The 132,491-nt window shown below is 40.3% G+C and overlaps 5 protein-coding genes across 5 annotated transcripts; 2 read left to right on the forward strand and 3 right to left on the reverse strand.

Annotated features, from left to right (window-relative positions):
- The first annotated feature begins 13,397 nt into the window (after positions 1–13,397).
- Positions 13,398–16,558, forward strand: LOC117562360 (CMRF35-like molecule 8). The gene is made up of 6 exons (XM_034240184.1): positions 13,398–13,638; positions 13,912–14,067; positions 14,141–14,233; positions 15,062–15,099; positions 15,190–15,351; positions 16,016–16,558. Exons 1-6 carry the CDS (start codon positions 13,398–13,400, stop codon positions 16,202–16,204), a joined length of 879 nt encoding a protein of 292 aa, XP_034096075.1. The 3' UTR covers positions 16,205–16,558.
- A 7,108-nt stretch (positions 16,559–23,666) lies between these two features.
- On the forward strand, positions 23,667–26,204 carry LOC117562372. The gene is made up of 5 exons (XM_034240193.1): positions 23,667–23,706; positions 24,923–25,279; positions 25,581–25,745; positions 25,835–25,933; positions 26,127–26,204. Exons 1-5 carry the CDS (start codon positions 23,667–23,669, stop codon positions 26,129–26,131), a joined length of 666 nt encoding a protein of 221 aa, XP_034096084.1. The 3' UTR covers positions 26,132–26,204.
- Positions 26,205–30,454: 4,250 nt separating this feature from the next.
- cables2b (Cdk5 and Abl enzyme substrate 2b) lies at positions 30,455–73,412 on the reverse strand. The gene is made up of 10 exons (XM_034240238.1): positions 71,419–73,412; positions 46,803–46,898; positions 41,665–41,742; positions 39,968–40,076; positions 38,740–38,908; positions 37,665–37,762; positions 36,814–36,920; positions 36,530–36,649; positions 36,296–36,380; positions 30,455–35,376 (listed from the first exon to the last, which is right to left on the reverse strand). Exons 1-10 carry the CDS (start codon positions 72,000–72,002, stop codon positions 35,236–35,238), a joined length of 1,587 nt encoding a protein of 528 aa, XP_034096129.1. The 5' UTR covers positions 72,003–73,412; the 3' UTR covers positions 30,455–35,235.
- Positions 73,413–74,293: 881 nt separating this feature from the next.
- Positions 74,294–88,390, reverse strand: ccm2l (CCM2 like scaffold protein). The gene is made up of 12 exons (XM_034240206.1): positions 88,119–88,390; positions 86,027–86,194; positions 85,851–85,934; positions 84,855–85,038; positions 81,849–82,070; positions 81,296–81,540; positions 79,526–79,655; positions 77,890–77,953; positions 77,236–77,392; positions 76,562–76,700; positions 75,266–75,413; positions 74,294–74,664 (listed from the first exon to the last, which is right to left on the reverse strand). The coding sequence occupies exons 1-12, from the start codon at positions 88,146–88,148 to the stop codon at positions 74,529–74,531; spliced, it is 1,707 nt and encodes a 568-aa protein (XP_034096097.1). The 5' UTR covers positions 88,149–88,390; the 3' UTR covers positions 74,294–74,528.
- Positions 88,391–91,829: 3,439 nt separating this feature from the next.
- xkr7 (XK, Kell blood group complex subunit-related family, member 7) lies at positions 91,830–103,151 on the reverse strand. Its single transcript, XM_034240219.1, has 4 exons — positions 103,135–103,151; positions 101,429–101,628; positions 97,898–98,117; positions 91,830–97,389 (listed from the first exon to the last, which is right to left on the reverse strand). The coding sequence occupies exons 1-4, from the start codon at positions 103,149–103,151 to the stop codon at positions 96,582–96,584; spliced, it is 1,245 nt and encodes a 414-aa protein (XP_034096110.1). The 3' UTR covers positions 91,830–96,581.
- Between the last annotated feature and the right edge of the window lie 29,340 nt (positions 103,152–132,491).

The raw sequence follows: 132,491 nt of genomic DNA on the forward strand, positions 1-132,491 counted from the left end.
TTCATTTCAGTAGTTGTGTGCTATCATGTATTTACAAAGTGTGAAGAGGAGGCAACTTTAGAATAGTTCCCCCTGTTGCTTTTGCTTGCAGCATTTCATAATTTGCTCTAAACACAAAGGTAATCTGATGGAAATGTCAGCTCAGATTTGCAGAAATGTGTTCCTTAACTGTAGTGTCAGACTTCTTAAAATTACATTTATTCAAAACATAAAACCACTAAGATTCAAGTAGTGAAATGAATCATAAAAAACACTGCTTACATGAATACAAAGCTGTGCACTGTTTTTTTGTATTTAGTCTGCAGCATATAGTACACTACACATACACTTACTATTTCCAGATGATGACATTATGACAAAGTTACAAATTGTTTTTATAGAAAAAAGTGATGGCTGAAATATGTTAAACAATACATAACATGTCCCTGACTTACTTTTTGTCTCATTGAGCAAAGTATTCCCTTAAATATAAGTATTGTTTTACAATAGCATTATAGCTTTATTGATGTATACAACTATATAGTGGTTATTGTGCAAAAATGCAACTGTTTTATTAACATTTTTGTGTCGAGGATCAACATTAGATTGTATCCGCAAGCTGCAGGATGTTTTGTAAAACACAACAGGAAATAAGGAGCAAAAAACACGGCTTGAGTGTCATGAGTTTATTTTCAACAAACCAAGATGAAGTGGATTGGAAGGCAGTGACATGATGTTGAGGGCAGGAAAAGGAACAATCATTTTGCACTGTATTTTCAGTTCATTATCTCACTATTATTTCACTCTTTGTTATATTAAAGCAGTACACATCTTTTATTTAACAATGTTCCATCTGCAGTGAAGACATACAAGCAAGTCTAAATTATAATTGCGTCAAATAATTGGAACAGAGAGAACAATCAAAAAGAGATGCATTTGCCACAAACTTGTACTATAATTTAAAGGGGACCTATCATGCAAAATGCACTTTTGTACGTCTTTTATACATGAATATGTGTCATGTGTCAGGGAACTCACCAAGTGTCAGAAAACACAACCTCTTTTCCTCCATACCCAAATCTCTAAAAACGGGGCTGCAACGGAGCTGATTATTATTTGAATTTTTCTGACGTCAGAAAAGGGGTGCTCCGCCTATATGGGCAACTCTCCACCTATCAGGGGAATGAGAGACCGCTGGAGACGCTGTAGTACATATGCCAGGCCTGTAAGTGGCGCTGTAGTCTGCCACAAAAGCAGAATCAGCCCTTGCAAAAACAGGGCTGGAAAAAAGCAAATAGAGCGAAATGAGGCATGGCTAAAATGCATGATCTGTTTGGTATTTTGAAAAAAAAACTTCACAGACATGTTTTATATTGGTATGGCCCTACAATATATGTTTCAAATATAGCATGATAGGTCCACTTTAAGTTTTATCTCACTGCCGAACAGAGTAATGAACATTTGACTTCCATGGGAGAAGCCACAGCCCAGCACATTTGCCTCTACATGTGACCAAAACTGACTCTGGTGTACAGACCGACTTTAGCTGTCAAAGGACCGGCAGAGGCTGAAGCACTGCCCAGTTCTAGTATGGCGAAGGCTTCGGCACTGGGAATCCCTCGAGAGGCCACCGCTCCGGCGCTGGCAATGGGCCCTTTGGCCTCAGCGTGAAAAATGCTCCATTCAGCTTGTGCACGACCCACTCCTGCAGATGCTGTCGCTTCGATCTTAGGGATACGTTTACCATTCTTAAATCCATCTGCATACGTGTTGGTACCTGCATAGGCAACATCAGCAGAGGCTTTGCCAGGCCGGTCAAACATGTCGATCATCTCCACTGATCCAGATCCATCTAAAGAAATGTTGGAAACCCGTTTCGCAACTGCATGAGCAAAGAGACATGCATTTAATATTTAGTTTTTATATAGATGAAACACATATTCAAATATAAATTCAGATGCTCTTTATGCTCTGTGTTTACAAATATGAACACGTTACTCCTGAAATGTCATTGTTATCAACAGCATTTTGGAGTAAACCTAAAATTGACTGAGATCTATTGAAAAAGACTGAATGATTCTTTATTTATGTAGGAAGGCAAGTTAATCTTTCAAACTCCACAAAGTCACAGGAAAAAAAGGGCTTTTATTTCAAAATCTCCAGATTGATAGACTTATTAATGTTATGTCTCAAATTAGATGCAATGTTCTTTGTTTGACTAAAGTTAGAAATCAACTAACTGTTAATATAGTAACGCAAGGCAAGGCAAGTTTATAGCACATTTCAACGGCAATTCAAAGTGCTTTACAAAAATGAAAGACATTAAGAAACATATTATGAAATGATATCTCAAAACACTAATTTAAAGCAAAGATACATGAATCACAGTTATAGTGCAGTGTGAGATACACACATCTGAATGAACCCCCCTTTGGAAAATTTAAATCTGACCCCATGGTACCTTTTAGTTTTCGCCCAAACGATTCCTCTTTTCTTTAAATGCACATTAGTTAAGTTTAAGTTGTCTTTTCTGGGACTTTTTTGGTGTCCTCCGTGAACCAGGGTCTTGAAACCAAAACGGCACACGTAGGGGACTTTAACCCCAATAATGACTTTAACTACCTTTGGGGGACTTTGAGGGACTTTGGGGGGACAAGGCAATTCAAAGTACTTTACAAAAATGAAAGACATCAAGAAAATGGCATAGTATATTTCTTCGAGTGAAGAATGCACTTATAGACGATGTTGCCTACCTGGCATCCTCACGGTTTATTATTCTCTCTGAAAAAGAAAGAGGAAATGTTGGCAGCAGATTAGATATAGTGTTTCTTTGTGGGAATCATAATAATACTTTTTCCAACTGTAAAGTACACTCTAAAAAGTCAGTCAGGGGACCTTTTACCACCACTTAATTAAATGCATGGTTGCAAGATACAAATTTGAATGAATTGATTTAGATAAACATTTTAAGTTGCAAACATTCATTTATAAGTTGTGTTGACGTAATAATGTTGGTAATTACATCAACTTAATATTGTGTGTAATTTAAACTCGGATTTCTGCGTTAATTGACTAAATTCAAGTTGTAGTAAGTAATGCAATTGGCTTGATAACTTAACTCCACGTTGAGTTAAGGATTTCAAGTCCACTCCCACTATTACATATATACATATTATAACACATTAACTTGCCTGGACACATTCCGACAGTTAAGACTGTGTGTTCGAGCACATGGGCTGAAGAAATACTATACAAAGGACATTTTTAAGTTGAGTGTAATCTTTTGTCATTCAAATACAATAGATAGCCTTGTAGCCTGTATAGGCAAATTGCTGTTTGACCAAAATGAACAGCCTTTGAACTGTGGATAGTTCTGTGAGATGGTACAAAGTAGTAGAGGCAGAGAGTTTATTTTCTGTGCTTCTTGCTCATTTCATGCAATGTTTTATATATAGAAAAACCTGCGGGAAGACCTAGGTATGGTATTTGTATTGTACATATACTTTGGTTACTATTGTGATTTTTTGTTTGTTATTGTGTACAATTTGACAAGTGGCTTCTGCTCTTCACTTAACTAGTTCAAATATTGTATGGAACCTGCAAAACAGATGAGAAGGAAACTTGCACGGTTGTGATTATATCGCGATGACAAAATCTGTTGCATTTAAACACTATAGGCAAAGTACTCAAAAGCACCTCTGTGTGTCTTCAGGACCACATTACCATGATGACACACACATGCAGACTCACAAGGTGAACACAATACCAGCATCGCTTTAGCAGCTGGTAATAATGGCTCTGAATTAGCTAAGAGTGACAGTTTAAAAAGTATGCAATTACCTAATTCATTATCTCTAATGCACTAACCTATCATTTAATTTGCTTCAAAATGACACATAAGAGTTCGAGGCAGGCCTTGATGGACAACTTGTGATGAATATCGCCTTCATCAGTGACCGGTCCAACCTAGGATCTTCCCATAAGATGGCAGCCATCGTGGCCGAGGGAAACAAATGAATGAGCAAGCATTCTGCGTTAAATGTGTTCATACTGTTTGAAATAATGACTGTCGGCAGTGCAAACATCTTTGTTACATCTTTTGTAAAATGTATGTGTGTGATCTGCAGATTGGTGGCCATTGAGAGTTTGTTTCTGTAGTTTTACAAAAACTTTACAGATTTTACATATTTGGCACTGGTTTTAAATATGCAAAGGCCTCTAACTTCGATGTGATGGCAGCATGTATTTGCTGTGTCCCCATTCATTTCCCATGTTTTTTTTTTCTCAAGATGTAAATGAAGCTCAGAGCAAGTTCTTTCAGGAAGACTGGGTGTGTATACATTCACTCCGCAGCTGCATATAATCAGCTCACCACGGGCGTTCTCTTAACCTATTACATTTCACCTCATTCTCCAGCAGCCAATCACCGAGCTGCAGCCAAACTTTAAAATGGTTCTTCTCTCTCCTGCAGTCAGTTGTGATTTCAGGTTGTCATGCTGCCGCCCGCCTCCTCCCCATCCACCGCCTTTCATCACATCCAGTGCCAGGAGAGCTAATCCAAAGACCTCATCACATCTCCTCTTCATCCCATCTCCTCATCAAATCCAGATCTTCAGCATCATCACCAGTGTCTAGACCCCGGGGGGTTCCCTATATGCTCACGGCTGCATTTCCGCCTTTAGATATCAGATTTCAGGATCGGCGTCTAATCGCCAAAGACTTAACATTTATCATATGGCATGTGTCAATACATGTTCTTTAAAAAAAAATGAAGTCTCTCCTGATTGAAATATAATGTGTTGAAATAAACAACTGCAGTTCAAAATAAAAAAGTGAATTACCTAACATTTTTGTTGTGGAATCAATTAATTTCTTAAAAGGTAAAAACATGAAAAAGCTAAAAAACTATTGAATGAAATATATTTGGAGCAACTTAATTTATAAATGGTTGTCAACTTAACAACTTGTGTTCACAATGATGGTAATTAAGTACATACAACTTGAAATTCATTTTAAATAATGTGGTAAAACTAGTTGGAACAACTTCATCTTTGGAGTAATCAATTAAAAAAGTTATGTTTAAAAACACTTCTGATTGTAGAGGAAAAGCCTTCTCCCCTAACTCAAATAAGTTTGTTGATTTAACACAATTTCATTAGAAGTTGTCATAACTCAATAAACATTGATGCAAACTGTTGCGTTGATTTTCTTTGTTGAGCCAAAGCATTTGTTTTTAGAGTATAGCAAGTGAATACATTGGGACAGTAGACCATGCCTTTTAAAGCTCCCTGTTTAACAGAAATCAAATGTGAAGATAAAAGCTAAATGATATGTTTTCTTATCTTCTAAAAGGGAGAATGTACGTGTTGGATTGTAAACTTGCAGCAGGTCACCCTTGAAAAAGAGATCAATGATCTCAATGGGATTCACCTGCATAAATAAAGGTTTGAAATTAAATTACATGAAACTTTCCTCCACAGAGACACACAGATGGACAAAACATTCAATGTAAAACAAATTCAACTTTTGATATATTTAAAAAGAAAGCCACCCAAGATGGTCATGACTTTCAGAAAGTGGAGTATGACTAAACCCTTTCTGGCAATAATACAAAGCAATGATTTTAATGTATTGAATGTGTTTTTAAATGAATATTTCTTCATAATAATCTTTATAATGTTAGAAATATAGAAAAGTGTAATTTTCTGAGTGTATTTTGGACATTTTAAGGCTCCTTACTTTAAAAAGCGCCTGCTTATCTGATCAATTTTACATTTGGTCAGTACCTTCTTAAGACCCTGAGGATCAATAGTGTTCTGACTGCCCTCCGGTGTTCACACCTGTGGAGCACATTTAGATAACATAAGATTTACTTTATTGATCCCAATTTAGGAATTTTCAGAAATAGGCCATTCTACATGATAAGTACTTTTAATCGAGGTTGCGGTCCAAATATCATACTTTTTCCTAACTTTTAGTACATACAGAAGCTGCACTTACAAACTACGTACTGTTGCATGCAATATGCATACCATTTTCAATATGGCCCCTTATTTTTACCCATTTTTATATATGTGCTGCGTAAAGGATTGTGAGTAAGAATAGAGGGGAAAGCATTAGGGGCTAGAATACTGCAAAATGTGACTGGATGCATCGTGATAGTTTTGGTTCACTCATTCGACATACTTAATCTTTATTCTGGCATAATAAATGCAAGTATGGGTGTTGGGACGCAGGGTAAGGATAAGGTTAATGCTAATAACTTTGTGGATGGAACACGACACCAAACAGCACAACCACAGTGACACACACAACCAGAGGCAGGACGTAACCTGGGCCAGAGAGACGGGTTATTTCAGATTAAATAAGAAGTTTACATTTTATTATACTGCGGTTAACTTAAAAAAATAATGCCAATTAGTATTGTGTTTTTTTCCCCACAACATCTCAGCAATCGTGGCATCGCAGCAATTGAGGCATTCATATATTCATGTTTCCAAAAGGATGAATCCTCACTGACTTTCCTCTAGCGCCACCATGAGGTTCACATTTATGTTTTTTTTAATCATGTTATGGATGAAATGAACCCAATAGCACCACCACCAGGTCCAAAGATGGGATAACAAATTTAAAAAGGGGAAACTATGGATATATTTCTTAAAGTTTTGATCAAGGAGGAGCTGGATATTTGCTCACCAGAAACTGATGGTTTGAACTGAAGGTAAGACTACGCACTCTGTTACTCAGTGTGTAAGGCTGGTTTGATGAAAATGTTTTTTATACCGTTTTATTATCAATATATTGTGTCAGTTTCTTTTTTAAGTCAGTTTTAAAGATTTCCTGTAAATCAGCTTTTAATAGGTCAAAATAGATGGAGGAAAGTAACTTAGAACATTTACTTAAGTAGCCTACTTTACATTTCCACAGCACACATTTCCTCATATAATCTAAAATAGATTTAAGGGAAGAATGGAAACCTAGGCCGTTACAATACATGTGAGCTTTTTACGGACATTTTGAATCCAGACTTTTCATTTAAATACTTTTCTGCTGTGTTTCTTTACATTTCAGGTGAATGTTATCACTCAATTCACAACAATAAAGAACAGCATTTTCTTGGTGTCATTAGTATTATTACTTCATTATTTGTTTTCTTGTTTACACCTTTGACATCCTACTTGAATCCAGAAAGGAGCCAACAGGTACAGTTCACGGTCTTTGTCTTATTTTAATTGAGCTAAAACAAAATTAATGTTGGACCTTTTATTTATAATGTGGACTAGACAAGACTCCATATAAATGTTACCGTGACTCTGTCAGGGCTGGATGTGTAATATAGCAGCTGTTTGCTACCAACTTCTCCTTCAAGGTGATGTAATGTCAGTGTTGTTTACAAGCTGTTTCTGCTGCCACCAAGCGGCCGAAAGAAGGTATTGCCACAGAAATAGCCTGTTTTTACAGTATAGCGTCATGTTGTTTGCATTGTATTTGTTGTTGTTCCCATCTCCGACCACTCTACTCTAAATAAACAATGTGCCTACAGGTACAGTTTATAAAAATGTCAAGTTATAAAATGAAAACACATCAGTTTCAGCGTTAGACACAAAAAGAAGACATTTTCATGATGCATTTCGTGACAGGAGGGTTTTACGTTTGCATGAAGCAAGATTTTTTGCATTTTCACACTTGTCTTTGTTCAACAAGAATGTGTTAATCAGATCAGATTAAATTATATTGATTTTCATCCAGTCTCTTTTCTGTCCCTCTCCCCTCTAAGGTGTTTCCAAAGGGTTTTGGTTGTGTGTGAACCTGGTGGTTTTGCTATTGGCTGCTGTATTGCCACTCCACAAAAAGAGGACTAATCATCCTGATGGTGAGTAATCTATAACACTTTTAATAGTAACTCATTCAAGACAGAGGGAAATACTTGAGGCGTTACACTGAGAGCACCAAGACTGAGGGGATTTCTACTTTCACTTCCTCTCTGTTTGCGGTCACTGTTTGCTTTTAATAGGCTGCTTTCGAACTGTGAACAATAAAGGAAACAAAAGAGATAAAGTGTGACTTCAATGCAGTTTCAAATCATGTTCGCTCTCTTCACTACCAGAAACCCCTTTTACAATTACACAGTGTTTTTGACTTGTTTATTAAAAAACATGTGGCTTATAGCATATGTACCGTACAAAAGACTACGCACTCTGTTACTCCGTGTTTAAGGCTGGTTTGATGACAACGGTTTTTATACCGTTTTATTATCAATATGTTGTGTCGGTTTCTTTTTTTAGGCAGTTTTAAAGATTTCCTGTAAATCAACTTTTAGGTCGAAATAGATGGAGGAAAGTAACTTAGAACATTTACTTAAGTACTTTACATTTCCACAGCACACATTGAATATAACTCATTCAAGATAGAGGGAAATACTTGAGGCGTTACACTGAGAGCACCAAGACTGAGGGGATTTCTACTTTCACTTCCTCTCTGTTTGCGGTCACTGTTTGCTTTTAATAGGCTGCTTCGAACTGTGAACAATAAAGGAAACAAAAGAGATAAAGTGTGACTTCAATGCAGTTTCAAATCATGTTCACTCTTCAGATTCCTCACTAGAAACCCCTTTCACAATTACAGTGTTTTTGACATGTTTATTTAAAACATGTGGATTATAGCATATATGTACTGGACAACAAAAAAAGCTGCACAGTTGCAGTTGATCGGTATCCGTAGCCATGGTTGCGCGGAGCGGCTGATTGGTGCTGCGATTGCCTCAGCTGGTTAAAAGAGTCCTGCTGATTATACTCTGGGTTCTATTTTGGTTGTGAAGCCACACGGTTTTTTGACCACTGAAGATAAGAGAAGATAAGATTTGTTTATTTAAGTGACGAAAACTGTTTCAACATCGCCTGGTAAGATACCTTCATGTGTGTTTAAAGAAGAGAACGAACAGTGAATAAATGGAAACGATAACATGGAAATAAATGTACCAAAAACAAACAATATGTATCTGAGTGATGTGTGAGCGTGTCGGCCAAGCGCTAAAACCAAAGAACAGAAAAGAGCTTAAGAAAGGTGGAAAGATGGCTCTTTTACCTATAGCTCTATTGTTTTGACAACTTTCAGGTCATTTAATTTTTCCACAGTACTGGTTTGATCACAGTTAGAGCCTAACTGGTGGACTTAGTGGAGCATTCACCGCCAATAAACCACTTTTTCTGAGTTGTTTGAGATCAACAAGGAGCTTAAAGGACATTCATTATTATACATTAATGTATGTCTGCTGGAGCATAGATGTTTATAGGCTAAAAGTGATAATGCTTTAGTGTTGAGATTTTGGCATTTTCTACCCAAAACAACAAAAACAAACTCAATTTATAATATCCTTATTCAGCTCAAAATCTTCAGAGTTCGCTCCTTCACTAAAACAGCAGCTTTGGTCAGCTTAGGTTCACAGAAGTAGTGGACATTTCCCCAGAGAAAATACCTTTCAAAATGTCTACAGAAACCTCTCAAACCACATTGACACACTCCACTTCTCTGTGTGTACGCTCATATGTTCCAAACACTCATATTTTCACCATGACACAATAACAGAGCTTCCTCTTATGTATTATCAGTTTACATGTTGACAGCTTCTGCTTTCATATCCCACAAATACATTTAAATTAAGGCCTCAACTGTGTTTCCGGTGTGTCGTCAATTTGCTGTGTATATATATATTTTTTTCATGTCCAAGCCTCGAGTAAAAAGGACCAAATCTACTGAACTCTCACTCATCCATCCATCCATCCATCCATCCATCCATCCATCTTCTCCCGCTTATCCGTGGTCGGGTCTCGGGGGTAGCAGTTCCAGCAGAGAGCCCCAAACTTTCTTTTCCCTGGCGACATCAACCAGCTCTGACTGGGGGATCCCAAGGCGCTCCCAGGCCAGCGAAGAGATATAATCCCTCCACCTGGCAGTAGCGTGGCGTGGGGGGAAATGTAGGGGAAGCCCATTTTTTGGGTGGGGGGGGGTGGTCAATAACGTAACCAGATGAGTGATTACAGCGCCTGGTATCATTTTACACACATTTGTATCACACAGATGCAGTATTTGCACACGCCTGTTATCTAACCGAAAGGTCTGCACGCACTCTCCAGCTGAAACTCTCTCCTTATTAATTTAATGCAGACAATCCCACAATCTATGTGATTTTTGAATTTACCGTGCCTCTCAATTGCCCGTGACAGGTTGATGAATCCTGAGGTTGCCCAAGGATTGTTCAGGGAGCACGAATCCTTGTCAAAAAGAAGACATGGCCAGCAAAATAGACGCTGAAGTTTAGCGCTTCCAGTTAGCCACTCAGTGCGGACATAATTATCCTCATTGAACGTCCGATTCTCTCCCTTTTTCCTCTGTGTACACACAGCTCGAGTGCGGGCATTGGCCTGTCATCTGATTTAATTTTCAGTTGCTGCTGTAGCGGAAGTTTAGTAAAGTTATGTTTGATTAAGTACGCCAAATCTCCAACCTCCATAATGCTTCATTTGCTTGATAATTTCTAACGGCGGTGATGACAGTTACAGTATTAAAACTGATGTTGATGTGATTTGATTGGATGGCAGTGTCCAATCAAATCGCCAGCCACCAGCCGCCTCTGAAGGGAAGCAAGAGGCGGCTGGCTTCCCTTGGCATGGCCTGACCAATCACAGGTTGGCAGGGGCATCACGTGGGCCTCATCTGATTGGTCAATCCCTCCATTTTTTTTCACCAAGGGAAGCCAGATTCGGCTGGCCTCCTCTCGCAACAGAGAGTGCAATCTACTGTTTCACCATAACATCTAGAGGGGCGCTGTTTCACTCTTTGTAAAGTACTCAATGAGAAGGGGGGAGAGCCGGGCCGGCAGCAACACACAGCAAAGGAGAATTATCGAAACAAAACAAAGTGTTTTTATTTATTTATTTAAATTATAACTACAATCCGAAAAAACAGGGGAAGCCTGGCTTCCCTTGGCCTCCGGGAGAAAACACCACTGCCACCTGGTCCTAGGTCTACCCCTTGGTCTCTTCCCAGCTGGACGTGCCTGGAACACCTCCCTCACTCAGATAAAACAAAAATATGATTATGTCTACAATCAGTTAGAGGTTTCCAGTGAATGCACACAAAAGCATGTCTGTTGATTTTATCTGTGCATGATATCATTACCGACTTCTTACCACATTACACCAGTGATGAAAACTAACCAATACATTTAGCAAAGTTTTGTACTTAGAATATAAATTCATGTACCATTTCTCACTGAATGGATTCTCTAGACTGAAAAACATTTGAATAATTCACGCTATATGCTTAATGTTACATTGATTATTAGTTTTTATTGAGGGCAAACATACTTTATACGTATTATTTTGATTCAAAGATACTGCAGCAATGGACAATACTCTGTTCTTAAAAAACACATAATTACAAAAATCTTGGACAAACGTTGAGCTGACAAAACAAATACAAAAATACGAAATTACTCAAATGAGTTCAAAGAGGAATTTGATTGCACTGTAAAGATGAACGTGACATGTATTCCACTTCATGTGACAAACAAACACAGTTCAAATGTAAATCTTCTCTAAATGTAAATGACTTGCAGTGAAAAAACTAAAATAAGAAGGGAGGAGAGTTCAGGGTGTGTCGTGTGTTGGGAGGACCGACTCCATCATTTAGAGAAGTGAACAGTTCCTGCTTTGGCAGCGAAGGCGGAAGAAAGCAGCTTTAAATCATCAGCGCCTCAAACATGAACGCCCGTCACTCTTTGATCTGCTTCTTCTTCCTCAGTGAGTACGATCACTTACTGTTCCTGTAAATGTCTCTCTTTTTAACAAGTTATTTTTCTTTCTTATCTTTTTTTTAATGATCAGTCTGTTAAACTTTATAGTGGAGGGTAAACGGCTTCTCTGTTTCCTCACATCTCGTATCAGTTCAACATGTCGTTGGTTTCTGTGGTTACAACAGGACGATAGGGGTTTGAGTCACTCAGTGGTGAAAGAACTACTTATACTATAAGTAAAAGAAGAAATACTTGGTAACATTCATACATTAAAATCCCATTTCAGAGTTTATAGATTTTACTAATACTGTATATTTTCTACATTTTAATGCTGTTTTAATTATTTTGAGATGTTGAAATTCTAGAATTGTTTATTTCTACTCTCTAATTTCTACTTATGTGCAATGCCTTGTTTTGTTTATTTTATGCTGCTGCAACGCAACGATTTCCCCATTTGGGATCAATAAAGTAACTCTTATCTCATCTTATTCACATTTTTACAAAGTACAAAAGTATTATGATCCAAATGTACCTGATTTAGTAAAAGTTGGCTTCTTGTTATGCCGAATGTCACATTTCAGAATAATGTGGTTTCATCACTTTAATGTTTTATCTGGTAAAAGTGGAGCTCATTTAAAAATCTCTCCAAGGGATCAATAAAGTTTTATCCGTATTTATTAAACTAATAATAATGTGTTTTTTTTGTATAATTTTATGTTTCTTATTTGAGTCTGCAAAGTAACTTAAGTTATCAAATATAGTATAATTCAAGTAAAAGTAGCAGAAAATGAAAATACTGAAGCTCAATATTGCACTTAAGTACACAACTTGAGTAAAGGTATTTATTAACTTTCCACTGCTGGAATTACTTAAATATGTATTTTATTGAGATTACTATTGACCTTCCTCCATCAGAAATGACCCTATTATCTGAGAGTAACAATTGTTTCTGTTTATTTTCTTCCCATACATATTAGTTTATTATATTTCTGCTGAATTGTTTTCCAAATAAAAATGCATTCCAGTAGTTTTTGTTGTATTTTGGAAGTAACAGATAAATTAACCGGTTGATTCAAGACCCAGGTCCTGTTTACCCTGTTGTTCTTTATTAATGTTGACCCTGAACATTATCCCTGACATATTGTTTATGTTTTGGGTTTGCACTTTGCACCTAATCATAATGTCAGATTTTTGTATCTTATTGTATCTCTTTGTATTTGCACTCTTTACATTATGGATTGTAAATGCTGCAAAGTTTATCTCATATTAATATTTCTGTTAATATTACAGACTGGTTGAGCTGGGCAGCTCAGTGTGACTCTGTGGCTCTGTTAATGATTTATGTTACTGTCAAATCAGACTACAGTGTATTACAGGAATCAGTCAATCAAAGTTGATTTATATATATATCCCAATATCACACATTTGTCTCAGGGGACTTTACAGTTTGTACAGAAATATAGAAACTGTTCAGGAATATAGAAACTATTGATTGCTCTTCTCTCTAACAGCGCTACAGGTTGGAAACAGTGGGCTCACCAACGCACAAAGACTCGACCGTACAGAAATTGAAGGAGGACATTTCAGAGTTGCATGCCCCTTTAACTTCTCTGGAAAAAGGAAGATGTTCTGTAAGGGAAAATGTGAAGAAGGAAACATTTTGGTAGAAACAAATGGAGACTCAGCTCAGAGCGGCAGATACAGCATCGATTATAAGGAAGGAACTTATCCAGTAAGTGAAACAACTCTGTATGTGAGCATCACAAAGCTGACTAAGTCCGACGCAGGAACGTACCAATGTGGTCTGGACAGATCTGGTTCTGTCCTCGACGCATACACGGACTTTGAGATCAGAGTTAAAGATGGTGAGTTTTTACTGGGAGTTTTGGATTTATCTGTTCACTGTCACCTGCTGATGTTTCAAATAAACCAATATGTTTAGTGTTACAGTTATATTTAGAGCTGCATTTTTTTAAATGCTCTTTTTTTAATGAAAAAAACAGTTCATTTGCTACCCATCCGAAAACCACTACAAACATTAGAGCTAATTTATATATTGTTTCACAAAACATGAATTACCGTCTTCATTTAACGGAATGATTTAATTCATTTATTTTGCATTTCCTTTTGTTTCACAGCTCCAACATCTTCAAAACCAGAAGTGACTCCCCGACCTTTTCCAACATCAGCCTCCACACTGACCCCCACTCAGAGTCTGAGCTCCGTACCTTCCTCAGCCTCCCCTGAACGCACCACGCAGCCTCAACAGGGACAGACAGCTTCAGATGGACCAGGTACTTTTAGTTAGTTGTTTGTGTTTATGGACCAGGAAGTATCAGAGTAAACAAAGTGTTCTTCTGCTCTCAGATGTGGTGCTGTACGTTGGTCTGATTCTGCTCGCCATGTTCATCGTACTTTCGGTTGCGTTGCTGATATTCTGCAGGAAGAGAGCCAGGAAAGGTGAGGCTGCAGGAACACACACGCATCACAACGGCAAAAACAATTGGACCTTTTGCAACTTATTTTGAACACACTGCTCTAAAAGTCAATAATGTTGCTCCATCGTTACCCTCGTGACATGTGTGATATTATAACATAACTATTGACATTTAGATTAAAACAATGTTTTGTTGTTTAGGTCAAACTTTAATTAGCTTTCCAAATAGCACACTTCTGTGATCTGATTAATATGTATTTAAATCCTAATTTAAGAAGCTTTTTTGACAAATGGTTGTATAGATCGTTTACCTAAAAATCAATCACTGATTCCGATTGTTGGTCCGTAAGGCTTTTTAGTTTCTTTGTTGTACATGTTTCAACTTGACTGTTTAGTTTAATCTTTTCTCAAAATGTGTTGTTTAACAGGCTGAGTTTATCCCTGTGTCTGGATCCTCTCTGTTCATGGCACTTCAGTTCCACAGTCACATTTCTAATTCAAAAAATACATGTCTCTGATGCTCCTGAAGACTTCATCTGTCATGTAACTTGGGCTCATCTAGTGTTTGCAGTACAGATATGAGGCTGTGGAGTTGAAGTGACATGGGGAGAGAAAGGGAATTCAGAAACTCCGCTAAACTCAATTTGAATCATTTAGAACAGATACGAAGAGTCTTTTGGAAAAACAATGTTGATCAGTGAGTTGGTGTTATATACAGGTAGATTCACAGCTCATTAATCCTTTGAGTCTGGTTGCTTTTTAACCCAAAAAGGAGTTCAGGTCTGCCCCAAATCTAATTTATTTTCTTATAACGTTTTGTTTTTGAAGCTCATGAACTGCATTTCTTTCAGAACCTCCTATGGAAACTGAGTATGTTTCTGATACAGAGGTGAGTTCGAGTAAATCTGGGATATTTCAGATGTATTCATGTTTGTAAAAGCAGCTGATATCAATACTAACCTGTTCTCACTTCCTGCAGACTAACCGACTGTATGAGGAGATCAGAGAGGTGGACAGAGGGAGCAGTTCTCCTCCTGCAGAAACATCCACCATTTACTCCTACGCCAAACCAAAGCAACCAAACGGAGTCGAATCCACAGACGAGTACAGCTTGGTCAATGCAGCCACTGCTCAGAAGGAAGTAAGTCAGAAGTGTGGGAGGGGTTTAGGTTTTCAGCTACACACCCCCTAAATAAACTTGAGGTTTTAATTAACAGGTGATGGGTTAGATTTTATCACATTTGACAAAAGCCATCTCTCTATCTCACACTGAAAGACGACAGATGATATGACAAATGAAAGTGTTTTTTTATTGTACAGCAGAGGACATATTTTTAAATTAAACACATTTGGTTTTAAACTAACTTAATCTACTTACATGAAGAATGTGTTCATCAAGCTAATACAAGTAACAGAAAACAGAAAGAGGAACCAGGCCAGATCATATCTCAATACACAAGCTTCCGTTGATTTTAACAGGAAGTCCTCAGACTGAATGTGGCGGTGTGAGGGGGAGGGGGGGGGGGGGGGGGGGGGGAGGAAAAAGTGCCGTATAAAAAAACAGATTTAGAATAAAAGCTTAACAACTGGTTGTGCACAAGAACTTCTGGTTTTTCAGTATAAAACAGCATTTAAACTGACGGTATGTTTAGGGTACATTATGCTATCAAAACATTGATTTTAATTTCTAACAGTTGATAAAGCTAAAATAGATTTGTACATAAAACCAAAAACATGAAGCAGTAGCCTACACATCCTGAAATGATGATCATGTGACAAATAAAGATGTCTTTGTTTTCTTGCAGACTAAAGATGACCCGGGTAATATCAACTACTCAGAGGTGGATTATTCCAACAGTGGCGCTGCCTCGCTCCACAGCGCCCCCTGTGGCTACACAGATAACGCCCTCTACTCTACTCCTCGGGTAGCACAGAGCTCCGACGTTAGCCACGCAGAAGACGCTTCACCTTCTCTTTACTCCACTGTTTCTTAACATCAGATGTAGCTTCAAATCTGTCATTTCCAAATGTACTTTCTCAGTGACCGACAGGTGAACACAAAGCTGTGTAATTAGGCATTTCAAATGTAATCTGGTAAATAACTTAAAGGTCTCCTATCATGCAAAATGCACTTTTGATTGTCCTTTAGGGAACTCACTAAGTGTCAGAAAATAAAACCCTCTCTTTTCCTCCGTACCCAAATCTCTAAAAACGGGGGGCACAACGGAGCTGATCCAGATTTGCGTCCGATATGATGTAATATCTAAAAATGTGGACCCACGGCCCTTTCAGAAAGTTGCTATCAGAAACAATGCCCAACGTGTGTTGGACGTAATATGGTCTTTGTTTACATTAGCAAGCATGGCTAACACTCAGAGCCAGTGGCGAGCCGTCAGGGCCCTCTAGGCCCTCTGTGAGGGCCTAAGATATTCTACAAAATAATATTTGAAAACATTAAAAAAAAAAAACATTTTTTTTTAAATGTTGTTGTTGTTACATTTTTCATTAGTTTTACCAAAATAACTTGATTTAATTGTATTTAAAATAATATTTCCAAAGAAATAAATCCTTCGAATCTGCCTGTTCAGTTTCTGTTGGAATGTGAAGGGTTAAATGCCGTCTCTGCGAGTTATGTGAAGATGGGAGAGCTTGTTGGTCCCTCTCTACATTCACAGAGGGCCAGCTATAGTAACTCAACGAGAGAGTAATGTCAAATGACAGTACAATTGACCAATCATGTCTTCCCTCTAAATGGGCGGGCTATATTTTCGCGGACTTTATGACAAGTTCCGCCCGCTGTGAGGTCTATGCAAGTGGTGCAGTGACGCGTCCTATAACCCGGAAGTAAGCTTCGCTCGGATTCCCTCGACAGAAAGCAGTGGCATTTCTCCATAGGATTTTGGAAAATAGCTCGAAATAAGGTCTGTGGAAAACGAACCTGTTAGATAAATGCACGTTTTGTTCAGCCGGATAATATCCACATGTCTACCCTACTTTTATTATTTTCGAATCATAAATCTAAACGATAGATTTATGATCGATATATTTATAATTAGCATAAGTTCGTTCATGATGGCTCACTTCAGTGATAGTGATGACATCATGGGCGTCCCCTGGGGTAGCCCCGGATGTTTTTTCTTTAGCCCCGGACAAATTCTCCCTCAATAATATAATACATTAACCTACTTTACCTATAGGACGGACGGCAGAAATGTAATTTCCCATGTTCAGTGAATGCAACACAGAGGCAAGACGACGCCACCAGACCAATCAGAGAGTTGCATGGAAATAAACGTGTTTTATTGGCTGACAGGTACGTACCTCTCCTCTGTGACAATGGCTGACAACTGTCAGCCCCGGACGCGGAGATTCTGAAGATGGACATTAGAAGTTTTTTTATTAAAAAAGACGGCAATTCTCAAGTGGTGGCTCACACAACAACCCCAGAGCCACCACCTGAGCCAGGTGAACAAGGTATGTACCTGTCAGTAAACTTACAAGTTATGCGAACATGTAAGCAAAGCGTAAAATACAGCTACGTTGACGTTACTTTGAATCGCGCGGGTAAACTAAACCGTCAGCAAGTAGCTATAGCTAGCCAGATTAAATAAACACTTTGTCATACAATCTAAATGTTGTGTTTTTTAGCGTTACCTGGTGATTTCAAAGAAAGCTCTCTGGGAAATGTTGACTTACTGTCAGTGTTCGACATGAAGCTATAAGCTACTTTACAGTAGTACAGTTGATCCTGATTCCTGAGTCCTGTCAGTTAAAGTGTTTCATAGTTAGCTTAGCTAAGCATCAATGTAGCACTGAAATATATGGATGTGAATTACTCAAACTACATTTGTATAGGAATGATTCTGTCCTATTGGCAGATAACTACTCTTAGTGATATCTACAAGAGGTTTCCAATGTAAATTTAACTATTTTCAATTGGTTAGTATTACATTTTGTGACAGTGTGGTGACACTCATTTTAATGAAGACACATTTGTGTATCTTGAAATTCATTTATTTGACAGAGCTGGAAACTGATTGACTTAAAATACTTGTTTGTGTTTACCTACACAGTCATCACAGATGAGCCAAACAGAGTAGAGGATGAAGAAATGAGAACAGGAGAAAGGGACACACAAGAAGGAGATACAACAGATAAGAACAACAATGAACAGGAACATCAGAACAGACAAGAGTCAATGGGTAACTGGGGAACTGATTTAGGGACTGCAGATACAGGGCCAAGGCAAGTGAGACATCACTGCTTTCCATCCGGCATGTTTGGCCAGCAAAAAAGATCATTTCAACCAAGTTGCTTTTAAATGGCTTGAATATTCTACAACTGCCAATGCAGCATTCTGCTTTAGTTGTAGAATATATGGCAAACCAAAGCAGTCAAGGGATCAAAGGGACACCCTCACCACCTCAGGATACACAAACTGGAAGCGTTCATTGGATTCTTTTCGAGAACATGAAAAGTCAAACGTACACAAGGCCTTAATTATTCTCTGGAAGAGCTTTAAAGCCACCCAGGTCCACAGGGACATCACACAGCAGCTACATGCTGCAAATGTCAGTGAGATTCAGGAACGTAGGGAGTATCTGAAACGCATAGCAGCAGTGACAGCCTTTCTTGGGAAGCAAGGGATTGCTTTCAGAGGGCACAACGAAGCAGCAGAGAGTGATAATATGGGTAATTTTATGGAATGCATGAAGCTTCTTGAAAACTTTGATCCTTTTCTGCAAACCTATAAGCCACCTTCATGTGTGACCTACCTCTCACCCTCATCACAGAATGAGATGATTGAAAGCACCGCCAACGTTATAATGGCAAGGATAATATCTGAGATCAAAGAGGCAAAAATGTACTCGGTAATGGTGGATGAAGCAAGAGATAATCACACAGAGCAGCTTGCATTGTGTGTGCGATATGTAAGTCCACAAGGCTCAGTGAAAGAAAGGTTCCTTGGACTTTCTCAGCTTGCAGCATTTGATGCTAAAACCATCACTGACACAATAGAGCAGCTACTTGACAAACATGGAATAGGACATCTTAAATGTGTTGCCCAGAGTTATGATGGTGCTGCTGTTATGAGTGGAAAAGTGAGAGGTGTACAAGCTCGGTTTAGAGAGAAGCATCCAGAAGCACTTTATGTTCACTGCTATGCCCATGAACTCAATCTTGTCCTTTGCGCCACTTGCAAAGCCATCCCAGAGGCATGTGACTTCTTTGATCTCCTGGAGTGTCTCTACTCTTTCTTCTCCACATCTCTTGTCCACCATCAGAGATTGGAAACATTTCAGAAACAGCTAGAGGTAGGGAACAAACAACTTGTTCAGCTGTCACACACTCGCTGGGCATGTCAAATTGAGTCGGTGAATGCAATCCTAAAAAACCTCCCTGCTTTGATCCAGACTTTAGGGAGCCTTCCAGCCCCTCTGGCAAAGGGACTGGAAAGCAAGCTTTGCAAATTCAGTACCATATACATGCTTGTCCTGTTCCAGACACTGCTCTCAACCACTCAGGGCCTGCACAAATACCTGCAGAAAGAAACACTTGACTTGGTGCAGGCAGTAAATTACAAAACAGCAGTTGAGAACACACTGAAAAGTTACCGAAGTGACGAGAAAGCACATGAGGTCTATGACAAGACCAAGGCCCTGTGCAATGATCTGGATATTCCCGAAACTGTGACACAGAGGAAGAAGCGAAGAAACATGGAAGACTTTGTAGTTGAGGCATCATGTGGAGCAAGGTCAGACCTGACAACAGGAGATGACTTGAGAGGGAGAATCTTCTTTCCAGTTCTCGACAGAATGCTGGAGGAGCTTCAAAACAGGTTTTCTGGAGTTGGGGAAAAAATATTAATCGGCATACAGGCATGTCACCCTGCTTCTGAGAATTTCCTGAATGAAGAGGCACTCAAAAATCTTGCACAACATTACAGCATCCACTTACAAACTGAAGAGGTTGTTGTTGCAAGACAATACCTTGCCAGGATAGAGAAAGACATGCCAAGTATCCAAAGTGTATTTTCCCTTTTGGATGAGGATATGTTCCCCTCTCTTAAGGCCATCTTCCAAGCTGCTTTGACAATCCCAGTCACCAGCTGCAGTTGTGAAAGGTCCTTCTGTGCCCTGTGAAGGCTACACACTTGGCTGAGAAGTACAATGGGCCAGGTGAGGCTTAGTCATTTGGCCATCATTTCCATTGAGAAGGAGGTCTTGGCTAATGTGGCCCATGGAGAGGTCATCGACCAATTTGCGAATGTCAAACCAAGGCGATTCAGCCTAACACTTCCACCTACAAAACAATAAAGAGTCTGAAGACAGCGAGTGATGATGGGGAGAAAATGAAGCAAATGAAAGGTAATGTGATGAAGGAAGCAAGTGATGAGGGGAAACGGCAAGTGAGGAAGGAAGCAGAAAGTGATGAAGGAAGCAAGTGATGACGGAAGAAAGTGATGAGGGGAAACGGCAAGTGAGGAAGGAAGCAGAAAGTGATGACGGAAGCAAGTGATGAGGGGAAACGGCAAGTGAGGAAGGAAGCAGAAAGTGATGAAGGAAGCAAGTGATGACAGAAGCAAGTGATGAGGGGAAACGGCAAGTGAGGAAGGAAGCAGAAAGTGATGAAGGAAGCAAGTGATGACAGAAGCAAGTGATGAGGGGAAACGGCAAGTGAGGAAGGAAGCAGAAAGTGATGAAGGAAGCAAGTGATGACGGAAGCAAGTGATGAGGGGAAACGGCAAGTGAGGAAGGAAGCAGAAAGTGATGACGGAAGCAAGTGATGAGGGGAAACGGCAAGTGAGGAAGGAAGCAGAAAGTGATGAAGGAAGCAAGTGATGACGGAAGCAAGTGATGAGGGGAAACGGCAAGTGAGGAAGGAAGCAGAAAGTGACTTGAAAATCAAGTGTTTTTAAATATTAAACCCCTTTCTGATTCTGATTCTTTGATTTTTTGTACATATGGGTGTTGAGAAATGTATCCATAGATCTCTTAATGTTGCTCTCAAAGTGCATCAGATTGATGCTTTTAACTTCAATATTTAAAAAAAATCTTCCTGGGGGAGTTTCCCCCAAAATAGTACTTTACCTCTGCTTATGTAACTCCGTGTATTGTCCCCTCGGCAACAGATCACTCACAGTTGGTGATTACTTTCCAGCATTTCAATTGACAGCATATAAAAAGGACATGTGAGCTTCATTGCTTAAGAGATCCTCACATGCTATCTCTTTTAAAAAATAAGTGTCCAGTCAACAACAAAATATCAGTGATCGTATAGTGATAGTATATTTTTCATAAGCGATGTGAAACATTAAACTTAAAAAAACTCTGTGAGGGCCTAAGATATTCTACAAAATAATATTTAAAAACATTTTAGTTATATTTTTCATTACTTTTACCAACTTGATTTAATTGTATTTAAAATAACATTTCCAAAGAAATAAATCCTTCGAATCTGCCTGTTCAGTTTCTGTTGGAATGTGAAGGGTTAAATGAAAGAAGCTCCTCTCTGTGAGTGTGAAGACAGGAGCTGTTGGACGTCCAGCTAGAATTCACAGAGGGCCAGCTATTGTAACTAAAACGAGAGAGAAATGTCAGTACAATTGACCAATCATATCTTCCTTCTAAATGGGTGGGTGTTATTATCGCGGACTTTATGACATAATAACTCGGGGGAAGGGGGTGGGGGTCAGAGGGCCTAGGTATAAGTGCACGGCTCGCCACTGCAAATAGCCAATCACACAAAAAACATGTTGCTGTGACTGTGAGCATTAAACAATTAAAATTAAACTAAACAAACACAACAGTACGTTATAGTCCTTATAAAATAAAAACATACATTTTGTCCACCGATATAATACAGGCCCCTTACCCTCAAGAGATCCTCACGTGCTATGAGAATCTCCCACAATCTATTGCCATAACAAAGCTAATGCAGGCATACGTTTGTGACACTAGATGGCGCAATTGTGTATGTGCGTGTGGGGAGTCTTGCAGTAGAAAATTTGACTGTAGTGCCGCCACTGTGGGCTAAGCCCCGAATGTTTCCAGGTCCAGGCAACGCCCCTGGATGACATCGTTGCGAAATTATTAACCGAGTCATTTTCAAGATTGAGTTACAATGATAAACTGGAGTGGCAAAGGATCAGCTGCATGACCCCGCCATCAAGTGCTTCATCCAAAAGGACAGGAGGATGGAATTTGTGTTTAAGTGATTTGATCATCAAAGGTAGGCCTAAGTCATTTTCAATGTGGGCCGCCGTGCCGACTTAATTCATTTGCAATTGTTACTTGGCTGTAAGTAAGGGAGCCTGTCATGATAGGTGTTTATATAAATGGTGTTGTTTTGTGTGGTAGAGGGTCGCTGTCATTGATGCGTTTTGCACCCAGGGCCGCTGTTTTGATATTCCGCTGAAGTATACGCTGTGACGTAATATCTCTTCTTTTTTTTCGAGGGAAGGGGGGTCAGAGGGCCTAGGTATAAAAGTCACGGCTCGCCACTGCTCAGAGCTAACCAGTACTGGAGAGAGTATGTGTAAAAAAGCAGGAAATAAAGAAAGGAACTCACCTTGTGGTAAAACCGGCAAGAGAGAAAGCCTTTGAGCTCCATACTGTTTCAGAAATAATCCATGATGTGGTTTGGAACATGATGTCGTATAATCACGGCAGATGTTCTTCTGAGCAGGCATTAGCTCCCCCTCCTCTTTTTTTTTTTCAAGCTAAGGACCCAGAATCAGGGTTTCTCTAACAGGGCTGAAATAGAGGGATATGAGGGATGTCTAAAATGCATGATCTGTTTTGTACTTTGAGCAAAACACATCATAGATATGTTTTTTATATATTGTTATATATCTGAGACCCATAATATATGCCTAAATATAGCATGATAGGAGATCTTTAAAAGAACAAAGTTATTAGAGTTTATTTAAGTTTTTTGATTATATTGTTACAAGTTAATGTGTTTCTCTGCATCTGAAGACTTTTGTATATTTTGTTACTGCAGTCAAATGTTGTATTTATTCTGTCTTTTTCATAACTATATTTATTGTGTTTAGTTGATAGCTCAGAGCATTTCAAGAACTGTCAAATAAAAAATTCCCTATCAATAGCATTTACACATAACTATAAATGTATATTTTTTTGAAGCTTAGAAAACCTGTAGATTAAATAAAAGAAAATGGACACTCTGGACTCAATGATGGCAAAATGGTTATTATGACAGCTGTTACGAGCATGTAACACAGCTATACGAATAATTGTACACAAATATGAAATGATTACTGCATTAAGTTACAACCAAGTCCAGTTGTAATGTAAATCCACACATACTTGAACATGATGGCATGAGAAAGTAGAGTTCAGAGTGTTTGGAGGTGGACTCTCATCATTTAAAGAAGTAAAGCAGTTCCTGTAGACAGAAGAGAGACAGCGGTAAACCATCAGAGACTCAAACATGAACGTCAGGCACACTTTGATCTGCTTCCTCCTCCTCAGTGAGTATTTATATCAGTCTCTCTTTTGTTCTGTTAATGAGCTTTATTTTCTTTATTTAATAACAATCGGTCAACTACGGTTTGCACTGCATTGTCTTGTCATCATCTCATCAGTCCAACCACATGTTGGTTTCTGTGGTTAAATATGATGCTCAGACTTTTTTAAATGCAGATTATTACAGGTATTAGTTTTTCCTCAAAATAAAAGCAATTGGTAATCTGCACTCAACTATTGTTCTTTTGGTTTAATAGTTGCAGAGTAAAGTTATTTTTCTGTTGCTTCTGCCCGAATAACTAGCTTTGTGATCAAAATATTAGTTCACTTTATTTGAAGCAGCTAAAGAGGAAGAAATGTAGCTCAGCGTAAGTTCAATCAGGAAGACAACATCATCGGGTGTCACACGTTATTTCAATAAGTGATCAGGGGCATTACGCCCCGGCTAGCCAATCATTGCACCTGCTAACCTCTTTAAATCTGCTCTCCCCTTCCTGTCTTTGTCATTTCAGGTGTCAACGCACAACCCTCCTCCACCCCTTCGCCTCCTGTCTCCTAAATACAGGGCCAAGCTAAACCTTCTCCCTTCAGATCGGACTGAACTACTATCACCACCACCAGTGTCTAGACCCCGGGGGGTTCATCAGAGCGGTTCTTTCCCTCCTGAATGATCATCCTACAAACCCGGGGCCTAATCGCCAAAACATCATTACAGTTACTTGTTGTAATACGTCAATCACTATTCCCGCATATCATGTGTCCCGATAATAAACATGTACTCATACATCACGTCTCTCCTGATTGAACTGCAGCAGTACACATCTTTTAGCGGTCTGTTCACAAACTGAGAGCTGTTGATGTGTTATAAATGCATGTTAAGCTTTTCACACTCAGATGTCAGCAGTGTCATTTTACATGAGACGGGATACATTGAAAAAACACAACACAAAAGCACACACAAAAATATATTACTAAATAACAGAACATTCTATACAGGTTTATACTTCATCACAATAAAACATGTTTTACGTTTTTTAAAAGATCTCTTCTGCTTTTTCAGTTATCTAATATATTCATATTCCTGTTGGATTGAGTTATATAACAGACTGGTTGCACTGGGCAGCTCCCAGTAGGATCAATGAATGATTTATGTAACTGTGAAATCAGACTGCAGTGTATTACAGGAATAAAGTAGCTATTGACTGATCATCTTTTCATTAGCGCTGAGGGATGGAAACAGTGGGCTCACCAACGCACAAAGACTCGACCGTACAGAAACTGAAGGAGGAAACATCACAGTTGGATGCTCCTTTACTTTCTCTGGAGGAAAGAAGATCTTGTGTCAGGGAAAATGTGAAGCACGAAACATTCTGGTTGAAACGACTGGAGACTCAGCTCAGAGAGGCCGATACAGCATCAGATATCTGGAAGGATATTTTCCAGAAAGTGAAACAGTTCTGTATGTGAGCATCACAAAGCTGACCAAGTCTGACGCAGGACGGTACCAATGTGGCCTGGAGGACAGACCTTTTCCTGTCTTCGACTCATACCAGGACTTTGAGATCAGAGTTACAGATGGTGAGTTTCTTCTGGGAGTTTTGATTGATCTGTTCACGAACCTCCACTGCTGTTCCAAATAACCGAACATGTTTAGTGTTACAGTTGTATTAAGAGACTCATATTTAAAAAAATTATCCTTACATTTTTTTAAAATATTGTTGCACCGAACACATTATTTACTTTCTTGATTTAGCTTTAAAATGTGTAATGCACTGATGCATTTGCTGATACATTTTATTTCAATGACATCTTAGTACAGCTTTCTTGGTCCAATCAGTATTTGATTTCTGTTTCATTGTGTTTTCCCTTTGTTTCACAGCTCCAACATCTTCAAAACCAGAAGTGACTCCCCGACCGTTTCCAACATCATCCCCATCAGCCTCCCCACTGACCCCTACTCAGAGTCTGAGCTCCGTACCTTCCTCAGCCTCCCCTGAACGCACCACGCAGCCTCAACAGGGCCAGACAGCTTCAGATGGTCCAGGTACTTTTAGTCATTTATGCTTTTAGTTAGTTGTTTGTGTTTATGGACCAGGAAGTATCAGAGTAAACAAAGTGTTCTCCTGCTCTCAGGTGTGGTGCTGTATGTGCGTCTGACTCTGGTCGTCATGGTCATCGTACTCTCAGCGTCTGTGCTGATATTCTGCAGGAAGAGGGCCAGGAAACCCAGAGGTGAGTTTACAGGAAACAAACTTATAACAAAAGCAATGGTTTGGACCTAATCTTCTGAATGTGATGTCTTTTAGAAACTGCTGATGAAGCTGAGTATGTCAAGGTCACAGAGGTGAGTTTGAGTTCATCTCAGCATTTGTAATGTTTGTGCAAACAGCTGATATTAATACAAACCTGTCCTCACTTCCTGCAGGCTGACAGAGAGTGAGGAGGTCAGAGAGGAGGACAGAGGGAGCAGATCTCCTCCTGTAGAAATGTCTGTTCTCTCCACTTCCCACTGCAGACACTTCTCAGAAGACAGTAAGCAACACTGAGATATGACTGAAGCTTTGAGTTCAGAAAACAGCATCTTTGGACTTCAAACGCTAACAGAACTAGAGTTCAGTCAGACAACTCACGTGTTTCTTTATGTGTTTATTAGAAGCAGCATATAGTTTGAGTTTAGCGTCTAGGCTCGGGCCTCATCACTCCACAGATTTACAAAGAGCATTGAGTGATGATTAGAGAACTATCCCCCGAGCCTACGGGTGGAAGCTGGGGTGGTGGTGGGGCAGGCAAGCAGCAGCAACATGAAACACAGCATCAGGAGCATGAACGCAGCAGCATTAGCGAGACCTGGCAGCTTAAATAGAGCGGCAAGTTAAAGAGCCTGTGACACGAGTTTCTCCCATCATCCAAACCCATCAATTTGAGTAAATAGTGTCCCCTTGAAAACCGTTACTGAACTGATTTTGGATATTTGTACTTTGATAACCATTAATCTGCCCTTCAATGTTGACCATTTCCTGGATCTGCTCGGGGATTCTTCAAGTCCCGCCAAATTACGTGTGACCTCATTGCGGGCACAGCGCTCCAGCTGCACCGTTCAGGATCCCAGCATCTGCATGTAAACGCACGATGGCGCACACAGCAGCAAGCTCAGACAGCGATGACAGTTTAATTTTGAACGTGTCTGAGAGCTCATATGAGGCTGAAGGATCGGTTTATGTTGTATCTGTTAGAAGTTTAGGAATTAGGTGCGTCAATATGGGCGATCATACGGTCATGTAGCCAGTGGTGGACTGGGACTAAAAATCATCCCGGGACTCTCGACCGGCACACTTCGGTACCGCTAGTAAGTTGTCAACGGGGGGAGTGGGGGATGTCAGGGGCGGCGGGTGCTGTAGATAGTAAATGTAAATATGTAAATATTTGTGTCTGTTTACCGCATCCTGGTAAAATACAAATATAATGCAATGTCTGTGTCTTTGACATTAGCGCTGCCAGCCACCTGTGCTCTGTTCTACGAAGCCAGTTCAACATACCCTGGATATGTTTGAGTAACAAACAAACTAACAACAACAAACTAACAAACGAGATCTCGCTAAGCGGTCCTACGACGCTGGTTATCAACTCGGTAAATCAAGCCAGGGTTTCTCTCACCAGCTGAGAGCGCGTTCACGTCTAAAACACGAGTGGATCTGACTTTAATTACATTTGACTCGAGTGTTTCGTCAACATAATGTGTTGCTAAAAATAATACTTCTGCATACAGTATGTGACACTGTAAGTGTTGCACGGCCAGATACGGCTGGAGAAGCTGACTCAGATAAGAAAATATATGATATATTATGATATTATATGATCGATGATCTGATTGATGATGTAATATGAATGATAAGTGCGACACGTCGGCGTCTTCTCTGCATACGGCAGTTTAAACTGTATTTCCTTTATCCTGTAATATGACTTGAGAGATTTAAACTCCGCACACTGAGTTGATCTCTTTTCTATAGACGCCGGAGCCGGGCAGCGTCAGGTAAAAAAAGTGATTTAGCCTTCCCAAACCTGAGCCTCACGCGCCGCCTATGGGGATGTGCTAGTGACTTATCCGACCGGCCCACTTCGGTACCGGCCCATCTGGATTCGTCCCGATGGCCAGTCCGCCACTGCACCCAGCCCACGTAAACTGTCAACGGGGGGAGCCTCGCTGCGGGGAAACGGTGGACCTAGTGTCCCGATCGGAGTGGGAATAATAATAATAATAATCCGTGCATTTTATCCATTAATTTCCCCAACATTGTGGTGAAAAAAAACACACGTTTGTGTTGGTGTACTACAACTACAAAAAGCATCGGTTTGTTTTCTCATCAGGAAATGCAGATCGGCACAAACAAACGATTTTTAATCATCATCATCCTCACGATCATTTAATGTATCATATGTTCGCCGAATTGACATGAAAGCACTAATTCATGTAGTTTCATCCACTTGAGTTTACAACTACAAAAATAATCGATTTGTTTTTATATCACATCCTACGGGAGGAAATTCAGTAGCTCTCACTACCGATTTTTAATCCTAATGTAATCATCATCTTCACCACGATCATTTATGTTTATGTTCGCCGAATTGACATGAAAGCACTGACAAATATGAATATACTGTAGTCAACTTCATTAAAACGTTATTAACGTGCCTAAACTCAGTAATTCACCATTTCTACGCATGACAACACACTTTGTCCGTGTTTGGCTCTCTCGCCGCACAGTGAAGCGTTCCCGCATTGACGTCACTTCCGGCTTCCCCCAAAACTTCAAAATGAGTCGAAGGAATTTCCCCGCGATGTTCGAAATTATTGATATTTAACGGAATGGTATCGCTTTTTCTTTTTTAAACTGACGGTTCGAGATTACTAGTAGCCCAATATTTCATTGCACAACAGTTGTTGGGATGCTGTCACAGGCTCTTTAAGGAGAATGTGTTTGGTTGGTTGTTTATATATACAGTCAATGGTTGTAAAAGGGACGAGGTGCGTCACGTGTTAATGTATCATTGGTGCTCGAGTTGACCGCCTGAACTAGCTCGCCATTGAAGTCAAAGTTTAACATCAGCGTTTAAACGCTGATGTTAAACTTTGACTTCAATGGCGAGCTGAAATCAGGGTTTCCGCTAGGATTTTTTCTCGCCGGTCAAATGTCCGGGCAAAATTTATTTTACCGGACACATTTGAAACGTACCGGTCATATTTCAATAATAATAGTAAGAGTTGTGTAGCAGAGTTTCCGTTAGCAGGTAATTACCGGACTATGAGCAGATATGCTTCAGTTTAAAACTCAGTTCACGGGGCTCATTTTTATATTGCTTCAGTCTATAATCGTAACAGATCGAACAATTCAGATCAATTTTTCAATAAATGATTCCACAAACAACAAACAACATAATTATTACATTCAAACAAACTACTTGTAGTAGCCTAGATAACGTACATTATTCAAAAGTTTACATTAACTTTGAATAATAACACGGGAGAAACGGATCATCTCTTTTCCCCTCTCCCTCTCTCTCTCTCTGACAGCCCGTCAGTTTCTCATGCAGCTAAACAGTGGGCGGGGCTTCAGGTGATCATGCAGAGCTGCTTGTCTCGGTCTGACTCAGCAGCTGATCTGATCTCTCTCTCGCGTGTCCGGTTATACTTCACTCGCGTTTATGTCCATATCGATCAGATCCAGCTCTCCTGATCGTTCTTTATATAGAGCACCGATCAAACTATTAAGAGTGAATATCGGCCGATAATGACCGGTGGCCGATCTATCGGAGCCTTCCTAATTATTACCAGACATTTTGACCGGCAGGTTTTGAATTTACCGGTTTTTAATAAATTTTACCAGCTAAAAACCGGTAATTACCGGCTAACGGAAACCCTGGTACAAATATATTATTACGTATCCCTGTTTTTTCTTCATATTTTCTTTGTAAAGGTTTCTCTTTAATATTATATGTTTTGGCTTTTCCTTTGAACCAAATCATCAAGACAAAGTCCTTTAATTTGCAATAATACTGCAACATCTTGGTTTGTCCTAAAATGTCAAAACGTTATAGTATTTCATTCATTTTCATTGTAGAATTGTAATTTTGCCGTAACATTTTGATTAAGAAATGTTTTAGAGTTAAAGGTGGGGTAAGTTTGAGAAACCGGCTCGAGATACGCTTTTTGTTATATTCCATGGAATGCTCTTAACATCCCGATAGAAATGAATATCTCAAGTGCTTTGACAAAAAATCCATTAAAAAAAAACGTCACCTGTGGAAGCCGTAGCACTGTAAAAAACACGACCAATCATCTGAGCCGGCCCGGCTAAAGTAACTGGATGGCCTACCTGCCTGTCAGCCTTCTGTGCACAACCTTATCTCGTGTCCTCATTGGTCCTGTGCGCGTTCGTGTGTGTTGGAGGAGGGGCTCTGTAACGAAGTGGCAGATTTTTTCCGGTTGTGTATTTTCAAATTCTGGCGCACTCGAGCTGGTTTCTCTAAAATTACCTACTCCACCTTTAAGTAGCCTATGTTATAACGATGTATTTGCAAGCGTTGTGTAAAATGTATTAAACATAAAGAAATGTGAAAGCACTGCCTGTGGTCAAACAAGATACATTTATAAACTATTCTGCCACAATTATCGCACAATAATTGGGATATAATTTGGGGTTTAAACTGTTAGTCATTCGGCATAATTGAGACAACAAAGGAATTAGAACAGACGCAGTCATTTCCATATTTTAATGAAAATAAACTGGACATGAATTGAACATTGGCAGTCTAAACAGTATATGGTCTTCATCTTTAAAAAAAATGTTACAATAAATATTTCCATCCACTAATCTCCTCCAGCTCTGTGTTGTCATGTTGTAACTGACTACACTATAACACAGCTTGGGACAATATGGCCGCTACAAGACACAGCAAACACAACTATATGAAATACTCTCGTCTAATCTTTGTTGTTTTGAATGATTTCTCAACACAAGACATCAACAGCTAAACCCAAAACAGCATAAATAATATTCCCTTTTATTGTCCATACAAAAAAATACAGTTTACAAATGTAAATAACAATAACAACGATTAGAAATGGAAGACAAACACTTGGTTAATATTTCCCTTTTACAAACTTACAGTGCTCAAAGAAGAAAGCAATGACTTGATAAAAACACATGTGAGGTTTAAATAAAGAGCTTGAATTATTGATGTGGCACATTACAGGTAAACACACGGAGGAGGAGGAGGAGGAGGAGGAGGAGGAGGAGGAGGAGGAGGAGGAGGAGGAGGAGGAGGAGGATGAAGGTCAGCTGACAGTATAAAAGCTGCATAGAATTAAAATGACAAATCTCTAATGTAGAGAAGACGACTTTAGGAGATTGTGTGCCATTTCCTCTCTCAAGCAGAGTCTTATATTTATCCTTTATAGTGCTTCTTTTAAAGTATTTCGTATTGCATCAAATGTATTCAAAGGAAGCTCTGTGCTTATTGCCAAAATGTACTTTTCCTTTCAAAGAACAACAGTTTAATATGTGACTCTGCTCTTAGTGCAGATCGTAAAGCACAAGTTCTTCTTCACTTTGTATTCAGAGCAGGAGAGAAAACTGAAACCCCTGTCTTTAAAATTCATTTAGCAAATGAGCGACAAAACTTGTACATTTTATATTTCTGCATCTTACAAAATGTGCTTCTTCTTAACACATAAGTTATTTTTGGGGCAAACCTTTTTTCTGTGTGAACCCCATTAGGCTCTCCTGCTCCAACACTGCAGTGCAGATGAACCCAGACTCCAAAACACAACACACACTTTAGCCTGTTAAACCCCATCCCCCCGCCACCGGGGGGAAAAACGCATCATCTGCAGGAAACAGTGCCTGAGGGCTTCTTAATATTTAATAAACTATGAATGTTTATATCCATGTAACGGGAAGAAACTCAGCTAACTGAATTAGCTGTGCCTCTGAATTAGCCCCGAGCGAAAAAATGCTAACGCCGTTTGCACAGAAAACACGGTATAACACCCTTATTACTTATCGTAACTGCACATCCAACATATCAATTAGCATCGTGAGAATACACAGAATCGATAGGTATATATATCATCACTCCATGATAAGAACTCGCGACATTATAAACAAAAACAGACATCACAACACGTGGCGCTAGGTAGCCAAAACGGCATTATGTCTACCTTTGTCGTTGTCTGATCAAAAGTTGTCTTCAATGGCATTACAACGATAACAACGCTGCTGAAGGTGAATCCATAGGTTAATCCAATGTGTCTGTGTCACTTTGAAATTATTTCTGATAATCCATCAGCAATAAACCTACTTTTAAGTTTTCAGATTTCAGCGTGTGAGACAGATTTCGATTTGGGCCAACTGCGTGCGCATAGCCCCCACTTCACAATGGTAACGTTTGTGTGTATGTGGAAATTCCCCTTCGATTATATTGGCTCTAACGGTTAACAAGAGATGTCAATCATCAAAATCGACCAATGGGTTCCAGAGAAACGGCAAAAACGCCCATTTCCACCCAAATTACCCCAGAGGTGGAGTTTTTTTTGCTAAACTTCTCTAAAAAGGTCAAATGTCATTTGTTTTGCATCAATCTTGATACAGGGTACTTATTATATGTTGTACTTTGGATTCCTAAAGCTTTTAGTCTACCATCCCATCATTCAAGGGTGGTTTTCACTATAAGTAAAAAATAATTTTTGGACGGACACTATAATTTACAGTTTTCTACGATGTTCAATCGGAATTTTCTTTAAAATAAAAAACATCTATATTGATTCTGACTCTTCTACATCCAACCCACAGGTTTGTCATTACTTTGAGGAAAACAATTATGAATTTTCCCCTTTTAGAAGTGTAGTTATGGTCATTTGTTCTGGAAATGTCATGTTCAAGCCTGAGACCTGAAAAACAGGCTTGGGGTTTAACAGGTTAGAGAAACACACACACGAGAGAAAAAACATGAGTGGAAAAACCTTGATGTGAAACCTCAAGACGAAGAATCATATTTTTAATGAACTTAATTAGTGTTTAAAATATGATTCTTCATCTGGAGGATTAAGAGCAATAAATTAACTTCAGTGATACGGTCAGTTTTTAATATACAATATCATACTTTACACATTTACTGTAGAAAAATATTATTATTACCCATGTACTTATAAGTCCTAAAATAAAGAGTCAAAAAGTGCAAAAACAACAGAAGCTATAGAGTGTCGTCTCCCCTCCAATATTTATAATTGTTTGAGAAGAAAATATACACTTTGTTTTGGATCTTATTTATCTAATATGGAGAAAATACACACACACATCTTGTTAGAGGTCTCTGTTAGGTTAAATACGTGTCCCTTTATGATACAGTACAAAATAATGAATAATGTTTGAGTGAAAAGTAATTTTACTTTATTTTTAAGGTATTTAACTTTTTGGTTGGTGTTGCTTGACAGTGCAGACAGTCCACAGTGAGTTCATAGAGTAGTCCCTCTCCGTCCTCCTGAAGAAGCTGTTTTTGCCCTTCAGTGTTAATCAGTGAATTAAGGCTAATATTAGAATAGTTGTCGATTATTGTTCCGTCAATCAACAAGTCGTCAAGAAGCTTATGTTGCCAAAATAGCAGCCTGAATGTCAACCTAACCATCGTGCCTCTGCTGCTGCGTGACATCAACCGAGATGTTTTCAAGAAAATAGATAACAAATGGATCAATAATAATATTTCCACTTCTTTAGCTCTGCATCTGAAGAAGCCTTTAGAACAGGCTTGCAATGGAGACAAAGGGACACAGTGTTTATGCGATCTCAAAGTAGCAAACAAGAACAGATTATCTTTTTTTCAGGATGCCACAGTAACGTCAAACAACACAGGAAGCTATCGCTGCAGCAGAGACAGAGACAGCAGTGATTCATCTGGAAACTTCTCCTCATCATCATCACAGCTTTTTTTAAAGTGTGCACTGCTTCTCTGCAGCCACTAGAGAGAGCAGCTGTCTCCCTTTAGCTCTCAGAACAAGAGAGGAGGAGGACGACAACATTAGATATGTTCTTCAGTTAGTCAACATACTGAAGACAAACCAGCAGTCACTATCAGACAGACAGGTGCCCTGAGGCAAGGCACTTCTCAATGTGTGTTAAAGTAAAGCGGGCCCATGTGAATCTTCCCTTTCATAAAATACAGTATGATAAGGGCTCAGCAACATATCAAAAATATACTCATATATATGAGAATACGAAATATCGTCTGTTCCTGATTTTAAAGGCTGAATTACAGTAAAGCGATGTATTTTTCTGAAGTTATTAGACTGTTCTAGCTACTGATGATTATTTATCAAAATGTTCCTTATGTATATATATATACATATATGGATATCGATGTGTTTGATCAGGATTAACGTGACTTGATTACTGACTTGATTTTCTCCACAGTATGATCAGGGCAGTGAATAAGGGACTGAGCCATGTTGATAAATCAGGATCATGTTCAGAGAGAGTATGTAAGATCAGGAGTGCTGACGCCATGTCATTAATAACAATCCAAACAACATCCTTCTCCAGCGAGAAGCCGAGAAATGAAAGGAAGGATTGGAAACAGGTGTCACCTCAGAGCTGCAACCTTTCTCCTTATGGCCTGAATGTATCGCCTTTTACTGAATTTACAGCTTTAAAAACATACGAGGATGTTGGCAATATCTTAGATACAGTTGCTGAATTAACTCAGCAGTAGATATACATGTTTTTAATGCAGTTCAATGATTGTTGAATGCTTACAAATGTGTGTTAAGTGACTTTCCGCACATTTCATCGGTGCAACTTCTTCATTATCACAGTCTCACTGACTTTGGGCCACAGGGCTTCAGAGGAAGTCAAATCCAAACTTCACACATCTAAAGTAAGGAGGTCAAACATTTGTTGAAAATGTAATGCAATGTTGAAAATGTTCTTAAATCTTCTAGTAAGAATTAGTCTTTCCTCACTGATTTGAAAAACCTGAACTTAACCTTTACGTATCATTTGTTGGGGCCAAAAGCTGCTCACATCCTCAATGGCAGAGATTTAACAAAACACAGCTTTGTAAACACTCTACAACAACTCCAATTTAACTTAAATGATCAAATTCTGTCGTACAAGTTTGAACCAGCAACCTTTCAGAGAGTGTGTCCTGCAAAGTCTCCATTACTAACATCTCTGAAAAGCAGGAAAACCTTAGGAAAAATAAAATAAAAACCATAATGTCCTGAAAGTGAGCCATGATTTTATGATGTATGTGACCTTCAGTGCTCGTCTTCTTAACCATGGAGCACAGTGTGTCGTCTTTTAGGGAGGAGAGAAGGCGGTGTTAGTCTCTGTGTTACCGTGCTGTCGTTCTCCCATCACAGTGTAGATGAGCTTTGGTGTCTGCAATGTGAGCAGGGAGAGGGCGGGGGGGTGAACCCAGGTGCCTTAGTGCCTCTGAGCCAGGCATGGTGACGCCCGTCCATCACAGTCAGTGTGTCTCTGCTACGCCTGCTTCACCATCTTCCTGAAATGAGGCATGACTTTGCTCTCAGGGAGGTACAGCGCCATCTCCAGGGCGACCAGGATGGTGAACTCAAAGGTTATGAGCTCCTTCCTGCTGATCCTGAAACGCTCCTCCAGCTTCTGCACACATAGAGAGAGACACACATTTATATATTTGTTGATACAGTAGGTACAGTATAACTCGATATAAAATACATGATGTAAAAATGGCAGGAGATATGCTGATATACAATACATCAATATTACCTAGGAAAGTACGAAAGATAGAAACCTAACGAGTAACACTACAAAAGTTCAGATATACAATACATAAGTTAACGCAACATGACATAATGGCTCTTTCAGTGTGACTTTGGCAATTCATGTGTTTTGGTTTTATTCGGCTTCAAACTGATGAAAGTTGTGCCTTTGATAATTAGTCAGGTGATGCTTCTGTGCTGCAACATTTCATAAAACAGAAGTGTAGTGCCATGTGTTCAGTTTTCTGATCGTAGCATCATTTCTACATTTGATTGTGAAATCCAACCGTTTATTTTAAGGTCTGTTAAAATTAAAATGCACTGGTACCGCCTACAGGTTGTGGCTGTGTAGCTCTTTTGACCGTAAGTGTGTTCCTAAAAAGTAGCACAAAACTGTTTAAGCTTTTATACAATTCAAACTGCAGTAAGTGGTATTATATATACACTATACCACATTTGAATTTGGCGCTGCACAGTAGCTAAACATTTAAATGCCGTGCTGTAATTACACAGTAAATACAATTGAGTAAAGAGAGGTAGATACATGGTAAATTGCACGACTAATAGAAATAGAAAATGATCTGCTTATGCGTGTGTGAAGTGAGTCAATAGGTATGAAGGACAGCAGCTGTCAGGCTCTGCAGGAAGTTGTCTGTTCAGGTGAATCAGCGTCACTATCACCTGAGCAGGAGCAACATGAGCTGACAGAGCGCTAACCCCCATGATGTGTGTGTGTGTGGGTGTGTGTGTGGGTGTGTGTGGTGTGTGTGTGTGTGTGTGTGTGTGTGTGTGTGACTCACATCGATGAGGTGTTTGACCTCCTGTTTCTTGAGGTCACTGCTGATCTTAGCAGCCAGTAGGAGGCAGGCAGCTGACACCAACTTCCTGTGAAACAACAACAGTGATCGGACACATGAGTTTGACACTTTCCTGATCTCACATCAAAACAAAGTTGAATCATTTTCACAGGAAACAAGTATAACACATTACAACATGCAGTTCTTGTGTTATGTGAGGATCAGATGTTGAGGCACCTGTTCTGTTTATTGAGTCGACCCTGCAGCACCAACTTCTCAAAGTAGACGAAGGACATGGCGATGGTGACGGGCTGCAGGCCGCAGTCCTCCCCCACCACCCGCATCTCTCTCTTCAGACTGAGACACAAACAGTCACAAAGTTACATTTTTGTATAATACAATTCTGTACAGGAATTCTAGCAAAGCGCAGACAGCCTTACATTTAATGTATTCTATTGTTATTTCTAAAACTTTTATAGTTCTTTAAAAAGTATAAAGTCGGTTCATTTGAAATGCTTTACCTGCGTATCTTGCTGAGGGTGAGTTTAATGTGAGGATACTTCTCCTTAAACGTCTCGTTCATGTCTTTCTTCAGATCAGACGGCTTGACGTACTCTATTACCGTCGTCTGGAGGGTAAAAGATGACAGACACACACATTGAAAGACACACACATTGAAACACACACACACATTGAAACACACACACATTGAAACACACACACATTGAAACACACACACATTGAAACACACACACACATTGAAACACACACACACATTGAAACACACACACATTGAAACACACACACATTGAAACACACACACATTGAAACACACACACACATTGAAACACACACACATTGAAACACACACACATTGAAACACACACACACATTGAAACACACACACATTGAAACACACACACATTGAAAGACACACACACACAAACACCAAGATCAATGGCAGCCTACCTCAGCCACAATCTTCAGTGATGATGGATGTAACAGTTACGATATAGCGTGTGTGTGCCTGTGTGTGTGTGTGTGTGTGATTCCATGGTTTATAATTCATCTGGAGGGATAAAACTAAGCTCCTGCCTATAGTATAATCACGCTGATGTAAAAAGCTGTGTGTGTGCATGTGAGTGTAAGTGTGTGTCTTTTCTCAACTGGATTATTCTGTCCTCCGAGGTCTATAATCCTCTATCCTCCTCCTCTCCCCTCTCTGTCTCCTTCTCCTTCACTTTCTCACTTAGCTCATTGAACACTGGAATGACGGTGTCATTTAGCTCTGAATCTACATTGTCATTATTGGACACAGCTATACAATTACGTTGAAGCTTATAAAATATATGTTTTCTTAATGTCTTCTTACCATGTAGGAGGCGAAGATCAGCACCCGCTTGTGTTTCCCACACGGCCACTGGGGGTTACTGAGGAGGTCGGGGTCGTAGTCTGTTACATCTTCCAGACCTGAACCACACACACACACACACACACACACACACACACACACACACACACACACACACACACACACACACACACACACACACACACACACACATACACACACACACACACACACACACACACACACACACACACACACACACACACACACACACACACACACACACACACACACACACACACACACACACACAACGCTATTCAGATGTAATCCTGAAACACACTCACAGCTGTGTTGTGTTAATGAACGGTTCTGCATTCTGAGAGGTAAAGAGGCTAATAGAGGGCTGTGTCACTGCATGTGTGTGTGTGTGTGTGTGTGTGTGTGTGTGTGTGTGCATTTATAGATAGCACACACATGAGACACAGCATGTACATTACACACGTGTTTAAAATATAAAGAAGCCCTTCCAGCACAGCTGTAAATACTCCTTCTTCTCTCTCTGGTCTCATCGCTTCAACCTGTGTTTGTTTTCTCTTCCTCTCTTCACATCCTTCCTCTCCATCTGAATGTTCATTATTTCTCTCTGCAGTAACAAACACGCCCTTCTGCCTCTAATTCAATAAGATGCACAATATAGATGTTATGCCAGAAACATTTTGAACATCGCCAAAATGATATTACTTGCAATATATTAATACAGAGACTTTAGTGTGGTCAGTTCTGGCTTTCTCCTGCATGAACAACTGCATTTTGAATTAAAAACAAGGGGGGATTGCAGAACAAAAAAGGCATGGAAAATAAATAATAATTTTGTTCTTATACTCTCTTAAAACTAACAAAACCAAAAAAAACAATATATTGTGCAGTCCTAGCATCAATGTTCTCTTACTAAGTCTAAATGCAGGGACTCTATCCACGCCTTGATTTGACTTAAAGAGTTGAAATAAATCCAATGCTAGGGAAACAATGTGTGTGTGTGTGTGTGTGTGTGTGAGTGTGTGAGTGTGTGTGTTGTTGTCAGTGTGATTGTTACCTAAGTCCAGTCCCACGGTGCTGTTCAGCCGGCTGGGGGGGGCGCTCCTGCCCGGCATGCTGTGTGTGCTCCTGGAGACGGGGATCTGCAGCGTCAGGTCGCAGGCCGACGCCGGCTTCTGCCTCACCAGGGCGTTGGTGGGGTACAGGAACTGCGCGTAGGACACCGACTGAGATGGAGAAATAGAATAATTAACTACATCTTAAAGGTCACCTGTTATGCAAAATCTACTTTTTCATGTCTTCTATACATAAACACGTGTCCCCTCTGTGGAAAGAGATTCTGAAAGTTTCAGGAACAAAGACCCCCTCTCTTTTTGTCCTGATCCATTTTATGAGTCTGAAAATGAGCTGATCAGATTTTGGCCACTTTATGATGTCATAACGATTTTTTGGCTTGTGTAACCATTACAGCCCGTCCACACAGCGGCGTGCGTTGAAAGCTTCACCATTCACTTGAATGGGGTGACGTTACTTTTCGCCGAACTGCATTGTGGGAAGCGAAGCGGAGCTTTGCTGGCGTGGCTCGCTGCAAAAGTTGAGAAATGTTCAACTTTTGAAGTTCTGAAGCGTCAGCCAATCAAATCCCGTTTATGCAAATCTGCCAGTACAAGCGCTAGCCAATCAAACCGCGTGTATGCTGAGAGAGACACACCGCAGGTCATTTCCTCATATTCCAAAAAATGGAGGAGAAATTAATCGTAGCAGTAGGGAATCACCCGGTCTTGTACGATCAGTCCCTGTTCACCTACCGGGATACAAACCGGAGGAGCCAGGCATGGAGGGAGGTGGCAGAGATAGTGGGTGAAACTGGTAGGTTTTCGCCTGTTTGGGGATTTTATATCCAGTTTACTTCATAAACTGTATGTCGGGGGCGGGAGATTCATGTGATTGGTTGTTGCTCGCGAGAACTCCCCAAGCTTCAGACACGCCCACCGCCAAGCTTAAACGCACGCCGCTGTGTGGACGGGCCGTCAGCCAACAACTACATGGGCGAGTGGCTCCTTATTTTCATCTAAAGTAACAGACAGAGAATGAGCACTTTTGAAACAGGGCTGAAACAGAGGGGATTGTAGGATGCTGCAATGATCTGTTTGGTGTTTGGAGCCAGAGGCATGTTTTGTATATATCTGAGACCTGTAATATATTGATGAAAAACAGTATAACGGGACCTTTAACATGTGAAACTCTCTTTGATGATAAAAACATCTACGTGTGTGTTGACCCACCCTGCCGTAGGGGTCCAGCTGGAAGCCCTCCAGCCCCGGCAGCATCTCCAGAGTGGTGGAGATGTTCCCCGACGAGTGTCTCCTCCTGGTGTGGTTTAATGTCGGGTCACTGCAGGGAGAAAGATGGTACTTACGATACGATAATACTTTAATGGTCAGATCAAGTCTGAAATTTGACTTGCATCACAGCAGCTCCATGTGTAACATCAACATAGACAACTATCAAGACACAATACATAAAAAACTAACAACAAACATTTAACATCACGATCACTGAGAGAAAACATGCTCAAGTCCCTTTAGCGCGCATTTGATCTGGGATTGAGCTCTGTATTTACTGTGAGGATTGACTGGAGCACAAAGGATGCTTCAGTCTGACCTTATTGAATCGCGGGACCCTGTATCTCATTCTCCGATTAGATGCAGTTCATATTCGCTGTTCAGAACATGGTTTGGGTCCGAGATGAGTTGTACTTAATGTTGTGTTAATTAAAACATGTGAGTTTAACTGTATATTTGACGTGAATCTTTACCCTGCTTTAACACATCCACACAGATCTTATGCTAGTCTGCTTTTACCTGTCGTTCCTCTATGATGTCACCGTACCGTGCCCATAGTGCTTTGATACTATTGGTTATCGAGCAGTACAATAACACTACATTAACAGCGACTAGAGTCGTTCCCGGCAGAAATGTATCCAGCAGGGATTTACATTTCTAGTCTGTTTTGAAGGCTAATCCGTTCATTTTCAATATAGTTTATAATAGTTTGTGATCTGTTTGATAAATAACAGGCTATAAAGACTAGCAGCACCCAGACAGACAGAATGATGCAGATATACATGTTTTTACAAAGTTTTGCCTTCCGCCCGTGACAGAGTTGGACATGTGGTGACCTGAGAGGGAAAGGTCAAAGGTCACTTCCCACCACAACCACATTTACAGCCATTCTCCCACAGTCTCAAACCACAGCATCAGACACAAGATAACACTGGAAATGAGATGCCTGAGCGCACTTCCTCTTCCGAAAAGACCAGTGTTTCTCACGCTGCCTGAAGAACTGAATGTGTGTGCGTAGAAAAGAGATAAAGGAGGAAGTGTACGTGTGTTCATACTTATCTGTGTGATAATCTTTTTTCCTGTATCAATACTTACTATGATGTGCATGTGTGGCGTGAATGTGACGTGATACTAAGCATGCATAAAGGCTCTGGTATAAAAACGTCTGAAATTGTGTGTGTGTGTGAGTGAGTTTGTGTGTGTGTGTGTGAGTGTGTGTGTATACATGATAGAGAGAAAGGGATAAGCAGAAGTTTACATAGTTGTAGTAACATCTGTATTTTCAGCTGTGTGTTAATACAGTATCTGAGTATGTGTGTGTGTTAGAGTCAGAGAGAATAGGAAAACATGATTAGTGAGTCTACGGAGACTTGAGCGCTTATCTATGGGGAAGTTTATGTCGGATTATATCAGTGTGTGTGTGTGTGTCTGTTTGTGTCAGCAGCTTGAAAGCCCTCAGGACAACTGAGGAGGCTCTAATGCACATGGGGAAATCTTGTTGCCCGCTCAAAAAGCAACTACCTTCACTCCCTTTTTTTAGTCCGCCTGTGAGGAAATCACATCTCTCCCTCCCCTATCGACGATCTAAAAGTGTGTATGTGTGTGTGTGTGTGTGTGTGTGTATATGTGTGTATTACCTGAGGTAGAAGCTCTCTCCGTAGGGCAGAACAGAGAAGGCAGCACACAGAGATCTCTTCGCACAGATAAGCACGATCCTGGAAGACGAACAAACATTAGTGGTAACGTTATTATAACATCTGTTCGGTTGACTGCTGAGGGAAAAAAAGGGATCACTCGGCACATTGCCAAGCTGAACTTTTGTTTTTTATCATACTTTTATAGCAGAAACCAACCAAAGTAGGGCTGTGCTATTAATTAAAGCAACATTACGACTCTCCAACATAAATGTCTTCATTCATCCCATTGATGGAATAGTTACATAACAGGATAAACACATTTATTTATAATATCAAATATTGAGAACAAATTGCAATACGTGGAATGGAGCACATTTAATTTTACAATTTGAATAAAAACATTATGAATAATTATTTTACAACAATATAATTATGTTGAATGGAGATTACTCAGTTTATTTTTGTTGTTTACATTTGAATGGCATTACAAATGTTTACACTTATTTAAGGTTATGTATTCAAATCATTATATTGTTTTGACCAAAATGTATTCAATTTAGTTTCAGTTTTGTAATTTTTTTTATTTGATCTTTTATTTTAATCTCAATCTCTGCTGTTGTTTTTAATCCACTGACCAGATGTTTGTTTGAGGTCGTTCAATAGTGAAATTATTTAGTTTTTTTCTCAGGTTCACACTCAACATCTGGCGGTACCTCACAGGGTAATTACGTGAGCATTTATTCACAAGGCGGAAAACATTGAGGAACTGAGCTCTGACATGAAGTCAAAATGTCAAAACACACACTCGACACGTTCCTAATTGACCTAAGTGTTCCACCTGCACCTTTATCCAGACACTGCATAATAACAACATGGTTTAATGGGGTTTCGATGGGATAGTGTGTGTGTGTTTTAAATTGCGCATCCTCTGGAGTATAAACCCCTGTGAAGCAGAGACTGCGCGTTGCTTTGTGTCTCAGAGGAACATGTTCAGTCATTATCTTTGGCTCAGGCACCACAGAGACTGGGAGGTGATTCACAGTGTGTGAAAACATAAACACACCCTTGAGTGCATCATGTTTGTGATGATGAATCATTTATACACACTCCATCATATATATATATACAGTATATATATATACGGTATATGGAACCACTGACGGCACTAAACAATAAAAACAGGCCACACACTGAGAGAGAACTGAGGTTAACCGAAGATATAACATCAAGTCAATCTGGAGACTGTCAGAGTGAACAGCAACGGAAGAAGATGCCAAATCAAACTGCAGTTAATCAGAAGACTGGCAGAGAAAGCAGTAAATCAACCAAAGTAGTTACATAACCTGGATTAAACAATATGAGCAAATAAAACCCAAGCTTAAAAGGAGCAAACCCAAATCGTATAACTAATATGGAGCCTGCACTCTTACACAAATTGATCGATGCCATGTTTCTGATTAGAGAGGTGCAGTGATGAGATGTTTTTGTACGCCAACGGGGGAGTTAGCAACGCAAGGAGTCCCTCGACAAAAGGCAAAGGGATTTCCTGTTGGATTTTGTAAAAAGGCAGAAAATAAGCTGTGTGTCCAACAAACATTTATATTGTACACATTCTGCTCAGCAGGATAACTTCACATATTAACATCACTTTGTGGTTTTTGAAGCCTGAATACAATTGACAAAAATAAAAAGCTAAACGTAATGCTATATATTAACTCACGGTCGCATGGCTGTGCGTCACCAGCGCTGAGTCAAAGGCCCCAGCGTGAAAACGTTTAGTCTCATTTAGTCACTATTTTAAAACCGCTGCTTCTGTGACACATCGAAGTTATGGATATTCACAAGTGGGATATTTATTGTTGTGTTTTATGTCATATACACGTGGAAAGCTTGAGTTAACCACAGACCTTATTTCAAAAGTCAAAGTCAACTTTATTGTCAATCTCAAAATATGTTTGTACACACAGAACGATTGAAATACTGTTTCCCACAGTCCAGAGGTATACAAAAACACACGTCAAAATACAAGAACAAAAACCTTGGCAGCGGTATTGTAGGAGCCATGAAACATTGTATAGTATTGCGTTTTGTTTTAATATAAGATATTTGTTTGAGCACAATTGATTGGTTGGCTTGGGTCACATGGAGATGGGCGGCACTCATTATAATTCTGTTCACCTGCGTGAGGTGTGTGTGGAAGAGAGGGTGACAGGGCCGTTGTACTTTTTGTTGACCACAAGTTTAAATGATTGCTTTGATTAATATAACGATGTACATGTCCAAGGAGAATAAGTTGATTATCCCAGTTTTCATTAAACCACATTATTTTGCAACAGAGTTTTTCATCTCAGCAAGTACTTTTTTGTAGCGTGTCACAATATCAAACAGGCCCGGTCTCAGCCTCTCAGCGACTTTGTTTGTTTCCTGCTGTCGCTATAGGTATTCTAACCTCAAACACGTTACAAAACCATTGACTTCAAAGGAACAGGAAGTGGTCAAATGTTAAGTCTTTGCTGGATTATAGGACTCATTACTGCATCACTCTATTTTGTAGGACAGGGATATCATTCAAGAACATTTGGGAGGCAGGGTGTTAAAGGGGATCATTTCTTGCTCATATTTATTTTAAATTAAAGGTGGGGTAGGTAAGTTTGAGAAACCGGCTCGAGATACACTTTTTGTTATATTCCATAGAATGCTCTTAACATCCCGATAGCAATGAATATCTTAAGTGCTTTGACAAAATATCCATAACAAAATGTCATCTGTGGAAGCCGTGGCGCTGTAAAAAGCACGACCAATCATCTGAGCCGGCCCGGCTAAAGTAACTGGATGGCCTACCTGCCTGTCAGCCTTCCATCTGTGCACAAACTTATCTCGTGCCCTCATTGGTCATGTGCGCGTTTGTGTGTGTTGGAGGAGGGGCTCTGTAAGGAAGTGGAAGATTTCTTCCTGTTGTGTATTTTCAAATTCTAGCGCACTCAAGCTGGTTTCTCCAAAATTACCTACCCCACCTTTAAAAGAGTTGGTAATAATAAAAGTCCCACTGTTATAGAGTTATAAAGACAATAGATACAAGTACAGGCAGTAAGTGATTCTCCTCACCATACATTTTTAATAAGGATCAAAGTGAATGGAAGATTCAATATGCTTTCATCTCAACAGAAAGATTTTGTGGCTGTTATTCATCATACCAGGAAGTAGAAGAGTTTGATAAACTGATATATAATTCAACAGGAAACTACCAAGAAACTAAATGAAGTGCTGCGATTCACAGTCGAGCTGAACATAAGCTTTTCTGCTGGAAATGTGGACATCAATATCACATATTCCTACATTTCAACACATGTTTGTGGAAAACAGATCGTCACACACACACACACACACACACACACACACACACACACACACACACACAACACACACACACACACACACACACAACACACACACACACACACACACACACACACACACACACACACACACACACACACACACACACACACACACACACACACACACACACACACACACACACACACACACACACACACACACACACACACCCCTATGATGCATGGGAAAGTGAAGGGCAGGAAGTCGCCAGGGAGGTCATTGGACATCATCACAACAGGCCTGCTGGAGGCATGACTCTGCTGGGGATTCAGTCCGCAGCCATTTATCACCACACATTTCATAACAGTGGGGGCACCTTAAGGAAAAACCCCAGCCACATCCCACTGGGAACATGGCCCAAGGGTTGCAACTACTGAGCTAACTGCACACAAATACCAAGAAAATAGGGTCAAACATCCTGAGACATTAAGGGAAAAATTCGGAATTATTTTCAAATTCAGCTCAACATCCATACATTCAGCATTAACCAACAGGAAACGCTCAGTACACAGGATGTATGCTAGAGCAGTGTTATTTTTAACCGTAGGCTGTCTTTGTTCAGTTCTTTAACAGATTAGGCTTTTTGCATCCCAGTCACAACATGTCTAAGTTTGGAATTATTGTTTTTAGTTAGCGCTTTTGTCTGGTCCACGTGACCGGTAAGATTTCAGTTACCAGATAAATGGGAACATTATGGATAATCAGTATCTGTGTTTATTATTTAGCTTGAAAACAATTGATCAAGAAGGCTTTATAAAGAATGACATCATCAAGGCATGTAGATTTATATTTTATAGACAACACACAATTAGAGCTTCAGTTCTCTTTTACTTACTTTTATTTAAATTGTCCAAAAATAACTTTTTTTAATTTAGGTGCAGTATTAAAAGTGTTTCCATGTTAGCTAAATGTATTGATATACAGAAAATATTCAACGTACTGTATGTACATTCAATTCTACGTGCTAAGTTGAAGCTGAAAACTGCAACAGTCACACTTGATGATCCTTTAAATATCCCCAACATAGCATTCAGACCAGTTTGTGAGGCAGCAGAGCTCTAACATTAAATGTTCTCTGAACGCTGCCCTCTCTTCTGCGTGATGACATGGTGACAAACACCAGCTCTGCCGCTTTCAGCTGCATCTATTCTAAAACAATCTGGACTCCGTCTATAATTATCTGATGAGAATGCCTGCGTTCCTTTGACCCAGAGGTCGGATTTATACACCCTTCAAGGAAGGACGAAAATAGAGAACAATAGAGGAACGATTAGACATCAACACTGTCCAAAAGAGAAACCAACAGCCTTCCTCTCCACCTGTGGAGTACAAGCTGCACACTTCTGCATGTCAGCAGAGTTAGTGAAGGTTCATGGTTGAAGACACCGAGGCACAGTGGAAAACTGGAAGTATGAACATTATTACCTTGACATAAATCTTACAAACAATTACCTCAAATAGAAATTGTGATATTTTAGGTAATTGAATATGTTTGTGGTTTAATTTCATATTTGGGTCATTTTTTGTTGTTGACATGTTCAGGCACAAGAGGGAACATAGGAGAATGTAGCTATACGTACATTCAGTGTTTTAAAAGGATCAGAAATGATAGCAGTAACCCTTATCCTGCACTTGTGCAATTTTTTTTAAGGAGTTCAAATAATTTATTTGATCTTAAACATTAAACTGATTTTGCTTGTGTGTAAACCTGTAATGTCAGAATGATGAGTGTGTCCCACCTGCTGCCTCTCGTGTCGTACTGTTTCATGTTTTTGATGAAGTGGGTCTTCTTGGTGTGCCGAGGTCTGGGAGAGCCACCAGAGAGGTTACGAGTCCTGCAGAGAGACAGACACACAGAGATTAATGAAGTGTATCACTCTCATTTCAGTCACATTTCAGAAAGATGCTAGAGAAGGCATTTGAGTTAAGCGCACACTCTTCAATTTAAGCCTGAAATCAAATAAAACATAGCGTCTAAAGCAGAAAGTCAGCATACAACGACTCCTCAATCAGAATGGGCACTTTTTTATTACAGGTGTTACCAGGAAATGTGTGTGTGTGTGTGTGTGTGTGTGTGTGTGTCTTTGTTTGTGTGTGTTTCCCTGCAACTGTCTGCTGAAATCAGGTTGTGACACTCTGTCGACCTTGTGGATTAAAAACAGAGCGTGACGTGAAAGCAGGCCAAGGAGCTAAACTCACTGACATCACAGCAGTTAGTTACATAACATTACGGCATCTGCACACACATACACAAATGTCATGTTATGTGCACACACACACTTGAGCACACGCATACAGACTGAGACAGACACAGCATCTGCTACTGCTTTTATTTGTATGGCTGACCTGGTGATTCCAAACCACACGGACTTTAAATCCACACACACACCTTTGTCCGTCAGTCAGTCGTTAGTAACCTTAACTCGTCCCCATTTTGCTCTGCCGTTGCTATCATGTGAAATAAAAGTTTCTCATCATTTTAACTCATCACTGTATTGTTTGTACCTGATCATGAGACGCTTCAGTATAAAGCTGCAAAAAGTTTTTTGTGGATGTGTACTCATTCTTATATACTGTAATTATAGGCTAAATTACACTATTACTCATAATATAATACTTTTTGTAGAATGAGATTCCATAAAAAATAGAAAAATTATTATACTTCAATCCATATTTGTTGGAGGAGCCTGTGATCTAAGATTTTCATCGACATAACTACACTGTAGCTATGTACGTATAACACATAAAAGCATTGAACCCATTGACTTTATATATAAAGCTTGAACCTTGAAATGTGATATTTGTTGGCATTACACATTTAAAAGCCAACATTTTCACTGCAGTCAAAACACTGTTTTCTCTCCTACTTGCAGCACACAACACCTTCAGCGCTGTCTAGGAACAAAATAACAGCAACGACAATAGATTAGATAATCACAGTAACAAAAACATCTATTCCCTTTTTATCTAAGGGTAATCAAATATGGCGAAGAGTTCTAAATCTTCATTCCTACATTTTATTATAATGAAAGTTACATTCGGTAGAGCCCTTATCCAACCATCATGCTCTTGTTTCCGAAACACAGAGAGTAACAACAATCCTCATTCTCTGTGGGTCCGTCAGCACTAAGGGAAATATGTAAGAAATAGAAGGAAATGTGTTGATGGAAACTACGCACAGCGTGAAATTAAGAAATACATCCTTCAGATCTGGAAATGAACACCACAACACGATGTCAGCAGCATGAGTCAGCTTACTCCGGATAAAAATACAGATGAAAATTACCAAGACCATTACGTCTCGACTTCCACTTATTATTAGACACTCTAGTATTATTAAAACAATGAAAGTATACACATAAATCTATATATAGTCTTATGATTGTATCTTTTGAAGCTACTGTAGCCATGGTCACTTAATGGAATCTTCTCAGCGTTCCATTTCCACAGAAACCGTCATTCCGGAATGTCGTGGAATGTTTCTATTGTGTGGGAATGGAAAGAGCTCATTAGCCAAAAATCCCCCGAGCGGATGAAGGTGATCGGGATGATGACAGTAGCTGGAGTTTCATGTAAAGACACATATGGCAGATTGAGTTGATAGAGTGGCACATTTAGGGTCACATTGGCTCTGAAGTTGGAGTGCCTTTGAGCGTAATGCCTTTATTTTGACATCCGTAATGTGTTTTGTCTCATTTTGTGCAACCAGCCTTAAGCAGGAAGTATACAGGGCTGGTTTTTGTTAGGATCTTAGTTTTGTTACTGTTGGCAAAAGGATACTTTGTGCTTTGAGATATACTGTATCAGCATATTTCGAAACCAAACATCTGTTATTGATGATCACATTAAGTCAGCTTTTGCAAATGGAGAATTTGTTTGAACACAAGCAGCCACAAAAAACCTCCCCCAAAATAAATGGCGACACATTGGAAAAATGTATTATATAAATCAGGACCTATCTGACCAGATTTAAGTAAACACAGACGAGACATTCAATGCCGACTCTTAGTGCTTGGACCATATATTGTAAATACGTAGTCAACATGACGACGTCTGTTCGTGTGTGGACTACGGCTTTGAAATCTTGTCATTTTGGCCGTCACCGTTTTGAGTATTGGCCTTTGCCATCTTGATCTTTTTTTACAACCAAAAGCTTAACATTTTCAGGTGACTAAATTGTTGTAATTAAATTGTATAAAAGGGTGAACATACTGTAATAAAATGTTAAGATAAAACCAAGCAAACTATCCTGTCAATCACAAGGTAGCCACACCCTGAAACATACAGAGCTTTAGGACTATTTTTACACTGAATGGATCCATCCTTTACAAAACTAACAGCATGTTTAATTGAAATAGACTTTAGACTTAAGACCATAAACTTATTAGGAGTATGTTTGATTTGGTAATTAATTAGGTGAAGAGCCTTTACTTTTTCTCATAGACTTCTAAACAATCTTCTTCATTTTGCGCCCTGGTTAGTCTCCCCCCGTTGTGAAGGCAAGTTTAAAAAGGCACGTCTACATTGGCTTCCCTTTTCATACCTACAGGTTGATCTGGCTCGTACCAAACACAGCCCCACTCACTTGGTTACAAGACTGAAGACTGAGCAGTGTCCTTCAGTGCTGCACTAATTTCATTTTCCAACTCATCTCATGTCAGCAACAAATCACAATTAGGACATAACAACATGTTGGTTAAGCCCAAAAACAAACACCCACACCCCCTTAGGATCATGCAGTTCTTCAGCAGTGACTGACATTCAACAGGATTGGTATATAATAGCAAATGCTACACTGTCTGCTATCTTCGACTTATTTTCTTAGCTTGTATGCTTATGTTGTTAAAACGCTGTAATCATAAACATCAATACATTCTAGATAAGAGTGCCAGACTTGACGTCAGTGTTTTCCCAGTGTTCCTTGAACCTGTCCCAGTATCTGAGCTGTGGATCTCGGCCTCATTATCTGACCAGTGGCACTTTTCCATGAGAACCAGCCTGCTACATCTCTCTGGGATGTTGTGGAAAGTTTCCGTTCTGTGGGAACGGAAAAATCCAGTCTGCTCTGTCCCTCTCGAGCAGGATGATAATGATTGGTGTACGGATACCCTACTTTTAGACTTGGGAAGATATTTAGTAAATATATGACATCATTCTTTAAAATAAATGGTATACCTGTGCCATTAGACTTAAATTCAACGGGCCCAAACACAAATAGCAAAGCTTTCAACACTGTAGTCACATTAGGGCTGAGGACCCTTTCTACAAAATGACAACAAAGGACACACAAGGCTTGTAAGAGCTCTACCTTCCGGAAAATATTGAGGTTGCTTTCCAACAAAAAAAAGCATGAATAAATGTATAATGATAAAAAAGGAGATACGTTTCTTCCTGAAGGTATATACTGTTACCTTAAAAAGATCATCAATAATACCTACAGTATTTAATTGCAGTACAATTACTTTGACAGTCTAGAATCAAAATATAATCAGAAACTATCACAATGTATTATTGAACATTAAGCTTGTCGGCACTATAGTAGCTACATTTAGCCTTATTGAAGGTACAATAGTCTGAAATGGACACTTTTTCTCTTTTGGTACATTGTGTTTGTACAACTTTTAATGCTACTTTCTCTTAATTAATATACCTGAATACTTCCTGCGCCACTGACTAATAGTTCTTGATTTAAATATTAAGGAACACACCACTGCTGTATGTTTCATTATGACAGTATGATTTGAAATTCAGACAGCAATGACTTTCAAACACCAGCTCTATTTAAGGGACCTATCATGCAAAATGCACTTTTTCATGTCTTTTATACATAAAGATGTGTCCCCGGTGTGTCAGGGAACTCACGCAGCATCAGAAAATAAAACCCTCTCTCTTTTCCTCCGTACCCAAATCTCTACAAACGGGGGTACAACGGAGCTGATCCAGTATGCGTCCGATATGACGTAATATCGGAAATGTGGGCTGGCTTTACACCCACGGCCCTATCAGAAAATTGCTATCAGAAACAATGCCTGACTGTTTTGGACGTAATATGGTCGGTGTATACATTAGCATCGCTAACACTCAGAGCTAACCTGTACTGGAGAGCATGTGTGTGAAGAAGCAGGAAATAAAAAGGAACTCACCTTGTGGTATAACCGGCTAGAGAGAAAGCCTTTGAGCTCCATACTGTTTCAGAAATAATCCTTGGTAATCCATGATATGGCGTTTCATCACGGCAGTATTTAGTTTAGACAGTAGCTGCCGGGTTCCGCATGAGCTCAGACCCCTCCTTTTTTTTTTGTTATCAAATTTTCTTTTTTTAAAGCTTTATACCCAAAATCAGCACTTTTGAAACAGGAAGTGAAATAGAGGGATATGAGGCATGGCTAGAATGGGTGATCTGTTTGGTATTTTGAGCAAAACACTTCATATACATGTTTTTTATATATTTGTATACTAGGGCTGCACGATATTGAAAAAAACTGACATTGCGGTTTTTTGTTCCCCTGCGATATATATTGCGGTTTTTTTAACCTGTTAAGCCCCAAGGTCCCGGCGGGTACTTTACTTTTTTTTTCACGACACTGTGTCTCAGACTCTCAGGGGATCTTAATATTTAAGAACCTATTAATGTGTTATACCAGATTAACGGAAATAATCTCAGCTAACTGACGATACAAACCATGTTTACCAAAACAAAACACAAGTCTCATAAGAAGCATCTAAATGACCCCTGAGCGAAAAATGCTAACGGACTTTGGCACAGAACTCGAGATAAAAGATACCCTTATTAATTATCGTAGCTGCACATACAAGATATCTGATTAAAGCTGAGGTTCCACAGATTATTTAGGTATATAGTATCATCACTGATACCTCATTCACACCAACGCAACTTCGGTTCAAGCTCCGTGCTAGAGCTTTTCAGGTTCAGAACCGGTTCTTCGGTTTAGCTCCGGCTCTTTTCACACCGCCCAGAGTCCGAATGGTGCTGCGTCATTGCGTCATCGTTTGCGTCATGACGTAACTGTTTACGTGCCTGCTTCAAAAAGCCAAACCGCGCGGAAACCCCTCACAGCTGACACCGACAACAACAACAATGGCCGATTGTGCTCCAGCTTCCTCTGTACCTCTTCGGAAGACCAGATTCCCAGTAAGTAGTAGGTCTCTTCAGTGGACCACTGCTGCTTGTTAAGTTTCTCCATCATTGTGTACAAACTGGATACAACGCCGGCTTTTTGTTGTTGTTCAGGAGTTGATCCCGCCCCTGCCCCTGCCCCCGCCTCGACGTAAGTGTGACGTATGTTTTGCTTTTGCTCTGGCCGGACAATTTTTTGGTGCTTGAAACTAACTGGATTCCGGAGCTAAGACGCTGCTCCGCTGCGGTGTGCAGAGAAAAACCCGGTGCTTTTCAAGCTCCAGCTCCGAACTGGCCCTGAAACACCGTTGGTGTGAATGAGGTATGAGTCATCCGAACTCGCGACAGGGGAAGCAAACACAGATGCTTCTGGTCTTGGGGCTCTGGCGGCAGTCTAATACACACATTACCAAATAAGGAGTGAGAGTGACACGTAGCCAAAACCGGAAGCTGTACTCTGGTGGCTACCATTAGCAGCTAACTTTTGTGCTCCGATTTTTACATACAAATTGAATTATGGATTATAAACAATTGCTTCAAAGCCACAGATACATTATTAACCTATGGATCAACCGATTCAGCCGCGTTTTTTCTCGTTTTAATGCCATTGAACACGTCTTTTGATCAGATTGACAGCTACGGTGAGACAATCTCCCGTAAAAGCTCCGTAAAAGGTACGTGTTGTGATGTCTGTGTTTGCTTCCCCTGTCGCGAGATCGGATCGCTTAGATACTATACTTAAATAATCTGTGGAGTCTCAGCTTTAATCGGATATATTGTATGTGCAGTTTCGATAAGTAATAAGCAGAGGTGGGACCAAGTCATTGTTTTGCAAGTCCGAGTCAAGTCTCAAGTCTTTGCGCTCAAGTCCGAGTCAAGTCTCAAGTCATTGTTTTGCAAGTCCAAGTCAAGTCTCAAGTCAGGATGGGCCAGTTCAAGTCAAGTCAAGTCCTAAACTTTGACAAAACGAGTCATAAACAAGTCATTATGTGTTTTTCACCAAATGTAATGACATCGATCAACAGAATAATACTTAATAATCAAATTGCTCTTTATTAGTCACATTAATAATTTAATGATCCATTTTCTCTCTGCTGATAAAGTAACGTGTGTTTTTCTAATTTAAGAGGGATCAGTAAGGTAAGGCTACCGTGACGGTTTGATTCAGAAGGAGTTTAATGGATAAGATCCCTGATGTTGAGGTAACCAGAATGTTTATTTCTACTGTGTACAACATGTTATAAGGGACCCACAATCTATCTTTATGCAAGGGATAATGTGCAGCGAGGCGGTCTCTATGGGGAAAAGAACACCTGAATCTAGATCCCTCTGCAGGTGGTACTTTAAGTATATTTTGATGCTAATACTTTTGTACTTTTACTTGTAACATTTTGAATGCAGGACTTTTTATTGTACAGGGTTCCTGCAGGTTTCGCCAACTCAAATGTAAGACTTTTTAACACCTTTTTAAGACCACTTTGAATAGAATTTAAGACCTATTTCACGGCAATAAAGTATGAAGGAAAATGTATATAAAGAAGAAATACGTCCCATAATCACTTACAAAGTAAATGTATTCATGTTCAACATAAGAACAATGACTGAACACAACAGCGTAACAGTACAGAACTGTGTTAGCGTGTTAGACAAAAAGTGTGTGTATGTGTGTGCGTCTGTGTGTGCTTGAGTGTGTGTGTGTGTGTGTGTTAGGGCTGTGCAATTAATCATATTTTAATCGCAATTACGATTTTGGCCTGCCACAATTACGAAAACAACATAATCGTAAAAAACGATTATTTTGCTTTGCTAGGTTGTGACAGTGCACTACAACATATTTGATCTAATTCATTTTTTAGTAATGTATCATTTATTTAATTAATTTTTGTATTGGTTTTTCAGTTGAATTATACGTTCAGGGTAATCAACAGTTAAAAAGATACTGTTCAAATTATTATCTGTTTTAAAGTTCAATAAATGGATGTTTTCAAAGTCAATGAATAATCATATTTAATAATCGTGATATTAATTATTGACCAACATAATCTTGATTATTGCCATAATCGAGCAGCCCTAGTGTGTGTGTGTGTGTGTGTGTGTGTGTGTGTGTGTGTGTGTGTGTGTGTGTGTGTGTCTCTGAGAGAGAGTGACAAGAGCTATATTCAGAGCTCTGCTGCCTTGGCTACACTATTTCATCGTTGCTGTTGTATGATTGGTGTTTAGCTACGGTATTTAGCGTCTACAGCACCTCCGCTTTTAGGGTTGACGTAGACCCAAACTTAGCCCGGAGGTCCCCCGGTGTTGTTGCGGGAGCTGCTGCATTAGCTGCTGCTGCACTAGCTAACGCTGCATTAGCTGCTGCTGCACTAGCTAACGCTGCACTAGCTAACGCTGCACTAGCTAACGCTACATTAGCAAAACAAACACTAATTTATTTTGCAAAAGGTGCAGCGGGCTTCAAACACGTTCCCTCCACTGGTTTCAACCAAGCACTAAATTAGATGTTTTCCAACCAAATACGGTTGAACTTACACTTCCCCATATTTATTTGTAAGTAGATTCGAAGATAGGCTACATGAGCTGAAGCTTGGTTGCTAGGTTACTAGCTGGGTGTTCTCCAACAGGGCCGGGGGAAACAAAGTTAGTGATTACTGGTTCCATGTTGATTTAATTCAATACAAATTGTTGGGGGGAACTGAAAGGCTATTACCGTACTGGTTACTTTGCAGCCCGGACATTTCCCCCAAAACACATTTAGACGCTATCGCAACATAGAAGTACCTTTCAAATCCGATAATTTTTAAGACCTTCTGAATCATATTTAAGACCTTTTTAAGGCCTTCAATTCTGATTATCAAATGTAAGACTTTTTAAGACTTGTTAAGACCCCGCGGGAACCCTGATTGTAACTTTTTTTAATTGTCTGAACTTCTCCCACCTCTGACAATAAATCCTGAGTGTTTACCCTGCTCTGAAGGTTATTTTCATTTTACAAATCCTGCACTCAGCTTTGCTTTCTCCAATATCATTGAAAAGCAGCCAGATGCTGCTTCTTTTTTCGGTTTTCGCTCATTTCTTGACTTTTTCCGACGCGCTTGCATTTAAATCCGGCTCCCCGTCTCCCCGTCGCTCTGCACATGCTGTGCCCCCACCCTTCTTTCACATAATGGTATGATCCTAGTGTGTCCTCGCATATGATTGGCCGCATGGTGGCCCAGCTAAATAAAGACCCGCCCCTGCCTGCAAGGATTCTCAGCAAGAGTAGGAGCGGCTGAAGATTCTGCTTTCCCCGACGGGAGTCTGCTCTTCTAGCGGTAGCTCGCGATCGGCGTGTTGGAGACCTCTGAATTAAAGTAGCAAGTCACCTCAAGTCAGAAGGCTCAAGTCCAAGTCAAGTCCCGAGTCATTGGTGTTCAAGTCCAAGTCGAGTCGCAAGTCTTTTGTGATGTTGTCAAGTCGAGTCTCAAGTCATAAAATGTGTGACTCGAGTCTGACTCGAGTCCAAGTCATGTGACTCGAGTCCACACCTCTGGTAATAAGGGTATCTTTATTTTGAATTATGTGCTAAAGTGCGTTAGCATTTTAAAAAAAAATGAATAAAACCGCACGTCCCTGCGGTGTGAATATCGCGCATGCGCATATCGCGGTTATCGCCATGACACGGTATATCGTTCAGCCCTATTGTATACATCTGAGACCTATGCTATTGCCTAAAAATAGCATGATAGGTCCACTTTAAATTGAACAGGAAATCAGGGCCAGCTGCAGGCCTGTTTTCTGGGGACAGAAGTGATGGATCTTTCTGGGACACAGAGTCATTTTATTCTGTTTGAGTCATGAACAACGACTAATAATAGCCGGTGTTGTTTTATCTCAAAATAGGGCCAACATAGTCTCACAGAAAACTGTATGATTCAAATAGTTTGAGATGAAAAATATTTGCTGGATGTTTTTATTCTGTACTTTTATGGCCTGATCTCTCCTGTTCCCCTTTTCTTCTCATGCTGCATTTTCTGTCTCTGGCTATATTTTATTCTGTCACATAAATAACATCAGAACATCTTGTTTTCTAGTCTGTCTCTGTAAATCTGTAACTCTGATAAATCTGCCAGCAATTAAAGCTCCACCAGATATAAAGCTGATTTTCGCTGCTTCCACTTGAGGTTTTTCTACTTTTTATGTGCAATGGGTATTAAACAGTTGCTATGAGAGGCATTTAAATAAAAACACATATACTATACTCCTCAATTTGAGCTAGTCTGCTTCCTGATGCATTTCATTAGTCCTACTAACAAATCAAACCACAAATATATCGGATTTTCATCCTTATTACCTGGACAATTAAAGTGGACTCAAATGCAGAGTTAAATATAAATAAATGATGTCAATGCAACTCTATCATCTGCCTACACTTGTGCATTTCTCTTTCTCTCTGCTGTGAGCTTCAGATCACGTCAAACCATGCACAGTCTGTCACATCACTACAAAGAAAATGTCAGATTACCCAGGAAGTCTGAAAAACTCATAATGTAATTAGTGCCAATTTCAGCTCTGAGCACTTTCTGCATCCTCATCACTCCCTTCCTTTATCGTTTCAAACACATCTCACTTTATTTTTAAATCACAAGAGTTGCGAAAGGCAGCATCCCCATTTTTATTAAGGCCTACTTAATATGTCTCCAAATCTGTAACCACTCTGACGTAATTAAACTGGAGTATTGTTGTTTTAGGAAAGTTGATTATCTTACAATAAATGACCCTATATCTATCCCCCTAACGTGATCATCATAGCATTCTTTAAAACCAGATATAAATTAAGAGTGACACTATGTTAATGATCTCCAAACCCAGACACAGCAGCGTGGGCGTCATACCAAATATATTATGTACTGAATAACTTTCTAACCTCTTTGTCCTTCTGTGTCCTGCTTTGTCCGGAAGGATCAATGATATTTGCTCTAGTTATGTATTGAAGAGCTGCTTCCCCCTCATACAGCCTCCACTGATCAGAGGCAGAGTGGCTTAGCTCAGCGCTCAGCACGCTCAGCACACACACACACACACACACACACACACACACACACACACACACACACACACACACACACACACACACACACACACACACACACACACACACACACACACACACACACACACACACACACACACACACACACACACACACACACACACACACACACACACACACACACACACACACACACACACACACACACACACACACACACACACACACACACACACACACACACACACACACACACACACACACACATTACTGTTTCTTGTCTGTAGGGACAAATCAATATTAATGAAGGTCCTCTACCATGTTTGCTTCAGACACACCTCAAAATGAAATGGGTTGTTTCAGTAGCAAAATGTATGCATTGTTTTACCCACTGTGAAGAACTGAAACCCCTTATACGCTGAACCAGAACATATTGAGTCTGTCTGCTTTGTTTGAGTTATACACCATGGTTTTTTCAGACCAGCTCACCTTCAGCTGAAGCCAGGCTCGGACTACAAGAGTTTTGAATCGATTTATTTGTATACTTTTTTTATGCATACATGCACGTCGTTTATAGCACAAATATTGTTTTCAAAATCCTCATATTAATGAGGAGGTGACCAATCTAGTTTGTTTGATTAGAACTGGTAAAACAGACCTTATTACTCGCTGCTATATAACATGTGCAATATTATTATTATTATTAATAATATGCTATGATAACGTATCTGCCACTACGTTTTATTTTTTGCACTACTAAATACTGGTAATAATAATTACATTAATTATGTGTCTGTCTATGTTCCATGTTTTCTGTAGATATTGAGTTGCTCTTTTTACTGCACTTTTAGTGTACAGTTTTACTATTATGCTGCTGTGTTTATTGTATTTTGTAACTCTGGCACAACAATTTCCTTCGGGGTAAATAAACTCTTATCTTATCTCTCATGTTATCTAATTAAAATGATCACAATACGACCAAAAGTGAACTATCTACTTTTACGTTTCTACGTTTAGAATTTCTTTTTGCTACAGAGAAAATGTAGCTTTATTAAATGTGCACTTGTCTATAAAAACGTCTAAGTTAAAGTTAAGAATTATTGCATATTTATAATCTCACATTCACAATAACATTATACCATGGTTAAACCGTACACCCCAGCGCGTGCACTACGCTCTGCATCAGCCAAACGACTCGTTGCGCCCTCGCTGCGAGGGGGACCCAAGTTCCCAACGGCGAAAACACGTGGGTTTGCTATCCTGGCTCCAAGATGGTGGAATGAGCTCCCCATTGACATCAGGACGGCAGATAGCTTGCACATCTTCCGGCGCAAACTGAAAACTCATCTCTTTCGACTCCACTTCGAGCGATAGAACTATTAACGAAGCACTTTTATACTAATAAAGGACTGGCTTTTCTAAAGCCAGTTGAGTAGCACTTGAAATGTTTTTTCTCTATGAAACCTGATGTACTTTTATGATTCTGTTTTCTTCAAGTTGTATTTTGTTGGACGAACGCACTTATTGTAAGTCGCTTTGGATAAAAGCATCAGCTAAATGCAATGTAATGTAATTTAATGTATACCAGTGGCGAACCGTCAGGGCCTTCAAGGTATTCAGAGAATACCCTGGAACACTCAGATAAAAGAAACAAAACATCGATTTAATTATATAACTAAAATGTATATAAAATGAATAAATGAGAATTGTATCCGTGTTGTTGATCTGTAAAATTACATTGTTACGTTGATTTGTTTGTCCTTCTCGGACCACGCACTACGCATTTCAGTGGGTTTGTGTTAGAAAAATGCAACCAATCAGATCTTGTTCTGGGTCTCTGGGTAGAATATCCTCAACCAAGGTATTCTACATCCTTGATCGAATGCCCTGGCCGTTGCACTGAATGAGAGCGTACGTTTGGACTGACAGTTTGATCAACTAATCATATATTGATTTGTAGCCAATGGGCGTATTCTTTCAGAGTTTCCCTCTAGAAGGCCCGCTAGTTAACTGGCTCGAGACAGAGGATCTATATCAGTGGTTCTCAACTGGTGGGTCGCGACCCAAAAGTGGGTCGCGGACCCGTTTCGAGTGGGTCGCGGACCCGTTTCGAGTGGGTCGCGGATGTGTGAGTGAAGAAAAAAAAAATTGGAAAAGAAAATTGAATTTTTTATTTTTATTTTGGGGGAAAAAAGTCAAACTTTTATTTTGAAGGCCCAATTTTCTAACGCTGTGCATGCAGTAGGCGTTGGATCGGAAGTACCGGAGACCACTAGTCACGTAGTAATCATCTTCTCAATAAAACATCTTTGCTGATGTTTTTTCGAGTCTTCTGGCCAATCAGAATCAAGATTGTTGCCTGAAGTCCCCACGGAGAATAACTTTGCGGTAGAACTATTCTTTATACATCCATGGGTACAACTTCAGATAAAAATGAACAAATAATGACATATGACCCCCGGTTTGATGATTGACAGGTCACAGAACAATGGGGGCTATCTACCCTTACCCACAAAGTAATTCACACAGACCATCTCCTCTTTGCTCTTCTCTCTGTGAGGAGCAGCAAGCTGTCAGAACAAAGTGAAACACAAACAATGGCATAAAATGGGGATGGGTTTTCAGCATGTGTGCCTTTTTATACAGTTCAGCTTTGATTCCATCATCTCATAAACCTTTTTAAAAGCATACTTTAGTTCTGTGAAGGGATATACTGTACTTCACTTTAATTAATATTGTATGCTGAAAAGCGTATATTACAGCACGATTTTTTGTTGAATAGATTTGAGTGCTTCAAAATGTTGGGTCGCGATTTATTGACCAAGTAAAAAGTGGGTCCCGAGGCCTGACCAGTTGAGAACCACTGATCTAGATGAAAGTCACGAAGCAATTCATGCCGTGTTATTGTTTTTAACGTTAAAATGGCACGGGCAACAGATGAAGATGATGTTGTTGCGGAATTGTTGTGAGTACCCTTTTCAAGATGACAATTCAGTGAAAAGACGGACATTATAACGGCGGGGGGGCGCGGCGGCGGGGGGTGTGTGTGTCTAGTCTACAGAAGGTCCAGTTGCGATAGACACGGTTCGCCACTGCATTATACAATATATACACTTAATGCTTTATTACTAGGGCTGTCAGTCGATTAAAATAGTTAATCGCGATTAATCGCAAATTAATCGCACATTTTTTATCTGTTCTAAATGTACCTTAGAGGAATATTTTTCAAGTTTTTAATAGTCTTAGTATCATGTGTGTGTGTGTGTGTGTGTGTGTGTGTGTGTGTGTGTGTGTGTGTGTGTGTGTGTGTGTGTGTGATGGATCGTTGGAGCTATGTGCAACTCAAGGCATATGCTCGAACGGGAGCTGCCTGGACGCTGCAATCATGTTGCGCACTATCCGTGCTGAGTGTGCTGACTTCTCGTACAATGTCCCACTGTCTGGCTGCCTGCATAAAGTCAAGTGCTCGGCGCAGTTGTGGCGAAATGTCGCTCCTCTGTTTTCATTTAAACAGCTCCATATCCGTTAGCGCAGCTAGCTAGCACCAGATGCTAACAACAACAATGCACGTAAGGTCTCTCTCTCGCTCGCTCGGGCCACACATACACACACCCTCCCGGTCCTCCCAATAGCCAGTCGGTGCCTGCCGGTGAGCGTGGAAGTGTGGTCTGCCACAAGCGGGCAGCAGGAGCGGGGCTGTCAGCATCAGCTTGTAGATGGTATTTTAAACTCGATGCGCTCTGAAACTACGGGGCGGCCGAGGACAAAAAATACACATGCGTTAATCGCGTTAAAATAATTAGTGGCGTTAATTTTTTTTTGCGTTAACGCGACAGCCCTATTTATCACCCTTATATATTCGTACCCTTTTTGCCCTCTATCTGCACTGTACTAATGTGCTGTAACGCCGTAAATGTTTCCTCTGTAATAAAGGAATCCTGATTCTGACAAACTGCTTCGGGCAGACAGGATTGGGACCTGATTTCACCTCAAATTGGTGACCCTCAACCCTTTTTAAAATCAAAAGTCTTCCCGATGGACTGCTTGTATGACCAACAGTCAGGCTCTTAGACGATCAAATGGATTTTTGTGATGTCCAAAAACTTTTAGTCAGCCGTATCAGCAGTTCAACAATCCAGTCAGCCAAGCGGCGGCTGTCAGAATAGGTTACTTTCAGTTCATAGAAGAATTGCACAAAGCTACCTTTCTCTCTTATTGTCAACACTGTTGATGACGTACGTACCAGATTGATTAAAAACCTCAAGTATCATCTCAGCTTTAAACAGATCTGCACAGAGAGTTTTAGGGAAGTAGTGACTCTTAATCTGTAAAAGTAGTGCTCTGTCAATGTCTCTTTACCTCTCTTTCTTTCTGTGAGAGATCCCAGACACACACACACACACACACACACACACACACACACACACACACACACACACACACACACACACACACACACACACACACACACACACACACACACACACACACACACACACACACACACACACACACACACACACACACACACACACACACACACACACACAGTAAGAACAGTATGCCCTCTCCATAGATTACATGGATTTCACACTGAGACACACACACAGTTTTATATCTTAAATCATCAGATTAAGAGACTCTTCTGCTTCTTCCTAGCAACAAAAGAAACCTCCTTCATTACACACGAGTCATTTTCTCCGTGTTTCCTTCTTCACATGTATTTCTTAATTAAAGCACAAAAAGGCGTTTTTTACTGTTGATGTTATTGGTGGCTTTCACACCTAAAATACTTGGTTCAGTTTAAATGAACAAGGTGCTTGGAAGGTTTGGTTTGGGGATGTTTAAAAGATGTCAGTCGCACTGTGGTGCTTCCGTGTGTTTTTTTTGTGGTGTGAAAACAACCAGATGGTATATATTATATAGGTTATGATTTAAGCATAATTTCAAAAGCTAAAGTACTAATAAATCCATCTGCTGCCTGTGAACTGTTCAGGAATCAATGGTATAAACCATCTGTAAATATATTTAAGCAACACACAAATGTGAATCAGAAGCAGTTCAAACTCAAATGTGTTTCCAGAGAATTCCCACATTTGAGAGACTTTTTTATTGATAAATGACTTAATTGTCACCGTTAGAATGTTGGTGATTATTTGTCTATTGATTGGCCAACATACTGCTGTATCTCTGACCTGTGTGTGACTGACAGACACCAGACTAAGCTGCACCTGCAGAGTGTATCTGTGATGGATTAACATGTATAATCCAGCTCTGTTCACACAACTATTATAATCCTAAAGTGATCAACCTGAGTAAGGTGTTTATGTGACGGACCAGAGCAATTCAACCTGGTCAATGGAATTATCAGTTTATCTACCGTAAACACGCTGTATCAATATGAAACGAGGTTCAGATGACTTTATTAGAGCAGTAGTGTCTCTTTATCAGCCTGTTGGGGACACTAACACATCCACAGAGAACATTATTCTGAAAACTGGATGTGACTGATAAGACTATACGTCTGAGAAGGTGTGTGTGTGTGTGTGTGTGTGTGTATGTGTGTGTGTGGAACAGTGATGTGAGTAGAGCAGAAGTGTCCCTTTATCAGCCTGTTGGGGACACTAACACATCCACAGAAAAGACTGGATGTGACTGATAAGACTGTGCGTCTGAGTAGCTGTATGTGTGTGTGTGTGTGTGTGTGTGTGTGTGTGTGTGTGTGTGTAACAGTGATGTGAGTAGAGCAGAAGTGTCCCTTTATCAGCGTGTTGGGGACACTAACACATCCACAGAAAAGACTGGATGTGACTGATAAGACTGTGCGTCTAAGTAGCTGTGGGTGTGTGTGTGTGTGTGTGTGTGTGTGTGTGGGGGGGGGGGAACAGTGGTGTGCATCTGGCATCTAACTAGACCACACATGCACATTGCGTAGATTAACCTTCAGAGTCAAACATGGTCATGTTTTGTTGTGTAGATAATCATAAGCACATTTTCCGTCTCAGCAGATTAAAACAGTTGGCCTTGGTTAGCTGGACGCATTTATGAGCCTCGATGACATCACATATGATCGTTTATGCAAATAGAGTCCGACAACAGAATCATAAAGTGATGCTAACACCTTCTTTGTGTGACTGTGTGTAATAAACCAAGAGTAAAATAAAGAAATTAATTAAACAGTGACATCAGTTTAAACAACGTTCCAAATACTTTCTGAATGATCTGTTCAGTTAATAGAGAGGTGAGGGGGAAATGCGTCTCCTTGATTCAGCCACATTTTAAAAACATAGTGTGAAGTATAGCTCTGAGAGAAGAAAAGAAAGGGATGGATCATGTGTGTGTTATGGGTGTGGAGGGAGTGAGAGTGGGGTTCAGCTCTGTTGTCATTGGAAAGGCATGCATATTTATATACACACACACACACACACACACACACACACACACACACACACACACACACACACACACACACACACACACACACACACACACACACACACACACACACACACACACACACACACACACACACACACACACACACACACACACACACACACACACACACACACACACACACACACACACACACACACACACACACACACACACACGATGTCAGTCAGATGTATCTTCTTTGGGTTTGTTTGTGTGTGTGTGTGTGTGTGTGTGTGTTTTCGTCCATAGGGTGTGTCTAATCTGTGTTTCATGTTGAATCTGATAAGGGTTCTACTTCAGGCAACCAGTTCAGTGCAATGTTTCCAACTCGCATGAATTCAGTTTTGACAGTGAGTTTGAGAGAAACAGGGGAAGGAGTTTGACGAGAAATACATGAACAAAATCAAGAGGAAATGTCTCTGCTAATGCACGTGTGTTAGACTGCACAACTACGCTACTATTGCTACTTTAGTAGACAAAACACTGCTTTACAAATACTGAAGCAGTTGTGTGATCACAGAACATGATGCTGGACATTTCAAGGTTGATTTAGCCTGAGCATGGTAATGAAAAACATAAATCTGTCAAAACTCTATCAAGGTAATTGTTTAATTCTGATGGTAAATACTTTAGATGTCCAATCAAATCAAATCAAGTTTTATTTATATAGCACATTTATAAATGATTTTTGGTCGAGCCAAAGTGCTGTACATAAAATAAAAATAGCCTACAGTAGAGACACTTTACAGCAAATACAACAGCACAGATTGTTCAGAATATCAGTATGAGAAAAACGACACCCTCTGTCCTTAGACCCTCACATCGTACAAGGAAACACTTCCAGAGAAAACCCACAGTTTAAGGGGAACATGGGAGAAACCTCAGGGAGAGCAACAGAGGAGGGATCCCTCTCCCAGGACGGACAGACGTGCAATAGATGCCGTGTGTAAATCCAAGAGATAATACATTTTACAGCATATAGACCGAATGTTAGGAAATGCATGTGTCTGTAATAAGAAGATGAATCCACGAGGATGTCAGCTACAATCCTGTGGGAGCCATCAGGGAAGCAGCATGACGAGACCCAAGGCAGGACCGCAGATGACCTAGATGATCAGTATCAGCCTTTGTTGTGTCATAACAGTTGAGCCCATGTGTGAGGTGGAGAGATAAAGAAAAGCGAAAGATAAGGAGAAGAAAAACAAACATTGCCCATTATTGCCGTCTTTTGGCAGTTCACACACCAGGATGTGTTGTTTTATGAAATCTGAAAAAAGGGAAGTAAGATCAGATCAAGTGGCGGACAGATGCATCCTAATGCCAAGTGTGAACAGACTTAAAGCTTTCCAGTGTTGATCAGAGTACAAAAAACGCATGTCAACGTAAACTCTATGTAGTAACTTGCCTACATCTTTCTGCTGGCAGCAATTAAGTAATAATCAGGGGTAAACAATATACTCTACATTTCCATTTGTCCGTTTTCAAAAATACTGACCTGAGATGTATGCGACTATAAATGTGCAAAAAATAGAATGAATATGAATTAATACATTTTTTCACAATACAATTCAACTGTCCAGCTTTTGTGAAGCTTGTGATGATCAACTCCTACACAGACGAGTTATTGTGCATTTGTCTTCATTTGATAGAGGTTATTTATGGATTCTAATTGTATGATTTAGAAATTAGAACTAATTCTACACTGCATTTCATTCTAACAATTAACTTTATTTATATATATTTATATCTGATTTAATGTTTATCAGAGATGTGCAAGTCTCCCTTCAGGTGAGAGTGCATTAGATACACTATTTAACGTTTGGGGGTATTAGTTGAGTTAATGCAGCTCAGCAACAATTGAAGCATGGTCTTTATCCACTTCAAGACACTGGTACTTGCTTACCATGCTGCGAATGGATCTGGCCCTTCGTACATCCAGGACATGGTTAAACCGTACACCCCAGCGCGTGCACTACGCTCTGCATCAGCCAAACGACTCGTTGCGTCCTCGCTGCGAGGGGGACCCAAGTTCCCATCGGCGAAAACACGTGGGTTTGCTGTCCTGGCTCCAAGATGGTGGAATGAGCTCCCCATTGACATCAGGACGGCAGATAGCTTGCACATCTTCCGGCGCAAACTGAAAACTCATCTCTTTCGACTCCACTTCGAGCGATAGAACTATTAACGAAGCACTTTTATACTAATAAAGGACTGGCTTACCTAAAGCCAGTTGAGTAGCACTTGAAATGTTTTGGCTCTATGAAACCTGATGTACTTATATGATTCTGTTTTCTTCAAGTTGTATTTTGTTGGACGAACGCACTTATTGTAAGTCGCTTTGGATAAAAGCGTCAGCTAAATGTAATGTAATGTAATATTGTCCATACTGCAGGTAAGATGCTGGAGTGTGTAGGAGCTGGTTCTGGTAAATTAATGATGTGACTAAAGAGGATAATGCTGTATGCTGGAGATGTTCTGCTTATTATAACACCAGTTTCTCATGTGGTCATTATTTACTTAGTAAAGCTTAGTCATGCTGAGCCAAACTTCTTCTTCCTCTGTCTTTTTTTAGGTTCATCGGACATGAACTGCTCTTACGTTTTCCCATTGGCAATAAAGGAACCCCTTGAGAGGCTGAAAGAAACCTTGACGCAGTCTTCTGGGCCTGATGTCATCAGGGGAAATGCCAAATTCAAACCGGGAACAACCCTCATAACGTCAGTCGAGTCCTCCACAGTCTACTTCACTGAGTCCATGAGGTCATTCGGGGAACACATGAGCGTCACAGAGGAAGGCCAGCCAAAGTACCTGACCGGGTGTCCTCCCCTGGCTGACAGGTGTGTGTTCCCCTGGCACAGGAGCAGAGCTCTGCGTCAATCACAGACTGAACAGTGCATGGTCAAAGATTAACTTTAATCAACCGTCTGTCCGTCCAATCAGTGGCTCATGGTGACAGAGGTTATGTTTTTGGTTGAGTTTGTTGGTTTGTCAGCAGGATTATGAAAAAAACTGATGCCTTATTTTCATTAAACTGTTTTACTGTTGAAACAGCCTCGGTGGAGGTCTGTGCTTCTCCGGTGCCCTTTCAATATTAACAGTATGTTTCCATGGAGCTCATACTAAAGCTGTACCACGCACACTTCTGCACTTTTAATTTGACAGACCAGCTAGTCAATGTGGTCAAAACAGATATTGGTACAGCTCATCTCATAATCAGTTTAAGTTAGTTTGTGGTACTTCTCTTTTCAATTTGATAGTGTATTACTTTTATGATGTTTACAATGTATTCTGCGCCAGACAAGGTGGTGCAGTTCTGATACAGAGAACTGCAGACAAAGTAACATAATTACCGCTTAAAGATTTGATTTTCAAACATGAAAAGTGGCCAATGCAACTCAATTGTGTATCTCATTGTCTTGTGTTGACAGTAAGATGTTCTCTCCTGACCCAAAATGCAGAACCAAAGTGCACGTGTGTGTCCTTTAAAGTGTTTGAGGCTCTTGTCATTTTCGTGAAACTCCTGGATGTTCACTGTTCAGTTCAGTTGAAACATCACATTGTCCCGAAAATCTAAAAACAGACCGAGTACAACAGTGAATAAGAACATCCTGCATGTCTCATGAACTGTGAATTCTCTGCTGTCTCTTTCCAGCACCTCTCTCACACATGAAACCATTACATAACATAACATCACGGGCTTCTTGTAAACTAAACAGCCTTGGAACTGATGCTAATGTGTTCATGTTGACCTCATTTGTGCAAACAATTAAAAGATACAGATTTACTCGAGGTGGAGAGGCTCGAAGTTTTGAGCCAATTTGAGTACTTTACCAGCCAAGTGTTCTGACTCTCACAAGAGCATCAGTTAAACAGCTCAACTGTGTGTGTGTGTGTGTGTGTGTGTGTGTGTGTGTGTGTGTGTGTGTGTGTGTGTGCGCGCGTGTGTGTGTGTGTATTTCAGTGCGTGTGTGTGTGTGTTTATTCGTAGGCTAATGAAGCAGTTGTCTGGCTGATTAGCTGGTTGGCAGGACTTCAGACACTGAGCCTTGTTTCAGACAGAGAGGCTAAACAGAGCATGACTGATGATCGTATTTGACGACGGGCAAACTCATCACACCAGGAAGTGTGTAGGTGAGGAGAAGGCTGCTGTTAAATTCAGCCGCTGCAGTCACAGTAACCACAGTAACCACAGGAAACAGCCACAGAAAGACCTTTAGCTCAAATTCATTCCCAAATCACCTTCACATTTCAAGCAGCTAGCTAGGTCTTTAGCTTAAAGGTGATAGCCTTATGACTTTCTTAGAGAACTGGGGTCAAAAGTCAATTGGAGTCAAAGTATTTCAACATTAATAAATAAGTATTGCAATGAAAACCAGCTGCTGTAATTATGACAGAACTGAGTCCTTATACCATATTCATGTTTTATGGAAATTAGCACATTATATTTGAGATTGTTATCCAGAATGTAATTATATGCCAAATTAATAAATCTGCAATGTTGTCGGCCTATATTTCCTGACCACAATTATATTTCTATATGCACGTGGTGTACACAAGTAGAGACAAGAAATTGCAGTTTAGAAATATGGAAATAAGATACAAAACCACCATTTCCTTATTGTATAATTATATATATGTACGCTTAAATAAATATGACAATCATTCGATGGTTCTTGTTTCTTAAATAAGATAATATCCTGCTTTTACTTCATTTAAATCACTGTATATTGAACATCTTTGGGATTTTGGAATGTAAGGAAACAAGTCATTTAAAAACTGAAACTGTGATGGTAATAATATATATATATATTTTTTTGCATTTTCTGAAATGTTATGCCCTCACCCAATATTTGCTCTATTTATAAAACCTTTGAAGTTCCTCACACTGAAAATTATCCTTGTCATAAACCAATACATCGTTTTTGAACCACATTCATTAGAAACAATGACATGAACCACCTTGGCATGAATGACTGTAGCATCACATTAACCAGACACAATGAAGTCTCACAGCAGGAGCTGCGGAGGACAGGTGCCGCCGTCCGACTGCTGAGCTTTTATCTGCCGCTAATTACCCGGCCTGTTGTTAGGTGGAAATAGGTTAAGCAGTGTTTATCTCTGCGGGGCTGACATTCTCGGGGTTTGATACACTGCCAACATGGTGACTAATGTGATCCATCAGCATTCACACAACCACTGCAAGTCTGAACCCCTGCCAGATGGCTACGCTCCATACACACACATCTGTTATTACGAAACCACATTTTAACACACTTATTACACAACATTAATGAGTGTTCTACTCTCTTTCTGTTGCCTCTTTTTGATCTGAGACAGCTCATATCTTTATATCTTGAATTTCTAATCACAAAAAATACAAAGTAACCTGCAGTAAACACCCAAAGATCATTCTGGGTTACTATGCTACACCAAACAGATGATTTCATTTGGTCTGTTAGTGGGTTTTAACCGCCTCCAGGTTCACTTCCCCTCTACAAGCCACCAGTTACTCTGGCAGGCTACTTCTAAACATTACGTTTCCTTTTAGACTGCTTATACAACCAGGCTCAAAGTTAATACAGAGAGTACGATTGGTTTTATAAAGATGATACCTTTTTAAGATATCAGAAGAGGCCATTTCTTATCTTACCTATTCAAGCAATGTTTAGACTGATGAAATGCATGTTTTAGGACCATTTATGGTAGTAAGCTTAGAGAGTCTTTTTTGTTAGTCCTAGGTGTATGTTGTAATGTTACAAAATAATACATATCAATCTAGACGAAGTTTTAATACACACATTTTAAATACTATCTGCTTTGTTCAGCACCCCTAATCTCAAACTTCAGATAGATTATAAGGTTGTCCAATTCCAAATATCTGTTATTTCACATAATATGGAATTTTAACTGTTTGTGAATAAACCGAAACTGAGCTGTGGTTTCAAAGAGGGGAAGTGGAGGGACGTCACAAACATTTTGTTTTACCAGCAGATAGTGTTTAGCCCAACTATCTTATACATTCTGATGGTACTTTAATGTGTTTCTATAAGATAAGAGCGGAATCTGCAAGTAAACTATTATCATTTCAATGAAACACAGAAATAAGCCAAAATGCATATTCTCTGTATCAGTATACAGATATATGATCAGTACAGCCTTAAGTGTCATAGATGTCATATTTGAAATACAAAACACCAACAGGAGGAGTATAACACAAAACCATTCTTGGTCTATATTGACACAACAGTCGTAAGTTATGAAATGCATGCATGAAAGTATTTGACTGCAACAAAGAACACTAAAATAATCGGACACATTTGATGATACTGCCAACGTCAATAGTTCCTCAGATGTGATGACTTTTCTAATATAATGAGACATTTTAATGACTAAAAGATTAATAAAGAATACGACATAATAAAATAAGTCAAATAATTGTTTGTTGGACTTTTTCTAAAATAAATACACAATGAAATAACAGACAAATGATTTGAAACGAGACGACGTCTGATCCGAAGAAGAGAACAAGACCATAGTCACAATAGAAAATGGCACAGCACTGTAATAACAGTGTTTTACATTCAAAACACAATTAAGTCTTTATTCCACGAGGCTATACCCAGTGGTTTAACCGTTCGTTGCGTCTATCCACATAATTACTGTTTCATTCTGCAAGGACAGCATCGAGGGAAATGAGCACATGGGCAACAAGATCCCCGTTTACAAAAGCTGCCATGAATATTTTTCTTGTAAAGGTGATCCTGAACCTTTAATAATCCACTCCACCTACCTCCCAAATTCAACTGCCATTAGTCATGTAATTCCTAAGATCTTGCCCTCAGCCTTCATGACCTGAGCTTGTGTGGGCTGTAAGACATGCCTACAGTAGATGTTCCCTTTTAGCTCCAGGCAGGCAGGCAACAGTAAGAGTGGGTATAGACTATAGAGGATAAGAAAAGGTATTATTTTATAGAAATGTTGAATCACGACGACGGACACTATTTAACACTTAAACCTGACTATGGTTTGATAATGATCCTTTATCTCAAAGGCACCTTGATTTAAAGCATTCGATCAAGTGTCAAAGCGTCCCTCAGCACGTGAACAGGAGTGTTATTCTCTGAACCAGAGTTAAATTAGACCTGACCACCGTGACCCAGTCTAACTTTAGACAGTGGAGGAATGTCACAAGGTACTTTAACACAAGTATTGTACTTAAGTACTATTTTGACATTCTACTTGCATATTTCCTTTATGCTACCTGTACTTCAACTCAAGTACCATTTTCAATTCAGGACTTATACGTGTAATGGAGTATTAGTGTTTCTACTTTTACTAAAGTGAAACATCTGAGTACTTCTTACACTACTGCCGTGACAGGTGATGTGGGAGCTGATGACAACTATACCAGAAACTTTTAGGTAACATTGAGACACTCAAGCTCATCATACTGCTTTTTTAAGACGGGAAAGTACTCAGATTTTGTATTTAAGTAAAAGTAGTAATACCAGAGTGTATGACTACTCTGTTACAAGTACAGTAAAAGTCCTGCAATTAAAATGTTACTCAAGTAAAAGTACAAAAGCATAGGCATCAATACTTAGTATCGAAATTCAAAACTGATTATGCAGATTGGTTTAGTTAACATTGAGACATTCAAGCTGCAAACAAAGTTCAACGAAACAACAGTCTGACTCGGCAGTCAAGCCCACCAGATAAATTGACATAAACAAAGCCGTGTGTCACTCACCTCTGGCGCGGCTCTGAGGACACAGAGTTGCAGCTTTGTACCGACAGAAGTGTGGAAGACTTCCGCGGTCCCAAAGGCGACGGCAGGAGGCTGGCGTTGGACGGGGACGCGGAGAGCAGGTTCCCAGGCGAGGGGAGCAGGTTCCCGGCCGAGGGGACCGAGCCTCTGCGGCACTGCAGCAGCACCTCCGCGCTCCCCACATCGTTAAACCCCGAGTCCGACGGCAGGACTAGGATAGGCGGTATGTTCAATAGTCCTGTCCTCGGTCCCATGGAGGGATTGACGTTCCCGCAGCTCACTGCCGTTGCCAACCTGGAGAATGTTCCGTATCGTCCGCCCATCTCCGGGCACAACCCGGCCGCCGAGTCCGCTCCCTCAAAGTCGGTCTCTTTGTGGCTTCCTCCATGCTCGTCTGAATTACTATGCACTGGCCGTCCGTCCAGTGAGATGTTACTAAGAAATAAAAGAGCTGCTTGTCTCCGACGAGAGTTCTCCCGGTTCCTCCGACTGTGTTCCCTGTTACCGTGCGTCTTTTTGGCCATCATCGCAGCGCTGTGCTGGGCACAGGCAGCAGCCGCCGCCATGGTCTCCGTCCCACGGAGGAAGAGTCAAGTGGAGGATGAGCTCCAGACCTGCAACTGTCAAATCTCTTTTACCCGGCGAGACCACGTTACGCCCTCCTCAGATCTCATTGGTCCAGGAGGGAAACGTGTTGACGTATGAAGCTAGATATTTGACACGCTGTAACAAAAATGTAAAAAAATGTAAACACACTGATTACACATAGTAAAACGTACTATCATAACATATTTAATTTATTTAATAAAAATATCTTTAAAAAGTATTTGAACAATTGCATTTTCTTTTAACAATTTTAAAAGCAATACAACACTTTTTTTTTTTTAAAGCTGAAAACTATGTTTCAAAAATAGCCTACCATATGGCCAACATTTTTTTTACATGGGGAAGCCATGTTTTGTTTTTACCACTTTACCACTATCAGGGATTGGAGTAGATGCATGTTACCTGGATAACCAACTGTGATTAGGTTCGGCCCGTATGAATTGCAAGAGGAAAGGCAATTGGAAAAGGTCATTGCGATGAATTATGAATTGTATTATTCTTTAGATTTGTGACTATATTTGTATTCTTTGAAGTAGTGTTACTATAATTGTTCTGTTTTGCACAGTGCCTCTGTAAGTCCTGCAGTATCAGGGCTGCTGATGCATTACCTGAGCCATCACTGACAGCAGCTTTGTTGAACCCTCAGTGGATTTTCTCTGCACTGATCCCTGCAGTGACACTAGGCTGAGTGGCACCTGGCCAGCTCAGCAGGACGACCACACTGTGAAGTCTGACTGTGATCCTGCTAAATATAACCTGTACACACATCACTGTAATCCCAGTAAGGTGAGTGTTGATACTTTACATGCACCTCCTGAACCCTTTCACCTGCAGAGCCTCACATTTAACCACAACTGGAAATCCCAAAGTGACATCATACAATTCAGTTTGATCACACTGGAAAGTATTGGGTTTTTTTTATGTGCATGATGCTACATGTATGTTTAAACCATCCCTCCATCCATTATCTGCAGCTCATTATGTAGAGCATGGTTTTCAAAGAGGGAGGAGGGGCTTTGTATTCAGGCTCCAAACTATTTCAGGGGAGGCTTGGCTAATTGAAGAAAAAAATAGCATTGCTTATCAAAATAAAATTGCATAGAACAGCCTAAATGTGGATAGTTCAAGAGATAACTTAGTTTAGAATAATTGTACAGTTTTTTCCACTTCCCCAAACTCAGATTTAACACGTTGCCAGTCAATACAAGAGATGACAGACAACAATTCACACTCACTTTACACCTTGGGGCAATTTATAGTCACCAATTAACCAGACCAGAAACCCCAACCTTGCTGTTGATATACAAAGCTCCATAATAAAGCTTTTCTAGTAACGTTTTTAAGTTGATCTAATCACACACACACACACACACACACGCACAACCTTTGACCTTGAATCAAGAAATGGCTGCAGCCTGACAAAAACAATTCTGTCAAAACATATTTAGTATTTTGAATGTATGATGTATCTCGTTATCTTACTTTCTCTTTATATCGTTTCAACTAGGACTCTCCATGATATATATAATTTACGTAATAATTTATTTGCAGTGCGTGTGATCCAGATATCCAGGTCACAAGGTTGAACCCAGCACTTTGTAACACCTCTGGCATGTTTACAGTGATGTGTCTGCTGCTGGTCAATTGTACTCTGTTCTTGATGAGTTCATTTAAAATCAAATGCACACAGCATCTAGTCTGTTGCATAATGAGGGAGAGCAGACTCAGATGACTCGGGTGAAGCCCATGGGGGAGCTGACTCTCCCTCTGTGATGTTTCGTTAAACTGGCAGAGGAGAAGAACCGGGGGGCAACACAGAAGCAGTGCACCATGGGAAGTGGTGATGCTGACGCCAGGATAACGGGTCAATGCAACATTGGGAGAGAGAACGGGGGACACAGAGGGAGGGAGAGATTTTTGATTTTTTAAAAAAGATTTTGTTATCATTACTAACACATCTATCGATCTATCTATTTATCTATCTACTGTATATATCCATGTATCTGGTTCCAAACATTTATTTAAATCCTTTTTGAACTAAATGATGGCTCACAATGGAGCTTTGTACTCAGCAGCAAAGAGCGTTATATATATTTTGTCTTTAATTGCCTCCATGTGGACAGTTTTAGGTATTACAACCACTACAGAAAATAACGTATTGTTGAATATTTGTAAACACTTAATTAAATCATGGCTTATGTGTTAAATCATATAATCTTCCCCTACTGTCTGATACATTGAAAATGAACTGTTTTTGTATTAATTGAGTTTAATTGAATAAATACAGCTTAGTTTTCTTTGTCGTACTGTATTTTCTGTGCATGGAGCAGGAATTGCATATTAAACATCAACATTAAGAAGGGTACAACTGTCAGACAATTTATATTTACAGCGTATTGCCTATCAATAGAGAACACGAGCTGCCCTGATCTTTCAGAGAGTCTGAAAACTGTCTGAATTTGACTAGGAATCAGAGTCTCCCTCCATCAGAGGTAGTAATCTTCCTCCTCGATGTCTGCGTGTGTGTCCTGGAAGCCGAGCGCCTGGATGTCGTGGGTCATGTCTGTAATGCGTCGGTTGAATTCCTGAGATCCCGAAGCCAGAGAGCCGTTATCATACATGCTGAGGGAACAAAAAAAACAATTATCTCAATTGTATCTCTCATCTCTAACTACTAAATAATGAAATGTCCAGGTGTGAGAGGGCTTTTGCATCCAAGTGAGAGAAATCAGGGCCAACAGCTACCATCATTAAAAATAACCCAACATAAAACATAATGTCCCCCAAACAACGAAACCAAAAGCTTTTGACGAACGCGATAATGTAGCTACAAAAAGGGCGATAAAGCAATCAGAATTCATCGTTTTTTGTAAATTGTTAATGGCTAGAACATTACATTGTGAGGACACAACTTTAACCACTATGTTAAAAAACAAAAACATGTGTATTTGTCCTTTCACAATACATAAATACAAATAAAGCATACATATCTGTAAATCACAGTGGTAACATTGTTCTGTTGGCTTTAAATATAAATGCACTGTACTGTCCTCAAACATTATGTTGGTGCTGTCTTTTGATCAGAAATCATCAAAGTGCACCATGTAGATAAGTCATGATGGAATGTGAGACAGCAGTTTGTATGTAGAAAACCTCACAGACCAAACATGACCGAGACTCAAATCTTTCAGTAGCGAATCACAACCAGTCCTGACCTACATACCCTCTCATGGCCGTAGCCGACGTGTTGCTCATGCTGCGTTTGATGCGTCCGAAGCTGTCGGTTAAAATGCCTCCCTCCCTGATCCCGATGCTCTCCAGGAAACTCTCAAACACCCCGACGTCCTTGTCTGGGATGAAGGGACGCATGCCTGGAAAAACAGGGATAAAGAGTCAGATATTTATTTTCAGTATTCATTCATTTATTTATTATGACTTATCTCATTCTGTACTTTTCTCTGCACTTTACTGCATTATGGTTAAAGGCTCAACTTCATTTTGTATATCGGTACTAAAAGGTAATATAATATTAAACTTACAAAAAACGTAGTGATATTCAAAACATGACATTCAATCAATTGTGTAACCCCCATCAGTTGTACAAACTGATGGGAGCACAATACCTTGTTGTAGGGACCTGAAGGACAGAGACAGAGAATAACATCTGAAGGTTCTTTTTTGTTGTTGGAATCTGCTCTAAGACCATGTGTGCCAAGGGATGCTGTTTTTAGGATTTGGACATTGCTGACTCCTAGTATTTGAAATTGCTCCTATGGGTATTGTCCACAGGATTAACTGCATGTATGTCGCTTTTGATAAAAGCGTCTAATAAGTAACATAATGTAATGTAGAGCGCGTTGAACACCAGGAAGTGCGCTATATAAATACCATGTATAATTATTTTCTGAGACAGAAATGTTAGCCTTTGCAGACCATTAACATGCACACAACCTTTTGTAACACACAACAGGAAAGGGGAACCCAAAAAAGCATAATAAGTCATAATTTTCCTCACACATAAACTTATGAAATGAGAATCATGAAGTCACTGCGCTTCAAAACCTGCTCCGAGACTTTGCTGTTTTTTTTTCTCATCCCAACCGTTTAAAATTATTATTACACACCGGCACACTGGGCGGAGATAAACACCACACATCAACCGCTCTCTTTCACGCTCACTCACAAACAGGAAGTTGTGGTTCCACAGAGGAAGTGGGTCAGAGCTGAATTTGTTGCGGTAAACACACATACAGTAAACAAATCCACACATAAACACACGTACACACACACACACACACACACACACACACACACACACACACACACACACACACGCACACACACACATCAATAATATATATAGTTCACACTCATTCTTATCTCTGCAATATAACCAAATAAACAATATAATAAGCAGGTTGTGGCTTCCTGCTGAGTTGCAGGCAGTTAATGAGCTCTGTGTGTGTGTGTGTGTGTGTGTGTGTGTGTGTGTGCGTAAGTGCGAGTGTGTGTGTCTCACCCATCAGCAGGAACTTGCGATTGTCTCCGTAAAGTTGCAGCAGCTCTGAGCAGAAGTGATCGATGTTTGATCCCAGCCTATATTCTCTCAGCAATACCGCAAAGTGCTGCAACTCCACAGGACTCAGCTTATTACGCAGCTAACACACACACACACACACACACACACACACACACACACACACACACACACACACACACACACACACACACACACACACACACACACACACACACACACACACACACACACACACACACACACACACACACACACACACACACACACACACACACACACACACACACACACACACACACAAAGTCAATATATATATTTGTTTTATTCAAACAGTCAATAAACACAATGTAGCTTGCCATCTGTCCTTGCTTATGAAACCTACTTTAGTTACAGGAAATGGCCCATTAACTCTACTGTAGTAGCTTAAAGGCAAACAAATCTATTATTATAATTGACAAGTATAAGATAGCTGCAAGCTGCATTTAAAGCCACACTGTGTTAGTATATTACCTCAAAATATATGTATATTTTTATCATAAATTAATCATTGGAGGGAAATGTACTTAGCTTGTTTGTCCTTTGTTGTGGGAGACAAAAGGGAACTTTGGCCACTGAAGCTATGCACACGCACACACACTCAGACACACACTCACAGTGATCATGTACTCCTGCATCAGCAGCAGGGCGGGGTTAGTGTCTCCTCCGTCACTGGCTTCAGCGAGACTGCGATGGGAGTCCTGCAGCGAGAGAGACGAGCTCTCACTGTATGTCTCACTGTAGTACGGCTCAAAGGCCTCCTGGGAACCATCACTGAGAGAGAGAGGCAGAAAGGTGGTGGTATAACATCATTATCAAAGAACCATCAGGATCACCTAACATTGAAACAGTAATGGATTGATGGTGATCAAATGTCAATCACTTAGTCGATATGGACTGTGCTATGTGTCAATTAATTGTCCTCAATATTTGCTTTTGAATAGTCATTGTCTATCTATGGACATTGTACCTGTTCAATGTCAAAAACGTAATTCAATTTAATTAATCATACAGTCATCAAATAGTCCACTGGGCTTTTTTTGTGAAGTCCCATACATTCCTCCTTAATCACAACAAAATGGGCCTTCTGCTTTACTTAATAAACATTCTCTGTTTGGGTATTACAACCAAACTAATGACAAGAGAAGTTACTGGATTATCAAATGTACTTAACGTTTTCAGGACCGTATTTTAAGATGGAAATGTCCAAATATTTAGGACATTTCATGAATTGAAGACACTGTATTCATCTGAATATGGATGTCACTCACTATGAGCTGCAGCAGCTAAACTCTGGATCATAACTGTAGGACACGTCAGTGAGACAGCTGTCACCTGCACAGAGACAAACACAGACAAACAAAGCATTTCCTTTATACTTTACACCTTCTGATCAAGTTAGCTTTAGTCTTAAGCCTTTTTATCATCCATATAGACACTGCAATGTCCATTAAACAACATACTGATGATATAAAGAAGCTGACCATGGAAGCCTACCAGTAGTAGAGTTACAAATACAACCTTTTCAGAACATGTGATGTTATTGTTACATAGGATTTCCTAAAGTATTTTTAAAATAGTTTATACATTATTCAAATATAGGAATAGTAGATAGGATTACTTAAAATATAGTACCTTATATTTCATATTTTTTCCCTTTAGACCCTTGCGGTTTATTCTTAAAAACCCTTACCCTTACCCACCCCCCATTTCCCCTCTGCTGGTCTATGGCCTTGTAAAGGGTAACGGGGTACAGAGTCGCTTAGATAAGCGGGGGAGTGCATCTGACGAAGAGATAGGTTGTTGTGCTCCCTCTCTCTGTTTCTTATCTATATCTAATAGAACTGCTCGGGTCTTGATAGATTGAGTGGGGAAGTTCATGAGATCTTTCTAGAGGGTTATCAAGAATAACTTTTATCCAATGACCTTTTCCCTCTCTGTCTGTGTCTGTGTATTCTCTTGTTCCGATTAACCCAGCCAAATCTTGTTTCTTGTTTTGTATCTATATCTACGCCGGGATCCGGAGTCGAGGCTGATCCTCTTGCTGTAGTCCTGTGTCTTGGATCCTCTATCCTGAGTTCTGGATTAAGTCGTGGACTTCGGGTCGTGGCTGAACCTGTCTCTGCGGTCCTGCCTTGGGTCTCGTCTTGCTGCTTCCCTGATGGCTTCCACAGGATTGTAGTTGACATCTTCGTAGATTCATCTTCTTATTACAGACACATGCATTTCCTAACATTCGGTCTATATGCTGTAAAATGTATTATCTCTTGGATTTACACACGGCATCTATTGCACGTCTGTCCGTCCTGGGAGAGGGATCCCTCCTCTGTTGCTCTCCCTGAGGTTTCTCCCATGTTCCCCTTAAACTGTGGGTTTTCTCTGGAAGTTTTTCCTTGTACGATGTGAGGGTCTAAGGACAGAGGGTGTCGTTTTTCTCATACTGATATTCTGAACAATCTGTGTTGTTGTATTTGCTGTAAAGTGTCTCTACTGTAGGCTATTTTTATTATATGTACAGCACTTTGGCTCCACCAAAAATCGTTTATAAATGTGCTATATAAATAAAACTTGATTTGATTTGATTTGATTGTTGCATTTTAGGACTCTGGCACACATTGATGGTGGAGACAAAAACAATGTATGACTTGATGACGTGTAGTTGTAGGTCAGGATGCTAATGTAGTATGTGTTACGCTCAACAGACGTCTTACTCTTTAAGCAAAATGAGCAAAAGCAACCGAAATTTAACAAAACCTCTAATCAGATTATCTGAAAAAGATAAATAAATGTCTAGCAAAGAGCTCTCATAAAATGAAAATAACTCATAATACATGACAATTAAAAGAAAAGAGCACATTTTGAAGTCCCCAAAGGTATCTTTCTTTCTTTGTTGTGCTTGTCACTCACTCCTCTGCAGCCAGTATCGGTCCGGCACTGTGTGATGAAAGCCGGCTCTGTCCACACACTCGATGGTCTGATGGCCGTAAATGATCTGGAACATCTGACAGATCAGAGAGCAGTACTCCTCTGCAGCTTCCTGCACAAACACACACACAGACTTGTCATCCCACTGCAATAGTAATCACTGTAAGGTTTCAGCGTTAGAGTTCTTTTAGTTTATTGTTTTGTGTTTATTCTTGTGGCCTTGCATTTTATTTTGATGTTGATTCTGTCCTCTCTTTTCAGGTGTCTACACTTCCTGTCGTTGTGTGTCACCTGCCAGCTTGAGTGTGGTCTTCTGCTCATGATTGTTTTCACCTGTGCCTCATTAACCGTTGTGTGTATATGTAGCCCTGTTCTCCTTTTGTCTTTTGTCGGTTCGTCTTGTCTCAACACTAAGTCCATGTCTGTACTTCCTCGTGTAACTTTGAGCAACCTAGTCGAACCTAGTGAACTATTGAGTATCCTAGTAGATCCTAGAAACCTTTTTCTTTGAAAAGTCTTTTGTATTATTAGTTGAACCTAGCGAACTTTTGAGTGTCCTACTGTAGTTGATCCTAAATACCTTTTTACTTTGAGAAGTCTTTTGTATATTAAAAGATATTTTTGAAGTCAAAAAATAATTGTGCATCTGAGTTCTTGTGAGTCCTTTGTGTCAATCACAATAACAGCTATGTCTTCTGAAATGTGTCTTCATTCTTTAAATCCTGTTTTCCAACAGCCTTTTGTCTGCTGAGTTAAATACACATGTTTTACTGTGTGAGAAGCTTCACTGCAGTTCCTGCATGGATTGGTCCTTTGTTCAAGTGCACATAAGTCATGAGATTTTTACCCAGCAACCCCCTGAAGCCAAGCAGTCTGGGAGACAAAAGGGAACATTGGCCACTGAAGCTATGCACATGCACGCACACTCAGACACACACTCACAGTGATCATGTGCTCCTGCATCAGCCAAATTAACAATACAACTCTTAAGATGCCAATCCAAACAAACTACTGCTCTGAGGACAAGAACACGCACGCATGCTCGCACCCACAGAAACACACTTACACAAATACAATGACAAAGCTACTCTGTTGTGATACAACAGGTTATGCAACAACACAAAGTCTCAGTACAAGTATGTTTGTGTGTGTCTAAAAGTATTGCCACTTCTTTTCAAGGAGCCAAGTGATTAGTGAACCCCACTGTGCTTTGTCACTGTTGTTATTTTTTCTCTAGCGAATGTCCACAGTGATATTTACAAGTTATCAACTCAGCAGTTCCATGGGTGGTTTTTGCTTGGAACAGCATTTTACTCCTATTGGATGGATTATTGTTAGAATCAGTTGCAATGAGGTAATCCCTTCCTTTGCATATAGCATCACCAACACACAGGTAATCACCCCTTATTTTACAAAACTAATACCAATAGCGACATTCCCATTATCTTTACTTAAAGTCAAAAGATAAAGTTCAATGGGCTTTCTTTCCTTTATTTTCATAAAGGCTAAATGTTTACCGGTCCAGCTATAGGTCTATACTCAACACACAAATATGAGTTAAAGTTATAGATGATCTCATGGAACAGATAAGGCAAATTTCACAAAATGTACCATTCCTAAGACTACTGAAATGTATTGACAGCAAATGTAAGGTCATGGAACATCATTTTTAGCAGGAACTTGAATACAATTGAGTAATAACGTGAGGTATGAAGTTATTGTGTAAAGTGACTTTCATCAGCAGTGCCCCACCCGGTTCTCCACGGCCAGGATGACCAGGTTGCAGTAGGCATCTGGGCAGGGCGTCGGCTCCAGCGGGTTATGGTTCCTCCTCTCCCAGCTGCCATAGCTCTTCCCCCTTTCCCAGCTTCCTGTGCAGGCCTGCCGTCGCTCCCAGCTCCCCCCGGCACCACCTCCCCTCCTCTCCCAGCTCCCACCTCCTCCTCCCCCATGCCTTTTCTCCCAGCTACCTCCACCTCCACCTCCACCTCCACCTCCTACTCCCCAGCTCCCGCTCATGGGTCTTGCTCTGCGGTTCTCTAAACTCCCTCCTGTTTTACGTGTCTGCTGCCTCCTCTCCCAGCTACCTCCCACTCTCTTCCTCTCTAAACTGCCTCCTCCTCCTCTTCTCCTCTTCTCCTCTTCTCCTCCTCTCCTCCTCTTCCTCCTCCTCTTTCTCCTCTACCTCCTCCTCTTTCTCCTCTACCTCCTCCTCCTCCTCCTCCTCCTCCTCCTCCTCCTCCTCCTCCTCCTCCTCCTCCTCCTCCTCCTCCTCCTCCTCCTCCTCTTTCTCCTCCTCCTCCACCTCCTCCACCCCCCCTCTCCACATTTGGATTTTTGTCGTGGTTACTCCTGGATAATGAAGGCCTCCAGTCGACTCCACAGATTGTGTGCCGTCGCTCCATCGTGCCCCCTGCAGGTCGAGGGTCCGCGTTGGAGCTCATGGTTTGACGTCGGCTGTCTACGCCCGTTGGCTTTTTCCTGTCCAGGCTGTCGTCCCCAGCAACCACTGTGTCCACGTTCAGACCTGTGGGACGAGGGTTTAAAATGTGAACACTATCTTTGTCATAGAAAAGCTAGTCCATCCTACCAAACTTTGCCTGTGAAAAAACCCACAAAAAAACCCTGGAAGAATCCATAAATTAACCGTTTGCTAAAACAGCACCTAAATAGCAATTGGTTTCTTTTTTGTTTATCCTTTAAAAACCAAAAGACAAAGAGCAAAGATTAAGGAATGGACTGAACTTTGTGTCTTGTTGAGATCTCCATATTAGGTTGAATACTTCAAACGAAAGTTAATTATAATCAAATATAATCAATTATATTCTTGTATAACCCAAAATGAAAATGCTTCATATTTTATGATTTTCTATATTTACAGTATAAACAAGTGGTTTGTTAAGTTGAGTGTAAAGGCCGCTACACACCCACCTGAGACCAAAGAACGCGTACCGAAGGCGTCCCGACTTTTACGTCCCGACTTTTACGTCTGCTACGTCGCCTGCGTCGGCTATGCCGCCCGCCTACGAACACACCGCAAAGACTTCAGTCGACGAGTGGCAATAACTGTCGTTACCAGCAGGCAGCGGTAGTGTGTATTCGTCATTCAAAAGAGGCAACAGCCAATCAGAGTGATTTCTTTGGCCGACTTTCTTTGGCCGATTCAACATGTGCTCGGCCGCGGGAGGTGTGAAAATGTGCCATAAAGCAAGTGCAGGACGGCCTCTGACTCCCAAAATCGGGTAGGTGTGTCAGGGCCTTTAGACCTATTATGGTTTATGAGGTGTCACTGATAAGAGAGGAGAGACAGTTTCTTCCCTCTTCCCTCACAGCAGTACCCAGGGAGGGGGGCTCCTGACTTTTTGGAGAAAGACTGAGGCCCCAAAAAGGTGTTTGTGCCATAGCCGAGAATAATATTTTGCAAGTCCTGCACACTAGAGGCCATGCCCAGTTTCCACAAATATGGGTATGGAGGAGGTGTCTTTAGGTTTTTCTGTCCTGTTTCGAGCATAAAAACACTAGTAGAGAGGGAGCAAACTCGAGATCGAGAGAGAGAGGGGGGTTCCTCTGGTATGCTCTCTCCCGGTAAAGCTCTCTCCCTGAGAGCTGGGTTTTCCCTCGGTAAGGTTCTCTCAAACTTGGTAAATATTGCTTACATTTCTGTTTATGGAATGCTGAGTGAATTGTTGGATGAAAGTTTGAAACTGTTAGATTCCACTGACCGTTTACGAGGAACTGCCTCTGAATGTTGTCAGGCTATACATGTAGGTGTGAATGTTAGCACCTTCGATCCGTGAGGAGATTCCTCTGGATTATGTCGGGAGACTTTAATGTCTAAACTATGAATTAAGGTTTCAGATTAGAAAATGACCACAGTATGATATTGTGGAGGCGTGCGGCGCAGTGGACTGTGCGTTGGTGTTCGGATCAAGGGGTCACAGGTTCAAATCTCACTGCAGTCAGCATGTCGTTGTGTCCCTGGGCAAGACACTTCACCCCAAATTGCTCCAGTGGGGATTGACCACAGTATTGAGTATGTAAGTCGCTTTGGATAAAAGCGTCTAACAAGTAACATGTCATGTAATGATATGTTTAGTATGATTGTAATGTTGTAAAGAGAGAAGGTAAAAACCCTGTACAAGTGTGGACCATTTTTCTTCAAATAAACTGATCCCACCTTTTGGAATGGGACAACTTAAAAGACATCTGCGCTCTCCTCTCCTGCTTGAAAGGTAAGAAATGCCACACACACTTAGGTAGGGCTACACCTCATTTACTGATATCAAAATCCTTCGGGATCGCTTAAACAGATTTAGTGGGTCATCTGAATTGAAACAGCAGTTAATTGAACCTGGTTCTTCAGGACTTAATAGAGGTGAGACCTTGCTGATCGTTGGTGGATCTGAGCCAAGCAGTAAATTTACATAGACTCAATAACTTCTATTAGGTCAATTAGCAGGTCTGAGTAATTTGCCGGAATAAATGATCAGGCCTCCCGACCCCAAGAGTCTGTAAGAAAAAGTTAGCATGCAGAGTTGACTATAGCTTACTACAGTAAACTAGCGTTACTCTACAAAATGCAAGGGGCATTACTAGCAAGATGGTAGTCATATCAGAGCAAAGAGTAATGATGGCGTCCCTGTCCGTTTCAGCATTTGGACGGGGGCAATTTAAGTGTTGCGTTTTAGAAACTCATTGGTGAATCAGGATAAAGAAAACTCCTTTCCGTTAGCCAAATTACCTTCATGTTGTAATTAAGTAAGAATATACCCCTGTCTATAGTCAAAGTTATACACTAAAATATTGTGTCAAACTTATTCAAGATTTGGCTACATTCTGTTTTGTCAGCTGAGAAGTAGAAGCATTGTTAAAACATCCTGAGTGCCCATTGGTCATAGAGTAAGTGACAGTGTTTGGTCCTCAGATGTGTCCATTGACTGTCACACAAGCAACTAATGCATATCCCCCCTCCCCATAAGTCAATGTGTTTCAGTCTGAATTGGTGCTTTTTGGCATCAAAACGCCGTTATTAAAGTCTCTCTGGTTTTAGACAGATGATGTTAGCATAGCAACTGAAGCTCATCTGGCTGTTTGTCGTTCTGTTCACTTTGCCCCTGCCCCTGCCTCCGACGTAAGCGTGACGTATTTGGTTCTCGGTTCTTCACGGGCAGTCAAGTGAGGCCATTGTTTTGGGGCCAACAGCCGGCCCATGACGGTGGAAACAGGAAGAACCGGTGCTTGATCGGGCACTAACTCCGAACTGGCCCTAGCTCTGCTTTGGTGGGAAAGGGGCATGTATGGTCCTCCTCACCTGTCTTGAGGACCAGCAGGTGCAGCGCGTCGTCCCTCAGGTAGGAGGCAGCAGCGATCTCATGTGTGGGAATCCTCACCATCAGCTTCTCGTTGTCTCTCCACGTCAGCAGCAGACAGCGCGCAGACAGACTCAGAATACAGTCCTGATCCACGCTGGTCTTCAACGGCAGCACCTTCAACTGCTACTGACCAACAAACAGAGACACATGGTCTTAGATTGTTGATTAAAGAGTAAGACTTTGTTAAATCACACTTCGACATGGTCTCACTTGAGTTTTGATGAGTGCTGAAATATTCTCTTACACTATTGTATCTGTTTTATTTGTTTTATATCCTCATGTTGCACTGTTGGAGGAGCAGTGACATAAGCTTTTCATTGCCATATCTACACTGTAGCTAATGTACACATGAAAATAAAACCTTGAATTGAATTCAATTACTGTTTCACTAACCTTGGCTGTTGTCAATCACTGCTTATTGATCATTAAGCCTGGGAGAGCTAAGCTTATAATACATGAATGATCCCTTGCTTTAGCTGCTATCAGGTACAATTCTTTCTTATTAATTCTGGAATATATTGTGTATTCAGCACCAACATCACCAGTGACTATTTATAAACTGGTTAATGATTAATGTCAGATAGCATAGGCCATATATTATTGATTACTTACACCAAAAATGAAGGGAGGTCTATACTATAGGTGCACTAATACAACAGTGATTAAACAGTGATTTTAAATTGGCTTGTCATGATTAACGTCACTGATTAAGGTTAAATAAAGGGGATAAGTAAGAGCATATTGACTACTTGGTTTATATTAGTTAATATCCATTGATTTAATTAGTTATAGATCAGTGGTTGGTTATTGATAATTTATTGATTGCTAACCCCGGCTGTTTTAAGTTATAGATGCTGGCCATCACTCAGAGGTGTTTAATTATTGATCCCTTACCTCAGCAGTGATTATTTACAGATAAGTAATTGATTACTGACCCTGGCTGTGTCGAGGAGTTGCAGCAGCTCGTCGCGGCTCGAGGGGTTCAGTGAAACCGACACCCAGGTCAGGTGACCGAGGAACTGAATTGAGAGGACAAAGGTGAAGCAATTATCAGAAGGTCAATAATGACTTAAGTATGTTCTGATTTATCGTTGCGTATCTCACGTTCTACCTTGACCTCCTTCTCGATGTAGTCGAAGATCAGCCTCTCAGGGTGGATGAGGTAATCGGGGGGGTAAAGAGGGACGGTGTGCAGCGGGCGCCGGTAAATGCTGCCTCGATCCAGCTGCCTGCGACCAGATTTTGACCAGACAAGCCGCTTAATAGGAGAGACAAAGCTCTGAGGAGAGAGAACAAGAGATAGGCATGGGGACAAAGTGGAAAATAGGATAAGACAATATTTAGATATATAAGATATAATAATAATAATAATTCCTTACATTTATTATAGCGCTTTATCAATGACTCAAAGCGCTTATACAGATGATTTGGTGGATCCAATACTTTGGTTCAAAGTAATATATTTCACAGTAAGTAGAAGGCAACCACGCACACTTGCTTTGTCTCCTTTGTGGTGCAGGGAATGAATTACCCCAGAGGTTCAATATCAAATAAGTTAATGGAAGTGACATTTCAATAACACATATAAAACATCTGGCGAAATAAACTAAATCAATGTAGAGGGGAAATGTGTGGAAATGTACTTTTACACAACAACTCCTGTCATAATTGTTCTTACAATTATCTGTGTAGTGTGTGTTCTACCAGAAACCCAGAATAAAAATATCTAACTAAAATGTAGCATACTAGGCCCCTTTAAATGTTAAGTTTCACTAATTGTAAGTCTCCTAAAGTTACTAAATTATTAATATACTGTTTACACACTTTAGTATTATGGCTTTAACTTTCCAGCAGTCTCGGAAAGGGTGGTTTTGTTTGAGTTTAAACTAGAACATCATTCAAAATGTTTGATTTGTATGGCACACATGACTCAGTGTGTGTGTGTGTGTGTGTGTGTGTGTGTGTGTGTGTGTGTGTGTGTGTGTGTGTTTGTGTGTGTGTTACTGCAGCACGTCCCCTGGCTGTTCGTAGAGTGATTGACAGGTGAGCAGTGATCTCTGACAGCTCCCTGCTGAGACGCACTGTCAACACAGCACACACTGTTAGACCCCCGCTGACTGACACATGCAATCACACATTAATTAACTGTGGCTGGAGGGAATGAGGCGAATGGACATTATCACATATACACACACTGAATAAAGAGAGGAAATGAGTTTGTTATGGAATTTAAAATGTGTCTTTCTTTTTGAAGAACAAGGGCATATTTCTCAAAACGAGGCTGCTTTCTGATGAGCATCTCTGGACTCAGCTGAATTTAAATGTAGGACAGAGAATATTTTTAATGAGTTTTGTTCTTCCTCTCGTTCCTGTGAGGTTTTTGAAACAGAAAGAGGTATTTAATTGGATTTTGTAATGAATTATTTTAACAACCTGCGCATGTCAAATAAGTTGCTGTAGAGCTAGTTAATACTGCCGTTATTTGCTTTCTCTTCTTGTTTTTATAACTTACAATTGTTCTCCCTATTTAATAAAGGTTTTTCTTTTAGATGTTATGTGTCTGCTTCTCAAAACTTGAAGCAAGCTGACCACATTTAAGGTTATCATCGGTAATACTGTAGTACAGCATGTGCAGTATGCTGCATGTGTACGTCATCATGCAGAAACCATGTCAGGTCAGGTAAGAAAACATGGCTTGGGAAATCATTTTTAAGAAAATCATTTGTACTTTGAACAAATGATTATGTTTGCATTAGCTCTGGTTCCTTCAAAGGTCACCACAGCCAAGAAGAATTGGTCAAGACTACTCATTTGAATCTCATAGTTTACCAAAACGCAACGCAAAAGATTACACAGATTTAAATCACCCTCACAAGTGAACACACATTCCAACAGGATGCATTTAAAATACTGTTAAAATACCTTAAGCTAATTTAATTTTTTTTACAAAGGATTTCTTGATAGGTTAGGGTCAATTACAGTGAAACTGTTAAATAATCCACTGTGTGCATCTACTCTAGCTTGATTGGTTTAAGTTAAAAAGACAACATCTAAACATCTGCTGCTTCAAAATAATACAGTCCCAATATGCAGTTGGATGATGAAATAGGACTAGACTTCCTCTGGAGAAAGTTTAAGAACAAGTCACCCACTTCCAAATGACGGAAAAGTGGAAAATGCTGAGACAGAACAGAAGAAAGTACCTTCTTGGATTTCTTAGGTTCATAGTCCATCACGGTTTGGTCTCCCCTCTGGGTAAGATGAGTCCTGTAACTGCTCACTCTCTTCCTGAATGTATTTCTTTTGTTTCAATTTGCCTTTTGATGTCTTTGGGTCTGTCTCTCAGTTTGTTTTTCCATTGTGTCTTCTGAGTCTCCGTCTCTCTCCGTTCATGTTATTTAAGCCTCCGTCTCGTCTGCTTCATTCTTGTTCTTTCTGTTTCTACACTGATTGTTCTTTTGAGACACACACACACACACACACACAAACACACACACACACACACACACACACACACACACACACACACACACACACACACACACACACACACACACACACACACACACACACACACACACACACACACACACACCACACACACACACACACACAAAAGAGAATGGAACAGGAAGCTGAGGAAGCCCACTTCCTGTCCGAGAGGAAACTCCACCAGAGACTGATAAGGCCCATTCTCTCTCTGCACTGTCGCTACATCATTTCAGGTGATTGACTTAAAAAATAGTTATGTGTTAACCCTTTTTAATTTGTTCAACAATCCCGAAAATGTAGTTTAAAAACGCAAACGACTTTGATTTACGGTATTACTAAAAGTGAGGTTGTGGAGCTTGTCAATAATCTGTGAATATCAATGGGGAGAAACACTTCTTATTCAGTGGGCCACATCACCAAGTAAACCCAGAAGTTACAAAACGTACTTGGCATATAAGCGAGAAATACTTGAATAGTTGCTGACAAACAATTTATAAACTGATCTACGGCTCTCTGAACAGAAAATGTCATGCTTCAGTAGAAACATGTGAATTCTAGTCACAACACAATCAGTGATTTTGTCATTTAGGAGGATTTACCCTTTGGCTCTAAAGGAGTTATTTTTAGAATTTTAAATCTTCAGTTGCAGTCGGCAGGTTTGGCCACAGGAAGGCAGCACTGTGACAAAAACTGACTGGAGGAAGAAGAGGAGGAGGAAGAGGAGGAGGAAGAAGGGGGAAATACATATTTCTTCACAGCGGGACACTGATGGAGGCAGACGAGATGACATCAAACATGTGACCTTTCTCACACACACACACACACACACACACACACACACACACACACACACACACACACACACACACACACACACACACACACACACACACACACACACACACACACACACACCTATTGTCAGGGTAACCGCAGTTGGAGGACTTAACGGCTTAACGATCGTCCAGTTACCTTGGCAACGGGAGACAAAGATGGGGCATTTATCTTTTGAACGTTTTTTTTTTCTTTTCCTCTCTCTCTCTCTATCAAGAAAGTTCTGCTCTTCTCTTGGATCTTCACCAACTCTTAAGTAACAGATACACTACAATAAAACATGATTTTAATGACATAACACATATAAATGATTCAACAATCAGACCAATTCAGCCAAACTGACAGGTTTGGTATTGTGCATATCATATTTGGGAAAATGCTGTCAAAGCCTATAGCTTTAGCAGTGTTTCCCATGGCAACAGTTAACTGACATCTAAGAGTCAGTGTTGCTCGGAAACAAACTGTCAACGTCAGGGGCAAACTACTAACTGGAGTTTATCCCAACGTATGCAATACGATGCAATCTTCTCCTTCCATTTTTTTTCACTTTCATGCACTTCTTCAAGATATTTTAGCAACACATCTCAGCGTGATCAGGTCCTATCCCATGATGTCCCAGCTGGCAAGCGTTTTAGCATCTATTGTTATTAAAATAAACCAGTAAGTACATTTGTTTCTTGTCTTCTGAAAGTTAGTTTGGCTACACACACATTTCATCCCAAATAAATGCACATACACATCAGTATACATGTACAGTACTCACCTGCTCTTGATGTTCTCACACCTTTGTGCACACACATCAATCAGGCTTGTGTTAACTTCAAAGAACATCAGACCTTAAAAAGTGTTGGCGCTGCGTGAACTCTGTGTGTGTGTTTTTGAAAGTGTGTGTATTGGAATATTAGTGAATGTATGCATATACTTCTGTGTGTGTGTGTTTGGCACATCAGTGTTATCAGGGAAGCAACATCCTTAAGAGACCGCAAGTTCAAAAGCATACATGAGGTCTGACACTAGAGGAGAGGGAAATAAACATGGAGAGATGGCAGGTGGAAGCAGCGAGGAGGAGAACGTGAGGGAAAAGATGGAGAGGAAAAAAAGGAGGAATAGAAGTTGGAAGTAAAAGGGGCTGGAAGGGGAGATAAAGATCAAATAAGGGGGAGGAAGAAGAACACAGGTGAGGAAGGAAGGAAAGGAAGAAGAGGAAGTCCGGTAAAAAAGGGATGAAGACTTGAAAGAAGTGAAGGATGGAAAATAAGGAGCAAGGGAGGAAATAATGAAGGTGGAATGCAACAGCAATAGCAGACAGACTAGATGAATGCAATACAACAAAACAAAACGTACAATTTAATGGAAATCAAAGGAAGGAATTAGGAAATGACTAAAAAAGGAAGGAGGGGTGAGACAGATAAATCAAAAAGGATGACGATGAAATGAATCAAAGATCGAGAGAAATACAGGAATACCATAATGGTTGTGGACGGAGACATCAATACATAGAAAATATGTGGTACAAGAAGTAAGGAGGAATAAAGAACTGAAGGGCTGATGGCAGAATAGTCTAAGGAGGTAGTGAGAGGAAAAATAAGTTAGAAAAAATGGGGGAAAAATGAAGAACAAATGGATTAAAGTGTGAGGGACACTCAGCTCTGATCCCCTTCTGTCAGCTATGACAAAAAGAGGAGAAAACAGACTGAAAACAGTGAAATTACAGAAAAAACACGTAGAGGAGAAGAAATATAGAAGGATGGATTGTTGTTTGGTTGCTGGATCTCCAGAGACGCCAAATAAATACCAAACCCTCAGGATGGATGATGCTGATGCAAGAAAGAGAGATCAAAGGATGTTGGTTTGAGGGAGAGATCTTGTGTTGTCGCCTCGTGAGGAAAGAGAGAGGAGGGCTGACAAGAAAGAAGAGAAAGGGGGCAAAAGAGGAGAAGGTTGGTGGAGCTCCAGCTTCAGCTCCGCCTCACACCTGAAACTCCTCGGTACAGTCCAAACATACAGGAAACCATGGTGGGTAAGAAACAGAAAGGATCCTGTCCCAGTGGAGATATAATGTTGGACAAGAGTGAGGGGGGTTTCTAGAACCTGTTGGATTCAAATTAAGTAACAAAGACAATTCTGAATTTGAGATCAATCTAAGTTTGGCAACTATAGCGCATTGTTTTATGAGTAACAATGTCAATCGAGCACCAATAAACTGACGATTCGTACACGTTTTTGCTCACAGACAGGTAACTGAAAGTGATTGGCTGAGACGCCTGTCAAGCCAACCCCTAAATATCATGCTTTCGGCCTAACAATCGAAGCAATCACTGCAGTGGCAACACCTTTTCTAAAAAGGATGCCTGGACATGCAATAGCTTGATTTATATTGCCTGTTCATTAACATCATGTATTCAATGGTAAAATAATGATATTTGTTACGTTTAAAATGGAACTCTTTTGTTCCTGGAAGTATAAAAACAACATATTTTTTACATTGATAGTCTGCATTGGCATCTTGATTTGTTATGGCACCAAACCTGTTTTCCAGAACAGTTATTCACTTTTCCACAGCATATACACTTTGAAGGAACAAATGCTGCCCAAAGCACGTTTCTTTTATCAACATAATAACAAAAACAACACATTTACAACACATTTAGTTAATTTTGCAAGTCACGAAATGTGCCAATTGTTTTCCCAATTGCAAATCCTCACACAATACTCCTTTCATTGGATTCAAATGTTACATTATCAAAAGCCAAATAGGTAACAATGTAGTAAACGTACAAGTTCAATTTATTGAGTAATTACTGTCCCATCTCTGGCCGTGACAGAAAACGCAGACACAGCGTGTATTTCGACGGCTGTTCAGCCATGTTTACTACAGTTTTGTTCCCATCTACAGTTATCAGCACAGCTTGCTGAGTTTTTTTGTTTTTTTATAACAGCGTCATAGATATTTTCACCACTGGTTTATTTTTCTGCTCGATCACTCAGAGGATGTTTAAGCAGCATTATCAAAAGAACTTAGAGCACATCCTCATACTGTACATACAATACATACATACAAACCAAAGCACACATACTCATACATACACATCCTAGTATAGCGCCACTCTGGTATATACAGATATATAGAATGAGTTAAAAAAAAATCTATTTTCAGTTTTTACATCTTAATATAAGAGTCATACCAAAGACATGGCCACCGAGTGAGTAAACAATAGATACATAGATATAAAACAAATACAAAAATAAACATAAATACTTGCATCAATTAATAAAAGATGATTTGAGTTTTGAACTCACTTACTTTTTAACATGTTTTTGCTCAAGTTGATATACAGTATAACCAGCGCACCACTTTTAACGGTTATTTTACCTCAACGACAAAGGACTGATTTATTATCCAATCAGAGAAAGAGAAGCTTCGCCCTTGGCCTCAGACTGGGTAGTTCACATATGCATTATCTGTACATTATCATGTTTGACATGACATAATCAGTGTCGACATAGAGGCGTTGTTTTCAGCACCATTAACATTGCAGTGACTGTCACCACTGTATCAACATCCACAAGTTCAGGTAGGACACAACACAGTCAGGATAATACAACTATAATTACCAAGTTATTACCAATATTCATTTTTTATTTGTTATCCTGATTTCTGATATTCCCGTTACCACCAAGCAGAGTCAAAATGACACACCAGTTTCCCTGCAAAGGAGACCCACATCTGTGTGAGGAGAGCTTATACTCTAGACCTTTTGTCCTTGCCTTCATTGGGAATAACATCCACAAACGTGTTGAGGGACAGAGCGTTTATACACTTGCTTCTAACAATGCTCAAGTTTGCATAATGGTCACACTGTATACCCAGTGATCCTTTAAAGCATCAATTGGAAACATGAACAGTGCAGGCAGGGCAGCAGGTTTGGAAGACAATCTAAAAGAATATTAACTGTTGAGTAGCATCCTTTATTTGTTATTTATTATGTTCTGTGAGCTGGGGATGATTCACACCTAGCACATACACGTTTTAATTCCCGAGGTAGATTTAAAATCATGTAGGTAAGTATATAAATAATTATCATGTCCGACCTCAACCCTGCTTGCATCACAGCCGCTTGTTAAAAAGCAAGTATACAAACTGCTCTCAAACCCCGTTTCCAATGCATGCTATGGCTCAATTCGACTCAACTTGACTCACTTTTGGAGCGAGGCGTTTTGTTTTTAGTTTTGTAGATCAGCTGTTGTCCGTAGTGACACACGGGAGACTCATTGAATTTCGATTGAGTGAAAAAAAGAGGATTGCTATGACGGTACTTTGTTGCAACATGCTAGTGCTGTTTCTTTCAAACCAATCAGTGGTCTTCAATTATGTAACGTCAACTTTTATTGCCGTATGCATGAAACCCCGGCTGAGCTGGTACCAAGTATTGTCTTCAACTTTCCTTATGGCAAACCAAAAATAAGTGAGTGGATAAGTAGAGCCATACCATGTAGTGGAAACACTGCTTAGTGATTTGTTCTTCTCATTAACCTCAAGTACATACGTTTGAAAATGCTTTGCTTGGGAGTCTTTGACACATCAAAATATACATACGCATCATCAGCATTAAAGGGATAATTACACCCGCACTGGATACCGCACTGTTTGAGTTTTGAGAACTTTATGACCCAAAAAAGTAAACTACGTTGCCCAAATCATGTTCTTGTTATTCGCCGTCAGGTCGGAGTTGGCGAACAGATTTATACGTGCTTGTTGTTGAGCTGATTTTCTTAGTTTTTGCACTTAAAATGTTGATGGTAAGCCTGCACCAAGTTTAAAAAGGGTAAGGGAAGTGTCAATATTTAAGTTGTAATGCCATTTGTAGTCATTGTACTTGATAGCAGGTTGTTATGACTGTGCTTTAATATTTTGGGATTTGTGCTCGTGTCAGTCAACCCTGAAGTGGTAACCCCCTGAACATTGGCATCTTCTAAATGCTTGATGGTATGTGATGTAAGAATCTTGGTAATTCAGCAACTAAGTTTAATAAACAAATAATTTCATGAACTGAAATCATACACTGTCCAATGCATCTTCAAACGTGTTTAGATGAACATGCTTTTTTGAGATAAAACCAGGATCACATGGGGAATGTAATGCTCTTGGGAGAAATGCTTTTGAGTGCATTGCTAAAAATGCTAACACCTTCTGCTGCCTTTATCTAAAACAATCACAACATTGGTTTAAATGTTTCTGGGATGGACTTAAAGAACTCCCACACCATAACAAATCACAAGTCACCTTAAATGCACAGACTAACGCTAAAGGCTTTTAAAGAAAATAATGTATTTTAGAATAACTTCAAAGAGAGACTGCCAAAGAGAAATCTGATGTGTAATATGAGAGAGGACACATTAGCATTGAGGCTAGCGTTTTGTGTGTTCCTTCACTACTGGTGCTGACCATGCTTGACTTTCTCAGCACCTCTATGTAGCTGCTTTCAAATAGTAACACATTCACATTTTTAAACTTCAACCTCTGAAGTTAGTTGCAGATAAGCTCCACTGAATTAGTTCAAGTTGTGGCTCCTCTCTTCAGGGTATCACAACCCTAACCCTTTCAATCACAGTTTAAAAGGAGCCAAGATGGTTTCTCATATAATTTTTCAGTCAGTTGACAGATTATGTCACTCAAACCTGAATCTGCCAATATCGACGTTGAGTCAAAGGCCTGTATATGGTTTTCGTTTTGTAAACAATGTCATCTCTCAAGAAGAGCAAACCATTGTCAACTTTCTATCTGTAACAACATATAGCAGCTTTTGCCAACTTGCTAGCGTTTAAAAAGCAATCCTGGTTCTTTGAGCTGTTGTTATCAATTTCCTTGTGTTAACTGCTTACTAGATGAATCCTAGTGCTGTTAGGATGTATCCACGTTTTAACAAACCTTTCGAGTCCTCAAGGTTTGTTGACATGGTTATAAGCTAATTTCATCAGCTTCTGTTCTGTCCAAAAACAAAACACTGGAAAATGTTTTCATAGCATAATGAGGTTGTTCATGATTCCCTTCATACCTTTACATTAAATGTTTTCCAAGAAAAATGGACGACATTTAGACTCTAACGAGTAAATGAAGCTTCTTCATCCAAACGTCATTCATCACCTAACTACAGCTTATTATAATAGCTTATATCTGACATCTGTATTTATTCTACTATACATCACAGGCCTGTTTGTGGTGAGTTACAGCATGCCATATGATGGGAGCCAATGCAGAAGTCATCCACTTTACATCCAGACCAGATTTATATTCCCAAACAAGTCCTTTCTCAGGTTGTGGGGACAGAGCAGCTGGGATGCAAACAGTAGGACTTTTGCGATGGCTTTTTTTTTCAATCACATATGGATGGGTGACCATTATCACTTGAATCTCAGGCTTTTTCAGAAACCATATGGACTTGTGAGCCTACAGTATATTTAATGGGTTCTCTTGGTGTCATGAGACTAAAGTTAAATGTAAAAGAGTACATTTCTCTTTAGACACCACCAACAGAATGCTTGTAGGTTTGTTACCGAAGTTTGCGAGGGACATGCAACCGTTTGAAACAGGATGGTACACAAATGTAAAATGTTATCCCTCTCTCCTTGCTAAATAACAACAATTATTGATACAAAATCTATAGACTCAATTGACATTGAATTATAAATTTGGAGGTACAAAGAAATCTAGACGCCTTGGCTAAAACTGGGCTAAATGTGGTTGAAACAAGACATCTAAAGCAATATGTTTTGGGTATATATTATATTGGGTAGTGAGCCCCAAATGTAGGTCATTGTCTGAGTTGTCATCAAACCAAATGATTGCATGTCCCGTGCAAAGCCTCTCAGAGTTCCCTGGTAAGTCTCTGCAGGCTCTCTGTGGCCCACGGCTCATGTTCATGCAGCAAACTGTTTCTCAGATATATCAAACTCCACAACTTCATCGCTCTCAAGTCCTTTTACTCCTTGTTCTGACCATGCAGGATGAAACTAAATCTAACATTCCTTGGTCCCAGGATGAGAGATTACATTTCTCACCAAAGATTATCCCAGTTCAGTGTTTCTCCATTTACTTCCTACGACTCATTCATGCTACGTACTCCTGGACTGCGCCCTAAGGGGGAGAGCTTTGGTCCCAGATTGCGCCTCACATTTTACAATCAAGTTTTGACAACCTCTTTTTTGAATGAAGAGTTGCCCGACACTCTGTGTCTCCTTTAACATGCTGCTCCTGGCATAGGTTGTCCTGGGATGAGAACTGATCTCTCGGCTGAGCCTTGGTCCCAGAATTCACTTTTAAGTTTAAAGCCCCTGCTGGCTTAGACAGTTGTCTCATATTCTAACACCTCTTTGCTGCCCATCATGCTACACCTGTACTGTATCCTGGGGCTGACAGCTGACGTGGTCTCCAATATCAGAATGGTCTTCCGGAGGCGCCGATCAATAAAGTGTGCATCCCAGGCTGGGTATCGCTTCCTCGGTAGGTCAATCCGGATCACAGGGCCTTCTTGGGCGCGGGATGATGAGGAGGTCCTGTGAAGGAGTGCAGGAGAGGATGAAGGGGAAGGACGTACCTGGAAGACAGGAAGGCAACTGTCCCTATCTCTGTCCTTGTCTCTCTCCCCTGGAACCGGCTCCCCCGTGTCTTTAGTCCTGGGGAGGGTCCTCGGAGGGCTGGTAATAACCATGTCGGTTTGCGACCCTTGGGATGGGGTGATGCAAGAATCAATGACTCCCACTACGCTCCCCGCACCCACCACACCCTCATCCACACACCCTCCCCACTGCGTGCCCAGCACTGGCCCATCAGGGTGCAGCCAGCAGTAGTACACCAACATGAAGAAGGTTCCCAGGGCGAAGCTGCAGGCCACCAGGCACACCACCACCAGGGCGGAGGAGTCGGAGGTTTGCTGGCCGCGGTACGTGTACCAGGCGGCGGTCAGCGCCACGTTTTCTGCCAGCGTCACAGAGTAGTAGACGGTCATACGAAAGCGACTCTGGCCCTCTTTGACATTAAACCAGCAGAAGATGTAGATGATGCCCACCACCATGTTGTAGATGATCTCCTCCCACTTGGACATGCAGAAGTCGGTCTCACCTTGGATGATCCAGAAGGTCATGACACACCTGAAAGACAAAACTGTAGTCAGCTCCTGTGATTTTTATAATGACAAGAATAATGTGTTTACTTAAAATACTTTTAATGACTTTGAGGTTACACTAGTTTCACAAAGCCAGGCCATTCCTCATCTCAAAGTAGATAAAGTCTTCCTCCAAACATTATTATTTTGGTATTTATTTTTGTTGTTGTTGTTGTTGTTGTTGTTGTGTTTCAACATCAAATAATCTTTCAGTATTTCATAAATTCCATTGCTCTTAAGGCCCCTAATTTGGAAAGAGTCTGCATAAATAAATAATCTCCTACTTCTGCTGTAAACCTGCTGTTAAGATACTGTACAAGATGGCAGATATTTGTTAAATGTCAATTCAGTCAATGTTCGCAGAAAATCATTAAATCATTAACTCAAAGGATAAAAAAAACCTCTGATATCTGTTAAAAATGTGATATAAAGTGCTAATTCTAAACTTGTCGTTGTGGACCCAGACTCTTTGCATGAGGTCACTTAGGGCGCACCAGTGGCTGACGATGAATATGCCAAAGTAGAGCTGGAAGACGGAGGCGAAGAGGGCAAAGGCCACAGTCCTCGCCCCGATGGTGAAGAAGTGCCACAGCATCTGGGTGATCACGGCCTTGTAAGACATCGACAGCTTGTCGTCGCGGGAGTCTCGGAGAACCTTCTGGTACGAGGCGATCATCCAGGCCAGAGAGACCAGGGAGGCCGAAGCCGAGAGACCTGCAGACACACAGGAAGAGAGAGACAGAGGAAACAATTATGAGGCAAGGAGGGGGGAGACACAAATAGAAATACATTTGCGTGATGAAGGGGGAAAAGAAAGAAAGATAGAAAGACATTGACATTGACATGAAAACCAAAAAGAAATACATGATACCATAATTGTTGGGCTGTCAACTCTAATCAGTGACATTGTTAGACAGAATTATATCCAAAGTTTTGCAGATATATTGGTATTTTACATGTTGGCCAATCAGTAACAAGGAAAATGCAGTACACAAGTACAATATATTTGTAAGGTAGATGATGCAAGTGAGTCCTTGGGGAAAAAGAACCTTGGGAAGACCATGACAAAAATGATAATAACTCAGGGTCAACTTACATGCTTTACATGCTCATTCAGAATGACCCAGACCAGTCTCTACTGAAGTCAGACGATCGTCAGCCCGCACATGTAACTGCGAGCCGCCCAGAGCGCAGATTAATGCATTAAACATTCATGGTCGTTAATCATGCAGTTTTGTCTCAAATTAGCCATGAATCACACGAGAAGGCATTAAAATGTGAGCAGGGTAAGAGCTGCATGGACTTTGCATTTTAATGTAATTTTCAGGACCCTGGGGTTTTTAATGAAGACACCAAAGAGAAGTTGAATATTGCTCGCATGTTGAGACTTACTGAAATTTGATTTAGTTAACTGTTGAAAACCAGTTTCAGCTTTGAAAACGACTAGTTTTAGGTCAAAATGGTGTCTTTTAACAGGAAACAAGTACTTCTGCAGCTATGTACTTTTCCTTTATTCATTAAATGTGTTTTCTAATGGCCACATTTCTTTTTGGGATTTAAGTGTGTTTGTCAACTCCAGCTTATGCTCTTTGAGAAAAATATTTATATTTTTATTTTTTATTTTTTAAGAACGCAGAAATACAACATAAAAAGTGTTGGAAAGAACGTTTTAAAAGTTTATTTCACAGTATGGATGCACTTCATCATTGAGTTATTGGTTGCATATTTTTAAATTGTGTTTTAAGGATTGTGATGCAGGACATTTAGATATTTGTATATATATATATATATTTGTGTACCAGCATCATTCAGGAACAATTTTGACTTTCACAAAAACACAATTGTCGTACATGTTGCAAGCACACATACACATAATCCCCTCCTGCTTATATTAACATTGATAAACCCGACCTACGTGTACAAGTTAGACACATTACATGACATAATTCCAGGAGTGCAGCTTGAGAAAACATATTACAGCAGCGACAGAATAAAATAACCCAAAACCAAGAGGATTATGGGTAGAAAAAGACAGATGAAGCCTTTTTGCTTGGAAATCCCAACAAATCTCAACACTTGCAGAAACTGGAACCAGCACATGTTAAGGATTTATATTTAAGAGATGACACATAACTAATTGGCAGTACAGATAGTTTATTCATTTTTGGATGATGAATAAATCAATCAGCCAAATCAGTACCGAGAGGATGCAATGTGTGTAGGGCAGTCTGTATTGTTTAATGGACGTGCCAACATTTAGAAACATTATGTCTATTAACAGATAGTAGGTAACCATCAGGCTTGGGGAGTAACCGATTACATGTAACTGGATTATCAGGATACAACAAATGTATTCCCTTACGTCTCTATTGGACTCCTCTTTTTACTTCTGTAGCATATTGACATGAATATGATTAGCGCTCCAAAACATTGTACATGATAGGCTCAGGGGCGGGACATCTCTTAGCGGTTGACCAATCACTGCAGAGCCGGCCAGCTAACCAATCAGAGCAGACTGGGCTCTCTCTCAAACAGAAAAATAAAGCACTTTTCATAAAAAACACAAATATTAACCTGAAAATAAGCATAATAGGTTCAAGTTAAAAACATATTGATATTTATTTTCTCTTTTATTTATATGCATCACATTTGATCTTGAGATAATCCAGAAAGGATTCAGGTTACATTACTTTTATATCTTGATACTCAGATTAGGTTACTGATAACATCTTTAAACAGGTCATTAGTTATTGTAATGGAATACTTTTTTAAAGTAACCCTCCCAACTATTGTTACCGTAAATAGACCTCAAATTGTGTGAGTGTGTGTGTGTGTGTGTGTGTGTGTGTGTGTGTGTGTGTGTGTGTGTGTGTGTGTGTGTGTGTGTGTGTGTGTGTGTGTGTGTGTGTGTGTGTGTGTGTGTGTGTGTGTGCATCGATATTTCCTGTGAGCACTATAAAGGCAGAGATGGAGGAGAGAGAAAGAGAGGAAATGAGGCAAGATCATAATCAACCCTCATTTTCAAATGTCACATGGAGAGAGATCATATCTTCAGGAAGAGTTAACAAATAATTACTTTATCATACCCCCGGGGGAGAGCTGCTGCCAAAAAGTTAGGCTAATTTTAGCCACATTACAACATGTAATGTAGCTTCCATAAATTATATTATTCTACACCGAGTGTTGTCAGCCACTGTCCCCGGTGTCCTCTCGTAGCATTTTGGTGTTGAATAACTAACAAATGATGCATATCTCTCAGTGTGTAACATGTGTTTTTGTCAGAGACGTGTTTGTGTGTATTTGTGTAGCTTTTTTATATGTCCTGCAACTGTTTCCACTTTGCAATTCAAATATGTGTCCGACACTTCACTTCTCTGCCTCTAGGTGTGTGTGGACGCTGGAGGGTTGACTGTTTGTGTGTGGTTGTGTGCGTGTGTGTGTGTGTGTGTGTGTGTGTGTGTGTGTGTGTGTGTGTGTGTGTGTGTGTGGTTGTGTGTGATAGAAACAGAGAGTTTTGTTTTATTCATCAAAGGCCAAGCTTCTTGTGTATCTTGCAAGGAAAGCATAAATAAAGCATAGACTATCCTACTGATATCTGCCCATCACACACACACACACACACACACACACACACACACACACACACACACACACACACACACACACACACACACACACACACACACACACACACACACACACACACACACACACACACACACACACACACACACACACACACACACACACACACACACACACACACACACACACACACACACACACACACACATCATTCTGTCTAATTACAAAACTTGTATCCTATATTTATAATTTTAACATCTTATTTTTATATATTTTTTCAACGATATCAACATTTTACTCAAAACATTCATTGTCGTAAAGTGGTTCAAATACTCTGGTTTCTTTGCATCCCTTGTTGCTCAGTCTGACTTCATTATATTTATATTGATAACTGATGTGTCACACCTCTCACAGTGGGACAGGAAGTGTGTGTGGCTCACCTTGCAGAGGGTGCACGATGTTCCCGTGGATCATGATGCTGAGCTGCAGGACGAGCTGCGGGGCGGACTTCAGGAAGGCTTCCAGGAGGCGCAGCATGGTGATGTCGGCGCTCTCGAACATCAGCCGCCAGTGGAAGTGGTGGAGCGGCCCACTCCTGTGCCAGCGGCTCTGGGCTCCCAGGTAGAGGGCGTGGATGTACCTGAGGGCGACAGGAAGTCATGTTTAATAATGGTGCTTGTGCTCTTTCTTTCTTTAATCACTCAAGCGTCTCCATGTATCAACATTTCATTTTTCAGGAAGTTTCCAAAGGGGAAATGTGTGCATTAATCTTCGCCCTGACGATTTATTTATTTAAATTTTCGGTTGCAATTTGAACATTCAGATCTTCTTCATGCAGAAAAAACTCTTTCAAACACAAAATAATATGGACAAATCTCAGAATCTGCAACATGGGACCAAACTGAAAAGCCATTGGCAGCCATATGCATCTTCAGAAATAAATAAAGAGATCATTAAACACAGGTAATAATAATGTTGGTGCAAGGGTATATCATGACTAGGGATGGGTATCGTTAGGATTTTATCGATACTGATACCGATACTGCTTATCGATACCGGTATTTTTCGATACTCTTAGAGTATCTTATCGATACTTTTTCATAATTTGGTGCTCAAAATCATAGACATGATTACAAGATGTGAAGATTAAACAACAGTCATTTTATTGTAATTTATTATTTGTATTTATTATTTAATGTAACTTTTTCAATGTCAGGTATGAGTGTGTTTGACAGTGTGTCTCTGGAAGGGGGTGGTAATTAGGGGCAGTTCATAAATCCATGTAAACATGACCATTATTCAGTTAAAACGAGACGCTGCGTGCGCACCTCCTAAACCGGAAGCTCCGGTCGGCTAACCATAATCTGTTTATTGCGTTTATTATTTATAAATGTAATGATCGATTATCAGTAATAATTTTAAAGTTACACAGAGACATTGGATTAACCGTTTTTATGCCCTTGAACACAACTTTTGATCACAAAACAGCAAAGGTAAGACATCATTATCATCATGGCTAAGTAAAGTGAAGTTGTTTTCTTGCTCATTCCTGGCTGCTAGTTCAGTGAGTTTTGGTCGTACAGTGATGAGACTTATACCAATGGAATCTGGGGAATCTCAGCTTTCATGTGATATGTTGTTTGTGTCGATAAAATGATATAGAAAAGATCGCTTTTGCTAGTTATGTGCTAAAGTAGCCGTTAGCCCTGTTAGCCCCGTCAGCCCGTTTTACTAAGTGTTGATTTAGACTCTTGGTGTTGGACTTCTGTTCCGTGTAGGTAAAATGGTTAATATCGTCTGTTAGCTGAGTTTCTTCCCGTTAAGTGGGTATGCATCATTAATAGGTTGTTAAATGTTAAGAAGCCTTGAGACACTGTTTCTAGCAAGATGTTGCGTCTGCCCCTATGGTCTGCCCCCGGGAGTCTCACAATAATAACAGCGCTGTTAGGAGAGATGACGAGTGGCATTAACAATGGCCAATCAGAGTTGTACTCAAACCGGATACGCCCACACGGGGTTCCCAACCAACCAGAATTGTTTGAACTAAGGAAGTAGCCTAATTCATATACCGATAGCAGCACCGTTTGTCCAGCGGCTTAACGGTATACCAATACCGTCCAATCAGGTACCGGTACTGACTTAGTACCGGTTCTCGATACCCATCCCTAATCATGACTAACAGTGAGAATCTCTGTTAACTCTAAGAGTATTTAATAATTATGTTTACAAAGTGTGTATATTAAGTAGGAATCATAATAATCAAATAAATATATAATATTATAAATATATAATATATGTAGTTATACATTTTTTTAATCCAAGGTACAAAGTGCCTCATAAAGGCAGTAAAATTAAAAGCTGAAAAGTCCTAAATCATGTTTTATAGAAGAAAAAACAATTTGGTGGCTATAGTATAACACCAATATAGTGGAACAAGTTAATAATTGGGAAAAGACGAAGATTTTTAGTGGAAATAAAGGAGAGTGAAAAGGAAATGATATCAAGTCAAATCAGAAAGGCTCTCAGATAAAAGGATGTTTCGAGAAGGGACTTAACGGAGATCAGTGACACCGACCTGTTTCCTCGGGCAGATTGTTCCAGAGCCTCGGGGCCCCGACTGTAAGCACTCTGTTCGCTTTAGTCTTTTAGCTGGGCCCTCAAGAACAAAACACGATGAGAAACCTCAGCTGGAGGATCTTTTTATTTTATCTAACACCTCGGAGAACTCATTGAAGGAGAACTATAATGCTCAATCAGCAGCTACAGAAGAATACATTGCTATATCAATAAAAAGCAATACAAGCAAACACTGTAATGGTCAATAAGACAAGCTATTAAACCTTTTATGTTATGTCCTTTTAAGTTTTATTCAAGCATACTCCAATTATGTGGGACAGAGTAACATGCAAAACAGATCTTCTTAACTCTCAGCTTCAGATCTGAGACGCATCAAGAGCATGCTTCAGGTACACAGTAATATGGTTCCTGGGACATTCACCAGGTTGTTTAGCTGCAAGTCTTCTACTGCATCTACAAGTGGTTTCCACAGGGACGTTGAAGATGTCTCGTGCTAAGTTTGATCGGAAATTGAACAATACTAGATGTGGAACCAAGCAATTAGGGAAGGGAAGAAGATCACTCTCCGAACTCAAAGTATGTACCAGCGCACAAACACAGAGGCCATTCAGAGCTTTACGAATAATCAATACATCATATCATACATGGTTTTATAAATCCAATAATCTTCAGATAACTTTGTATATTCAGAGGAACTGGGAGAAATATCGAACAAGCAAATACAACTAAACTGAAACGGTACTTTAGTTGATATGACCCTTTAAAAGAAAGAAAAAATAAAACATTTCGACGCAAAATAATTTTCTTGCAACTTTTTTCAAATGTAGGAGATTTACATTTTCCGGTACCGTTACGTGTGCACCCTCGGACTTCCATAACACAGTCTGCTGTGCCTGTATGTATACAGGGAGTCATTGTATTATATGATTGTGATAAACAAAATAATACCACTCAGCGAAGCTTTTTTCTTATACAAATGGTCTGCTTTACTTGAGAGCAGCAAACTTCAACACAAACAGTGCACGGGTCTAACAGTATAACCTCTGAATGACATACAGGAGAACATGTGAATCCTCAGAACACTTCTCCTGGGAGATAAAAACACCTCTGAATGTTGTGTGTTTCTCCAGGGAGACACCTCTACCCTCACCTGTCACTGTTCAGCTCTGATGTGCTTTTGTGTTCTTGTTTCTCTGTGTCAGAGACGCTATTGGTTGCCGGCTTGCAGCGGGTCAACAGGCAAATGCTGGAGAATAATGTTTCGGAGAGTAATGTGGAAGTGAGGAGAGAAGGGGCAAAAAGATCCGGATGAAACTGTTTGTTAGGGGTTTTATTTTCACCTGCTGGTGCAACAAGAGGTCTGCATTAAGGAGACACTGCTGTCCTTCAGAAACAGGAGAGGAGTTCAATGCAAAAGCAGAAGATAACTTTTGGGACTTTAGGTTTGTATGATGACAAGCCAGGGCAGTAAAAAACACAAACGACCACTATTTGTGCTGTGAAGTAACCACAAATCATTACAACTAAATCTTTATTCTATTTGTGTCTTAAGTTCAGTCACTCCACCACCAACCTGAGTAGTTATAAGATAATTGAACCTGTCAGTGCAGAAACATTTAGTTTGCTTCTACCTTTAAGTCTTTTTTATTTAAATTGATTGATTCCATAGAATAAATATTTGTATATTATCAAGATATGTCAAAACAGTGATAATTGAAGGGATATGGAAGAATACAAATATAAGTGTTTTTTAATCATTAAAACAAACTTAATATTCATATTTGTTTTCCTCTTTAGGACTTTAAAGTATAACAACTTGGGGAGGTCAATTGCGTATAACCAAAAACCCCAAGAAGACATTGCCTAATTTAGGGACACGTCTTAGATGGATAGATAGATGCAAAAAATGCTTGCTGAAGGGATGAATGTATAGGAAGGAGTGATGCATCATGGGAGAGAAAGGATGGCAGACAGTAGTAGTGCAGCAGACGAGTTGTGGAGGAGAAATAGAGCTCACTGGAGGAAACTGAGACGACACTCACTTCCTGCGCTTCTGCATCCCCAAGCAGATTTTAAATAGAGGGGTAAAAATAACACACACACACACACACACACACACACACACACACACACCACACACACACACACACACACACACACACACACACACACACACACACACACACACACACACACACACACACACACACACACACACACACACACACACACACACACACACACACACACACGTCAGCATATATGACGCTGTTCGAGCCTGCAAAATACAGACAAGAACAGATACACATGTGTATGCAGACAACATTTCTACACACACACACACACACACACACACACACACACACACACACACACACACACACACACACACACACACACACACACACACACACACACACACACACACACACACACACACACACACACACACACACACACACACTGACAGGCGGCCTGGAAATCTGTAGCTCTGCAAATTATTTGCTGTCCAAGCACTGCTGGCACGCCTCCATTCAATCCCTATGTCTCTCTGTCTGTCTCCATCTTCACCTCTCAATTTGTCCCTCTCTCTTCTTGTGTTTCAATCTTTTATCTCTGATCTCTTTATTCATCCTCCCTTTCTGTTTGTCTTGTCATGTTCTGCTGTTCTGTTAGCGTTACTGTCGCAGTGTTAGTGGGTCAGTGGGTCCACCACTCTGGTCCGGACTGAAATAACTCAATAACCTTTTGATAGATTGCCATGCATTTTTAAACAGACGCTCAAGTTCCCTAATGGCTGAAATATTATAAACCGATTTGACGTCTTTATCTGTATGGCGCTTTTCATACACAAGGTGTGAATAAAAGCTGATTCCATACTCCCATTTTATATTGGGGGACTTTTGGAATTTTTAAATAGCCAGCTGAAGAGGACCTTAGGGCACGACAGAAAATCATTGATACACTGAACAAAAATATAAATGCAACACTTTTGTTTTTGCTCCCATTTTTCATGACCAGTCACCATTTATTTCCAATACCTCTTTTTTAGTTCTCCGTTATTGTCCTTTAAAACTTGATGCTGCTATTGTCAAGACAGATATTATCTCTTTTTTTAAAACAATCTTTACTTCTGTATCTGAGTTGTTGAAACATTTCCTTTCACTTTTTTAAAATCTGTTTTCTTTTTTTCTGACTCTTCTTAAGTATTTATTTCATCCTTAACTTTTCTTTCAGTGTTATATATTTTCTCTCTTTTTCTGCTTCCTTTCCTTTTCTTGTTATCTCTCATTTTGTTTCTCAATCCAATTTCATGCAGCTATTGTCTCTCTGTCTCTCTCCGTCCAATTTATTTTTTTCTTCCCTCAGGCGTTTTTCTGCCTCCAGCTTCTAATCTATAAGATCTATATAAATACCTCTTTTCTCAACTTCTCCCTACCTCCGTTACTCCTTTTTTCTCCTCCTCATGTTTTCTTACTTTATCCTCCTCCTCCTTCCTACTACTGTTTCTCCTTTCCTTTCCTCTCATCATTTTCTCTTCCTCTTCTCTGCTCTCGAACCAAAACTCTACTATCTACAAGGCCACAGTCGGACCGCTGAGACCCTGAACTGTGTGAGAGCTTGTCTCTGTGTGTGTTGTGTGTGTGTGTGTGTGTGTGTGTGTGTGTGTGTGTGTGTCTGTATGTGTGTGTGTGTGTGTGTGTGTGTGTGTGTGTGTGTGTGTGTAAAGAGTCTTTGAAAAATTGCTGCCAAGCGTGCTGGTGAGCCAAGAATGAACCCAAGGAGAGCGGCTCACACACAGAAGAAATTGAACTGTTATACACACTTCCTTTAAATCTACTAAAGTGAATTTCACAGGTCAACAGTTGAAACAGCGATGCAGCAAAGAGGAGACGGAGAGATTTGTAATTTAAATGAAATCACCAGCGGAAGCAGCTTTCAAAATCAGTGCAGGTTAATTAGGAAGCGGTGGCATTATGGGGCCCAAAAATGAAATTATTTACAGTGTAATTCCAGATAAGTGAGGAAGTGAAACTGAGTAATTTGACTGTCCAAAATGTGAGGGATGTGTATTTTTTCAGGGAAATATTTTGAAGGTTTTATTTCACTAAATATATCTGAGATCTTGAGTTACTTTTTTATTATTGATTGTTGCTGAAAAATTTAAACCAAAAATAAATTGTAATCCTATACAAACATAAAATGTAGTTAATTTTTTACTACATTTTCCTGATAATACTCATTTACTGCAATATAAGTTAAATGTACATTTCTTTTACAATGGAGTACTTTTACTATTTGTACTACTTGTTGATAAAATGGTCCTAATACTTCTTCCAGCGCAATGTGTGTCCCTTCTAAAAAGCTGACGGTTGAGATGGTTCAGTTTGAACCAGTTTGAGGTTTAAATGGTTGTTTCTCTTGTTGAAAGGGATTGAAAACTTTAATCTAAGTTCTGCTGAGCGGACGAGGGGAAAATAAGACAATTGGCTTATTGAAGTGGAGGTTTGAAGATCTGAGCAAACAATACAGAGGCAGATGAGTGAAACATTGTGAGGGGCTGTGGCAGTGGAGGCGGTTATATCTGTAGCAGTGGTAATAAGAGTATTACTTCACTGTTTTCTACAGCGCTTGTTCAAATGTCTAAAAGTACCTTGGTGGCTGTGTGTTATATGACTGGTATCTGTAAGGAGCAAAAGTCACACGTTCAAGTGCAACATGTTTGACTGTGACACCCGATACAGCTGCTCATATCTGGGGAGTATTGTTTCTTCAATAAAAAGAGCAAACCTTTGTTTTTACCATAACGAGTTTGGTTTAGGGTAAACACACTATTATAATTGATTAAGGGAATATCTGCTGAAGAAAGTATGCACCAAGCTGCAAACGTGTAAAAGGTAAAGCCAAAGCAGAAGTGCCTAAAACGTGCATTCTTTCAAATGGCCATTATTTTCTATCTGCAGTGGTTGCCAAAATAAGACTGATAGTATAGAAGTCTATGAGAAAATGATCCGACTTCTTACTTGATTTAATACATCAGTAATCATCTTCCTAAGGAGTTTATGGTCATAATTGCTAGATTCAAGTCGTTGTACATTTTGAGTAAAGTAAAGGAAAATGGACTGAATGCTTTAGGGCGTGGCTACCTGGTAAATTCACAAGTTGCTACTATGACTTGGCTGTTTAGGGCTGTTAATGTATTAACCATATTTGTTGTTGCTTTTAACACACTGTCCAAGACTTGTATAATAATGATTACAATCAGGATTATAATACTTAATTTTACTGCTAAAGCCTCAATTCTCAGGCCACCATTTTCTTAGTCATTACTGCTCAGTGACTTGAATGGATCAGCAGAAACAGCGAGAGGCAGAAAACAGACAGTCGAATCAGGAGTAATTAATGATTTGCTTACCCTGGGGAATGAATGAGACTAATAATAACTATGATAATGGAAGTGGATAGTTGACACCAGGAGGCTGTTACAATGTGGAAACACTCAATTATTTCCGATTGATTCATTTTGTATCTACTCTTTACCGAACTAATGACATCTCTATGGTTTCTGACGTTATAAATCTCCGTCTTAACATCAGTGACATCGCTGAAAGTCAGGCCCTTACTGCAAATCCTCCAACGACGGGGGAGAGAGGAGAGCAGGGGGAGGAAATAGAAAAAGACAGAAAGAGAAGTGCGCCTGATCACAGACCCGCTCCCTCGTCAGTCTCTATGGCGATAAATTGGTACCGGCAGCAGGCTTTTAACGAGCCGTTGATCTATCAGCTTGACTCAAACCCTCCACTGCAAATTTCAATATATCCTGCAAATCTTTTAGCAGTTAACGGGAGGAGAGAGAGAGATTTTTAACCTTCACCACTTGTCTGAAGAGACTCTCAACCGACCCATTATTACGCCAGCAATCAGTGGCATTTATTTTCTCTCTATGCGTGTGTACTGTACATGCACACACCATGATCAAGTGTCTCTTATGAAACACACAGTGCTGGCTCTTACTTCTGATTGGCTGAGGCACGTTGGAAGATGTTGTGCAATAACAACAAATAAATAAGTGCTGCAGTGCTGGATGTGGAGTTTCCTTCCTTCAGACCGGCAGCCCGCTCTGGGCTATTATTACGGGGTGCTATGATCACTCTGATGTACTGATGCTGCAGCTGAAGTTATAAAATGTATAGTTGTTTTTTACAACAATTACAAGCACACATTACGGTCTTTGGTTAAAATCCTTTGAGCTATAGCCTACTTCTAAAAAATATCTACCTTGAAAAGAGAGAAACTTCAAGGTTTTATGATGGTGCCCCCCTTTTCTTTAGTTTAGATTCATTTGAAGGTACTTGTTATATATTGTATAAAGCATTGACATCAATGTTGAATCATAAAGCAGAACAGATTACCCACGAGCCACAGATTCTCATCCACAACCAAAAAAGAGCTTTCCTGCTTTAGTTGACCAAACATGAACACAGGCCTTGTAGCTTTTTTAATGAACTATTAACTTAATAGCTGTAGTCAGTTTGCAGGCTAAAGAGGTGCTTAGCTGCAGCATATAAAGCTCAGCACGTGAACAAACCTTCAGTTGCAACTTCAAATATCAGTTCACCTGCAGTTAGCATGTTAACCCATTAGTGGGGGTGAACATATGTCATGTTATGCATGTATAGCCTATAGCTCATTAGCCTGTTACAAGCCATTCAAACACATACTGTGCTCTAAGTAAAGCCTGCAGTCAGGAGAACACAATAAGCGGTGGCACAGGAACAGGCATTTAAGTGGTGATTGTTCATCATAAGTTGTCGCCATGTTTTAAATACATTTCTTTCCAAATCCCCAAAATGCCTTGCAGTAAAACCCCTAAACATGTAGTAGTAATATATGCTTAAATGTGACCATGGATCAACAGAGTCAATGACCTCCAGAGACATTTTGTAAGTTTAAACCAAAGCAGAGATAAGCAATAAAAACTATTTATATTCATTTAAGTTTCCCTTCTTCTCTCCTGTGTGTCTCCTGTGCACAGAGCATATACAATAACAAAAGCATTTCATTCAGACAAATTAGGCAAATCCACAAAGTCCTCATTAGCGGGTCGATGCGTGCATTTAGTCTCACTTAATGGTTGGTTTGTTTCTACCTGCAAAGCGTTTTTTAAAAAGCAACTTCAAAGTTGGTACATATTTAAATATTGCAGTGGTGAAATGAAGCCACAGACGCATACGTTAATGTGTCAGCATCATGGCAGAGCACGAGCCGTTCCCCCCCGGCGGAGATGAAAAGCCCCCCGCAGTGGGTGGATGGAGGTTAGAACAGTCAACCTCCTGCTAGTCTGTGAATAATGCAGCTGTCAAAAAGCTCAAAATTAAACACATTGAATACACACAGGACAGCCCCGGGCTCTGCTCCACTGTGCAGCACACACACATGCACAAACCCCACACACACACACACACACACACAATCATACATCTGTGTACACTATGCATACACAAATGCAAAAAGCACATTGTTTACAATCAGGCCGACACACACAGCCATATTTAATCCCTTAGATGCACATTAACACACATTTGCATTTACTAATATAAATACACACACACACACAAACACACACACACACACACACACACAACACACACGCACACACACACAAACACACACACACACACACACACACACACACACACACACACACCACACACACACACACACACGCACACACACACAAACACACACACACACACACACACACACACACACACACACACACACACACACACACACACACACACACACACACACACACACACACACACACACACACAACACAAACTAAATGTGCTGTTAAACAATTTAACAAGTTGAATAAATAATATAGGCTATTTGTGCGTTTGCTGTTTAAACACTTTTAACTTTATTTAATTTGCTGATTTGTTCTAGATTAGTTATTTCACTTATTAATAAAAGGGGTCACTATATTCTGTTTTTGAGACTAAGCCACTATTTATTTTATTGGGTTAATTAAGCATTCTGTAATGATGACAGAACATGATAATGTTACACATTTGCTAGCTAGCTAACAGCGGCAAAATACCCACTCTGCACAAGTGTTGAAAGTGAACGACATGGCAGTAACGGTAATGGACTGCATTTGTACAGCACTTGAGCAGTCTTTATGACCCCTCAATGCACTTTTACATACAAGTCAGCATTCACCGATTGACACCCATTCATACAGAGGCAGGGGCTGCAATGCAAGGTCCCACATACTCAAGGAAAGTATTTGTTTGTACATGTACACACATTCACACACTGTCCATCGGGAGAACTTTGGGGTTAAGTACATTGCCCAAAGACACATCGACATGTTGAACGAAACCCAGTACGACCACCACTACATCGAAGCCACAGTCGCCCAGAGTGGACTAAGCCAAGCATCTGAACCTAGAAACAGCATTAGTTATAAAACTTAAACGACTTTATTGATTTATCGAATAATTGATTTTATCCACAGACCATCAGAATTGTGAAAGGATCATGTTGTGGGAAACGGTATTTGGATCTCTCTGTCTGTACACACAAACCGAAAAATTGACAATAAAGTTGACTTTGTAAAAGCACCACTTATCTTGTGTTTCCCAGAAATGTGCTGAAAACATTCATTGACATAAGTAATTCAACATAAAAAACTGTTTTACAAAATCAATTACTAATCACTTAAAGAAATTCTGGTGGACCAAGAAAAAACGATTGTGGATGGAGATGGGATCCCTCTTTGAGTTTGAGCAGCCGTTGCTGAATTTAGAGCCCGATAACACACTCTATGGAACATTGGAGTACACATTAAACTCCTTCCAGGCCATGACATGTGTTGATAGGTCCCAGCTACATTTTACATGGATGTAAAACCTGCAGACTTGAAACTGACAAGGAGCCAAACAGGACCTGATATCCAGTTCATAGTGTCCTCTGGTTTTGATGGATTTAGCCGATAGATCTGTACACTGAGCGCAGTGAGGTTGAGCCACTAGCAGTGAGTGAGTGTTTGTATGGAAGCCCACACAGAGCAGAAATAATGTCTCCTCTCTATCTGTGTGGAGCTCAGCTGTCAACACCGACCTACTTAGCCTGCCACACTGAGAAACCCGGCACAGAGAGAGAGGACGTGAGATTATGGGAGAGTGTGAGGGGAGGAGAGGGGGAGAAAACTGGAAAATAAACAGAGAGAGGAGAAGGTTATGAGATTATGTGTGAGTCGGACAGAGAAAGGAGGGTTAAAGGATAGACAAATGCACAAGGAGACTGAGAAGGTGAAAAAAGTAAAAGACTGACACAGACACAGGAAGCTAGCATGATGTTTGTGTGTGTGTGTGTGTGTGGTGTGTGTGTGTGTGTGTGTGTGTGTGTGTGTGTGTGTGTGTGTGTGTGTGCGTGCGTGTGTGTGTGTGTGTGTGCGTGTGTGTGTGTGTGCATGAGTGTGTGTGTGAACGACGAAGGTGAATGAGCATCGATCGCTGCTGCCAAAGCTGCCGAGCCGCTGATCAGATAAGATCCCGTCGAGCGCTGGAGTGTTTAATTGGGAATTGTGTGTGTGAAGCGGGCGATGTTATCACTTAACTCAAGGGCTCAAGTTTGATCTTTTATCTCCCTTTCTCCTCCCTCCCTCTCTTTCTCTCACACGTCATTCAGGAGATGAACCAAATTCCGAGCCGCCGTTCTGGGCCGTGTGACGACTTCAAGGAGGAAAACGAGGAGGGGAGGAAACAGTAAAAGAGGAAGGAGAAGGAGGTTAGATAATATAAGGAAACATAATCAAAAGAGGTTTATGATGAAGAAAGAAAATAAGAGTTTGGAAAGTAGATAGGAGATGAGAGTAAGAGGAGAGCAGGAGGAGGAAGGTGAGATCAAAAGAGAGACGGTATAACAGAGACAAAGACACGAATAGAGAAAAAAATAGGAAAAGGAAAGAAGGAAGATTGGAATAAACGGGAAACATTAAGAACAAATGAATAAACAGGGCACACAGGAAGAGAGAGACAATGGAAAGGACAATTACAAAACTAAATCTGAACTAAAAGGTGAAAGGGAAATAAGTAGAAAGTAAAAGGGACAAAAGACGTAAGGACAGAGGAATGAAACATAATTGAAATAAATAAAATAATACCAAAAGAAGAAGAAATACCACAAAATCAAAGGCCTAGGGAGAGGGCAACACATGGAAGAGGAGAGAAAGGTGGCAGGACAAAGAAAGAGGTGATGAAGGAGCGAAGAGGAATAGAAAGGAGAGGAGAGGAAAGGGGGAGAGGAGACTGTAGGAGATTTATGGCGTGAAGCTGAGGTAATGAAGGGAGAGAAGAAAAAGGTAATGGACGGAGAGAGAAAGGGGGAGTGGAGGGAGGAGGTGATCGGTGAGCTGCTGCCTGCACTGATCAATCACTGTTTATGGAACGATCAGAGGAAGAGAGAGGAGGATGGATGGAGAGGGAGAGATATTATTACGGAGAGAGAAATGAACGATAATGGGACAGAGAAAGCGAGATGGATGCAAGAGGTCAATATCAAAAATGTTTTTGTCTTCCCTTCTTTGCTTATTTCTGTTTCTCAGAACGCCTTTACTCTCTATCTTCCTCTCAATCATCATCATGTACATCCCTTGCTCTGTTGTCTATGGCTATTTGAATAGGTCTGCTGGTGTGCTTAATGACGGCTGTGAAAATGGGGGTGTCTATACAGCTTTACAAATGGCAATACATGTGGTTTAGGTAAACGCAGCTCTCTAGGTTGTTGGATACCAATTAACAGAATTATAAACTCTACATTCAAAATACCTTCAAGCAATTAAACACATGTTGGATTGAAGGGGCACTATACCTATGGACCGGGACTTTAACACCCCCCCTCCCCCCCACACACACACACACACACACAACAAATCCAGCATCAGTCACTTTTTACGCTGCTATGGAAAATATTTTACACTCTCATTTGCACTACATCATCTTTTTTATATATAGCCTACTTTTGAAGTGAACGGTTATTTTGTGTTTTTTTGTAATTATTGAGTGTTTTTGTATTTTAAAAGGGCCCATGTCATGCTTTTCCGGTTATTAACCCGTCCCCTTGTGTGTTATGAAGGGTTTTCTTCTGCATGTAACGGTCTGCCAGAGTCAAAACCCTCAAAGTACACCCTGTAGCGAGTAAAACTCTAACACAGAAAATACCTGTCTGTGCTGGCCCCAGAACGCCATCGTTGGACATTTCTCATATTCCATTGTTTGCCTCCTGTGTTCTGTGACAACACATCCTCACTCTCCCAGGTCGGCCTATGTTGACGTTATGTCAAGGTACCCTGTGTCAGCTTTTTCCAACGCAAAGGGGGGGCGGCCTTAGCGTACATTTTTCAACTTTCCGGATGTCCATAGGCTTCTATATAGCTCCCTAAAACGTATGTTGTAGACGACTGAGATCGCGAGCGAATGCTACCCCGCAGATCCATTCTCAACCAGCGTTTATCAACCTTTTTTCTTACTCAATATCAAGCACACTTATTGTTTTTATTTTAATTGAATAATGTAGGACTTTTGTTGCCGTCAGTTATGGGGAGAGTAGGAGCTCAGAAATTCTGAGTAAGAAAAAGGTTGATAAACGCTGTGAGAATGGATCTGCGGGTAGCATTCGCTCGCGATCTCAAGTCGTCTACAACCATACTTTAGGGAGCTATATAGAAGCCTATGGACATCCCGGGAAGTTGAAAATGTACGCTAAGGGCCGCCGCCCTTGCGTTGGAAAAAGCCGACACGGCCGCCCCTCCTTGCGTTAGATAAAGCCGACATAGAGGACCTTGACATAACGTCAACATAGGCCGACCTGGGAGTGAGGATGTGTTGTCTGTGACGTGTGAACACCCAAATCAACAACAAATGACCAATCCGTGGAGCACCTGACACACCAGGATCCCTTGGCTAACTAACAGGGAGTCCCCATTGATAGAGCTCCCTGAACGCTGGCAAAGACGAGTTGGGATGGCGGATAAATGCTCTCCTCCGCAACCCATTCTCACAGCGTTATAAACCTTTTTCTTACTCAATATCAAGCCACACTTATTGTTTTTACTGTCCGGCTGTGAGTGTTTGTGTGCTCAGGATGAGTTTCGCCTTGTTCTCTCTGTGTCGCCGACCCGGAAAACCTGTCCGCTCCTCGCAGCAGCGAGCCTCGCAACGTCCCGACCAATCAGAGCACACTGCAGGAGCTGCAACAAGCTGTTTAGGACAGAGAGTGAATACACATACTATACAGAGATGCTGTATGAGAAACCCAATGTGAGTTTGGAAAATTGCACAATATAAATCTATTCTAGTAGACCTCAACAATGGAAATATGATCAGTATAAATGGCCATGACATGGGACCTTTAATGTGTCATTTTATACCTCGGGACTGTGGGAAACAGTATTTCGATCTTTCGGTGTGTCCAAACATATTTTGAGATTGACAATAAAGTTGACTTTGACTTTGACTTGACTTTGATGGCACTTCCATTAATTTGAGCAACAGCCGAGAGAGACAGAAAAAATACAGACACTGAGATATCTGATATTTCCTTTTTATTTCACCCTTCCTTCCTTTTTGTCTTTCAGCTTACTTCCTTCCTACTTTTAATTCCTATTTCATTCCTTTGCTTTCCTTTCCTTTCCTTTCCTTTCCTTTCCTGCCTCGTCCCCAGAGATTTTGAAGGTCATTACTTTCAGAACATTTCATCAATAGGAATTTGAGTGTCTGCTCGGCCTCCTGCAGTTACGGGTCAGCCCAAAACATTCAAACAGTCGTTCCATCAGTTTTCAGCAGATGAAATAAGTGCTCCCTTCCCTCTCATCCTACAGATCCTCCGCAGCAACGAGGTTTATTAAAGCAGTCCTTTAGCTTTTTAATCACAGCTCATCTAAAAGCTGCTTGTACAAACTGCCTTACATGAAAAGAGCAGGAATGAAGGGAATTAAATTAAGCTAATCTCACAAGAACCCAAATAATTAAAAGATACAACATTAAATGAGAGGTAGGAAATTAAAAAAGCATACAAAAATGAATTACTTCACATAAAAAAGATGCTTTAAAGTTAGTCTTAAGGAAAAGATAAAAAAAATGATTCTCACCAACGAAAGCCGTAATTCTTCCACTGTTGTATTATGGATATATAATCCTTATATTCTTATTTGTCTTCACTTTATCCCACTTTCTCTGTGGATATTTTTCCCCAAACAAAACAAACATAAAATCTTATAATCACTTATCTTCTATAACGAGTTGAGTTAACCTTAAAACAGCTAAACTCTGTTACAGACTCTTTTTTAGTGATCTTTAATATTAATTGACGTAACAGTCAAGGCTGTCAGTGTTGAGAAAGAAAAGAGTGAAAGCTGCTTGTTATTCCACAAGAAAGAAACACACCAAGGTCGAGCATCTTGTCAGGATTTTAAAGAACGTTCTGGCAGAAAAAAACGATTAAAAGGCTTTTTCAGTTAGTTGGGAACACTTTCTGTTATAACTTGAGTGATAAATTGGCCAATTTAACTGTCAGTCCCTGCATTCACAGTTATGATTGAAGCATTAGATATTTGTGATTGTATTTTTTGCTGCAAAAGGGCAGGAATATCATTTTTAGCAGCAGGTATTCATTATTGAAGGGTTTGGCTTATCGCTCCATTTTAAGTTTAAGAGACGAGGTAAATGAGACATGGTACATTACAATGAATAGTCAATAAATTGGACCTTGAACTTGTCTAAAAATGTAAAAATAAAATGGTGTTGATGTTTTCGTAGTTTATTTAGTGGGGAGTTTGAGTCGGGTATTTACTGAAGTATTTTATGTCGTAGAACAAAACGTGACATTCTAGTAAGCTTGTGTTGATTTCAGGCTAACACTCACAAACACGTTAACAAAATAAACTTTGATTTGAGTTTCAGGACTCAATACTGCACCACTGTGTTAACATATTTGTGATACCACACTTCGTTGTCAACTGATTGATTTGTTGTTGTTGTGTCCATAGCTCTGGGCTGCAGGATTGTAAACAATATATTATTAGATGATAAATTCACACAATTTAAAGGACACCTATCATGCTATATTTAAATGATATATTGTAGGGCCATACCTACACTGAACAAAAATATAAACGCAACACTTTTGTTTTTGCTCCCATTTTTCAAGAGATGAACTCAAAGATCTAAAACATTTTCTATATACACAAAATAACCATTTCTCTCAAATATTGTTCACAAATCTGAAAAAATCTGTGATAGTGAGCACTTCTCCTTTGCCGAGATAATCCATCCCACCTCACAGGTGTGGCATATCAAGATGCTGATTAGACAGCATGATTATTGCACAGGTGTGCCTTAGAATGGCCACAATAAAAGGCCACTCTGAAACGTGCAGTTTTGCTTTATTGGGGGGGGTCTGGGGGGGGGTCTGAAAACCAGTCAGTATCTGGTGTGAGGGGTAGGGGTAGGGTTAGGGTTAGGGTAATGTTGTGAATCGAGTGGCCCATGGCGGTGGTGGGGTTATGGTATGGGCAGGCGTATGTTATGGACGACGAACACAGGCCACTCGATTCACAACATTACCCTAACCCTAACCCTAACCCTACCCCTCACACCAGATAGAGAGACGAAGTCCCTCCCCTTCCGGGAGCCTCCATGGGACCCCGGAAATGGAAATTATACATTGAATTCAATGGAGAGAGAAAACGTATCTTTTGATCCCGTTTGAATTGTGCCACGAACTACACATATGATGTTTGTCAATTTAAAAGAACATTTTGCAAGTAAAAAAAATAAAAATGTGTCGTAAAACTGCGAAGTAACACATTTGTTTGTGTGAAACCGCTCAGTGAACTACATGTCTCTGGTCCCGCACAATACGCGTCACCAACACAAAGATGGCCGTCACGTTGGCACATTTCACCTCATTCTTTCAGAATGAGAATAAAAGTATAAAACGAGGTGAACATCACTACAAGTCTGGGCCTGTTGAGAGCTGTCCCTACACGAAGGGGAGTTAGTCGGTTCTGTAAGAGCAGCGGGACCGGCTTTACAAGGTTTCGGTGAGTAATATGAGTGCAATGTGTAACGTTAATGTCAGCTAGCTAACATTAGCTAACAAGGTACACTAATGTGTTTTGTTTTAGCAACTAGTTTTCTCCTTAAGAACTTCGTGGTCTCTGTGTATGCTGTGGATAACATTAGTATTCACAAGAACAAGGTACACTCCCGTGTTTTGTTTTAGTTGCTCTTCAGATTGAAGCGGACAGTTTTATATCGACTATACTGTATGTGTGATCTCCTTTTTCTCGTTGTGTCATTTGAGTTTATTTGCTGTGTGTAGATTCAAGGATTTTGGTTATCTAGGCACAGCTGTGTGTGACTCCCTCTGGTACACTGGTATGTGTTTTCCTAATGTAGAGAGCATTGATTAATTAATAAACTACACACTGAGTCTAGATCCTCACCAAATCCTTTTTTATTGTTGATCAAATGTTTTTTAAAAATGTATTCATACATATTTAGAAAAATACAATGTACAATCACAACCAATACAACACAAATTACAAAAAAATACAGAAAAAAACAAACAATAACAACAATCAGACAAGAGGACAAACTATGGAAAAATAAACCCTCCCACCCCCCAGAACCGGACCATCCTTGTATTATTGCTCATTCAATCTATTATAGCATGCTAACAAATGGTACTTAATTTATTTGTACAGATCTGCATGGGAGACGATGGCGCGATGCAGAGCGCTGTCTGTGATTGTGCACGGGGGATGTACAAATGCAGCCAAGCTGCAGCATTGGCAATATTTGCCATGTGGCAGATCAGCTCCACAGATGGGGAGAAAAATAGATCTCTGTCCTCCGTGTTTTATTATATTATTATATAGAGTCGTTATTCATTTGTTTTAAAGCTCAATAAATAACAAAGAAGACCTTTGACCGGCACTTTTCTAACTTTGTCCGGAAGATTTAAACTTTAACGAACTTGACCGGCGAAATAAACTGAAACTCTGCCGCACGGTCCCCTCGTGCCTTGGAAGAGGCGGAGAGGTGGGTGTTTGTCATCTGCTGGTGGACTAACCGGGGAGAATTACAGTGCTTGCCTCGACGGGGAGGGATTGCATTGAATTACAGCAGCGGGAGCAAACGCTTGCCTCGGGGAGGGAGAGAAAGAGCCACAGCGGAGAATAAACAGAAGGGCAACCATGGCAACCATGCAAGGGAAGTCTTCTTTGCTGCTTTTGTGGCAGACTACAGCGCCACTTACAGGCCCTGGCATATGTACTAATACAGCGTCTCCAGCGCTTTCGAGCGGCAATGGTCGGGCCGTGGCCCAACCTCTCATTCCCCTGATAGATGGAGAATTGACCAATAGCCGTAAGCGCCACCGTGCTGACGTCAGGACAGTGTTCAAATCTGGATCAGTTTTTATCAGAACCGTTGCAGCAGCTCCTTTTTTAGAGATTTGGGTATGGAGGAAAATAGAGAGGGTTGTGTTTTCTGACACTTGGTGAGTTCCCTGGAACAACCGGGGACACATATTTATGTACAAAGGACGTACAAAAGTGCATTTTGCATGATAGGTCCCCTTTAAGTCATTTCATTCATAAAAAGATTCCCTGTAGGGACCACTTTCACAATTAAATAAACATTATGAATGTTTATGCGAAAGCCATCAGCTGACAGGAAGTGGGCTTCTGGGCATGCAGGCGGTTGCCATGGGTGCTAATCGGAATCAGAATGTGTTCTCTTGTTCTAGAACTCTAGAACCTTGTCTGTTAGAGTTAAACTGCCACTGGTGAGTCATTTCAAACAAAACCAACTTCATAACAAAACGATATATGGATGGAGGAGGACCTGGCAGACGAAAGACAAAGCTGGGAAACGGGAAAATGAAAAAGTAGCAACCTGTGTCTCATGATGAAGCAGAAGAGCAGAGGTTTCCTGTCCTGCATAAAGACAGTGGACAGAAACGCAGCGCAGCAGAAAATGAAAAACAAAATGCAGGAGATGCTGAAAAACAAAGTGAGAGAGGAGCCGGCCGTCACAACAACGGCTGCCGGAGAGGAGACGGAGGAGAGGGCTGAGAACAACAGGAAGAAGGAGGGGTTTCTGAGCCGGATGCACAAGAAACAAAGTGACAGCTACAGAACTGAGGAGAGGGCTGCTGCTGCTGGCTTGCTCCATTCAGCTGAGTCGATAGTAGCTCCTTCTTCCTCCCCCCTTCACCTGCACACTCTCCCTCCACCCCAAACTCCTCCTCTATACCTCACCTGCTTCCTTTGTAGCTCATCCCTCCTTGACATACCTTCATCACCTCCATCTACCTCCCTCCCTTCCCTCATCTACCTCCTCCCTTCCTCCATGAACCTCACCTTCCTCCGTCTTCCTCACCTTTTACCCCTTATTTTCAAATAAACAATGAAAACAAATGTTGAATGTCTTTGCCTCTCTCAATGTAGGCTTTGCTGTATTAATACAATGATATGACACGATGGGGACTGTTACAGTTTGTTTTTTGTATTACGGTACGTCCACACAGCAGTTTTAAACAAATCTTCCAACGACGTCACTTTGCCTCGCTTTTCGCCGAATTGCATTGTGGGGGAGCGAAGCGAAGATTTCCAGGATTTCCAGGATTTTCAGGATTCAAAAGTTGAGCAATGTTCTACTTTTGAAGCTGAGCTGGAAGCGCTAGCCAATCAAACCGCGTGTAAGTAGGGAGAACCAGACCGCAGTTCATTTCCTCATATTCCAAACGAGAAATTACGGTAGCAAATCACCCGGTTCTTTACGACCAGAACTATTAACGGGATACAAACCGGAGGAACCAGGCATGGAGGGAGGGTGGCAGAGACAGTGGGTGAAACTGTTAGGTTTTCGCCTGTTTGGGGGAGTTTATATATATTGCTCGCATAAAATCCCCGGGGTTTTTTGTTTTGTATGTCGGGGGCGGGAGATTCATGTGATTGGTTGTTGGTCGCGTTGCTAGCAAAAAATCCCCAAACTTTCATACACGCCCAGCTCCAAGATTTCAAGATTTTGAAAAGCTGCTGTGTGGACGTACCGTTACATAATTGAATAAATCGAGTAGTGTTAATGTTGTCTATGGGCTTATCATTGTTTGATTTCCGTTATGAGGGCGACTTTGTTGACCTAATTTCTGTTGATAGGTTGAGAAAAGTCACTGCAACACAAATGTATACGTGCCAAAATACGTTGCACTTCTTTCTCTGAGATATTGACGTACTGATTGTTAGGGACTGTGATCAACCAAAGACAATATTTGTCAACTGATCATTTGCCTTGTCAATTAACCACAGGGGTGAAGGGGTTCTCCATTTCTGGATTAACAAAAATCGGCTACATGCATACAGCGTTTTCTCCTTTACGTCAATACACATCTTTAATTGGACAACATTTAGTGGGAATGTCTCCGTTTATGCTTTCTCTCGTTGTTACATGTTGTACAAAATGTAAGTCTTTTAATTTAAACACCATTAGTTGGTTGTCAATAGGTTCAAGCTTAGAAATGGTAAATTAACATGATGTGACTGCAGGTTAAGGCAGTTTGAACCGCTTCTCCTGCTGCGTCACCTTCTGCAGACACACAGAAGAAGAAATACAAATGGTGGGTTGTTCTCGATCGCAGTGTGTGCTTGTGTGTGTGTGTGTGTGTGTGTGTGTGTGTGTGTGTGTGTGTGTGAGAGAGATGGAGTGTGCGGTGTCTAGGACTTGCTTTCCAATATAGGCTTATCCCAACATGGCGCTACCATGGTTACGCAGGATATGAGGGCACCACGGAAACAAACAGACGTTTGAACACGCTCACTGCTGATCACCTGTCGTTTTCTCTCTTTCTCATACACGCACGCACGCACGCACACACACACACACACACACACACACCACACACACACACACACACACCACACACACACACCACACACACACACACACACACACACACACACACACACACACACACACACACACACACACACACACACACACACACACACACACACACGCATACACATACACACACACACACGCATGCATGCACGCACACACAGGCACACAGAGAGCTATAAATATCCACGTGCCACTCAAAGTGAATCAGTTGTCTATCCCCAAGCTGCTGTCCCACATAGCCACTCAACTGAAGTGTGTGTGTCGGTGTGTGTGCGTGTGTGTGTGTGTGAGAAAGAGAGAGAGTGAGAAAAAGTGTTATTTTAAGTAGTGCGTTAGAACGACGGAGCGAGGGGCAGAGATTCAGGGGAGAAGAAGAAAGCGGGCGTCTGTGTGTGTTAGAGATGGTGTGTATTGTGGTTGCGATGCATATTTGTGTGTGTGTGTGTGTTTGTGTCAGAATAAACATTTCACCCCCCTGCCAGTGATGCAGGAACCCCCTCGGCCAATAAGTAATGAGTAAACAAACACAGCACCCCCCTCAGGCCAATCAGAGCAGCTTTAGGAAAGCCAGAAGGAAGTCAGAAGGAGGCTCTGAAGTCTCAGATAAACTGCTCGACATAACACCAATTAAAACCGTCGCTGTGGCTCCCCCTCAGGCCAATCGGTGCAACACTCTGAAAATGCTGGGAAAGAAAGAAGAAAAGATTCTTGGAGAATATCAGTCCAAAACATCCAAGTGAAAGTGAAAGGAGATTCTGAAAAAAATATATATTCCTCTTCCTCAAAACAGCTCATTGACTATCTGATCCAGCCTATTTGCGTCTACCTTCATTCAAAACCAACACAGATTTCTTCTTTGTTGTCTGGAGACTTGGACGCTCAGATTCTGCCTCATCTTTCTTTTTCCAAAGCTTGTTTTGAAAAATTGGCTTTTTTAGATTTGAGTCTACTTCTTTACTGTAACTGGGGCTACATTGTGATTGACATGTTTGGTCCATTTAGGTATCTCATTCTTTGTCTCATACTTGAACATTTACAGTGTATTTTCACTTCATTAAGTACATTTTGTGTTGTATATCAACATATTTTTCAATGTCCTGTTGTACTTAACCCTAACCCCTCTTGCTATCATTTCTGGTTGCAAAACCAACATGGCAACGACCAAAAACGAAGAGCTGAAAAAAAAGCCAAACCAGTTGACTTGATTTAGCTTTTTCCCACCCCTTTTAGCTACTAAATAATGCTAAAGGAATATTTTATGGTTTTGTTTTAGGCATTTCAAGCACAACTGCCATTTTCACTCATGGATAAAGAAAAACAATTGGGCAAGGTTGTGTATAAGTGTGTGGTGCCTTCATGTAACGTAGTACAAACGCATGCAAACCTGGCTTCTTCTTGAAAGTAATAATGTACAATTAGTGGCTCATTCTAAATCCTTATAAGAAGATGACACTTTCCTACAGCCCATGACTGCACCGCAGCAACGACTACAGGAGTCGGTGCAATCACACAACCAGCCTGAAGCAGAGTTTTCAAAAATCGAGTGAATGTATTAAAAAGGAGATTTATCTTAGAAAACACGGGTATCAGATTTGAATGAGGGTTATAAAAGAGTGAAAAGGAGGAAATTCAACGTTCTGAAGCTGAAAACTCAGCGGCAACCGGAGGGAGGGCCGCTTGAAAGCAGATGTGTTAAATATCTAAGCAAACACTCAGGAAGTCTGTAGTACTCAAGCACAAGTCATATTTCCTGCCTCAAACACTCTTTGTGGCAACATTTTTCATTCTGTTCACCAAATAGACCTCTATTATGTCTTTTGTGGAGAAATTCAACGGGTGAAACCTTTGAGATGCTTGGAAACCACACACACCACACACAACACACACACACACACACACACACACACACACACACACACACACACACACACACACACACACACAATGTTAAGACGAGGCACAGATGCTCATAGACTAACAGCAGAACCAAACTCACAGAAACATACAGCTCAGCATGCATCGCAACATGTTATTCCTGCCCCCCCCTCCCCAAACAGTCCGCCATGGATACTGACCCACATTTAATCCAGCATCGAGATGTGCTGCTCATTACATTCACCTCTAATAATCCTCAGCACCCAAACATGACGTGAACCTGCAGTGGCCTGAGCTTTAGATGTTCGCTTTTGTTACATTTAGAAACAACACCTGAAACATTAAACATTGCTTTATTCTCTCGTGAAGTTATTCCAGATTGAAAAGTATACTTATATTTCCTTCTCTCTGTTTATATGCTGTTTTGGTAGCTTATTTCTTGTTTTTACACTTATAATACCAGATTTAATGATTACTGTAACAAAAAATTGTGTGTTGAAATGTTACATGAAGTGTGTCCATTATAACATCTAATCTCTTTGACTTAGAGTGTTATTTGACATCTATGTATTTGTTTGATTAGTACTTGTAACTGACTGTGTGACATTGCAACAGGGGGTTTGAACCTGTGAGCCCCCGATCCGAACACCAACGCACAACCCACTGCACCACAACGCCTCCTAACACAAATAAAGGAAGTTTATTACAAAGTATTGCGTGGTGAAATGTGACATTACATGTACTGTACTTAATATCTAGGGACTTTGTTATAAGTTGCTCTGATTTTAACATCTTATCTCTTGGATAAAGTGTGTTTATTTATTGTCTATATAAAGCAGGTTTAAAAAATAACAGAAAGTGGTGTTACAAATAGCTGTTTTTCCTAGATTTAGTTTTCAGCAGGTGTTGCTTTATTTCAAACTCTGCCGATTTGGTTTTGGAAACAAACACGTGAAATGTTCAGCCAGGATTACTGGAGGGCGTTCTGGGGGCTTCAGTGTGATCCGGTTGTAATAAAAAGAAAAGCAACAGCAATTATATCGGACAAAAGCGGTTATTAAAAAATATATAAATTAATTTTAAGACACGCTAAGAGTCAAACATCTTTCCGCTTTAAATGTTTTATATCTATATGACACACTTTTCTACAAACAACACATATCAGTTTGAAATCCACCCCTCTGTACCACACATTCCCTCACACCACACACACACACACACACACACACACACACACCACACACACACACACACACACACACCACACACACACACACACACACACACACACACACACACACACACACACACACACACACACACACACACACACACACCACTATAATCCGCTGTGTCAGCTCCAGCACTAAACACAGTGCAGTGATAGAAGATGCCATTAAACCATTAATAGCCTGCTGATTATCTCTGCTCATCTCCTCTCTGTTGTTCTGCTTCTGGTCTGAATGTTTCTTCGTGTTTGTGTTGCTGTGGGAAATTATCTGTCAGCTGTGTGTACCTTCAGCAAACTGAGTGTTTCTTGCATATTCCTTATCATGGTTAACAGATCGGGTATTTGTTCTGCCTCTCACCTACTACAGCTTCTATTAGAAAACCAAACGGCTTTGTGCAGATTTAACTGTCTTTAACTTTGACTTTTAATCATTATTGCACAAGTGGTCCTATTTATTACATTTGCGAATTGTTGAACATTCAAACCTAGTTCCAGATTTAGACCATAGCTTTGTGCCTGGGGCTTTTTAAGTCCGGAACAACATTTGAGTATTACTGGACAAAGGTTTTGCAGCCCACACAAAACTATTTTTACCAACAGAGCAACAGATATTTCGTACAGATAGTCTGAATAGAGAAACTGAAGGGCAACACAAAGACAGAAAGGGCCATGACTCAAGTTGTGTTGCAGAGCAGGATTTGAGAAAACATGACAGATACATATATCTACATGAACAACATGTTTTTTTTTGCAAATTTGAAAAATGCAACTGTAACATCTAGATGACATATTGAATGAATTGTACATTGTGCAAAGAGATGAAGCAAAGAAAACCTAAAACTGAGATGGACTTGATTAATGCTGGAAAATAAATGAGCCAAATTACTCGAGATTTTGGCCGTTTCTCAATCTCGAGGATGCTGGCTTGGTAGTCGCGTACTTCTAAGTCACTTCCTTCAGAAACGAAGCAAGTATGCTTCTAAGCCACGGCTTCGGAAAACGAAGAAGAATGGAACAGGCTAACAAGTGGTGCCACTCCTCTCTTAACGGTTTCAAATTCAATAAACTGTACCAAAAATAAATACCTCACGAGTGTCTATCTATTATGAACTTGCTTTTACTTTCACGGAACACATTTTTGGTGGATAACAAACAAAAGTAACAAAGTAACATATTTAACCAACACATGTTTCTACTCCACTACATACTTACATTTAAATGTGTGCTGCGTCGGTTCAGCCATTCTCCGCAAGGGGTTTTTTGAAATTGGTCTGTGCGCAAGCATTGTGGGGATTTTAAAGGACGTGAAGTCTACCCATGTGCAGCCTCGAAATTTCCCCCAAACCAAGGACGCGGCCTCGGTGGAATTCCAAGTATGCTGGACATTGGAACAGTCCTGCTGCGCCACTTGATGACGTAGCATCCTTGAAATATTGGCTTGGAAGCCAGTTTCCTCGAGATTGAGTAACGGCCACTGTCTTAAGGTACACTTCTGAAGTACTTTAACTTAAGTATTTCAATTTTAAAATATTCAATTGTGCTACATATTGTACTTTTTACACCACTTAGTTTGCAGATTCAAACACTTCCTCCAATACTTGTTGTACTGGATTAAAATTAAATTGTCTTCAATATTTCTTATTTATCTCAGAATAAAATATTGATGATGCAATGTTCCCATGTTCTCAGAAATCAGCTTACATCTTTGTGATGACAACAATGTCATCACAGCCGAACATAACTGGTTCAGAGACAAAGAAGAAGAGCTCAGACAAGAACATCAGCGTTTCACTTTGTGATTAAAGTTTCCTCGCTGTAACTTCTCCACTCCCCGAGAGCGTCTGTGCTGCAGCTGAAATCTGGCCAGATCACAGCTGGAGGTACACATTGCCTCTCCGAAAAAATACAGAATCAGATTTTTCTGAAAGGATGGAAGAAGGCGGGATGAAAGAGAGGGAAGGAATGAGGGAGGAGACATAGGAAGTGGGGCATATGTCTGAAGGAAGGAGCAGAGCGTGGAGGAGGGGGGTTTCTAATTTGAGAGGCGAAATGCAGGGGATTGTGCGGAGAAGCAGGTGAAGGAGAGACGGGAAAAAGACAGATGGGGTGCGAAGGAATGTGATAAAGCATATGCATAAACACTCCACTCATTGTCCTCCAGAATGCACCCTGGATTTTCCTTTGCACCTTCACACATTTTCTCTCCTTCTTCCATCTCCTTTTTCTCCCCCCATCCACCCACTTGTGCGCAAAACATATACCCCCATACTCATTCTACCTTCCTTGATCACTTACAAGCACACACAATTCACACACACACTCACAACAACACAAACTCACTGATGAGTGAACGAGCCGAAAAGAGCTCTTATCGCTGCAGCAGCTGCCAGTCCATTCATATGTATACCAACTCTGAATGACGCTAATGAGCAATACACAGGATGAGACTGTGTGTGTGTGTGTGTGGTGTGTGTGTGTGTGTGTGTGTGTGTCTGTGGGTGTGTGTGTGTGTGTGTGTGTGTGTGTGTGTGTGTGTGTGTAATACTGTAAGAAGTACACATAATAAATAGGCCAGGGCGTAATGCTGTAAATATGTTTGTATGTGCATGCACTGTGATATCATGTGTTTTGGGTAATGTGTAACTGTGTGTGTGGTGTGTGTGTGTGTGTGTGTGTTTTCCCATATGAATACACACAATAAGTAATCACAGAAAGAGGAAGTGGATGACTCACACGAAGGGCGAGAGAAGGTATGAGATGCTGGCATTTACTTTAAGCCATTTTATATATAAAGAAAAACTAACCAAAAGCACTCACTTATTAAAAAAATGTAAAATAATTCATTGCTCAGTTATGAACTGTAAGAGACCAATTTCTGAATGGAATGTTTTATAATAAACAAAACATAAAATAAAACGACAAGTGGGTCTGATTTCATCAAGAATATTCATAAACCAGATTTAACTTCAGCTAAAGCTAAAACTGAATAGCTTTTGTAAGTTAGGCCGATGAGAGAGTGACGTGTAGGATATTCAAACTCCTCATATATTTCTAAAGAGACCTAAAGTTATTCTCTGTGACTCAGCAAATGTTCTCATTTAACATTTGTTCCATCCGTTTCTGAAAATAATAAATGTTCCAGTTTGATGAAGTGAATCTTCTGCGGCACTTAATTGCTTTAGAAAATTAAACCCTGTGTGATTATTTTGTCAAAATAAAACCCTTAATCGCCACGAAGATGACAATGCGTGGTCTTCTTCCATCCACACTGCTCGCTTCTAATGTCATGTTTGTACTTGTTAGATATAATATGAAAATCAGCCACTTCTGTCGGTCACACTTTGGATGTTTGACTCAGGTGAGTTGTTGCCCTTCAGGGAAAATGTGTATTCCCTGACGCAAGTTTTGTGTGTGTGTGTGTGTTTATAGTTCACAACAAACTGTTAAACAATTTTTACATTCGTATATTTGATAATCAACATATAGGTTATTTTTTATTTTGTTCAAAAAGATAGCTGATTAAATGGTGTATTGCCTCCACCACATTAGAGGCACTACTTAGAGCAGGGGTTCTCAAACTTTTTGTTTATGCGGACCACTATTTATTATCAAGGGTTTTCACGGACCACCTCAAATGCAAACCATACAAATAAGTAGCCTACATATATAAACGTAGTGTTAAAACGCCGATATTTTTTATAGTTAATTATAGAAAATCAAAAGTAAATTGAAGCCTATCTGATACTTTTGTGACCGGTGTCTGTCTGCATTGTGTATGTTTCTCATAGAGGACGGCGGACGGTATTTTAATTAGGTCATCGCAAACAATGCCACAAGTGCACGTGCACAAAACGGGCAGACAGGTCTACAAAAAAACTACCGGTATGCTTTAGTTACTGTGCTGCAAAAAGCAGACGGTGCTGCGCTCAACACACACAGACTCAAAACAATGGACACACAGGCATATAAGTAACATAAACAATGTATAGGCCTAAGTTGCATAAAGGCTTGAGCTACACTATTGCTACTAAGCAGACAGCTCTCTCTCTCTCTCTCTCTCTCTCCTCTCTCTCTCTCTCTCTCTCTCTCTCTCATCTCCTCTCTCTCTCTCTCTCTCTCTCTCTCTCTCTCTCTCTCTCTCTCTCTCTCTCTCTCTCTCACTTTCAAATCTATTTAAATCTCAAAACAAACTCCCAAATTCCAAAGTTGTCCTGAAATTAACTTATTAAACGAAACGAAAAATATAGCCTACTCAGGGGTGGATCTAGAAAAATATTCATGGGGTGGCAAGAGGGTGGCAGGAGATTTTGAGGGGTGGCATCCCCTGGCAGAAGTATATGCTGATTTAATCGCAGTCATATCAATCAATGTTAACTTGGAAAGCCACAATATTGATATTTTAACTGAATAACATTAGGTGACATTATTGTGGCACATCAGTAAAGCCTTAAATAGAAATATATAAGATGGCAGACATAATTGAATGCATTTTAACTGGACAATAACTTAATTAGTTTGTTTCACTCTTAGACCAGGGGTACCAAATGTACATTAATTAACTGTCTCATCAATGTTTGTCTGAATTAATATGATAATATTAACAATCATATTATTCCTATCAGCTGTCAATCACTTATGATGCGGCGATTACCATTCTGTTGAACGCCTCCAAGATTCAAAGCTTTAGAGCGTTTTGATTCAATGCTGAGTGCAGCCAAACTTGACAGTCTCTTCTCTGTCATTGTAGACCTCAAATACCTCGTTCCTTCCGTCTACAGTACTTGGGTCCGGATGCTTCTCGTTTTGCGCCGTCCCGTTCAAATGAAATCGCCGCCAATCATATTTCCACGCTCGCGCCAGGGCCGGGGGAGGGTTACAAGGCTTGTGTCTTGTAACCCCTCCCCCGGCAACACACTCTCACTCCCTAAGCGTCCAGGAGTGACGTTTGGTCAGTGTCCGTGGCGTCCAGTTGTGACGCTCCTAGGCTCCTTCAGCGTCATAAAGGGACGCAAATAGCTTTCAACTGATTGCAATGTATTCCCATCTGCGCGGGATTTGACGCTCATGGAAGCATGGCATTCGTTTGTGTCGGCTGCCCTTAAAGGCAATGTGAGCGTCCATTCTCATTGGATAACGGAGAATTGTACACCCGGAAGTAAGTATTCCTCTTACTGTCGATTGATTTTACAGTGATATCTGCACTACTCATCGACTAAAAAACACCAGATTATCCTTGTTAATTACACAACATTGATTGGTTTAAATTGTGTGCAATGCTTTTGTATTTTTCCCCTTCGATTCGGAGAAACAAATATTTTTTCTGAGTAAAGGATGGCAGAAGACACTACACTACCCAGAACCCCAGCTATCGTTTGGAATACACCATGTGCTCTGTTAGACAAACCTCGTGATAGTCCTCAAGCTCTGTGATTGGAGAGTGTGCTCCGAGGGTTACGCCGATTCTCGAACAGCACTTGAAATGGGATGGAAGCAAGGCAGACTGTCCAAAACTGGATTTGAACGGGTCCACCGCGTCCCCCCCTCCCCCACCCCGTCCCCAGAACTACAAATGCTGGCTATTCTGTTTCGCAACTTTTTCTCTATCTATGGCACGTCTCTACTGGGAGTTGTAGTTTTAAAAACGTTTTCGTATTTCCCATAATAAGAAGTTGCCGGTATTAAACTGTGTACATTTAGGGGATAGGAAACACTCAAATTTAAATATATAATTAATAAATGGGTGAAAATTGCTTGTGCCCATAATGGGCAGCATTAATACACACATGCCAGCTAAGGTCAGAAGAGCTTTATTTAACAGCTGGTCTTATGTTTGTGACCCCTGTTGTTAATTGATACATTACATTACATTAATTGATAAGCCTGAACATGCACTTGTCAGGTTCAGAGGCAAATTTTGCAAATATGGCAGTAGCCATCGATCAGCTTAAGATAAGATATACTTTATTGATCCCAAGTTGGAACATTTGCGTTACATCAGCATGTGTAACAGTTGTAAATATGCAGTGGTGTTATTTGTAAATCATTTAGTATAATCACACAAATTCTGTGTTTTATATTTAACAATTCTGTGTTCTTTATTTTGATTGTTCAATACCTGACAAGGTCGGAGATGAAATATCTACATACATCTTATAAGAGTATAATACATATGTATAATATCAGTTAAAATAAGTGCTTCAACATAGTTAACATTGCTGGAGGTATGCACAAATATTGATGGATGTCTTGTAATGCACTATTGAGGAACCTGCGACCCAATTTTTCATTCAATGCAGAACTACACCATAGTTGAAATCTTGAAAAGGGATGTGCAAAATAGTCATTATATCAGTCTTTAATTAACTATTAGTAGAGAATAACGAGTAATGAATATACTTTATAGGGATCCTATTAATATCTAATAATAAAAATAATGAAATTCAATAACATGCTTTAACCACTAGGTGTCCCTTTATATCAGCTGTGCACCTTTATGGTGTAAATACCGCCTATCTACCAATTGGATCAAATATAAAAGTCAGCCGAATTAGTGTTGATACTGCAAGGAGACGTATTGTGTGAAAAGAAATGTAAGATGTTGTTTAATGGCTGATATATTTATGATCCACGTCACGTTTTTTCAGTTCCTCATGTTTGTCTAGAAGTCTTCTCATCAGGGCTCTATAAATACAGAACTACGGCAGATATGTAATATTTAATGCAGCCGAACCGTGTATTACAATGCCGTTATGTGATGACTTCCAAAGAGAAAAGCAAGCACACTCGGAATAAAAGTGTTTTCGGTCTGTTTTCCGTTATTTGTTAATGACGATGTGC

This window comes from Gymnodraco acuticeps, unplaced genomic scaffold (assembly GCF_902827175.1).
Source record: "Gymnodraco acuticeps unplaced genomic scaffold, fGymAcu1.1, whole genome shotgun sequence".
NCBI classification, from domain to species: domain Eukaryota; kingdom Metazoa; phylum Chordata; class Actinopteri; order Perciformes; family Bathydraconidae; genus Gymnodraco; species Gymnodraco acuticeps.

Coding starts and splice junctions, on each gene's coding strand:
- ccm2l (XM_034240206.1), bottom strand. CDS start 88,148: ATGGACTATGAACCTAAGAAATCCAAGAAG. Junction 86,195..88,118: donor AACCTAAGAAATCCAAGAAG/GTACTTTCTTCT, acceptor CTCTCTCCTCAG/AGCTTTGTCTCTCCTATTAA. Junction 85,935..86,026: donor ACATCGAGAAGGAGGTCAAG/GTAGAACGTGAG, acceptor CTCTCAATTCAG/TTCCTCGGTCACCTGACCTG.
- xkr7 (XM_034240219.1), bottom strand. Junction 98,118..101,428: donor CATCGTGCACCCTCTGCAAG/GTGAGCCACACA, acceptor GTGTGTCTGCAG/GTCTCTCGGCTTCGGCCTCC. Junction 97,390..97,897: donor ATATTCATCGTCAGCCACTG/GTGCGCCCTAAG, acceptor TTTGTCTTTCAG/GTGTGTCATGACCTTCTGGA.
- cables2b (XM_034240238.1), bottom strand. CDS start 72,002: ATGGCGGCGGCTGCTGCCTGTGCCCAGCACAGCGCTGCGATGATGGCC. Junction 37,763..38,739: donor CACCGTGGGACTGGACTTAG/GTAACAATCACA, acceptor TGTGTGGTTCAG/GTCTGGAAGATGTAACAGAC. Junction 36,381..36,529: donor CGACTCAATAAACAGAACAG/GTGCCTCAACAT, acceptor GTTGTTTCACAG/GAAGTTGGTGTCAGCTGCCT.
- LOC117562360 (XM_034240184.1), top strand. CDS start 13,398: ATGTTCTGTAAGGGAAAATGTGAAGAAGGAAACATTTTGGTAGAAACA. Junction 13,639..13,911: donor TGAGATCAGAGTTAAAGATG/GTGAGTTTTTAC, acceptor TTTGTTTCACAG/CTCCAACATCTTCAAAACCA. Junction 14,068..14,140: donor GACAGCTTCAGATGGACCAG/GTACTTTTAGTT, acceptor TTCTGCTCTCAG/ATGTGGTGCTGTACGTTGGT.
- LOC117562372 (XM_034240193.1), top strand. CDS start 23,667: ATGAACGTCAGGCACACTTTGATCTGCTTCCTCCTCCTCA. Junction 25,280..25,580: donor TGAGATCAGAGTTACAGATG/GTGAGTTTCTTC, acceptor TTTGTTTCACAG/CTCCAACATCTTCAAAACCA. Junction 25,746..25,834: donor GACAGCTTCAGATGGTCCAG/GTACTTTTAGTC, acceptor TCCTGCTCTCAG/GTGTGGTGCTGTATGTGCGT.